This window comes from Notolabrus celidotus, chromosome 4, assembly GCF_009762535.1.
Source record: "Notolabrus celidotus isolate fNotCel1 chromosome 4, fNotCel1.pri, whole genome shotgun sequence".
NCBI lineage: Eukaryota > Metazoa > Chordata > Actinopteri > Labriformes > Labridae > Notolabrus > Notolabrus celidotus.
This window is the reverse complement of record NC_048275.1, coordinates 10,422,442-10,566,293: the sequence shown is the minus strand read 5'-3', so window position 1 is coordinate 10,566,293 and position 143,852 is coordinate 10,422,442. Positions and strand designations below refer to the sequence as shown.

Genomic DNA, 143,852 nt, shown 5'->3' with positions numbered 1-143,852 from the left:
TAAACTGAATTTTTCAAGGAGGCGCTTGTGAAAACAAATGCTCACTCTCCAAATCAACTCAAAATCTGTTCATTAAATTGCAAGCTGTGGTATCTGTGAGGCCTTCTGAAATTGAAAAGAGAAAAAGCATGACAGTCTGAAAGGACCACCCACTCTCCTTTAAAAATAAAAGACTTTGCCATTTCAAATCTCGTCTGTGTGCATTTATTATGCCCATCCCAAATCTACACACACGCACAAACCAAAACGCTCTGTCTGCCACATTCTGCAGCACTCTAACCTGCGGCTCAGAATCCTTTCATACTAGTGATGGGAAGTTCGGCTCTTTTCAGAGAGCCGGCTCTTTTGACTCGGCTTCCAAAGAAGATCCGGCTCTTTCGACTCCCGAACGGCTCTTAATTTAGGATCTTTTTCTAGCTGTATATTTTACCTTAACTTTGCAGAAACTAATGGTTTGTGTGTTGAAAACCCTTTAACAGTGTTTTTATGAGAAGCCTAATGATTGCCCAATTTTGGGCATTTATTCTGTTACACAAACATTGTTACTTTTGCTTAGTATTTTAATCAAACTTTTTTATTGTACAATTTAACAAAAAAACTGCAAACATGTCCTCAAAACAGAACCAGGGGTTATGATTAGGGTTAGGGTAAGGGTTAGGGTTAAGGTTGTGATTAGGGATAGGGTTAGGGATAGGGTTATGATTAGGGTTAGGGTTATGATTAGGGTAAGGGTTATGATTAGGGTATGGGTTAGGGTTGTGATAAGGGTTAGGGTTAGGGTCAGGTTTAAGGTTATGATAAGGGTTAGGGTTATGATTAGGGTTAGGGTTAGGGTAGTGATTAGGGTTAGGGTAGTGATTAGGGTAAGGGTTATGATTAGGACTAGGGTTAGGGTTAGGATTAGGGTTAAGATTAGGGTTGTGATTAGGGTTAGGGTTATGATTAGGGTTAGGGTTAGGGTAGTGATTAGGGTTAGGGTAGTGATTAGGGTTGTGATTAGGGTTAGGGTTATGATTAGGGTATGGGTTAGGGTTGTGATTAGGGTTAGGGTTAGGGTAGTGATTAGGGTTAGGGTAGTGATTAGGGTTAGGGTCAGGTTTAAGGTTAGGGTTAGGATTAGGGTTAAGATTAGGGTTAGGATTAGGGTTAGGGTTTGGATTAGGGTTAGGGTTGTGATTAGGGTTAGGGTTAGGGTTGTGATTAGGGTTAGGGTTATGATTAGGGTTAGGGTTAGGGTTGTGATAATGGTTAGGGTTAGGGTAGTGATTAGGGTTAGGGTTATGATTAGGGTTAAGGTAGTGATTAGGGTTAGGGTTAGGGCTTTGATTAGGGTTAGGATTAGGGTTGGGGTTAGGGTTATGATTAGGGTTAGGGTTAGGGTAGTGATTATGGTTAGGGTTATGATTAGGGTTGTGATTAGGGTTAGGGTTAGGGTTATGATAAGAGTTAGGGTTAGGGTTATGATTAGGGTTAGGGTTATGATTAGGGTTGTGATTAGGGTTAAGGTTAGGGTTATGATAAGAGTTAGGGTTAGGGTTATGATTAGGGTTAGGGTTATGATTAGGGTTAGGATTAGGGTTAGGGTTGTGATTAGGGTTAGGGTTAGGGTTAGGGTTATGATAAGAGTTAGGGTTAGGGTTATGATTAGGGTTAGGGTTATGATAAGGGTTAGGGTTATGATTAGGGTTAGGGTTATGATTAGGGTTAGGGTTATGATTAGGGTTAGGGTTAGGGTTATGATTAGGGTTAGGGTTAGGGTTAGGGTTATGATTAGGGTTAGGGTTAGGGTTATGATTAGGGTTAGGGTTAGGGTTATGATTAGGGTTAGGGTTATGATTAGGGTTAGGGTTATGATTAGGGTTAGGGTTAGGGTAAGGGTTATGATTAGGGTTAGGGTTATGATTAGGGTTAGGATTAGGGTTAGGGTTGTGATTAGGGTTAGGGTTAGGGTTAGGGTTATGATTAGGGTTAGGATTAGGGTTAGGGTTATGATTAGGCTTAGGGTTAGGGTTAGGGTTATGATTAGGGTTAGGATTAGGGTTAGGGTTGTGATTAGGGTTAGGGTTATGATTAGGGTTAGGGTTATGATTAGGGTTAGGGTTATGATTAGGGTTAGGGTTAGGGTTATGATTAGGGTTAGGGTTAGGGTTATGATTAGGGTTAGGGTTAGGGTTGTGATTAGGGTTAGGGTTATGATTAGGGTTAGGGTTATGATTAGGGTTAGGGTTATGATTAGGGTTAGGGTTATGATTAGGGTTAGGGTTAGGGTTGTGATTAGGGTTAGGGTTATGATTAGGGTTAGGGTTATGATTAGGGTTAGGGTTATGATTAGGGTTAGGGTTAGGGTTATGATTAGGGTTAGGGTTATGATTAGGGTTAGGGTTATGATTAGGGTTAGGGTTATGATTAGGGTTAGGGTTAGGGTTATGATTAGGGTTAGGGTTATGATTAGGGTTAGGGTTGTGATTAGGGTTAGGGTTATGGTTAGGATTAGGGTTAGGGTTTGGATTAGGATTAGGGTTAGGGTTATGATTAGGGTTAGGGTTCTGATTAGGGTTAGGGTTAGGGTTCTGATTAGGGTTAGGGTTAGGGTTATGATTAGGGTTAGGGTTAGGATTAGGATTAGGGTTTGGGTTAGGGTTAGGTTTAGGATTAGTATTAGGGTTGGGGTTTTGATTAAGGTTAGGGTTAGAACCAGAACTAAACTCATGCAAACAGAACCAGAACCAATCCCAAGCAAACAGAACCAGAGCCAAACTGAAGCAAATAGACGCAGAACCAAACTCAACAAAATGGAACCAGAACCAAACTCAAGCAGACAGAAGCAGAACCAAACTCAAGCAAACCGAACCAGAACCGAACAAGAACCGATCCAGAACCAAACGGAACCAGAATCAAACGGAACCAGAACCAGAACCAAACTCAGGCAAACAGAACCAGAACCAAGTCAAGCAAACAGAACCAGAGCCAAACTCAAGCAAACAGAAACAGAACCAACTCAAGCAAACAGAACCAGAACCAACTTAAGCAAACAGAACCAACTCAAGTAAACAGAACCAGAACCAAACTGGAGCAAACAGAAGCAGAACCAAACTCAAGCAAACCGAACCAGAACCGAACAAGAACCGATCCAGAACCAAACGGAACCAGAATCAAACGGAACCAGAACCAGAACCAAACTCAGGCAAACCCAACCAGAACCGAACCAGAACCGAACTAGAACCGAACCAGAACCGATCCAGAACTGATCCAGAACCGAACCAGAACAGAACCAGAAACGAACCAGAACCGAACCAGAACCGATCCAGAACTGAACCAGAGCTGAACCAGAGCCAAACCAGAACTGAGCCAGAACCGATCCAGAACCGATCCAGAACCAAACAGAACCAGAACCTTCTCAAGCAAACAGAACCAGAACCAAACTCAAGCAAACAGAACCAGAACCAAGTCAAGCGAACTGAGCCAGAGCCAAACTGAAGCAAACAGAACCAGAACCAACTCAAGCAAACAGAATGGGAACCAACTTAAGCAAACAGAACCAGAACCAAATCAAGTAAACAGAACCAGAACCAAACTGGAGCAAACAGAAGCAGAACCAAACTCAAGCAAACCGAACCAGAACCGAACCAGAACCAACCTCAAGCAAACTCAACCAGAACCGAACCAGAACCGAACCAGAACCGAACAAGAACCAGAACCGATCCAGAACCGAACCAGAACCAACCTCAAGCAAACTCAACCAGAACCGAACCAGAACCGAACAAGAACCGAACCAGAACCGATCCAGAACCGATCCAGAACCGAACCAGAACTGAACCAGAGCCGAACCAGAACCGAACCAGAACCAAACAGAAGCAGAACCTACTCAAGCAAACAGAACGAAAACCAAACTCAAGCAAACAGAACCAGAACGAAACTCATGCAAAAAGAACCAGAACCAAGTCAAGCAAACAGAACCAGAACCAAACTCAAGCAAACAGAACCAGAACCAACTCAAGCAAACAGAACCAGAACCAACTTAAGCAAACAGAACAAAACTCAAGTAAACAGAACCAGAACCAAACTGGAGCAAACATTATTAATGTCCTCAGGTTGGCATTGAGAAATATCAGATGCCTCAGCTTGGATGGGCTGATCCGATTTCTCCTCTCCGAGAGAATTTGGCCTGTCTTTGAGAAGAACCCTAACCCTAACCCTCTCAGAAGGAACAGATGAAGCCACGATACACAGCCTCCCCTCCATCACCTATTATTCTATATCCTCACATGTGATTGGCCGCATGGCCACCATGCTGACCAATCAAAACAAAGTACTGCTGTGAGCAGAGCTGGGGCTGAGCACTGTGAGAGCTAAGCAGCGAAAGGAAAAAACTGGGAACCGGCTCCCTCTCGATGCAAGCAGGCTCTTCTGATTCACTATAAAGCATCGGTTCTCAGAGCCGCAGCTTTTGATCATGACACAGCACTACTTCATACATTATTCTGTGTCCATTCTCTCCATGCCCGCTCGCTGGAACACTGAACACTAATAGCAGCCAAGAGCATGTCCAGTGCTCCACAGTGGCAGCTTAACCCCACCCAGTTCACCGCTGCCAAGTGAAGGGCAGAGACAGCCACCCGAGAGACAAACACAACATGGTTTCCAGACTTGTACTGAGGCTACAGACAGCATGCTTAACAACCTCCAGAACAGCTCTGAAGCCAACTGAAGAGCTGCTTTTATTTTGTCACCCCACTGAAGTCGAGTGAATGAATTCACAAAGAATACTCTGATTTTATGAAGATATGAAATCTCTCACTTCTTTGGATTGTTTTTGTGAAGCCTTTATTTCTTTCTTTGCTAATATTCTAACTGAAATTGTAGTCTTCTTTCTCCTTGTGCAAATTTCAGTGTGTGTGTGTGTGTGTGTGTGTGTGTGTGTGTGTGTGTGTGTGTGTGTGTGTGTGTGTGTGTCAGAGCGGGTGGATGTTATTTTTTGATGAATCTGTAGAGGGAGTGAAAATAATGGAGGAAAATTGTGAAATAGATTATTACAATTCACTTTCTTTGGCGCACTCTGAAAAATAACCCAATTATTTTTCCAAGGTTACTAGAGGCGTTCAGTGTCTTTTTAATCACAGAGTGAAGGCAGTGCAGCAATATAAACCTACAGCAGCAGAGACACGCTGTCGGAATGAAAAAGGCAGAAGTTAAATTATTCAGAGTCCTCTAATGAAAGGCAAATCTTGATTTTTAATTGTCTAGAATATTCAAACTTTGCATAAACTTCCCTGACATTTAATATGCATCTTGTTTTCTCTCGTTAGTTTGAGACATTTTTATTGCTTGCTTTGTTCTTTCCGAAACACTGCTTACTTTTATCAAATTAGGGTTTGAATGCAGAAAAAGAGGACCCAGATTTCGATGACTAAAGAAGGTTCAGATGCAGATAGTATACAAAAAAGGACCCAAATACAGACAAAATACAACAGAAGGCCAAAGAAGAGTTATTACAATAAGGACAACCTAAATGAAGAGAATATAAAAAAGCACCTACATGCAGACTGAATATAAAACAGAGGACCCAGATGCTTACACAGATCCAATACAAAAGATGTCCCAGATCTTTAAAAAATCCCAGTAACACAAAGGCGAGAAAGGCTAACACGGATGATCCTATAATATATTACATTTTGAAAGGGTGTGATATTTTATTGCTCACTTTAACCATGTTTGTGTTGAAACACTAAAAGAGAGGACCCAGATGAAGACTGTAAGAGGGCAAGAAAAGGCTTACCCTGCAGGGTTTAGGCAATCATTTATCCAAAGAAAAAAGTCCAGCAAACCAGGTGAACACGCCGATAAAGCCATGAGGACTACATCCACACAAGAGCAAGGACCAACGAAAGAACTGGTACAGGGACAGGGGAGGACAAAGACTGAATATACTGGGAATGTAGGGGGCAATCAGGCACAAGTGAGACTAACAATAGACAAGTGGAAACAGTAAAGGCACAGCACAAAATCACAAGACAGAAAAGGAAGAAAAGACGAAAGTAAAGCTTCAGGAGATGTGTCCTCTGAAGTGTTTTTTGTACTGGCAACGTGCACAACCTCAATTTCAGAGCACTTCTCATCAGTGTTTGTTGTTGATAGGCACTTCAGCTTCTCTTAGTGGTGACTGTTAGGTCTGTTTTGAAATGCTCTGTATGCTTCACATTTGCTTTCACTCTGTATAGGGCAAAGTAATGTTTCCAGTTATTAGTGACTGTTTATAGATTTATTTAGCATTAGTATAATTAAGAAATTGTTGTGGTTAAGAATGTAGAAAAACACAATAGGTTTGGTTGTTTAACATATTATTATAGTTTATTTTTTGATGAGATGACACTGTCTCTTTTATATAGGTTTGTGTGTGGCACAGACAGTGGGAGGGGTCAGTGGAAGCTAGACGTCTTTGGAGTCGCACGTTTTTTTACCGTGTCTGTCTAGAGTTTTGTTTATTATTGTGGAATCCTGCATCATCTGCCAAATACTTGGATTTGTGACACTGATGGAACATCAAAATACATTTGTTTTAGTTTTTACAACATTAAACGGCTCACGAGTGGATGATTGCTCTGGATGCAACAAGGAGACACATGTAAGTCAGGACTCCAGCTAGAGATTCAGTTTCGTCTGCTACACATTCAATGGCATTTTAACAAGAAAATGTAAAAACCAAATGATAGAAATCATGTCATAGAATTAGTAGAAGCTGACCTCAAATTTGTACCTAAAAAAAAAACAAATGTGGCAACTTTCTTCTCCATAGGGAACTCCACCATTGCTAATAACAAAGTTGGTATCAGGGTCGCTCCTCCTTGGTTCTGAATTGACTGGGATTATGAATTATCATTGATGATTCAGTGTTCCAAAATTAAATCTCAAAACGTATTAAGAAAATGTGTGTCAGCATAGTAACTCAACTGAGGCTTTTTCACCATGTGCAGTGGCGGTTCTGGGGAGGAACCAACAAGGGCCAGTGCCCCTGTAAAACTGAACCTGAACCCCCCTGTGGCCCCCCCTCCACACCAAAATAATATTATACAATAAAGAAAAGCTTCGGTATCGCCCTGATGTTACAGGCGGAACACATGCGTGTGGCACTTGGTTCCAGTCCCTTAGAGCGCTGATGTTTTGCCAGTTTGTTCTCAGCCAGTCCTTGCCCTTCTCAGTCTCTTTTGTCGGGGTTGAATGTGTCCCTCTGACAACACCCTTGGCCCCAGCCTGGCCTCCCCAGTAAAATTGGTTTAGAACCGCCACTGGACATCTGAAGAGAGAAGGGAAACGTGGGGAGTAGAGAGTTGGGTAAGACATGCAGTAAATGGTCGACCGGCCAGGAGTCGAATCGGCGACCTCTGCGACAAGGACTATAGCCTCTATACATGGGATGCTTAGACCGCTAGGCCACCAGCGCCCAGAGCTCCACAATTTAAACACCAGCTTCTTTCCTTGCTGTCAGACACCTATAAGAATTTCCCCCTCATCTCAGACAGACCCAAATATGTCTCTTATCTTATCTCTGCGTCTTCTTTTGCCATTGCTAGAGTCCCTGCCCCTGCTGGACATCTTTTGGAAGGAAGTTGTTAGGTACTCCCAAATTAGCTTCAAACAAAACCACTTTACAACCACCTCTTTGTTACACGTTGTTATAATCAGGAAGCCTGACTTCAGCACCATGGACAGAGGTCAACTGAGACCAGTTGGCACAATCCATGATGAAGGTTTTCTTCAAAGGTTCCTGTGTCTGGTTGGATTTTAAGCATTGTGATCATGTGATTATATATTTGTAGTTTACATTTCTAGAAAGAGAAGGAAGTGAAGAAAGTCTTTATAATGAAGGTGTTAGATACAAAAAAAAAAAAAACTTGGACAACAAGGAAATCCTGAAATTGGCTGTTAGTGTCCCAGTAATTAAAAAAACACAATACGAGCTAGCTTGCAAAGTGTAACAGTTTAGTGTGTTAGTGTTCATCTGTGTTTATGAGTGTTTCTGCTCTTGTTTTTGGAGACAAGCCAAAACCTGCCTGAGAACCTCCTACGTTAACTCAAACTGACACTAATTAATGTCTGCTCTAATAGCTTCTTCTGCAGAAACACTGGGACAGTAAACAAGCTTTCAAGGTGAAATGATGACACTAATATAATCTTTACACAAGCAAGGTACATGAAGACAGCACCACAATGTCCAAACATTAAGAAACCCTGTACCTGTCATTCCAAATCCTAACCCCATCTGTTTAATTATGTCCTCCATTTGCTTCAAAGATCCCTCGCCCCTCTACTGAAAGGAAACAATCCTGAACCACATGTTGGTTAATGCCGCACTGTTGGGACAGATGAGACGATGAGCCAGGCCCTGGTTCCTTATTATACTGAGAGGTCCCCTGCTGTATATTGGGTTTGACCCAAGTCACAGATGTCAAGCAAATACGAAAAATAAACTTTAATAAGGCTTAAGGGAACCTCAGAGAGTCTTTGTATGCACTAAAGAAAGAATGTGATATAATGAGAAAAGAAAAAGAGGCTCCATGATGGTGTGTTTGCAGACACATGCATACCCCTGTGCCTCATTGCCCAATGCAATTCATGAGGATATTATCTTTGTACAGCAGGACATACAGCTGCACTATCACTGAAGCAATAATGATCATTACATTATCTCTCACACTGTGGCTTAAACAGCTCCTCTGAGGGTGGTAAGAATGGGCTTAGATGCAAAGCAAAGATGTTTTCACAGAGGGACAAAAAGAACTCATGGAAAGACAACCAGAACTACTCTCACCTTGGGGATGCAAGTTGTTCCTAGAGCAAGATATACAGGACGTGCAAATCCACCAGTCCACCTATTTCCAGCTTTTAGAGAGTCATTTTCCACCCACACATAAATGCATGTTTTACATAAGCCCACGTTGAAATGTTAAAACAAAAGCACATTCACACACTCCTGCTAACAGGCACACACACATACACATATGCACCTGTCAGTTAACAGCTCCTAATGGAAATCAGAGAGTGATGTCTCAGACTCCCACAGAAATGTACTTCAAGACATAAGGTTCTTAGAGGTACAAGATACTGAGGGATTTAGAAATGATTTATTTTTTATTTTTTTAAGTTATATTTTTGGTCTTTTCGCCTTTATTTGATAGGACAGTTGAAGAGAGACAGGAAATGTGGGGAGTAAAGAGCGGGAATCGAACCGGCAACCCCTGCGACGAGGACTGTAGCAGGGGTACTTTTGTAGTATGTGGGGCTCTTAGACTTTTAGGCCACCAGTGCCCAATTAAAAATGATTAGAATTGGTGCTGGTGGCCTAGCGGTCTAAGCGCCACACGATTAGAGGCTATATTCCTCGTCGCAGAGGTCACTGGTTTGACTCCCGGCCAGTCGACCATTTACTGCATGTCTTCCCCCACTCTCTACTCCCCACGTTTCCTGTCTTTCTTCAGCTGTCCTATCCATTAAAGGCAAAAAAAGCCCAAAATATAACTTAAAAAAAAAAAGATTTTAATCTTCACTATATGAAGAGTTTTAACTTTTTTATACCATCATACAGAAAATAAAGAATTCTGGTTGACTACCACTGTGAGTACAACTACATCAGATAAAAGTGAACATGGAAGTCAACCATGAGCTGCATATGGTTTTAAGGATCGTCCAGGTATGTTAAGTTCAGATAGAGCAGCACTGTAATGGTCAGATATTTACAAAATCAACAGTCAATCAGATGTTGTACTGATTATCAGCAGGGTTATGATTCAGTAATGACACAAGACTTCAGGACAGTCTGGAGGTTAATCCCAGTGTGCTAATATTTAGTACAACAGTATGATCTTGAGTGTAATATTGCTTTTACACAACACTTCGACAACCAACATTTATTGCCTAACCACAATTAATAACAACAGACTTGACAACTTCCTTCCCTGCAGTTATGAATCTGTTAAATCTCAACCATCAATTAATACACTTTAACTTCATACACAGGACTTATATGACCCCTCGTAGACTCTTCAGCATGAAACTGAAGCCCGACCCATATTGCACATTGTGTCCATTAGGTGTGACTGGTACTTTTTAACATAACTTGCCCTCCTTAATGACAATAACTCTGTTCTAAATTACCAGGATTCCATCTCCCACTTCACATCATGGTGCACGGACAATCACCTCCAGCTGAACATTTCAAAAACAAAAGAACTGGTCATTCACTCCTCCAGCACTCACAGCCCGGCTCACAACCCCATCCACATCAACAATCAAGCAGTCGAAATAGTGGATCACTTCAAATATCTCGGACTCACCCTGGACAATAAACTCAACTTTGATCAACACACCACTGACATTCACAAACGCTGCCAACAAAGACTCTCTGCCATCCGCAAACTCAAAGCACTTTCTGTCGCCCCCCACCTTCTACTGTTACTGTACCAAAGCATCATCCAACCCATTCTCCTCTACTGTTCCCCCTGCTACTACAACATGCTAACTGTCTCCAACAAAAACAAACTCATACGCACCACAAACACTGCCACCAAAATCATCCGCCTCCCCACACCCAACCTGTCTGACCTCAACAACAGAGCCATCATACGCAGAGCACGCACTATAACACTGGACCCCCAACACCCCCTCTACTCAGTCTTCACACTACTCCCCTCCGGTCGCAGGTACAGATCCCCTTACTGTAGGCGAGCCCGGTTCGGCAGAAGCTTCGTCCCATCGGCCATAGCACTGCTAAACAGAATTCCACTGTAATGTGTCCGGTGTGTTTATATGTGTCCGGTGTGCATATTTGTGTCCAGTGTGTTCATATGTGTTCGGTGTGTTTTATATGTGCCCAGTGTGTGCATATGTGTCTGGTGTGTATATTTGTGGGATGCGGGGCACCATTGCTGTGAGGCTGGGTGGATGGTTATGGTTATTGTGTTCATACATGTATTCCTGTATACAGACGGTGGCAACAAATCTCCTTATTAAGGAAAAATAAAGATCTATCTATCTATCTATCATATGATATGGGAATGCCCTGGTGTGGTCACTTTTTGGAAAATGGTTAAGGTAAATTTGTCCCTGTTGTTACATGTGTTTATCCGGTTGTCTCCTTTCGCCTTGATTTTAAATGACTTACATCAGCTGAAGCTCCCTAGAGCTCAGAAGCATGTGTTTTTAGCTGGCTTGACGGCTGCTAAGAAGTTGGTTGCCACTAGATGGAAACACTCTTTACTGCTTACTCGTAAACAATGGTTACTAACCTTTATTGATATTGTGTATTTGGAACTGTCTACAGCTCACTTCCATGGAGCCAAAGAGGACATAACTCAGCTATGGTGTGCTACAGTGGATGATCTTAAGAACTTGCTGAACTGAGCAATCCCCCTCACACAGTTTCTCACACCTACATCGACATACGTTCACCACATTAACACAACATATGAATTTTCTCCAGTCTTCTGGACCTGTTGTTTTGTTTTCTTGAGTTTGCCTTTTTTTTTTTGTTTGTTTGTTTGATTTGTTTTGTTTTTTATTCTGTATTTTCCTTGTTAATCTATGTTTGTATGTAACTGCAGAAATTACAATAAAAATTTGATCACAAAAAAATTAATCTGTTAAATCTGCTAATTAATATTCACTCCTTAATTCAAAATCTGTCCACCTTTGGAGTGCAAAATACTGCACCTGTAAGGAACTTTGGGTTTGTGTCGACTTTAGCTCCCCCTGTGGACAGAGGGGTAAATCTTATTTCTCTGCTTATTCTATCCTCTACATGCAAATGAAGTGTTTTTTAAAAAAAACTGCTGTCTTTTGAGTTGAGTATTTGCTGAAATTTCTTTTTTTTTTTATATTTTGCACAGCAAATATTCCCAGTTTCCTCAGTGTGCTGTAAATCTTCTGTGACACCCAGCCTGCAGCAGTGGTTACATGAATTAAAAACTGCTGAATAAAATGCATCATTCTTGTCATCGATGCTCCTATTTGCTTATGTGTGTCTTAAAAAGACATCACTCTTTATTTCAGTCTCATAACAGTTAAAAACTCCTCACAGGGGCTCTAAGGTAGCACAGCACAGATGTTAAACTAATGATTTTAACAACGATCTCCGATAGAAGACAGCATGAGATGGAAACCAGCCATTAAAACATATCGACCACGTCTGTTCCCTAATTGTAATTACACAGCAGTAAGTTCAAACCAAGTTATTTGATAAAGAAGTAAGAGCAAGAGGCTGTCAATGAGGGCTGATATAGAATACAGCAGCAGTGGGGTTTTTAACTGTGTCACAATGTTGAAGGCGCTCTGAACACCGTAAATTAACATGAAAGTCCCTGTGAGGAGTTTTAACTGGTTATGAAACAGTCTGAAGTAAATAGTGATGCCTTTTAATGACCTACAGAAGTAAACAAGACCATCAACAGCAAGATTGATGATTTTTTTGTTCAGCAGTTTGTGATGCATGTAAACAATGCTGCAGGGTGGGTGTCAGACGAAGTGATTTAAAGCTCAGAGGAGACAGTGTTTCTTTCACATTCTGTAAAGTAAATATGCACAATGAGTTATACATTTGACACCCAAACACAGAAGAATGATATTTTATTTAAGAAAACACTTCCTTTGAATGAACAGGGCAAAATAAGAAAAGATAAAAGGATTGTCACTTTGTCCACAAGGAGCACCAAAGTCAACACAAACAGAAAGTTCATTACAGGAGCTTTAAAGCTAGGGTTGCTTGACATGGAAAACTAGCATGAATTTGAATGTAGCATTTCCTCAGGACTCCGTCTCCATCTTTGCTTGTCAGAGCCCCCGTGATGAGAGCTTTTACTGACCCGGACTACAGTCCTCCTGAGCAAAGCACCTCATCAGGTCAGAGGGGACAGGCCCGAGGTCGAGCGAGAGGGGCAGTAAATAGAGGAAGGAGGCGGGCAGAACGGCAGGACGGGATTTGATTGGTTTCATAAATTGGACCCTTAAGGCAGGGATTGGTTGGTGTTTTCCCAGGTTTACTCCGGCTGTTAATAGCGGCTTTTTTTCACTCTTTTTTAGGAACACATTATGTATTGATTGCCATCGGGACATAAAGATCAATTTAACCAGTATAACAAAAAGTGTATCTAAATCTGAATACCAACCAAATACCAAAGCTGCTTTGTGAAGAAGAATATAGATGTATCTTCATAAATACTTCCAAAGTAGTTCTACAAATATTGCACATTCACTAAACTTGGATTACTGTAAAATCCGAATGATGAGGCGTACTGGTGTTAAAGTGGAAAATAATTTTCGGGTCTTCCAGAGGGACAATGGGTTGCACTGTCTTCCTGTGTGAGGATTTACATTGTGCTCAGCAAATTCAATAATGTGCAGTTTCTATGCAGCTGTGTAGCTCCTTCTAGTGTTATGTGTCCAAGACCCTGCTACCAGTAGTTGAATTCAGCCTATTGTAGCTTTGATAGTTGTGAGGTGCAGATTTACCCTCTGCCTATAACAAATTTGCATAGACTCCCATTGGTCACTATACTGTAAAAAGTGGCACTGATAGACTGGTCCCACGCACTACCTCTGTTTGCATTTGATATTGGTAAATGATCGCACCAATGGACAGGATGCAGCCCATGTTTTAGTTACCAAAGGTTATTTAAAGTGCATCTTGTACATCGACTTGGAGTGTATTCTTTCAGTAAATATAGAATCAAGTATTCTTCATGTTTGTCAAGCAGGATGGATGGATGCACATTTGGCCATGAACAGCATGGTTACTCAGAGGAGTAAGTTTTATATACAGTCTGTTGCCTATAATGCACTTCACTTTACATCGAACACAACAGAAGAGCCCTCCCTCACTGCACAGATAATCAGAGGCAGTATTAATGTAGCATCTCCCCAGGCCTTTCCCTGTATTGTCTCTTATCGCAGCCCTGTGACGGGCAGATACACACGCAGCAGCACGATTACTCTTCAGCTGTGTGGGGGACGGCTGCAGATTGAGAGATACTAAAGAGCGCCTGAGGTTTTTCTTTCTTGTAAAGCTGGACAAACTGTCTCTGTAGCCTCCAGCTATTGTTGACCAGATAGCATGTTGGTTTTCATATCGAGGATAACTTCTGCAGCTGAGTTACTGTCTTCCAATAAAACCAACTAAGTCAGATGAAACTTTAGCTTACCCACGTTTTGACCTCTGGCTTTCTCTCCTTTCTGACTCTGCCTCTCTCTACAGGGATCTCGTGCAAATGAGTGCTTCTCTAATGATCTCTGAGTGAGAGGCAAAAAGTGATCCATAAGCATGCTCGTGGTCACAGCCACTCTCTCTCACACACACTCTTCAAGCATCCTCAGGGATAATTGGGAGGAGAGTTCCCTCAGCTCACTGACTCTCAGCATCCTGCCACCATCACAACATGAAGTGTGTGTGTGTGTGTGTGTGTGTGTGTGTGTGTGTGTGTGTGTGTGTGTGTGTGTGTGTGTGTGTGTGTGTGTGTGTGTGTGTGTGTGTGTGTGTGTGTGTGTTTCAGAGATACAAAAAGGGGGAAGAGATTGACTTGACTTGACAGGTATTTTTAGGGATGAAGTGCAGCAGACAGCTTGTCAGTTGGATGAAAAGTCATTATGTGTGTGTGCGTGTGTGCGTGTGTGCGTGTGTGCGTGTGTGCGTGTGTCATGTAAAGTGAAATGTGAATGCTTGGTTGAGCATGTCGGGGGCCTGTTCATGGATCCGTGCCTGAAGCTGGAGACTGACAGAGACAGGAAGATGCAGACGTAGAGAAGACGGGGTCAGTTAGCATCTCTGATGCAGAGATCTTCTTCTTTGCCATTTTGTCAACAGGTTGATGTTTATTGAATGAATTCTGTCTTCATATAAGGTGGCTGCAATCCCAAAAGGTCATAGTCTTCTTTTTTTTTTTTTTTAAACATTTGAAAGACGTCTATTACCGCCTCTGACAAGACATTGGAGACTGCGTGAAAAGTGATCATTTAATCATTTCCATCCTGTTCATTCGATCGCGACATTTGGACAACATGTTCAAATATTAATATCCTTTTATTGACTACAACCAGTTAAAGTGAGCTGTGAAGGTGTGCTCGGATAAAAAGCAAAACAGAATTTTTGCAACAGCACATTACAGATATAAAAAGGTAAGACTTGATTTTGCAGCAGTGAAGGGTCACACAAATGACCAGCACCAAATTGACTTCATTCTCATGTTTGTATGAGTTTAAAAAAGATTCTACTTAAACAAAAAACTTGCTGAAATACAGAGCATGAGCAGGGTTTGCCCTCTTCACCTATCTAAAAAATATCATAACAAGATCTATTAAACAAAAAAGCAATCTCAGTGGGGTTTTTCTGCCATTTTGCATGAAGACATGTCACTGCATGCATCGTGATATATTTATTTCAGCAAACGTGAATTTATTGAATTTAAATCATAAGAAAATCCTTGTTTAATGACCACTGCAGCAGGGCAGAGTGCTACTGTTGGATTTCAGTGAAACAGAAACTTACTGAGGATGAATGTGAGAGAGCACCTCAGCTGAAACAGAATGCCAGTGTTTGGTTTCCATCAGAAGTCCTCTGACTGAGCCAAGTTGAGCCTGACTCAGCTGGTTCAGGACACACAATGGAGCACTCATCATCCTGTAGAAAGACTTTCTTGGATGAAGCAAATATTTTCCTCCCATCTTTGTTTTTGGCCTCAACACAAAAATAATCCTGCAGAAGAAACTTTAGGTGAGACGTTCTTTCTTTAGGTTTGAACACAGCTCATGTGGAGTTAATGAGGACCTCGTCTTTGTAGGCTCAGATTCCTCACACTGAGGTTATTTAGAATTTCTGTGCAGACAACACACTCACACTCTTCATGTTGAAATCAGACATTTTGACAGTTCAACAGTCTGACACTGCGTCAGGTCTAGCTGAAAACCCCTTGTGCTGGCTTGCCACACGCATGAACACACACATGCACACACAGTTACAGACCCACTTTGATGCTGCTGCTTGGTATCTTAAGTTAGAATTGAATAAACTTTAGTTTTGACATGTTAGATCTCTGAGCACGTTTTATAAACCTATAAGAAGCGCTTAAAACATTAGTTAGACTTCATGTGAATTGTTTGGTCATCCCTCTAATATTCTGCCATCTCAAAACATCCACACATACATGTCTTATACAAATCAAGTCCCAGCAGTGTTTTTTGCATGACAGTTTTTAAACAAACTATGACTTATTGAGACGCTTGACTCTCAATTTGATGTTCTTTGTATTCTTTATATTGTGTATGATACATTAATGAAAGACATACTTAAAAGATCTGTATCAAATCAACTAGCTTAGAGTGTTAATACCTGGTGAGTAATCTCTGCAGAATACAAAGATGTATTCTTCTGCTTTCACAGAGGCGGTTTGAACTTTTTAATTCCATCATTGTTTGGATGAATCGAGTGTCATCAGCTCAGTGAAGAGGCATCCATAAACACTCCAGAGGCAAGATCATGCTTGAAAATAGAGTCAGTGCTCTCATCTGTAATTACATCAGTTGCACTGTTTTTTATAAACCAAAGTATGCCTCTTTCCAACAGCTTAGACAATAACTGGAACCCTCCCTGTTCTCCTTTGATTTGAAGATACCAAACAGGGGAAGAAAGAAAATGATTGTAAAAGTCAACATTATTCTTAGACCTGCAGGACACCACTGACAGTTCAAGATGCTGATATTTGACCTATCTTCAGCTTTATTAATACATCTGGAAAGCACTTAATCTGAAGCATACTCCCACCTGTACATTCTGATTGATTTGCTAAACTAAACACGTTTAGTTTTTCCTCCTTTTAGTGAAGAAATTCAAACCAAATCAACATTTTCTCTTTGTTTTAAACTGCATATATCAGATTCAGTTAGCTGGTGGTGACCAGGGATGGGCTGAGTGAGTTTTGGAAAACCCCTCTTCTATTAGTCATACAGCATTTGAATCAGTCCAGCCAATAACTCCTTATCTCCCCTGATATTAGCTTAGTGGGCTATCAAATCCTTCTGCTAATGCCAAGGTATTAGACTGCAGCCCATGTTTACTGCGCTGTGCCAATGGCGTCACTGGCAGCTTGCAGTCAAACACTCCCCAGCATTACACAACAGTGGAAACCCGGCCAGAGTGAGGGGGAAACAGCAACACCTACTCGTGTAAATCCCCTCAAAGCCGCTTCATTATCTCAGCAGCACAGCCAGAGATTGCTGAATCATGAAATGCTTTTAAAAGAATCATATTCAGGACAGTATGATAGAGTCTCCTTCGCAGCCATATCAGTGTACCTCTCTGAACAGAGCTGTAAAAGGACTGTCAATAACCGTGACACCTCTCATCTTAATACGCTCAAGTGTTTTACAATTCAGTGGGAATGCACGGAATATAATCACGTTATTAGCAGCGCTGTGACAGTCAGGAGGATTTAATTACTTCATTTACATTTTGGTGAAAACAGGAAAGTTGTACTTTTTGTCAAAGTTGGATTAGTGTTTCTGTTTTGTGAACTCAAGCAGTCTCGCACACTCGGGCTCTTTCAACTGGTTGCCATTTTCTACATTAATCATTTAGACAAAGAAAAATGTATTTGTGTCACTCCAAAGTAGTTTCACAGCAAAGAAAAATATGCCTGAGAAAAACAACAACGGATTAAACAATGCATTAGTGCAAGATTGGAGCTGTTTTTGCACTTAAGAGTTTGCATTAGCTGTAATAGCTTCAGAAAACCAATTTTCTAACTCTTGGTCGATTGTATGTTTATCTGCAACTGACCCGCATTGTTCCAAACTCCTGTCAGCAGGAGCAAAGAAGGAAAGACCTATTTTTTGATATTGTCACAAAGAAACAAGTACACAAAGCCTGTGATTCATATAGTCCTTAACAGCACATCATCACTCCCAACCTGTCAAAGTAAAAGCTTGATCTGTGGCCTTAAGCCAGAAGTCGTTACTTTCAAGAAGCCAATGCAAAAAATCTGCAGTTTCTCAAGTGTCCACTCGAGGCTGACTCCAAAAGCTACTGGGTGCAAGATAGACAACCAAATCTGTCATTTAAAAACCTCAGAGCAGAATCAGCTTAGCAAACATTGAAGAAAAAAACAAGCTGCAGAGGGAAATTGTAGAAAGTTAATTTACATTCAACCATTCTGAACTTGAATCCAGGAGGAAAAAAATAATCCAAAACATTACATTCAAATTATAATATCAATTTCTCAGAATACAGTCCTCAAAAAAGATTGAAACCAAAGTTATAGAATAGAAAAATCTGTATTTCAAGGATGTAGGGTTTATATGCATGTGTCTGTGTTTGAGTGACAGAGCGAGAGTGAAAGAGCAGAAGTATAGCACTTACTATTTAAGTACTACTAATGCTTGAGGTGAGTGTTGGGAATCCTGGTTAATGGGTTTTAATATCTCTTTTGATGGCGATGGGAATGATGAAGTGGTAGAGTTTATGTTCAGAAGTCCAAAGTGTCACCAGATCTCAGAAAAGTCCAAAACAACTTCAGCAACTAAAAAAAACATAGCCTGCTCCAGTTGGGGTTACTGCAACCAACACTCCTCCTGCCTGTTTCCACTTTCCCCCACCTTCTGCAAGGAGTCTTCTCTTTGTTCTCCACTCACACACAGGTCACAGGTGTCAGTCATCACCTCACTCTCACAAACAGCACTCCTCTGCCTCAGAGCAAAGCAGCATAATGTCTCCCCTTTTGGTTCTGGTACAGCTAGTTCTGGTGCCTAAAAACTTACCGAGCAGTAACTTAGAAAGAAGTCGACATCTTTTAGAGACAATATTTATTTCGCATTTCTAACACAAGACTCAAATCCTGGTCGCCTGAATGAAAATCTGTTGTTTGTTTGAGCAATCAAGGCGTCTTTGTCCTTCATCAAGTGACTCCAAGTCAGATTAAAAAAGAAACTGAGGACCATCTTTCACAAATGATACTTGAGGAGTTCCTGCAGGGTCATATTTTGATGTGTAGGGTCACTGACCAACTGCTGTATTTGACCTCTTTGGAGTGAGACAAGCTTTATGAATTAAAATTTTCACATTGCATGCCAAACAATATCAGTATAGTCCTACAGCTTATACAATTATTAAGTTAAAGACCAAGCCTCTATCAAATACTTGGAGGAAAGCAGCACAGTGTTGTTACAACGTATACATCTTTGTGTGGAGACATATCTGTGTGTGTGCCTGTTCTGTGTGACAGAGTCTGCCTAATCACAGCATCTGTTGCTGTCACTGCTCGTGGATATAAACATCATCAATCACCAGAGGAAGTGACATTATTCATTATAGCCTTATTTGTAGGAATATTGGAAAGACTTTATCATCTCAAAATCAGACCGAGTACAGCGTGTGAAGAATAGAGCCTCTCCGGTTAATGACTGCGTTTAAAAAATAATAACCCAACTAATTTAAATTAAGTACAGACCTTTATCGAAGGATGTGAGTGTGATTTACGCCAATATGATGAATGGGTGTGTTAGATGGAAGATGAAAGTCAGAGATGGATGTAATATCAGAGCTGTTTTTAGAAGCCTCGCTCTGCTGTGTTGTCTCTGCAGCCATCTTTCAGTTATCTAAGACATCCGCTGAGTCATAGTTACAGCACGGCGGAGATTTGGAAAGTGATGGATATTAAACTGAGATGAGGTAAAAACAGTAGTCTCAAATCTGTCCAACACCCACTCTCATCCTCACGCTCGCACCCTCTTTCCTCTGTAACCATCACTCCTTGCTGTTTTTGTGGAGGAGGATGCTTTCGTTTATCTCTTCAGAGGATAGAGTGATGTTCTGCATGTATGAGAGGTTCACGTTTATTGTGTGGGGATAATATTGGAAAATATATTAAGAGCAATCAATCAAACACAATTTGTTTATAGTTTGTTTTGCTCTATCAGGGTTGATCATAATTATTTATTGCTGTTTGCTGAGCACTGTCACCAACACACAGATAAACAGAACAAGCCAGGAATACTTTGTGCAGAGAGAAGTCAGACTGAGCTGGTGATTGTTTATTAAAGTTTTAAATGACTGATACTCTTCTGTAAAATTCTCACTGCAGTTGTTTAAAGGGAATCTATTATACTCATTTCTACTCTCTGTTTTTTGCTGGTATTCCACCACCGTAACTTTGCACGTAACATATCCCAAGACAACCCTTATTTACTTACACTGACTGAATAAAAGCTACACAAAGAGACTACAGACAGCAGCTGATCCACCAGAGTAGCTTCAAGTGGCAATTAAAAGTTTCCCTCTGCAAAGCATCTTTTGCTCAGACAGCTCTTCCTGTAAAAGGATCAAAATCCTGGGACTTGCTGCCAGATCACTTGAAGCTTGTTGCAGACTTCAGCATTTTTAAGAGAGCTCCCAAATCCTGGTTAATTCAGCAACAAACTTGGACTTGTGTCTAGGCCTAACAGGGATGTTTCTTCCAAACTGGATTCTTATTACAACCCAATGACACTGTGTGGAGTTGACGTCCAAGGAAATGTCTCATAAGAAAAAACAGCTATGAAAACTGGAAATGTGCATTTTCCTCACCTGCAAGGTCAAGACGCTAAAGAATAAAAAGGCGTATATGGTGCTGAAGCTGTCCTCACATTTAGATTTTGAGATACAGAAAACTTAAGATAAAACAAAGAAGAACACTAAGAATTTCTCACTCTCAAACATGAGCTTGTTAGCAACATAAGAATGTTTTTATCCTAAATAATAATGTAAAGATGTTTTTTTTCCCCAACTAGTTAATTGAATTCTCTACAGTGACAGTAATCAGGGATTTTAAAGATATTTTATAGATGTCCACCTGTGTTCAGTTTGTTCTTATGTCACGTGTCGTTTTTCATCTGTTACATGTAAAGTCAAATGTGCAGAATAATGGAGATTTAATAAACAAAAAAGGCAAAAGATGAAACAAAACTTACTTGAAAAATGTCCAAAATCCAAAAAGGTCCAAGCAAAAACAAAAAAAACACCACTGGGAGGTTGAGGAATGACACAAGACTCAGGGAAGAGGTAATGATCCTACAACACAAGGGAGGAAACACAGGCACTAGATATACATTAGGTAAAGAGCAACAGGTGTGGACACAGGACAAAGGTGAAACTAATGAGGGTAATCAAAGTGGAGGGAAACACACAAGGACAGGAAGTAAAACCAAACCAGACACACAAGGGATCAAGAACTACAAAATGAACAGGAAACACAATAGACTTGACTAAGAAACACAAGTGAAAATACGCACACACAAAAGGAATACAACACAAGACATGGATCACTAATAAATAACACAAGGAAGCCACAATGATTTCTCTATTACAGAGAGGGAGAGTACAAGAAATAAAACAGGAAATGAGATTATAGTAAAAAGAAAACACAAACTAGACAAAAGCAACTCATGAGAATATCTAACTAGCTATATCATGGAGTTCTCTAACCCTGAAGCTACCATAATGCATTTAGCTATAATGTAGATTAAGGCCATCATGATATATTTCTAGTGATATTCAACATTTTGTTTTATCCTCACTACCAGCCCTGTGGCAGAAACTTTTAATTAACCAAAAACTTCCTCATGGTGTGATTTTGCATTACAGTTTTTCCACAAACACCCCGTCTTTTTTTGTGAAATCCCCAAAACTCCCAAACTAGCTTTTCAGTAACTTTTTATGGGTGCAGGCAGAGTAACCAGCTTTCATCTATCATCTCCTCGGACATGATCTGTGCTGCAGTAGAAGCCACATACTGGGGTCAAGGCTAGCTAGCTAGCCGATTACTGAATCTTCGTCTACTGCAGCTTCTCCTTCGTCTTCTCTTCGCTTTATGGCAGCGTAAAGAACAACTCCCGCCACCGCTATGAACCAGTAATACAGTTTCACCTTTTTCTTATTTCCCGCACAATATCAATACTTTATTTTTCTTAAAGATCATCAGTAAAAGGTATATAGCATCAGCCCAAATGTAGATATTGAATAATAGATTTGTGTCACAGCAAAGAGAAGTGTTGTTGAATTACTTAAAGGTGACATATCATGCAAAATCGACTTTTTAATGGTTCTCTACCTGAAATATGTGTCCCTGGCATGTCTACAAACCCCCCGAGAATGAAAAGAATCCATTCTGCCCCTGTTTTGATTTCTACACCTTTCTGTAAATGTGTGTGAAACGAGCCGTTTCAGACTTCCGTGTTTTTTATACGTCACAACAATATCCGGTCTGTCCCGGAGTCAGAGCTCGGAGCTTGTTCAGCCCATAGACTGTATAAAAATACAACTTAACCCCTCCTCCATTTTTCATTACCTGCACACATGTGTGTTAACAAGGAGCTTAGGAGGGAGGCATGCTAGTTGTAGGCTGTCTTAATAAACACAAAGGTCGGTTTTACTCCCCACGTCTGCAGATTTGAAGATCTAGTGGATGATTTTTATTTTTCATGGAAAAGAGCTAGCGCTTTTTAGCATAGCTACATAGCTACATGTTTGTAGCTGTAGCTGTGTACCAAGACACACGTCGACATACTGACAAATAAAACAACAAGAAACACAGAATCTGTGACCAATGGTTCAGAAAGGTCCTGCTGCAGGCACCTTTACGTCAGGATCAGATTCTGGATCAGATTCCGAGGGTTGAAGTAACGCGGGTCTGTAAGCAATGTGTATATTCAGCCAACATGTAAACATTAGATCAATGTGCTGGACAGCCGAGGGCACATCCACTTCCTGAGGGGGCGTGGTCAGAGGGAAAACAGACTGTTCTGAACAGGGCTGAAGAAGAGGGTTCTTCAGGCATGCCAAAATCTGATTTCAAAGGTTTTTTTGAGCATAAACTTTAAAGACATGTTTTGGGGACCTCTTAGACCAATATATTTTGATGAAAAAAGCGTGATATGTCACCTTTAACGTTTGATCTTTGAAAAAATCCTGTTCTTACATTCAGTTTTTAGCATCTTGACCTAAAACAAGAGTAAAAGCTTTCATTTCCTCCTGCAGACTTTCTTTAATGAGAGCTATACGTTACAGCTCTAAATGCTTGTTTAGGAGGAACTGTAATTCTTCAGGTGCCCAAGCCAAAGTTTCCATCCCAACTGCATGTTTGGTATTCACTTTGAGTTCTTCCTGTCGGTAGCTTCTTGGCGCGTAACAGAATCTGTGTGTATGCGTCTGCACCTGTCTGTCTGCTGGCCCTCCATGTGTGCATGCTGCTTTATTTGCCATATGCCGAGGGCGCTTTGGAACGGAGGCACCATTATCCATTCATCAGGCCTGCTGCATCAATGTCTGCCCGGTTCCCTGATCTACAGTCTAATTTACACCTTAAACACCGGCTCTCCCCTCTCCGAAAACCCTTGTTGACATAACAGCAACTATAAATCTACAAATGCTGCATTGAGTCCCTCTGGTCAATACGCTCCTTATTTAAATGCAAAACTTTTATGATGCAGAGAGCAAATGAAAGACAGTATGGAGGAAGAGGTGCTCCACAAGAGTTTAAAAGTTGGATCCTTGGCCTCTTTATCTTACCAGGAGGCTTCACTCTGATCAATAGCAGTAGTGACAGTGATAGGCAGAGCTTCATAGCTACATTGAGAGACACCGCCACAGTGTTGTCAATCTCTAACTCTTTCATTCTCTCTCATTCATCCTCGTTTCCCTCCTCACTTTAATGGTGGCAGAGCAGTAGGCCCTGGGTATCGATTGTATGCCGAGGACTAATGGGCATGACAAAAGCAGCGGGAGAAGACTGAGAAGAGGAGGAGGAGAAAATAAAGAGGTAGAGGGGATAACAAAGGGGTGAATAAGAAAGAGTGATACTGAAGAGGGTTAACTCTGCCACACTGGGCTGGTCACACAGGCAGAATGGAAGAATACTTTGTGGTGTTTTATCCTGAATATTATTGATGTGAAATGAGAGATGGAGGGATGCTGTGATAATACAGCCAGTACCTCAAAAACAACCCCACTTATTTGATATTGATTGATTATCCTTGCTTTATTGTACATTATGAGTTTTGCTGAGGAATTTCCTGCAATGGGATTTCAAGACAGGATACACAATAAATACTCTGTGGAGCATCTGTGCCAAGAAATGAACGTGCGACAAAGAATCATTAATAATATTACTACTGACAAAACTCAATTAATATGGCTTTAAATTATTCCAAGTACAGAACTGAAACATGCACTACTACAAAGTTGCAGGCACATTTTAGTCCAACATGAAGCTTAAACAAATCGAATGTATAAAAAAAGCAAGTGATCACATCCATCCAGCAGTTTTCCTCTGCAGCACACTGAACAAGTTTACCCAGACATCCCTCTCAAACACATGTCCATTGGCCCCCCTCAACATTTGATCAGCCACCCCAAGAGGCTGCTCGTAGCCTTAAGTGCATTTCATAGTATCACAGTCCCTCTTTTCATACTCTATTTTAGGTTTACTCTGGGACTTTTATGCCCTTGTTGAGAGAGAGAGAGGACAGTGGATGGAGTAGGAAACCTGGAAGTGAGAGTGAGGAAGGGTCACTGGTTGGAATTGAAACCAGGGCCGCCCACTTCAAGGCCTCTGTACAGGGGCGCACAACTGAACCGCTAAAGCACACTAGCGCTATTCTTATCTGTACTTTAAATAGTAAAATAAATGCTTTTTATTCTTGTGCTTATGTGCAACACATACTCCATGACACTCTGCTCAGTGCCTCAGTTGGGCCACCTCATTAAAGAAAAAGTCTGGAGATGCACACCATCCCTCTGCCCAGCAAAGTTTTGCTTGTTCCTAATGGGAGCAGCAAAGGTTATTGCTGGTGTTCCTCGAACATCATTACATGAGGGAAAAATACGACACGGAGTGGGAGGGGAGGGTCAAATATGCTTTTACCCTGCTGCTCACTTGACTGAGGTAAGTGTAGTTCCTTGTATTGAGATCCAGTATCCAACAATATGATCAGGTATCCAGGAAGTAAAGTGTCTCTGTTTGGAAATATGGTCCCCCTGTTATAAATGTCTGCCTTAAAGTGAGTCTTTTAGGAAGTGTGTGAGATAAAGGGTCGATAAAAGTCCTAAATTTAACTCCAACAAACTGTATCAGTCAGTACAGAAAGAGGTTATTGAGGTTCAATAACCAGCCCAACCGTGGAATTAGGGCTCCAATAACACATCCTGAAAAGAAGGTGAAATAAAGTCACAAATTAAAACACCAACAACTCGAGTAACTCCTTAACAGAGGGTCAGATGGTCTATTTCTTGAACCACTCCTTTAGCTGACATTTCACAGGAATAACTAAACAGACATATAAACACTCCAAAGAGAGGGGGCTGGAGGGAAGAAATCAGACATTGATCCAGGTCCAAAAGTCTGTGGTGTCTGCTTTCTCTCTGAGCAGACCAGCTACACAAATGAGTCTCAAGATAGCTGCCTTCCTCCTCCTCTGATCTCTCTTTCCTCCTCCTTCGACCCCAACCTGATCAGGCCTGCCTCTGGCTCCTCTGCTGCCCACAGGAAATCATTACATCCATTGTGAAACTTTCCACCAATCTGCCCCGGTCCCCTGAGCTCCACCTTTTCCCAATTAGGAAGTGTGCAAGTGGATTTTTTTGTCACTAAATCTCTGAACTCATTCCTCATTATTCCGAAGGTCTCTAGATTTTGCAGCATTCAATAACAAAAGCCAATAGGACAATAGCCTTGACATCAAATGCATGATCTGAATACATCACTGAGCTTTGTTGACAAGTCCAAAGCCTTGTCAAAGTGCTGGCCTTAAGTATAAAGCTCCTAATGTTCCTGGTAATACTCAGGTAATATGTAGTGATATGAAAGTCTCCCCTCCACCTGGCCTGTGCTAAGCTCCTAATGAATGTGCTGTGTAATGTTGGATGCCTACCCAGGGACCTAATTTATCAAGGAAAGGCCAACAGTGTCAAAGCCATTTCCTCATGAGAGGCAGCCACACAGCGGACGAATCAATGAGGCTGTAATGTGGAAGGTGTAGCCATACGTATTCATATTCCCTCCACCGTCATGTACGTGTCGGGGTGTTAAGGTCAAGTAAATGGGACAGGCATGTAACTGGCCTGTAGGGAGGATAATGCAAGCTGGCAGGTCTGCTATCACTGGAAAATAGGGATCTATCACTGTTAAATATGGTGTGAATATTTAATGGGTGTGTGTTGGAGTAACCTCAGTACTGGCGTTGAAGGTGAGTGTCTGTTGGTGTGTCCAAATGTGGCTTGAAATTGGCTTTTCCTCCAGGCATACAGTAAGACAACAGTTTATATTTTCAAATTCTATCTTTCTTTGTCAGCGTGGTTGATTTATTTAGAAATCTAGAAACCTTGAATAGAAACTTGCAGCAAAAAAGATCCATTAAAACGCATGTTTTTAGAGATATTTCAGAGGGATCAGTTTGCATGCAGCATTCAGGGCCTGTGTCCATTAGTGCTGGCAGTGCCTACCTTCTATACGAAAACAATGCAGTTCAGCATTTTCAGCACTCAGCATTCTCAGTGCAGAAACGCCCTCTGTGTCAGCTGTTTTTTGGGCTCGTACTACTCTCATTTGAAAATGCAGCGCTCATCAGTGTTGCTCCTCAGTCAATGCCCAATTAAAATCTAGAAGGGGCAGGATTTTTTATATCAACCTGAACTTTGTCTACAACAATGGCAATAGTATAGGAGCCACACTTGATTCTTCAAAGATGCAATTTCCAGGTCTAGAGCTGCTGCCAATGCTACATTTTCTTTGTAAAATACTATTGAATAAAAGTAAATATGAAGCATGCAGAGCATTTTTTTTAATGTTTTTGGTCACTGCAAAGGGAAGTGGAAGTGCCAACTTTCGTAACAACAGTAAGAGCTGGTGAGAAGTGTTCCGATATTAAATTATTGGTGCTTCTGTAGCACCTGTAAAAAGATGTTTTTGTATATTAATTTTATATTAATATTCAGTAATCTTTATTTACTATAATGAAGAGCAATGTTCTGTATTATAAGATTAGTGACCAGTTATGTTCTACTTCACTGTCCAGTGGCAGCATATACCCTTTTATAGCACAAGAAAGGAAAACACAGAAGAAGTTCCACAAAGTAGTCTGAGCCTTGCTCAAGTGGTCTGTGTTGTTGTTGCGTGAGCTCGGTGTTGTATTCTCTGCCAATCCTGCTGTGGAATAATAAAGTGAATATTTTCTACACCATAAATGCCATTGCAGTCTGGATGGTGTAACACTTCCAGCAGAATAAATAAACATTAATATACACAGGCCCTTATTCATTGTTTGACCAAAGCAGCAAACTAGGAATTTAGGGCTGAAAAAAACAGGAGACTAAAAGTTTTTTAAAACCTGCAGCTCCTTCAGTGGCCACTTGGAGCTGGCTCTGATAGTGAGTCAATCCCCATTAGGCTACATTTTAAAATCCCCAACATTACAGCAGAATACATCAAATTTTCAGCCTGGAACAATCTCTACATTTTATGTTACATTCATGTAAATTGCACAGATGGTAACTTCTGATACTAGTAACCCATCCATTGTGTAAAAAGAAGAAGAAGAAAAAAGCCTAAAATTGTGTATAATTAGAGACATGGTTGCCTTGTATATTGGTGGGTGCTACCACCCTCACCAAATCAGTCGCTGAACTTGAATTCTCATCATTAACTGAGTTGTTAATGCCTTTTAGAGGTTTCATTTTCCATTCAATTATTTGGTAAGTAATATGGCTTACTGTGCTGTTTTGTGTACTTAGAGGTCATCCAATAAATTTGTTTTTTCTTTTCTTTATTTATTTAACCAGGTAAGAGACTCATTGAGATTTAGAACCTCTCTTTCAAGAGTGACCTGGCCAAGACGGCAGCACAAAATATGTTGGTGTTTTTCAGTGAGTGAAAGCTTTTGGATCCATTTTAATGAGCACATCTCAGTGTCTACATTCAGCTTATCAGCTCCTTCAGTGTATGAAGCTATTTCTGCATTGGTGATACCTTTTTGGGAGGTTTTCAAATAACGTGCTAGTTTTCAGTCAAATAAAATGGAATGATGTGCAGTGACTTTATTGGACCAACACGCCATCCATGACGTCTGTTGCTGTTTTTGATAAAAGATAATCTAATATTGCGTTATTCATAGTAAAGCACATACTGGAATTAAACTCTGTTTTTACTTTACCTGGCTTGTAGGCTGTTTCATGTAGACGTGAGCAAGCAAGTAAAGAGTCTGCTACACTTGAAAACCTCTCTTAGCTTCTTTAAGTAATCAAACAGATGACATGTGATTGTCAACTAGACCTTTGCCAGACAATGAGTGGATGGTGTTGACTGTCCATAAATGGTCAATTCTGGCTCCAGAAAAATCAACATATCAATGGCCAACATGTTATATTTGAGGCTCCCAAAAGGCAGTCGAAAAAAACAATTGGCGACATTGGTGTGGTTACATCTATTATTTTTAGTCAATGGTGCAACCAGCAGTCATTGTATTTCATCAGTATTCCAGTCTTAGTGTAAGACCTTGAGACTCATCCCATTGCCCTTATAGTACATTCAAATAAAGGGAAACACTCTTTTCATTAAGATCAGAGATTTTTAACCTCCAGTGAAATATAAATATTTTAGAACACTACAAAATGTATCTTTTCTGTTCTTCTAGGGCGTTAAAGGAATGATAATGAGCTGAACAAAAACACACAACACCCTCTCTTCTCACGCTATTCCCTGAGCACGTTTGGCCCAGCAAGTGAGCGCTGATGTCTGAGCCAAAGACCATAACCCAAAAGCAGGCACCAGATGTTGGAGTGGAGAGAGTGACAATAACAATCCTTCCAGGGGAGACAACAAGCTGCTGGACCAGAAGAGACCCCTGCCTCCTCACCAGACTTTCACACCCCTGCTGATCGAAGAGGATGATGGGGGTCCTGTCCCTCATAGCTGTGGTTCGGATGAGGTGTGGTTACCTTTAGGGTGATGCATTGTTAGATACTCAGAGGAGTCTTTAAACTTCGAAAGGAAGCTACTGGACAGTATTACTGGTGCTGCTAGTGCTCATGGGCACTCTAGATTAGCCATTTAGAGGATACCTTTCAAATTTATTATTATGTGAATGTTGTTGTCACAGTTTGCCAATCATATCTATAAGTACACATGGTGCAAGAAATCCAAGCAGAGACTATTAGACAGACTGTTGTCATGCCAAAGTTTGAGACAGAGTCTTTTCCTTTTATTAAAAAAGCAAGGTAGTGCAAGGTTAATGATATACAACAAGAGCATCTCAGCAACAAGGCTATTCAGAGTGCTTTACATCAAAAGCAACGTGACAAAGAGCAATAGAAATCCATTATAAGAGGGCATTCAAGAGCAATTTACAATATGAGAGAGAAAAAATAAAAACATTAGAAATGGAAGCTAAAATACAAAAAGCAAGCTTTAAAAATGAAAAGTAAACATTTCAGTGCAGTTTTATAATCCCTCCATTAAAATAAATGTACTGCATCTTCACAAGGCAGCGGTATCAGAAAGGAACATGTCAGACTGTCAAAGCTCAGGGAGACATGCTCCTGTCTAAGGTTCCGGATTCGAATCCCTGTCCAGGAAGGTGCCTTTCTGTGTGTGAGTTTGCAAGCACTTCCTGTGCACAAAGAGAGCTGTGAATATTACTTGATGAGGTTCCCTGGAAGGTGATATTTCTATCACCTATGTTTACTGAGAAGTAAACAATTTTGTTGAAGTTTTCTTTAAAAGCTTTCTATTTGTTGTACCTAAAGCAACCATCTGGTATACTTATTGTGTCTGATTTATTTGTGTCTTAAACATACCAATTTAAAAGTTGTTTATTGTATGTTTTATTATGACCCTGATGAAGGCCACAAGGCCAAAACTTGCTGGTTTAAGAGTAAAGTTCTTCTTTATACTGTGAGTGTTGTTGGAGTTTTGACCATGGACTGTATAAAATATGGACGTAGTATCCGTGACGTCACCCATCTGTTTCTGAAGCGCTGTTTTGAAGCCAATCGTCGGCAGGAGCCATATTGCTACTGACGAGCAATTGTGATGTAAAGAGGCGGGCTTTGAGCCTCCTAGCCAACAGCTACAGTGTTCCCACCTGCCAATCAAGTCAGCTGTGCCTCTCATTGGAAGACTTGTAATCTAAATATCTTTGAAATTGCCGCATTAGAAAAAAATTCACCCCCCCTACAGTGTGTGCCAATCAAGAAATGAGCTATCCAGACTACACTCGTCTTTTGTCCCAGGCTGTTAGCATGTTTATTTCTGCTGTAAAGATCGTCTTTTTGAATTGGTGTGTATGTGGTTTCCGGTACTTCCGGAGCCAGCCTCAAGCGGATCCTCGATGAACTGCAGTTTTTAACACTTTCGCATTGGACTCATATTTTTAGACTGGAGGTTGCTGCTTGGTTTTGACCCTTTTTGCATTCTCACATTAGAAATGTCAAGCAGAAGTGTAGGTAAAGTCAGAGGACAATTTTGGCTGTTTGCACTATCATTCCACTTTGAACAACTGGTGTTACAGCTTTCACTGTTGTCTTATCTTCTAAAGACAGTGTGATACGAATAGCTCTAAAACCTAAGAGTTTGCAGTCTAGTAGTCATTATTTCTTAGCAATGTTGCTGCACTCCCAGAGAAAACACTGAACACAGAGTTATTACAGCTGATTGGAAAGACAGTGATAACTATGAAAAATGACACGGACTGAGTGAAACAGGAATCTCTGTACTTTCCCTGTAAAACTTGTAACTGATAACCGAAAGCTTGGAAGTTACCAAAATAACCACTTCCATCAGTGTCTGCTTCATTTACAGGCTCAGGCCGACGTGAGAGCAGCTGACTGTTGATATTTAGAATAAGCTGTCGCCAGAATAATGTTTGCCTGCTGGATTGGGAAAAAACGCACCATATGCAAGCGTCAGCGAGCCGATTCAGTGAGAGACATGAAGGGAGAGGGAGAGAGAAAAGACACATTTCACGTCTGTTTGTGCAAAAGCAAAGGGAAACAGATGTTGTTGTTCGTGCGTCTCTGTCTGAGCCATCATTGCTACCCATAAAAGACTCGGGGTACACAGAAGCGCACAGATTATTTTAAATGCCACTGAGCTCTAATGACATGGCAAGACATTTTAATTTCACAGCTCATCATCTCATCATGCACAGGTTCATCTAAGTGTTAAATGCATCTCTTGTCATGCAAGAAGGGCATGGAGACCACCAGTCGCATGCTTAAAACATGCAAAGCTCTCACGTACAGATGAGCATAGTATATGTGAGTGCAAATGCAACACACCAGTTGTGTTATCAGTCAAATTTGCCACAAAATGCATCCAACACGGAGGGCTTGTAAGTTACAGCATCAGTGTTTTTGTAGACAGAACCGGTTACATTAGACCAAGAATAGGGACAGGGTGCTCTGTGTGATCAAAGGCAACACTGATACCACTCCGACTGTTCTGCGGTATTGATGCAAGGCAGATCCTTCCAGAGACAAGATAGGAGGAATTGCAATGGAGGCTTTATCTCAGCAGCAATTAAACCCAATCCTGGGACAGAGAGAAGGAAGCAGAAACAGACAGAAAGAAGCTCCGCCTGAAAGAGAAGACAAGAGCACAAATACCAGAGGTGAAGGGAAACCTTGATACAATTCCAGGTTGATTAATGAGGAGGCAGTGAGGTGAAATGAGCAGGAAATCAAGAAGGAAGCTCAGGCTGAATCCTGTTCTTTGATCTTTTGCTCCGGCGAGACTTTGTAGACTCAAAGCGGCAGCAAGCTCAGTGACTCACACCTGTTTCCATAGCTATAAAACACAGAGGAGATGGATTTATTGGCTGGTAAGCTCTCTTGTCACAATCACAGAAGGAAGGAGGATTTGACGGCAGAGTCTATATATACTCTACGCTAAACCCTGCGGATATGGTTAAACAGTTCAGTCAGTAGGCACCCTGTAAGAACCGAGATGGCACGACCTCCTTTTATCCTTGCATGACCAACCTCAACTGTACGGGCAGAGCGAATGCACATGCTACCAACCTGTGGTCACAAGCGGTATTACACTTTGGAAACCAAGTGTGTGAGTGTGTTTGTGAGAGATACTGATACAGAGAACAAGCTTGGAGTGGCAAGGGGCTTCCAAAACAGCTTAGAATGAGCCAAGGGCCATGAATCCGATTGATAGTGTGATGTGAGGGCTAATGCTATTGATGCTCAGAGTTAGGCAATGGATCATTGAGATAAGCGTCCAGTGCTAAATGCAGAGGGACAGCCAACTGCGTAAGGCCTGTTATCTCATCAGTCTATGAAGGGAGGGATCTTTTATGAGTGACAGTACTGCAGAGACTCTAGCATTGCTGTGACCCCTCATTCACCATAAAAAAAACACAGCAGCCATTTTTCTGTAATGAAGCTCTCAGGGTGGGAAGTTAAAATGCTGACTTACTGTTGTGATGTGATCCAGTCATATTAATGCATTGAAACTGCCAATTCATGATCATTTAATCACTCTTTACAACTGAAAACATAATGGATGATGAAATCCTGAGGGACATGAGGCTCTATGTCAAAGTTACACAACATATTTTATAACCCATAAGTGTTCAGTGACAAAAGGAGAGGACCATTATTCAGATCTGGATATATTTTTCAAACTCACAGAAGGGGAAAACAAAGGCTTACAATGTAATAGAGTCTATGAGGAGCAATCCAAAAATTCAAATACAACAAAGTCCAGCAAATGGTGAAAACACAGGAAGAGCCACAAGGCAAAATCCCTCAGGAACAATAGTTTAGAAGGAGACGAAACAAACTGGTACAGAAGGAAAGGAAAACAGAGACTAAGATGAAGTATTCAGACACAGGTGAGACCATAGACGGTATAAAACATGACTGCAGTCTCAGTGATGTCACCCTTTGGAGTTATGAAGCCCAATAATGAATTAATCCAAATCACACACTGCTGGCACAGCAACCGGAGGCAGTTTGCTGTTCTGCATCTTGCCCAGGGATGCTTCTGCATGAGGACAGTAGGACCTGTGACCAAACCCCTAAAATTCTAATTGGGAGATGACTAACCCTATGACAGAGCCACAGTCACTTGATGGTCAGTTGAGTAAGCCTTGCCCCTAATGATGTCTTATTAAACTTGTAACCTGAATATTTTTCTATCAGGTGAGTTGTAAAAAAAAGAAATGAATCATCCTTTGTACCGTGCACAGGATTACAAAAATGGCCCATTCAGACAAAAGCGTTAATTGTACCAGGCTGTAAACATGATTATTCCAGTAAAATGGGTGTTAATGGGGATTTCTTGGCTTTTGGAACCAGCCTCAAGTGGACACCCAAGGCACTGTAGTTTTTAGCACTTACACAGTGGCTTCAAAGCAAAGTTAAAAACTATCAGTCTTTCAAAAACCACCAGTAGATAGACATTAATGCCTTTCTTGTAGCATTGTAACACTATCAAAGAGAAATGTTAGCTTTTAGATACACTTTGTAAATGATATTAGCAAGAATGTGCCTGAATGCTAACTCGCTGTTGCCTGGTAGCAATTGAGTGGTCAAATATGTAGTTTACTTGACTCATGGTCTTATGTCGGTCTGATTTTTCTACTGTGTTTTCAGTCTACTTTATCAAGCAGTAATTTTACCTTCCAAGCAAATGTATTAGGTTGGGAAGGTAAATTCCAATATCACCTGTTGTCATACAGGAACATGGGTTATCAAATGTGTGGTTTTACCGTCAAATGTGGCTCCTTGGTAGTCCTTTCCATAGTTTATCACTTGATGCTCAATCCGGAATTGGAAAGATGTAGTGACTCAGGTGTAGAGAAAAGTCCAGGACACAAAATGCAGTTCAGAAGACAGGTTTCTTTGCTTAACAGTCCAGGGGTCAAACTCAGCAAGTCAGTCAGCAAAGGCAAACAAATCCAGCAAGGCTAATCCACAAAATGAAAATTCAAAGATCCAAAGGTCAGAAAACGGGCATGCAAACACATTTTAAATAAACAAGGCTTAAGAGCATGAACACAATAAGGTCACAATGACAATCTAGAAGAGGGTGGGTGGAAGCACAGGGGTATATATACAGACTAATTGCTGAAGAGGCACAGGTGTATATGGGAAAAGGAACAATGGAAGGAAGTAACACTGGACATGATACCAAAACACCAGGGTTACAAAAATAAAACAGGAAGTGAAATCATCATAATAATAATTTTACAAACAACTGGAGAAAGTCACCAGAACCTAAATGTGAGTTTTTCAAACTTTGCGTAACATTAGAGGAGAAATGGGACCTGTGCTCGTAGAGGGAATTTCAGTCTATCTGAGCAACATCAGCGGTTTCATTAAACTTATTCTGAGGTATTGACTTCTCTATTTTCTGTCAACTTTCTACATTATGCAAAAACCATGGCAAAACAACATTTCCAGAATGGCCCATCTCATCCAGCCTGTTATTGTTCAGCCGTCTCAGCTGAAGATATAGTGTGTCATTTATCTACCCGTCTGTTTGTCTTCCTAATGTACCGCTAAGCTTCCCTCTCTCTGCATCATCTCCCGTCCTCGCTCAACAGTCTATCACAAATTGCCACTCCATGTGCTCGTACAAATTCATTATGCAGTCAATGTTGTAGAGACGCTGCTGATATATGCATTTGGATGTTGGAATATAATCTGTCTGGAAATTATTTACCGCCTAAGGACTCCATCAGTGTCAGGAATGGAGCTCTGGAGTGAAATAAATGTAACCCTGCAAGTCATTTGAGTACTCTCAACCAGTGGAGTATAAACATTTCTCATGTATGTCTGAAGGGTGGAGAGGGTTTAATATTTTCATATTCTTCTGTCTGCACACTCAGTGTTTTCTGTCTGGTACAAACATGTTGAATATCCGTCAGTTGCATCTCTTTTTTAAAAAGTTTTTCCCCCACTTAAGATCTGACTCTTCACTTTTTGTTCTCTTTGTTATGAAAGATATGTGTGGAAATAAATAAAACAGAGGATGACTTTGCTTCTCTCAATGCTCTTCTGTATTTCATCACAGAATCCCTCTTTGAAGCTCAACACAAAATGCTCCAATGAAGAGACACCTAAAGAAGATATGGGAGATATGAAGACACAGAGGTTGCACACATGACAGCTTTACAACAGCAGGAGCAAACTGACGGTAATATCTGCCTGTTCTCGCAGGAGACGTGAAGCTGACATGCAGCTGCAACTTTCATTTGACACACACAGAAGTAGCATCTCACTCAAAGCCCAAACAGACTGAGACTTATCTTTCCTTTCTCACTTATACACACAGAGACCTTTTTCCTCTAAATTGTGCTCAAATTAGAATAATTCTCTCCAGAGGGGATGCAAAGCTGACAGCCTACTCATCTCCAGAACCATGAGAAGGAAATCTTGCTTCTATTGGTTTTCTTTTATATACCGTATAACTCAAGAAGGAAATCTCCCCTGCATCCAAACCCCTCTAGTCTCCAGACAAGCACTTTATCTTGCTGTCTGCAGGCACAGCAGACTAAACACACTCTCTAATAGAGGGTGTTTTTCAGTCCAACGCAAGCCTGTCTGGAGGCGGCCGGGTTTGATTCCCCTGTTTGAATAATATACTGCATCCATATCAGCAATGACACAGAGACATAATAGGACATAATACGCCCATACCCACCAATATGAATGAGTAACCTCCCTCCCTGTAAGTGTGTCCTTGCATAATAATTCAGACAGCACATATAAAAATATATTAGAGCTCAAAGACAGGAACACAGGCTTTGAAAGAGCTACCTCTTGGAAACTGATTCAACGAATTGTTCTGCTAGTTAGGTCACAGACAGTTTAAAAGAACAACAAGGAAGAAAATTCAAATTTCACACTTTCCTCAGCTGTACCTCGGGCAAAATGATATCCTACTTTCAGCCAGAAGGAGAAAAGAAGATAAAGAATATGTGAAACTGAAAGAAGAGAGAAAGAGAGATTAAGAGAGCCATTATAAGGAGGAATCATCACTTTTAGAGCTTGGATTGGCAGAAGAGGGAAGTTAATCAATGAAGATGTGTTCAAAGCACTCTGAGAACTCCAGATCTTAAAACAACCAGCTCAGAGTGACTGTGGATTTTACCAGACAGCTTCTAATGTCTAAGAGAGGTGACATAAACAGAAACAATTGAAGTCATGAGGTTTAATGGACAACTGAGAGTGGAAGGAGAAGACAGCAGTCTTGTGATGTTGCTTCTGTAAGGCCATGTGATATCCATTCAAAGACAGTGAGCGTTTCCTGTAGTGCTGTACTGGGTGATTTAATACGTCTGTGCCGTCACGGTGACATGGAGGAAAATAAGTTATCAGGGAAAGCATCATCTATATTTAACTCTAATTATGGAGCATTCAATCATTTTTATTTGTACACAGAGCTTTCAAACCACAAACATGTGATGAGTGAAGATCAAGGCTGCCCTCTGCTGGACAAAAAGTGAACCAACATACACAGCACACACCATTCTCTCTTGTTTTTACTGATCCAGTCATTTAAATACCAAAGAAAGTATACAATGTGTCTGAAAGTGAAAGAAAACATGCAGCTTAAGTGTTCTAATTGAAAGCTTGAGTCATAGATAAACATGGCGTAGTCAGACAGCAGAGAACTGCACCGTTATTTGATTATGTTATTGGTATCACAAGTCTCTTAATCTGTTTAATAATCACTGAATACAAGCAAGTTCATTCTTCACTGAATAATTTGAACCCTCATTCAACCACAAAAAAAAGCAGCCTGAAAGATTTTCACCTGGGGTTTTATCGCTCTGCTGAGAACAGGATTTCTAAATTCTTGGAAGGTAGTTTTTCTTGGAGCACTTGTGCATTTAAGAGCATGTAAATAAGCCAAGGGAGATACAAAAAAAGAGAAAAAGTCAGCTTTAAGTGCAAGATGTAGTCTCTAAAGATGGAAAAAATGAGTAGTCCCCTTCTCAGATATGTTTTGGCTAGCTTACATTCTACAAAGTGTATCAAATATCCTGCATCAAATAAACGTCGACCACGCATTGCAGTCTCGTATCAACAATGCCAGACGAATGACTGAATCTGTCTGAATGTGAATCTAAATGTCAGTTCAGTTTATCCACAGTGTCACAGTGTGGGCTGACTTGAAAGTTGCTGACTTGAAAGTTGCCACGAAAGTTTGTTGAAGTAATAAACAAGCCCTTCACTTCACAGTGGGCAAGCTTTCACCATGAGTCACTGTTGAGACTCTCTCTCTCTCCCAGTTTAATGAAGTTATTTTCCCTTGAAAACAAAACACTCTTTTACTTCTGCATGCTGTTAGTTGACCCCTGATACGCCTACCAGCCTGTCCTCTAAAACAACTCATCCAAGTCCGACCCAAATCACTAGATAAATCCTCCTGCATCTGTGCTGTGAAACAGGGTGGCTCTTAGTTTCATAGCTAATTCAGTGAGTCACTTTCTCAGGTTGGTAGTGACCCAACTGACTTTGTTACAGTCTGACCACGTTTTTCACAGACCCCTGCCAAATTGGACGAGGGTGTACTGGAACTGTTTCTGGATGGTTGCCTCTAGAAATGTGGGGGTCAAACTGGTATCCATAGTTACAGTTATGAGTAAGCTTTAAAACATCCCTGCTGTCAAAGCAGAGATGGAAATGATTACGGTTCCTCATCGGTGCTTTTATGGTTTTCACCTCACCTACTGCTGGTTTAGAGCTTGTGCCAGTATACTGCACACATTCCTCGCTCTGTGTCCTTTGAATAATCCTCCAACACAAGAGATTCAGAAATAAAATGTAAGTAGGCAAATGTATTGATTCTCTAGCAGACCTGCTTCTTCTGCTTGTTCTGCCTTTTAAGAGGTCAGAGGTCAGATCCAGCTACTGAAGCTGGATCCATAAACATGCTGTAACATGCTCAAGACAGATACACTACTTGCCAAACACCACAGAATGTATCACTGACAACTGAATAGCATTTCCTCCATATGTCCCCAGCTTTTCCACTGTTGTCTAAGGGGAGGAATTATCTAACTTATATCGATTAGTCAGTGAATCTTTGAATCATCAAAACAAGGTACCCCATTTTTTTTGCACTGAAATAAAAGCACACTATATGACTGAAAATCAAATGGGTTGCCACATGAGACATCCTTCACATCCCATTTGTTGACATTATTTTAGGCAATTGGCGAAGTTTCTAAGACTGCCAGTTATACAAATTTTCGTGTAAATCAGGCCAATGCATAAAAAAGACCAAAACATTTTTAATTCTTGCGACTGAAAATTTAAGTGCTATTTTCACATATTTGCTTGACTTAAAAAAAAAAATCTTCTTCTACCACTATAAAAAAAATAATATAATGTAGTCTGCAAAAATTCAGTTTCTGCAGTTTTAAGATAAGATAAGATAAGATATACTTTAATGATCCCCATTGGGGAAATTATTTTGTTTCAGCAACTTACAACACGCGACAGGGGAATACAACAAGTGTACTTACATAGTGGAAAAATGTGATAATAATAATAATAATAATAATAATAATAATAATAATAATAATAATAATAAAGATAAAAATAAAATAAAATATAATAAATATTACAGATATACACAATCTATGCACACTTCTACCTTATGAATATATAGTAAGGTAAGTTATTGCACAGATAAAATTGCACCAGGTTTAAAAACATACTCAACTCAACCCAACTTAATTTATATAGCACCTTTCATACATATAAGTATGCAGCCCAAAGTGCTTCTCAAAATAACAGAGACAGAAAACAACAGCAATGGTCAAATTAAAAAAGGCTTTATTATAAATAAAATACTTAAAAATAAAATAAAATCAACACAGTAAAATTGATAAAATGAGTAGGAGTGGAAAGAAAAGTTACAAATAATGTAGAGTTCACAAGATCAGATGAATACAGGGAATAAAAAAGATAAATAAATAATTAAATAAGATAAATAAATGTTAAAGCAATGATTCAAGTAATAATGATTAAAATAATAATTAAAATAATAAAAATAATAATGCATTCCAGTGCTAAAAATAAATTATTTCAAATTAAAAGCTAGATTAAAAAGGTAAATCTTAAATTTATCTAGAGAGCATAAAAGTTACTGTACTATTTCTCTGAACACAAAGATGTCAGGATGTTTAACTTGATTTCATTATGATCTTGTGTTACTATCTGGGGCAATGAGGACTGACGACTCCCCAGCAGCCGCAGTTGCTCCTCTCATTGCTCCTCTAAAATCTTTGCCAGCCTTCGTGTAGCTCCTCCCCCTTGTGTAAAAACATCATCGGTATCCGGAAGTACCCGATCCCGTGATGTCAGGGGAGTGCTAGCATAGCATCGGAGCGACCAAAGTGGCTTCAACGGTTCAGGCTCTAAAACTCTCCGATCCGTGATTGTCAGTAAACTGTGTTTGTCCGTTTCTGTCCACCGACATGGAGTCAGCGGAGTCGAAGACTGTCTTTGGATGTATCCTTCCGCGTCAACGTTACCAATGGGGATGAAGCCTCTGGTAGGAAGTCTAACGGGATGCCTCTCAGTTAGCCTGAAGTCGGATTTATGTCCCACACAAGCTAGCAGGCTGGTTCATAGGTTGTGGCAGGTTAACACGGAGCTCAACTCCGCCGCTTAGACTGGAACCAGGTCGAGTTATGGCTCGGTTGGGGCTGGAGCAGGTGACAGATTTCGGGGACTATACTCGCAGTAAAGAGCTGACTGAGATCTTCAAACTGAGCCTGTCACACGTCCGTCTGAGCCCAGATGCTCGTCACATCCATGTCATCCTCCGCAAGCCTAAGGTGGGTCTTGTGACTTTTGACAAGTATGACAAACCTCAGCTGGCCCAGAACCAGAAGAAGCTGGATTTACGTCTCACACGAACCGTACCTATTGTGGATATTTTATACCTGGACTACAACAACAGGAGCAGCAGCAGCAGGGACGCAGTGGTCGTGGCAGTGATTTACGAGGATGGGAAAGCTGAGTTTTGGAGATTCCAGGAGTGCAAAGCAGGCTGGCATCTCCTGCAAACATCGGACTTGTGCAACAGCCCCCGAGCCGTGGTGGTCTCAGTGTGTGCCTGTCCTAATCTTATCGTGTGGTGTGAGGAGAGACCGCCCTCAGAGAGCTCCCCTGCCCTCAGCTCCCCGAGGAACAAACTCAGATACTGTGTTTGCAGACGTGACTTCGAGGTGGAGGAGGGGGCTGTCAGCTTGGGTGGAGTGAAAATCGCCCTCCACAATAACCCAAAATTCAACGTGATCAGTTCAGGGGAATGTGTGCATCTCCTCCCTGACTTAAAAATGAAGCCTCTGTTGAGCATCTCCAAGTTCTTCCTCACCTGGTCCCCTCACCATGACTCCTTCACAGTCAGCACCTCATGTAAAAACACGCCCCTCAAGAAGCTGTCAGCGAAAGAGTCTGACTTTAAGAGACTGGTGCCGGACTGTTTGGGGTATTTATCGACTCTTGACCCGCCTGAGATCTACGACGTCTCACCTACAGGTTGTGGAGGCTTGCTGCTGCTGCTCAGTACAGGCTGGGTGTGTTTTCTGCAGAAAGACGGGGTTCTTCGACAGGTTTTCAAGCTGGCAGACAACTGTTTGGTCAAATTTGGTACACACACTAGTCTTTGCATGTACCAGGACACTCTGGCTGTGCTGGTAGGGCAAAACCTGCATCTGATAGACGTGAACTGTGGCAGGGAGCTGGACAAGCTCACACTAAAGAGAGAGGGGGTGTTATACACGGATCATGCAGAGAAACGGACGCCTCACTTCCTCTCAGAAACTGGACTTTTTATGGTTGTAAACAAGGACACTGACTCCAACAAGATGAAGCCTTGTGGTTTCAGCACAGTGGAGAGTATTGACTCCGGAGCTCTCCTGGTGGAGGCCGTCTTCGAGGAGGCATGTAAATACTACCAGCAGAGGAGCCTGAGCAGCACACAGCTCACTGTGGACAATCTGAAGAAAGGAGGGAGGTTCCAGGCTCCCATCTCTTTAGCCACCATCGTCAGGAACTTCCTCCTGAGGCAGAGAGGAGCAGAACTGTCCCAGAATGGTGACGGGGGATATACAGCAGGGCATGATAAGCTAATGGTGTCTCTGGAGGCTGAGCTCAAGAGTCTAGTCAGTCTGGAGGAGGTGAAGGGGAGCTTAGCAAGGCAGAGTGTGAAAGAGGTGGAGGCTGTGTGTGAGACACTGGTGGAGAAAGAAGTAGCGAGACTGTTGTCCTCCTCAGAGCTGGATCACGAGGCTCTGCTGTACCTCAACTCCATCTTCAGCACCTTCCCCTGCCAGGCGTGGAGGGCGGCACAGGTTGCCTTACAGCTACACTACAACGGGGAGCGTTCTCTGTCCAGCAAGGCGTCACCAGACATGTGGAAAACTGTCCTCACCCCAGCGGTGACACCCAGCACTGCAGCCTCCATGTCGTTCACGAATGGCAGGCCGAAACACAACCACAGCCTCAAAGGTGATCACATCGCCAACTGTAAAGTCAAACCCACCAGCTCCTCTCCTCCAGCGGCCCTGCCCGTGTTCGAACTCCTCTGCGTCTCTGTGTTTCACTTCCAGCCCAGCTGGTTGCCCACGTTCCTGGAGCTCGCCCAGCAGCAGCAGCAGCTGGGCTCCACCGGCCTGGGTCTGAGCTTGGCCACTTCCTCCTGGGGCTTCTCCGGCGCGAGAGGAGGTGAGGGCGGGGAGAACAATGTGCCGCTCTACAAACGGGCCCTGTGCACCCTGTCCAGCCTGAGCGTGGACCGAGCCCAGCAGCAGGATGTGGAGGTGGAGCTGCTGCTGGTCAGCGGGCGGCCCAACGCCATCCTTCAGGCTCTGAGGATCCTCATGGCCATGCAGCAGTGGGAGAGGGTCACCCAGGTGGCTCAGAAGTTCTGCAAGCAGAGTCCACTGCTCAACAAGGAGATCTTCACCACGCTGCTGTGCGAGGTGGCCCAGCATCGAGACCTGGACCCATACCTGGATTTACTGTGGGTGCTCTGCCCTGAAGACCTCACCGTCACAACTATTCTCAACTTGGTGCTGAAAAACCTCCCCTCCCCTAACAGCCCCCCTTCATCCTCTTCGTCCTCCTTCTCCATGTCCATCACATCCCCCTCTCCGCCTGCTCCCTTTGCAGTCCCACAGAACAGCCAGTTAACCATCGGGCTGCTCAAACCCCTGCTGAGAAAAGTCCTTCAGAGGGAGACCAAAGCAAGCCAGCGATACGCCGACATCCTGCAGTCTCCATCGTACCCCCCTCCCGCTCCTCCTCGCCAGCCCGCAGAGCAGCCGAGCGCCGCCACAGATCCCTGCATAAACTCAGCTCTTGAGAGCGACACTGACCCGGTGTATCTTGCAGAAACACCTGAAGAGCAGTTGCCCATACACGCAGCAGCTGTCCCGAGAACCAGGATGGTACTGCCTGCTCACCCGGTCTGAATCAGGAAGATGAACAGAGACCTGACATTCCCCACACATGTCGACAATCAAATCAGTGTGATGCAATCAGTTGTGATATGTGACAGTGTTTTAAAAGGTATTATCAGATGAAGTATGACTACTAGAAACTATGAAATGACTACTGACGATCTTACCGGTGTAAATACTGCAGGTAAAATGAAGCCTTAATGTGTATATACTGTGTCTGTGATGTTATTTATCTCTTTAGCCTTAACTGCACATGGTCTGAGAATGTTATTGCATTGAAAAAGCTTCGTCTTTACCAGGAAAGCATTGATATAAATAATATATTGTTTTAACCCCAGTATGGAGTCTTTTCTGCTCTGACAAAAAAAGGAGCCACTAATCCTCGCTCTTATGGTGTATCATATCTGTGTGTAGAATATGTTTGTTGTTGTTTTGTAGCCACGTTTAATTTCTCCCTGCGCTCATGCAGTGGGTGAATTTCACATGTTTGTGTTTGAATGTTTGTTTTAAGTGTGATACGGTTTAAAGAGGAGGTCCAAGGTTGCCTTACTGACTAGTTAAGTAATCAACATATCACAGGTGTTTAAACATTAACCTGCTTTTTTTGATGGGCTCAACCAGACCACGTATCCTCTCTAAACCAAACCCAAACAACTTTTTTTGCTTCCATTTTTAAATTCCTGTCACCCATTTCTCTCTTCAGACTCCATCTTGTCCAACTCGCCTCTGGACCAGCAGGACATTCCTCACAGTTTGACTTTAACTCAATTTTGGAGGTAATTCTGTTAGGGCTGGAGTGTGGGTTGGGCACGGTGTGACTAACATAGACGCTCTGCTCCTCGCAGAAGGTCGTGTCCGTGCTCCTTCATGGACTCAGTGAGTGGTAATGCCATTAGAGATGTGAGGCCCTCTGTGTTCTCCCTCCTGATAGCTTTCTCTGAAACAGATTGCACTTTTATTTCACCCCTGTCAGTATTGTGTTTGTGCTTTGAATGCATCTGTTGAATGAATGTTTTCTGATTAAGTGCTGTAAACTAACATATTTAAGTGCCTATTATCTTCAGTGCCTGTGTTAATCCTCTCAGTTTGAGTAGCTCGTTTAAATCGAGGAAAGTGTTTTATCATGTAAATGTGGAGCCGTCAAAAACAAAAGTCAAATTTGTAACAAACTTTGAAGACTTCTTTACTCTTCATGAAACTCTCTTGAGCGTTTGGTGACAATCAGACTCCAAAATGCTGCCGAACAATCAGAACGCCTTTCACAGGGGCTGCTCTTCATTTACAGAGCGGTGTCACATTCCTGCTACCTCTCCTCAGCTTCACTCCTGCTCAGGAGTAGGAAGAGGAGGAGGTAGATCAGAAGAGAGCAGTGTTTTTAATCATGTTTTTAGTTTGTTTTTACTCTTCTTGGGTTTTTAAAGTGGTTGAAATCTGTTTTTTATGACATTTTAACTTAAAAAGGAAACACAGATCTCAAACTCAAGGTGAACAAACGTTAAAAAACCTGTTTCACTGTGGACCTGTTATGTTTTCAAGTCAGTGGGAACTCCCTGACTTCCTCAGACAAACCACCGGTCTGATGTGACGACTGCATACAGTTTAAACATTAATTTGCCCTCTCTTGGTTTCTGTTGAATACCTGCTGGATCTGCTCTGCGATGTTTGCGTTGCTGCCTGCTCTCTTTTGAAGTATTTGAAAAGCAGAAAATGTAAACATGTATTTATGAACGGATGCTGTATGCTATTAAACTGAAGATAAAACTTCTTTATGCTGCCTTCTCCCTTTTTGTTTGCATTGTTGCAGTTTAATGCAAATGATTTTTATTCCCTGCAACAACAACAATGCTTGTTATGTTCCCAGTCAGTGTTTGCTTGAACTCTGCTAACATTTGAAGATTAGATGAAGTCACATCCCTCTCTCCATGTCGATAACTGCATAAACCTGTCAGTTACCTGTACACACGTGTGTCAGAGTCATGTACGTGTTATGTCAGTGTTCCCACACATTGCTGTATTTCTGGTTTGTTCAGCTCAATCAGCATGTTCCTTTCACACTGCTGCACACGAGCGGGCACACCACACACTGCTGAGTCTCAACAAACTGAAGTATGAGGACCAATATTTCTTATTTCCTCCTTTTTTCAGAGTGAATTCAGTCAAACTTTAGTAAAAATGTGCTGAAATCAAATCTTAGTTAGGCCCAAATTTAAAGTCTCATACACACACTTCATTCATGTGATCCACTGCCCCCATTTCTAAGTTTCACCATATCCGTGCCATGGACAAATCCACTTACAGCTGCAGTGTGCGTGTGTGTGTGTGTGTGTGATTTGTAGAGGGATTTGAGTGTGTGTGTGTTTGTGTGGTGTGTGTTAATGTTTCAATGGTCGGGGCCCATAAGAGGAATGTTCAGTCGTTCAGCCATTAAGCTTCTGAGGTGACCTCTTTACTAACGCCGATAACAAACAAAATCAGAGGTCAGAGGGCTGTTTTTGTATGCGTGTGTGTGTGTGTGTGTGTGTGAGGGGGGCGTGGGGGCTGGTTCTCACAGCAAACAGACAGCTTCTACATAGGGATGTGAGGGTCTGATCACAGGGGCTGGAATAAATACAGAGAAGGAGAGTGGAGGGTGGTGCAGGAGTCAGAGGGTAATGAGAGGTTTAGTCTTCCCACACGGTCACAAAACAGCAGAGAGCTGCAGAAACAGCCATAACCTGATACCCAACATCCCTCAGCCAGCCCCTCTCTTCTCCTCCCTCTTTCTTTCACTTTCACATTGACTATTTCTGCATCAAACCTCTCCTGTTCCAAGGTCTTTAGTCATGCAGATGCTGTAAAACCATCGATTCACCTGCTTTAATTATAGATGACGTCCTGTAAACAAAAATAAATCCAAACAGCCAGCTCGTCTGTCCTCTGCGGGGACAGAGAGAGAGAGAGAGAGAGAGAGAGAGAGAGAGAGAGAGAGAGAGAGCTGCAAACTGAACGCACCGCTGAGGCTATAAATGCATCGGAGAACATTTTCATCATATTTATTAACAGGCTCTGAGGCCAGAGTTGTTTTGTGCTTCACACAAACTGAAATTGCTTTCAGAAGAGGAACATTTCAGCTTGAAGGGCTTCGAAATCATTCTCAAAACTGATTTTTGTAATACCTCACAGAGCACGCAGTTTATAGCTTAGATAACTAAATTGCTTTTCCTGTTGTGCCTCCCATGACTGGACTATAAATGAGTCTGTGGGTCATCAGCCTCATATCAAATTTGTACAAACCCCCAAAGGCTTTGATTTAATTTATGTGCTGATTGGCTGAAGGGTTGAATACATCTTTTATGCAAATGCCAAAGAGGAGAGATGGAATGAGCAATTAAATATTACCCTACCAACCACTACATGCAGACACGGTCAAGGGTCTCTGTGATGAAATGCAGAAACAGTTTACCTTTTTTTTTTTTCCTCTTACACAAATACATTCTGGTGAGATCTCTGCAGATTTGTAACCAGGTTTTTTTTTTAAAGGTTTTAAGTTGTGATCAGTAGTGAAAGGTTTTATCAGACACCCAAAGAAGGAAACATCCTCAGCTTTGCTCCTACTGATTTCACTGAGCTGAACAAGATGTAGCAAACACTGCATTTTATTTTAACCTTTATTTAACCAGGTTGGTCCCATTGAGCTCAAAGATCTCTTTTTCAGGGGAGACCTGGCCAAGACAGTCAGTCAATGATTTCACATATGTTATCTATTGATACACTGGAAAAAATGCCAATAGAACAAGTGAAAATTTGCTTGCCAGTATTTTAAAGCTTAGTGTCTCAGAATAAGCCAAGAATGCTAACAATTAGTATTTTTTCACTCAAAAACGTTTTTTGCACTAATACATTTCATGTCAACTTCTTCATTTGAGATATATTCACCTTGAGTTGTATTATAGCAGAACTTCTCTAGGTTTAAGACCATCTTGGACTTGAAATAAGATTACAAAGTTTAATTTGAGCATTTTGAGATATAATGTCTTCTCATAGTGAGCTGGATATACTAATATTCAGTCATTTTGTTCTTTAGGATAAGCCAGCTATGCTCTAAAGTAGGTGTTTCATTGTGTGCATGTAGTTTTTAAGGATGTATGTTTTTATCTGATTTAGAAGAAACAGTGCCTGAAAACTGTAACCCACGATTAAAAAAACAACTTTCTCCAGTTGTTTTTTTTCTCCAATACAATGCATGTACTTAAATCAAGTAAAGTGTTTTTCTTAAATCAAGATTATCCGTCTTCTACAAAGAAGATCTCAGCTTGAAAAATGTATGAAATGTAAAATAAACCTTGTTTCTTCTAAATTACAACTCAAAACAAGATCATTTCAAAATTGTTTGATTTAACAAGATATTTAAGATACATTGTCTTAAAACAAGTCCCTCTATCGTGCTCAAATGTTACTTGTTAAGTAAATGTATCTTAAATCAAGTGGGATAAGACATTTTGACTAAAAATGAGAGGGTTTCACTTGGTAAGATTTTGAGTTGTTGCAGTGTACTGCTTATGTTCTAATTTATGGAGCCCCGTTTACTGTTTTAATTATCACGTTTCGGTGTGTTTTCATAGTTTTTATTCAAATTCTCATTGTGTTGTTTCATCATATTGCTGCAAAACAAATCAACCTACAGGTACAAATAAAGGACCCTGAACCTGTAAACCCTTCACTCAAAGGTTTGCCAAGTATTGTTTTTAGCAGTATCAATAATCAGAAATAGGAGAGGCACATTTTACTGTGACTAGCTGACACAGTATTCCTCCTTTCATATGTTCATTAATCCACCAAGTCACATGAATGAGGAATTTAAAAGATGTGCTTTTAATCTAATGAGAGGAGTAAAATGCATGACAGTAATTATGATGTCAAAGAAACACTGTAGCTGTCTAACTGTCATCTGAAGTTGATCCATCAAGTAAAGGGCTTTTAACTTTTTGCATTCATCAATGTTGAATTCTGCTTTGAGTTTTAATATTTGAAGTCTCTTTATACTGTTACTTTTTAGATTTGTCTTCCTAAGATGAATTGATGTTTTCTTTTAACCCTCATGATTTCAGCCAACTACATGTCTGTTTTGCTGCCTTTGTGAAGCTCTTTATAACAAGGTTATAAAACAGCTCTATAAATAAAGGTGAAAATTACAGCTACAGTACTAAAGACTAAGAAAGCTCTTCCACCATGAAGACAGAATGCTGAGATCATCACTACATCAAATGATCATATTACATCTATAATAAGTTGTCACACATTATTTGTGGGACTTTATGTCACCATCACAGCTGCAGTGTGTGACAGAAGTTCTGGCAGATTCAGACGGACATACTTGGTAAAAAAAAAGATGTGCTCTGTGAAAAGTGGTTTCATGGTTTGTGTGGAGAACAGACTCAGACTGATCTCTGAGATTCCACTCATGTTATGGCTAAAGGTAGAAATATGCACAGCGGCTGCTGATCAGTGATAGCTTTTTACTTACAGTAGTTTTCACAACAGCGAAAAGAAATGTTCACAACCTCCTGATCGCATGAAACAAACAGACCAAATAAAGTGCTGTGTAACAGAGAGATAAAACACAATCTACCACAGAGTTTGTAGAAGATCACAGTATAAAAATAATCATTTAAGAATCATTTGTAGTCAGTCAAAATCCTTATTTACAGAAACATATTTTAAAGCAATAATTCATTAAACTCTTCAGAGTCACATTGTCTGGTTTGTAGACGGTGGTGACCTGATGATGTCAGTTGTACCATTCACAAAAGGTGTATCATTACATGATTCGTGCAAAGATCTGTGCTTTGATTTTCAATATAGTGCAAGTAAAGAAGTAATCAAAAAGTGTTCCCACCCAGAACATGTTATTAAATCACAGCAATGAACAGACAAAGGCAAATGCCTGTTGGCACAGATACACACTGCTGCTGTTTCTGAGAGCACTGCAACCCAACGTGACTTTACATAACTGCATTATTATGATCGATTCCCCTCCGAATCAGCTTTACAGTTTAGAAATGGGGAGCAGAGTTCTTAGATTCCAGCAGCAGCTCAGGTCAACATTAAATACATACAAATAACTGAAAACTAAAATAAATGTATCTTATTGAAATACTTTTCAAAGTGATGAAAAAATCCCTGCAGAGTCCCTTAAACCCTGTGTCCACCTGAGGTCAGTTCAAATGTTCTGTGTGTGGTTTTCTGTACTGTTGAAATGTATTGCAGGACTTTTTCAGTGTGATATTTTTCCACCAGAGTGACAATGTGCCACATCTTTGCAGGAGTGCACTGTGTTTTTTGTTGTTGAGTTATGTCACATTTGTGCCTGCAGTCTTTAAAGCTGTTTGGCACAAACACCATCCTCTCAGGGGGATTTCAAGTGGGCCCGTGGGATGTGGCTCATGGTTAAGTCCTCTCTGGAAATAGAAAAATGAACAGCAGTTAGAGGCTGGACATCACGGCATAATGAATCAGTAAGGTACTGCATGCATGGATACGTGTGCGTAACTAGATAGAAGTTTTAGACTGGGGAGGCCCAAGACTGACATGTGCAGGGGTTGCATGAAGTAGTATGCACACATGAACACACATCTGAACAGCATTTATTTAGCATTTCTGTCTCCACTAATTATACAGTATCTATGCTACCTACTTACATTAAAGCTAGGGTTGGTAGTCACAGAAAACTAGCATGAATTTAAATGTAGCATTTTCCTCTGGACGTCTAACCCCTCCCCCCCTCCCCTCAGAGCTCCTCCAAAACGACGCCCCCGCTCACATGCACGAGTACCGCTGATTCGCGACCATATGATCCTGACTGATTCACATTGTTTGTGTTTTGCACTACGTCAACTCATGTCTCACTCAGCGGTAAGAAAGCGCCAAAACAAACATCCTAGTGAAAGTTAAAAACACAAACAAACATGAAATGTACGCTTTGCAGGAGGCGGGCAGAACAGCAGGATGGGATTTGATTGGTTTCATATTTTGGCTCCTGATGGCAGGGATTGGTTGGTGTTTTCCCAGGTTTAATCCTGTAGATAGCAGCTTTTTTTCACTCTTTTTTAAGAACACATTATATATTGATTGCCATCAGGACATAAAGATAATTTTAACCAGTATAACAAAAAGTGTATCTAAATCTGACTACCAACCCCAGCTTTAAGGTATCGAACAGATGTTACATTCCGGGCTGTATGTTTTGAAAGTGCACACAACAAAAGAAGTGTTGAAAATACAAACAAAAGACACTATGATAATCTAATCTTAATACCAAGAAAACTACAAGAAACCTGTAATGGCTAGGGATGTTCAGAAGCGGTGAATTTCCTTGTCGTTTCAACAGAAATGAAATACAGATGAACCAACTGGTCTTAAGGTAAGAAAACACCCAGACCACAGTCAAAACTTGGTATTGTCTTATCATTTATCACGACTAAGCACTGGATCACAGTGTCTGCAGGTAAACCATGTCCAGTTGGTTTAAATTGGTGTTGCTAACCTTAGCAGAGCTAGCACTACCAGCCAGTATATCCACTATATACGAGTTTAACCAGACTCAGCCTACAAACAACTTTATCTCAATTATCTAGATTAAAATACTAACAAACCACTCTGCACTTCAAGATGCCATTTTTCATCTGTGCTGGTTTAGAGGATTATAGCATTATGGCAGCGCTACAGCTGCAACACAACATATGAGAGACATTTTGGGCCTATAATAATTAAAAATACAATTAACTCATTAAGTGTTTCTGGTGCCAACAAGAGAGGGAAATGAAGCTAAATAATTCAGTCGACTAAACACGAACATACCTAATTACAACAACATCTAGTAATTGGCTTGAAAATAAGCCCCACCTCTGTCTAGGCAATCAGCCAATAGTTTAGGATTGTGGTGTTGGTATCAGGGGTGACCAATCAGATTTTAGTGGGGCCCATGCCACCCCAGGTTACACGCAGGTTTCCTGTGTACAGTTTCTTCATTTGAAATCACTAAAATAATAATAGAGCCACGTTTAACTCCTATGGTCTGTAAAAGAAGATGTTTCCCCAAAAGTCTAATTGCAGAGTACAAAAGTAAGAATATTTGCAACAATAAAACCCAACTAAAGCTACTAGCAGCTGTTGCAACAGCTGAATAAGTAGTTTGAACATGAGCCTGCCTCTGATCAGGGTAGTGGACTTTATAGTTTAGGATTATTGGGTTGCCAATCAGATTTAAGGGTGGGTTCATGCCAACCATTCAGCACACCTCTGGTATTTGATGCATGTTTGTTTGTGCTGCTCACTCAAAGATATCCGAGTACTTCATTTTCCTGTAGTACTTTGCTAGTTTGATAGAGAGGATGATGCTGGGGACGAAGAAGATCATGCACCAACCCAGACTGAACCAGAACGCATTCTGAAAGAGAGAAAGTTAAGAGTGAAAATTACGCCAAATTGATGAAAGATAAGAGTTTAACAAAGATGAAAACTGCCAGGAAAAGCAGCGTGTAACATCTGATCCTCACCAGAGACTCCACCACGTCCAGGCAGATGAGAGTCTCAGCAAAGTCCACAGCATCAGCCACCGGCCCACAGCGACCCACATGCAGTGTGATCTGAGGGAGAACACACAGATCAGTAACCATACTAAAAGGTGACCTAGTATAAATATTGTACTTGATCTGCTTGAAGTGCACACATTGTTTGTTAAATGTGTAAAAACATGACTTTACCGTGAGGTTGGCCCAGTCAGCATAAACTATGAAGTAACCCAGCTGACAGTCCACAAACTTTTGGCTCTCCTGGGAACAATAGAGAGAGAGAGAGAGAGAGAGAGAGAGAGAGAGAAAAGGAGAGTAAATTCCACACATTTTCTCCCTGCTTTACAGTGGGAAGTCATGAGGAATCAGAGGAATGCCTAGCCATCTCAGCAAGTTGGATTCTGGGTAAATCCTCTGAAGTGACCCATTAATAAGTGCTATGATCAGATGAGGCATGGCGAACAGGGAAGTTTATTTATGAAGGTTATATCACACACACTTGTTCTTCAAAGTGCTTTGGATGATTCATTTAAACCATAAAGGATATATTTTCTGATTTCTCTGAATTTAAATACAAACTCCAAAACACCAGAAGAACAATAACTCAATGAGTGCTCAGTGCAGCGAAAACAGATAAAGCTTATTTTTCAGTCTGACAGACCTCTTCTATCAAATACACATAAATAGGCAACACTGTTGATAACCTGGAACACTGATACTCCTGATCCACCATAACATGATAGACTGTGTGTGCTAAAATGATTCTGTGTGGAAGGTGAGTGCCTAAAATTGAACATATGCAACCATGCAAAATGTCTCTTTAGATGAGTGATGAAAGACATAAATGATTCATTCTCTCTCTCTTTTTATTATAAAAGTAAGGACGTTTGTTTTAACACAACCTTGGTATTAGATAAGTATCAATCCACAAGTTAAAATAGTCCCTGAACAAGCTTGATTTTTATAACGTGTCAAGGCATTTTTGCTTCATTGGATAAGAAAGCTGGAGAGATACAGGACATTTGGGGAGTAGAGAGTGGGGGATGACATGCAGCAAATGGTAGAGGTCAGGAGTCAAACCTGCGACCGCTATGACAAGGACAATATCCTCTGTATTTGGGTCCCTGATAAAAAAAAATGTAAGTTATCGTTTTGGCCATTTTCCCTTTATTGATAGGCTGGCCGTAGAGAGACAGGAAATTTGGGGAGTAGAGAGTAGGGGATGACATGCAACAAGGGGTCAAATCATCTTCCACTGCAACAAGGACCATAATGTCTGTTTATGAGGCACACTTTAACCACTGTAGGCCAAACCAGCACCCTGTGTTTGATCAGTTTTTGCTGTTCACCAAAGTCTCTGAACCATTTTTGATACTTCTATGCTCCTCCTTGGAACAACTAGCCTTGGAGTTCAGTGATCTGACATTGAGTCGACAGATTCTTCTTTTGGTATTTCAATGGACGTTAAACTGATTGAAAAGATAAAGCACAACATCATCTTATCCTACTGCCTACTGCAGTAGGATACAACTAAAGTTGTATTCATAGTGCTTGGTAGTGAAGTGCAAGTTTGTTAATGAAACTGGATGCTTTCATTTCAGTTCAAGACTTCAACAACATTAAATCCTCCCTGTATCAGTCCATGTGTTGCCTCTGTGAGTTTCAAACAGAGCCTATAAGTGAATGCTGTTTCCATGTTTCGTTTGGACTCTTTGAACGGTTAGCAGAGTGCTATCAGATGAACCTCGACACAGACTTAGTTCACATGGTGGAGCATAGTCAAAGTGAAGATCAGCACAAGCTCAAGCAGGAAGACTATTTTGTACTCCTTCATGTATTCCTTTCTGTTTGCCTCATCTGACTCCTCCTTTGTTTTTATTTGTTTAGCTGAACGGTTACAAACTTTGTGTTGCTTCCCTTACACTGAAACCTCCACCTACAGTATACAGTGTTTGAATATGTTAATTTTTATTTTTTTTTGCTTCTGTTAGGATCCTACCAGCTATGTTTACATGATACACAGACTGTAAAAGGAAAACATTAGAGTCTCCGCTCACTACACCTTCTTCAATAAAACACAGGCATTTCTCAGTTTAAAACAACTAAAGTAAAAGTGTGATCTGTGCCCTCTGGATGTGAAAGCAACAACTACATCATTTCAAATACAAGCAGCATACCACACTCCCTGGGCAGTCCCGCCTCCCCCCTTCTCCCCCTCTGGCTAAATGACTGACCGACCACAGGCATTAGCAGACCACATGGAGCACTTTTCTTTCCAACTCATGTGACTCCTGGCTCTACTCACGGTCTTGACGATCTGTGTCGTATTTGTGTTGAGGAAGTCTTGTGCTTCTCCCACTTTGCTCAGCACCTCCCCCACCGTTCCCTGGAAGAGTCAGAGAGGAGAGAATAAACCTCGGGCAGAGAAAGAGAGAAATGATGATCTTTATTCTTGGCCTTTCCAGGTGTAACTCAGTGTACTCACATTGATTTTTTCTGCGAGGGATTGAAGGCCAGCGATGGATGTGTTGACGTTTTCCTGAGGGCAGAAGCATTAGGTGTCTAAATCCAGATGGATAGCTAACAAGGGAAAAAGGTGGAACAGAATGAGGAGATGAGGAGAAATGGCAGCAGAGGTACTCACCATTTGAGGGATGATGATTGTGTCTATGTCGGCCTGGATCTGCCTCAGGTCTCTGGATTGATCTTGAAGCTCTTTTTTAATATTATTATTTGACTAGAAACAAGCAAATCACTGGTTAGTCAATGAAAGATGCACAGCAGAAAGAAAAAAAGTATGTGTTTAAAGTACAAAAAATGATAAATGATGTCATATTGATGTCTCGTGACTCACTTGAAGGTTGGCAAGCTGGTCAAGTTTGTCCGCCGTAGTGTTCAGATTGATGCTGGAAACATTGTTAATCTGAGAGGAAGAATGTAATGTCAGTGGACACATGTCATGAGAGAAAATCTGCACCAAGATAAAAACAAGAGCAGGAATAAAGACTACCTGAGGCGTGATGTCAATGGAGTCAACATCTTTAGATTTGGTGGAGAAGCTGCCGAGCTGGTCTTTAACTTCAGGGCTCAGGAGAGTGATGGTGGACAGGCCGATGTCTGCACTGTCAAAAAAACTCTGGATCTGATCCGTGTACTGTGAGAGGCAGACAGAGAGGGAGTGAGAGACAAAATATATTAAATGTTGATATAGGTTGATAAACTTGTGTTGCATGAATCCTTAATCTAAAACATTCGAAAAGGGCTGATATGAAACTCACTTTAGACACGTTGAGCAGGTCTTCAAGGTCTATGATCTCATTCAGGTGGAGTGTTGTCCACAGAGGCTTGTTTTCCTCACAGGCTCTGTCAACATTCACATCAAGTCAAACTCAACATTCTACAGCCACGATCAATAAAACTGAATTTCACTAAGTCTTTCTTTGAGTAGGAAGGGGATCACATACTTGTAGACATCTGAGATATTGATTTCAGATTTCAGTCCCAAACTAGGACCAAGCTCAAACCCTGGAATTAAACCTGGAGTATCCATGAGCTGTGAAGATAGGAGGCATTCATATCAACACAAAGATATTACAGAGTGTCTCTTGATTTTGAAGGTGATGTTTGAATATCTCAATATCTGATGGAGATCTTAACTAAATAAAGTAACTGAATAAGGCATCTATGGTGTGCTATTACAGACACATGCAGATGTGTGTTTTTATATGCCTACCTTTAGCAGCTGTCCGTTGTCCCAGGGCCGACAGACTAGAGTGTAAACGTTCCCACCAAGCAGGAACAGCACCAGCACCAGGATCATGAACAGCCAGGAGAAGAGGAAGCTGAAACCTGCACCCCTGCAAACACACATGAGGTCAGAGGTCAAACAAACGCTCAGGGGATTGATTAGTATGGATCACTCTGCTTTGACAAGGTGTTCAAATACCTGGAGAAATGAACTTCCTTAATGGGAAAACTGACGTGAAGGTGGAACGAATACTCAAAAAAATTTAATCTATTGGTTCTTGACATGCTGACTTAAAGCTCCTGTAGAAAACTTTTCAGGTGTTGTCATTTTAAAGCCCAGGCAGACACATCTTTGCTTATCTCATCCTCTATGTGCTTTAGCAATGTCCTCTGACTACATATCTCAATCTTCTGACTTCATTGTGGTTACTTTAGCTGCAGACCTGACACCTACCCCCCAACCACCAGTTCTAGGCATTAAAAATGACAGTAAAGAAACAATCAATCTTCTCACAGATGGTCCTGTTTGCTTTTGTATGTTACAGAGATGCACCAGTATAAATTTCAGTCTGTTTCAAAACCTGCATAAAACTTCTCACAGGAGCTTTAAAGTCATAAAACTCTAAAATACTGCATTTCAAATTTAATGCTGGCTTCATGATCTAAAACTTAGCAAAGATTCATGTTCTCCATATCAACTTTGGGGTTAGTTGTTAGTTGTAAAATAGATTATATTAGTATAACTGTTTGTTGCCATCAACATAGAGTGAGCCACATTCTAGATCTGGGAGATAAAATACAGAACATTTAAAAAACTGTATTCATGTCATTTCATTTTAAGCTCATGAACACATTGTTGAAAGAATGACTTTGAACCTGGAAAACACGACCATCTGAGGAGCACATGAATGCACCATAACAAACATTCAAATGGCTGCAAGTGCAAAAATATATTCTAATCAAGCACTCACATCATGAGGAAGGTTCCACCGCAATCCGCCATACAGGAACGTTTCGTAGGATCTGCTTTGGGTTTCAGACCCAGAGGGCCGAGGATCAGACCCAGGAAGTTGCACACCACCACCAAGAGGACCACACAGCACAGGGCCACACACACACTCCATCTGGACAAAAAATACACAACACACATATGATGACAGAAATGTGGCGTAGTCTTGTTTTGATCATGTGTGTTTGTGCGTCCAATCCTTTTACCTGATCTGCTCTCCTCGCTCTAATTCTGGTGTGAACTTTACGATGTCTCTCTTCAGCTTGACCAGAGTGTCCGTGATGTTGTTCAGAGTGGACAGAGGGATGTCATCGCTGAGCTTTGAGATCTGAGCTTCTATGTCATTCAACAGCCGCTTGCTGCCTAAAAAGAACAGATACATACCAGACTTTTTCATTTATGTATTTTAATTAATTCCATTCTGCTTCAAAAGTAAGATAAAAAAAACAACTTGTGTTGTTAAGAGAAGTTGATCCCTGAAGATTTGAATGGTGTAAATGTGCTCACTCACTTTTAACAACATCACTGGTGTCATCTGTCACTCTCTGAGGGATGCTGTTAAAATAATCCTCCACCTAGAATAAAGTCAAGCAGTAGCTTTAATCACACATGATAAACAGATAGACAGCACAGAATACACATAACTTATTAACACACAAATGTTTTTTAAATTCTTCTTTTTCTTCCTTTGGCTTTGCTTGTGTTGCAGTGAGCCCCTGATTTATCTCTCACTACACACATTGACTTCACTGACAAACAATTATCAGATAAAGAAAGCTGCTTTGTGTTTCATTTTATTATCTCTAGTTAAAAAGTCTTCACACTCTTTACTCTTTCTTTCCACTTTTAAAGATTTGGTGACAAAGAAAGGATTATGTTGCGATGATGTATGAAATTATTGGTGTCAAACGTCACAGACCTCCTTCACTCTGGACGAGAGATTAATTTTGATGACTTCATCCACTGCAGACTGGAGCTCCTTCAAGTTAGGAATCTGTGAGGAAAAAACAGAGAGACACACGTGCAAACAGTGTGACCAGCAATCACATGTAATCCTGTGTTATACTCTGAATGAACAGAGGGGGGCGCCAGACTGCAGTTTAAAAAAAAAAGAACAAAGTTTTCACAGTAAGAGATGACACCCAAGAAATAAGGTCTGGTTTCTCAACATTTTGTGAAGCAGATTAAATATTTATAGAATTTTCATTTAAAATCTGGTGACAGAAAAAGGAGAAGAGAGTGTGCATGTGTCAGAGTCAGAGGAGTGTAGGAGGAATAGAGAAGAACAGATGGGAGGAGAATAAATCAGCTGTCCAGACAAAGCCAAGAATGATGAGCTATTATCATGTGTCACACTGTCTCTGCCTGCGTCAAAGGAGGTTTGATGGCATAAATCATTATTTCTGTAGCTACTTTTCAAACCCAGTATAATATTTTAATCTTACTCTGGGTCAGCAAGCTTGTAACCTGAGCAGTCAAACCTCACTTCTCTTTTGCATAAAACACCTGAGCTTAGGAAAGAGGATGTCCAGACAGACCTCATTTGATTTGCCTTTGTGGTTCAAGTCATGCAATGCATGAACTGAAGAATAAAACATGTGAAAAACCTTGGGGAGGTTGTGGAGAGTCAGTACTCACAGTGATGGCGCTGTCCAGTGTATCAAGTTTCTGCAGCTCCGACAGCAGTGTGTCACAGCCGCTGCAGTCTGGGTTGGATAAAGTCTGATTGATGCGATTTCTAACAGCAGTGACATTGGCCTGGAGGCGCTCCACGCTGGACTGCAGCTCAGACAAAGATGTGTTCAGCTTGTTCAGTTGGTCACTGGTGTTGTTAGTATCTGTTCATACATACAAAGGGAGACAAGCACAAGGGTTTGTCAGTATTTGACAAAGTTAAAAATTATTATTTAAAGACTATCATCTCTAAGCACTTTTATGTGAGCTGGATCTGATTAATGAGGGAAGTGTAAATGCTGAAATAAACATATAGTTCACAAAATAAAAGCCCTACACTGTTAGAAAAATCATATATTTATATATACAGTGTATACATACACACATATATATTGTATACATATTACATAAACTGTATATATATATATATATATATATATATATTACATTTAAAGAATAACTAACTTTCCTCAGTGCTGCACAGTGAATTACAATAGTGGAAATAGAGGCACAGTAACATGTAAACTCGTTGATATGCATTAAAACACACAAATCCACAATTGACAGAATGGTGCTAAACCACTCAAAGTTTTAAAACAAACAATGTAATCTTAAAATGAATCTTCTAACAGACAGGGAGCCATGTGGAGGGAGGACAGGATGATGTGCCCATGTTGGTTAATGATGTATCATGGCTGCATTTGTCACTCCAGACAGCCAATGAATGATTACTTCATGTCTGACACTTCTTCTCTTACATTTGTAACTCAAACACGAAAAGGTGTCTGACCTGACAGCTAGTTCTACTGAAACTTAATTAAAATGAACTGAAATATTTTTTCATGGCCGCATGTTTGCCAAATTTCAATGTAATCCTAGAAGATGTTTTGATTTCCTTAAACTGATCCTGAAATGATGTCTTTGTTTTTGTCTTTATGGGTTTTCACCCTGGGTTTATCTCTACCCCTGAACCCTGTGAAGGGTGCTATTTGAATAATTCCTCACCTGATAAGAGGCTGAGTGTTGCTTTTGATCTCATTATTTCAGATACTTTTTTAGAATAGTGTTTGTGTCTACCTTTGAGTTGTGCTTATTCTATAAAAAGCAGTTTTTTGGCAGTGAAACTGAATTCTCACACACACATTAACATCACCTTAAAATGCTTAGCCTTATCAAGACACTGATGCTTTGTGTGTCATTACATTATCTTTGATGAAAGCCTTTTCACCCTCTCAACTCACTCTGTCCACTCTTTGAAACTTGTAGCAGGGTGAATATTAATCATTGTGTTTTGTAATCAGGTCCAGACGTCCCTTCCATAAAGCAGCTGTTACTGTTTGTCCGAATGATACAGTCAGTGCTGACTGACTTCTACAGTATCAGAGAGCAGTTTGAGTAATGTAGGAAATATTTGCAACGCTTCATGGAAAGCCTTTGGACAACTCCTCTTCTAATTAAACATTTTTGTCATTCTGTCTCTCACAGTGTAGAGCTTTAGTTTGTGAGCTTAGTTTTACAGCCACACCTGAACTGCAGTTAGTCATGCTGTAGATTGTGATAGGCTGTCTGTTGAAGTGCAAAAACTGCAGTTCCTTGAGTGACCACTTGAGGCTGGCTCCAAAAGCCAATGAATCCCATTGACATGAATTTAAAAATGCCCGTATTTACAGCAAAACTTCACATGTTTACAGTCTGGTATAAAAACCGGTTTGGTCTGAATGTCTCAATTCAGTGGGGAATTTTTATTAGTCATCCATTTCAAAGACTAAGGCCTTGTCTACATGAGAACAGCCTCATTCAAAACAGAAAAGTCTTTCCCTTTTTTTACATGACGACTTCATCAAAACAATGGCTATTTGACTGAGAATGCAGCAGTCATGTGCGAATGAAGCCATGACGTCATGTTTTTGGAGGGGGTATGTGAAGCTAGAGTTTTCAAAAACTCCAAAAGTTGGCGTTTTCAGTCTCCATTGTTGTGTAAATGAACGGCCAAAATGCAATGATAGTTTACTGTTTTCTAACAAAAACATGTCTGTGTGAAAAGGGCCTCAGGGTTACACATGCATTTGTGTATTTGTGTTGATTGACAGACAGGGGCGTTGTAGCCAGGAGGCTCAAAGCCAACCTCAGCTCTCAGACTGAGAGTTAGAGAGAGTCAGCATTTCTAATATGGTGACTACCATCATTGGGCTACATCAATGTCTCTTCTAAAACCAATTAATGATGTCACCAAGACTACTTCTATGTTTTATACAGTTTATGGTTAAACTTCCTGTAACAAGAGATGTATAATTTAGACTTCAATTACAGAACAAATAGACCTTATTATAGAAAATCACTAAAGAGATTATGTCACGGGTTGGAAAGATTCCTGAGTGTTTATAAAGACTCTCCATAATCAAAGTATGGACATATTCAAAAATAAATGACCCAAATAATAGTGTGTAAAAACAGACTGGTTTGGAGCCACCTGACCACTTGGCCCATTCAGTAATCCGATCATGGGAGGAGGGATCACTGGTGTGTGTGTTTATTCTTTCAGTCACTCAGGTTGTTCTGCTCTAATAACAATGGTCACACGGAAGAACATGGCTCATGATCTAATCAAACTTTCCCATGTTAAAGAGTAAAAGAAACTAACACTGCACTGTGTCCGCCCCCGCCTCTGTAATTACAGAACTCCTCAACTCACATATTCACAGAAGTGTTCACATGCTCAGACTGAAACAGGACGGAGCATGCAGGTGTATCATACCTTCATCCAGGAGTCGAACTGCGTCAAGCGCAGGCCACAGAGTGTCTCTGAACTGCTCCTGGATCTCTGCTCCCAGCTGGGGTCCAATAGCTGAGTCAGACAGAGGAACAGGGGTGGAAGGGTTAAAGCCATGAACAGAAACTGTGTCACATCAGTTACAGTTAAATAAATTGGTTCCTCTATTTTTACATCAGGACTTTCTGTTCTTACTTTCAAGGTTCCGGGTCACCTCCTGTATGGTTTTGTAGCTTTCATTCACCACATGGTTCACTTCCTGGAACAAGACAAAGAACAAGAACATCTCACAGTGTGCACATCAGATACAGCTTTAAATACAACACGCAGTTTGTCAAACGCTGATTCCAGGAGCTAATCCGACATAACAGCTTTTACAAATAAAGAGAAACAAACAGAACACCACCCTGCCGATCCCTGCAACCTTTCCCTGCCCTGTTGTATCTTGAGATAAGTGTATTCACAGTGTAGGATACAGAGCTGGTCGTTACTCAGCAGACTGACAGAAGGATTATTTGCATCTCACACAAAAGCTGTCGGCTCACAGAACACTGATGACGGAGGTTAAGCAGTAAATGTGACAATCCTGAGGAGATGTGTGTATTCATGCTATTCAAGGTTGATGATAAAGTGCAAGTAGTCATCTTGTGAGGTTGGAGGGTGGAAACAGTGGAGTACTGTTCCTTTGAAAGACGTTATTGTATCAATACATCAACGCCAAGAATCAGTCTTTGATTACAGCAAGTGTTACATCACCGTCTCAAACTTTTTTTTTTTAATGAAACAGAAAACTTGATTTCTGTGATATACCAATCAACACTACGATCTCACAGCTGCTCGAGCAGATATGAAATAAAAGACAGCCATGCACAGTAAAAGTTATAATAATAATTGATAGGACTCAGTATGTAGTGCTTTTCTCAGTACTCAAAGTTGCTCTACATGAAGTGTGAAAATAAAGATTAAATAAATAAAATTAAAAAAAGAGGCAGGGAGGGAGTAGAGGTCACGTGTTGAAGGCTTTTTTGAAGAGGTAGGTTTGGAGTTGATTTCTAAATAAGTGAAAGAGAGTCAGAGTTGTGGATGTTTGAAGGGAGAGAGTTACAGAGAGTTGGGGCAGTACTGGCAAAGGCTCTGTCCCCCAGGGTGTGGTGCTTGGTCTTGGTGATGTGGGGCAGGAGATTAGAATCTGATGATCTGAAGCGGCAAGATGGGGGAGGTCAGGTATGAGGGGGTGAGGTTATTGAGGGCTTTGCAGGTGATGAGCAGGACCTTGAAGTGGGGAGCCAGGGAAGGTGCTGAAGGATGGGTGTGATGTGAGCTATGGAGTGGGAGTGGGTGAGGAAGTGGGCAGCGGAGTTGAGTTTTTGGAGGAGGAAGTTATCTCTAGATCCTCTTAGAACTTGTGGCATATCTCTGGCTAAAGTTGTGCCATAGCAGTCACTTAAAGGTAATCATACTGTTTAAGCTTTTGATTTCTGCTCTTGCTTTCCTTTCAGAACCCCTCTGTTTATATAATTCTTCTTCTTCTATCGTCTATTGTCTTATTCTAAGGGGGCCTTGATATTCAATTATCCTTTGTTTATTTTGATCCATCTATTACCAATGGATGACTAAAGGAATATTACCTGTACTTTTATAAATAAAATGTTTCTTTGTTAATGTGAAAAGGTATATAATTGAAGTTTAAAAGAAGGCGAACACGGCAATACTTTGCAACAATTTGCACATGTTGTCTAAAGCTCTACAGCAGGCATGTCCAAAGTATGGCCCAGGGGCCAATTGCGGCCCGAGGTCCATTTATTTATGGCCCCAAGCTTCCATCTTAAATTGTGTTATTAATAGCACAGAACTTAATCACATTCTGAATCATCTGTACATTTGCAGTTTCTTTCAAGCGCACAAACAAAACTAAAGTCAATCCAGAAAAGTCTCAAAAAGTTTCATATGGACTACCTGTCTAAAGCCAAAGCTCTGGGGATTCTTCAAGATGGCAAAAAAGAAGAAACAAAAGAACTCTTAAAGCTGAGAGGTTTTCAAATTAATGCTTTTATCATGATGTGAAAATGTTCTTGATGAACACTAAAAGTTCAGAAGACACAAAAGAGGACACAAGACAAGATCAAAATTATGAAATTGTACAGAAAAGGCAAAAATAGGTGAATAAAAAATTTTCAGAACTCAGGAAAGTAATGACTTTGTTCTTAATATGTTGTCTGCTGGTCAGAACAGTCTTAAAAACAACACGAAAAAGAAGTGTGATGAAATCCAGATCGTGATCTTGCCATAGGAAAATAATGATACAGTATTTTTCCCACATTGCCCGACCCCAATGAAAAACATTTTCCTACAGAAGAAGATAAAGTTTGCTAATCTTTACATGGTACTTCCTAGTTACTGTTTTATTGAGAAAACATTTAAAATAATTGTTATTAAATAGATATTTCATATAGAACTTTAGGATTCCAGGAGCCACTGGCCCTGAGGTATTCTGACAACATCACATGTGGCCCTCTTTGAAAAAAGTTTGGACACCCCTGCTCTACAGCATTGTTACAAGAGCTGTAAATGGGCTGATACACTCCTGTGACACAGCTCCACCACCTCCAGCTTTAACCCATTGGTGAACCTGGATTTCTTACCTGTCAGCACCCTTTCCTGTCCTCTCTGTGGCATTTAAGATACTTTAACCCACACAAACAAATACATTTGACTTGACTCCACTAAGATAATTATGAAATGAGTTGCAGTCCATTAAAGGTTCTCTTACCTGAGGCACAGCAGTGAGGAAGGCGTTGATGTGGTCGAAAGTTTCGCTGAGCCCCTCTGAGGTCTGGTCCACAGTGACTTTCAGGGCTTCATTACTTTTAAACATGCAGATATTCCCGGCACTGAAAAATCCACACATAAACACAAAATTACACACACACACACCCAGAGAGAGAGAGACACACACACACACTATCAAACTGAAGTGTTGAACATAACGTTGATCTGAGGGAGGAGCAGACGGGCAGTGAGGCGTGCACTTTCAAGCTGTCTTGTTGGGATGCTAATTTCAGATAACACATCATTATGCTGTGTAGAAATGCACAAACACACACACACACTCACAGGATAATGGCTGTGGTGATGAACGTGCTCCAGTAGAGAGTCCTCCTGCGACAGTGGATGGAGGACGACTGCTTCTGGTACATCTTCCCTCCACAGTTTCCACAGCAGCGACAGCACGCCAGGAAGAAACCCACTAGGGGCATGAGGACGATATACAGCACGCCGATGGCTGCACACACCAGGAATCCAACTTCATACACCAGGACCTGAACACAAAACACACACACACACTTACTGTCAGGGAAATGACATGTATCACATAGAATATATCCATTTCTAGGCCAAGCTTGTAGCAGAGAAGCAGGTCTTTGTGGTCTGTTGTCACATCAAATACAGGGAGAGAACACTAAACTGTAGGTTTACATTACTGTGGTGACAGTCTACAATCAGAGCGGCTGAGAGAGTCTGAGTAACTTCAGTCAACTGGATCTATACGCACAGGGCTGCTCTTATGTTAAACACTCTCAGATTACCAGCTCGAGGGGCTCTGAGGAGGGTGTGTCTGACTTTTTCCCACATCTACAACTTCATCATACAAAAATGTCAAAACACAGAAGGAAAAAAACACACTTACTTCTTTGACAAGGTCTTGATTTGAGAGCACTTTGTTCACATCCTGAACCAACTCTAGGATAAGATCTAGAAAGAGAACGTAGAAAATGATTTCAAGAAGGCTCTCTTATTTTTAAATAACTTCAGAAGACACAGAAACACATTTTTTAGGGTTCATGGATTATTTTTAATTCGTTTTTTACATCGTGGCCTCTTTCCTGGTTGGTCATGCAAAAAAAAAGCACGGCTATGAGGACATTGTGTCCCGTGCACAAACATCTTAATCTCTATTATTGTAAAAGTTGTAAAGTGACACCATGATCTTATGGTTACCAGGAAACCAGGACAGCTTTCAGGGTGTGATTAGATTTTTTACACACACACATACACACACACACACACACACAAAATACAAAGCCTATCTGGCCCCATCAGAGTGGGCTTTTGTGTGCATTATTCAGGACACGCAGGTGCAGGTAACTGAGCAGACACGTTCAGGTTCTCTGAGCTTTTTGTGTATTTTCTCATCATGCACATGTTTACATCTCCATGACATCAGATTATAATCTGATATGAATTTCCTGGAAAAGTTTAGTTTAGCTTACTCAATAAGTTTCACCCTTATTATAACCTGTTGAGTGGGAAGTTAAAATGCCTTATTACGTAACTAACTTTTGATGTTGGTCCTTGTACTTGACAGAGAGGCTGGTCAACATTTACTTCCTGTTTTAAAATGTTTTCAACGTGCTGGACATTTTAAAGTTTTTTTATTTCTTGTTTGCCTACGGAAGCCATCAGAGGACATGCATATATAGATTTTTCTTCCATTCTTTCCATGATAATGAGCTACCGTATTGGTCCGGATATAAGACCACTGTTATTCAAAAACTATTTCAAGACTCCATTTTTTAAAAGAAAAACTGAAAATAAATGTAAAACAAATACAGTGGATATTATAGGGTAGGGTTGTTGTCTTTGGCACCTATTAAATACATTTATATTTACAATTTATTTTAAATATAATTATCACAAATGGAATCAAATGTGATCACGTGTGTAAATGAAGCGCTTAAAGTGTCACTACTTCAATACCATACAAATTTAAACAACCTGCTGTCTATTGGATGGATGACAGTTCTGGTTGTGAGTATACTTTCAATTCCATACTCATAAGTGCACCTTAAAAAGGTTGTTTTTATGCTCACCATCTCCAGACATAATACTCTGAAACAATATTTCTATGCTGTTTGACAGTTGTTTCGTCTCTCTGCTGTGCTAATAACCCATTTTCTTAAAATCGGCATCATAACTTTGGCGCAGTTGTTTCTTAACTTATTCTACTTCTGTGCTACTCTTCACCGTGTCTCTCCATCTGTCATCCCTCTAACACTGTAGTTGCGAGTGACAGCTTGCCTCAATCATGAGGACCACACTCGCTTCACAGATAAGTGGCACCATGCGCTGTTGTGAACAAATATTTGTATTTCATTACATAACCTTGAATTTAAAGGTGCAGTGTGTATTATTTATGACATTTAATAGAACAGATGTTGTAGAAATGAAACATAATACTCCTAAGTATGTTTCAATTATTGTTTGGTCGCCTGAATATAAATATAATTTTGTTTTTGTTTACTTAGAATGAGCCTTTATATCGACATAGGTGCGGCCCCTTTCCAGAGGCTGCCATCTTGCACCGCCGTGTTTCTATAGTAGCACAGAACAGAAAAACTAGTGGTGAGTTGTAGTCTATGTGCACAAAGGAAAACTTCTTCGCCCCCAAGAAGGGTAACTCTAATCTCACAAAGCAGCCTACCAAACAACATGCCACTAAGCTAGCCTGGCACTGCAAACACTGCTGACCCAGGTGTAGCTTACGTTAGCTCGGCAGACCAAGGAGGAGTCGCTCCATCCAAACAGCCAATGCTTGATTTTAATCATCACCAGCTCCAAAATCTGTGAGCCAGGGAGGACTAAACCGACTGAATGTAAGGTATGTTGTTGAAGACATGCTTCCCGTATTAACTATTGAGACTTCTGCTTTCAGAAGACTCATTAGAAAACATCATTTTAGCAGAATCCCAGTGAGACGAGAGGCAGAATACGTTAATAAGAGCATTGGAGCAAAAAGAAGTAACGCTTCAGTTACTTTCCCAAGTAACTCGAGACTTTCATGATACAGTAACTCAGTAACTCAGTTACTTTTTGATAGTATGGATGATCATACCTATCATGCACCACCAGGTGCCTTGAGTTCTCATCATGAGAAAACAAGCTTTGTAATCCAGAGATAACAGGATCAATCAATCCGTTACAATGTGAAACCTCTCTAGAGTGCTTGCCTGAAGATGACCAGATAATGATGGAAAACCAGCCTTGTTATCTCCAGATAATGAGAGAAACAAGTCCAGATCTCAAGGAAGCAACTGAATTTAACTCAGCACTGTGAAAACAACATTGTTATTTCAAGATAACGAAATAAATAAGTCAAGATCTCATGGAAACAACTAGATAGAATCATCTCAGGAGACGGGAGTAAATAAAATGTATGGATGCATGTCCATCTAAGGGGTCCGTACTGATCTTCTGAAATAAAGAATTGAAAAAGTGAGACATTGTTTCAGTTCTTTACCAACCAGTAATGAGTCATCAACCTGCGTGAATACATCAAATATACATCTAAGTTGCCAGATGATGAATCTACGTTGGATGAAGGGCGGTTGTTTGGCATGTATGCATACCCTCTACCAACGCAGCCTGTTTTGTCTTTGCAGCCATCAATTTATTAAGAATGAACCCTCATGTTTGACCACAGAGAAAAACCCATTTATTATTTACCTACCAACGTTTATAACCTCAGGGCTCAGGGCTCATGGCTTATAGCGGAGCAGAGAGCCAGTTTACAATAAGCTATCAAGCCATTTGCCTTGTCATAAAGAGAATGAGGACAGCTTGTTCAAACAACTGTTGAATTTAAACATGAGCGTCTCATGCAGCATTAAGTGCCTTTTACCTGAATATCACTATTGTACTCAGCATATACAGGGTGATCACTGAGTGCAATGAATTTGAACAGGACAAAGGTTGTTTGACATGTTTCTATGTCCATCTGTTGTGTTTTGAAATCAATACCATGGAGGAAGTAACATGAAAATTACAAGGTTTTATGGAGCTATTACAGCTCGGTGTCAGGAAGGACAAAACACAGCAGGTGTAACAAAAGTTTGAGTTACAGGAAACACCAGCTTTAAAACAAGAGAGTTGGACTTTAAGGTTAAAGATTGAGTAGAAAAGAATTTCCTTTAACTTACTGATTAACTAATCCTGTCATCTATTTGTTTGAGCATCATTAGTTCAAGAGCCAGTGTTGTATTTAAAAATGATGAATCACCTCTGTCACTGTAAGATAATATTACCCAATGGCCAAAAGGTTTCACTGTGGTTTTTTGCACCTGGTAGAAACTATGAGGAACTAGCTGTGAACATTTGCATCAGATTTGAGCAATAAAGAGGACACTGACCTTTAGGGAGGGGGTTGGGCTGCACTGTGTGGAGGAAAGACTGGACAAAAGCTGACAGGAAGCCGCTGTTAGGTGTCTCCTCTGTGTCCTCTGGTCCCTGGTACTCGTACTCAGTTAGGTTCTGCTGGGTCGCGACTGCTCGACAAACAGCCTGAGAAGGGATGGACTGAGCCAGACTGAGGCCCAGCAGCAACACACCAACTCCAGCCCTGAATGCTCCAGCGCTGCCATGCTGCCACCTCCAAAACCTCACACTGTCACATAACCCCATGTCTGCAGGGGGGGGGGGGGAGAAGTGGACGGACAAAACGGGCTGATAGAGTGATCACCTCATGGTGAAAACACTGTCCTGATGCGTCTGGAAAACAAGACAAAAAGAGAGACCACAATGACAGACTCTTACAAGGCGGGAGAATAAGAACTTGAAAAGGAAACCCACAGACTGAGTCACAGAGGAAAGAGTCACAGAGCAGTTTGTTATAAAATGTCACTGGGAAAAAAAATGATGACATTTGGTAAATGGGAAAGTAAATGTTAAACTAACACCTGTTTGGTTAGAAAGCAAAACAGCAACCTTTAAGATTCTTATTCAAACTGCCACGTTTACAAGACACTGTTTGTTACAGCATATAGGAAACTCTAATGTTCTGAAGTTGAAGGAAAAGGTTGAAGAAATACATGAGTCATGGAGAAATATTGCAACCTGGTTCGTTGTTTTGTCGCCACTGTGTTCAAAGTGTAAACACGCAAAAGAGCTGCATCCACCCCGGATACCTGCATCACCCCTGTTTATCCAAAGCGCCACTCTCAGAGTAGAAGACAGTAAAAAATTAATCAGAACATCCTCTTTTTTTAAAGACTATTTTTAGAGCACTATCATGAAGTGTATGTGTTTATTGTGGGTGTAGCTCTCCTGAGCAAATAAAGGGCAAGGCCATGAACTAACAGAGCATGTCTTCTTATGAGTAAAGTTAGCGGTTGGAAGAAGAGAGAACAGCCTTGTTTTTAAAGAGACTTACAGTAGATAACATGATGGCTCACTTTAACCTAAACACTCAAGCCTGAGGATATTTACTAAACATACTAAGACTCTGGGAACTGTCTGAGCAGTTCACCCAGGCTTACACAAGAGTGTAAGTGAGAGGACAGATAAAGGAAAATAAATGTATTCCCTCTTTTATAATGTTACTCACCTTCCTGGGCTGAACACTGAAGGACAGTTGCGCTGCTCTAATCTCCAGCTATTCAGTAAGGGGCGTGTGTGACTCTCACCGTCCTGTAGAAACCTGATACGCTCTGCTGCGGATGACAAGTTGTAGTTGACTGTGCGCTCGCCCGGAGAACACTGGCAGTAAGAAGAAAGGGAGGGAGGAAGAGAGAGAGAAAGAGGAGGCCAGAGGAGGGAGGGAGGGAGGGTCTAAGAGAGAGAAACAAGGAGAAAGAAAAAGGGAGGGAAGGACGTGGGAAAGAGTGTGAGTGGTGAAAAGGAGGAAAATAACAGGCAGGGTTACCTTCACTTAAATGGGATTCTTCTCACCTTGTTTCCTGGATTCTCAGTTTTGTTAAAGAGAGGGTTGTAATGTCTAATTTGCCTGTGCAAGTGAAGTTTAGTAATTACGTTGAGTAGGGGAACAAGGAGGAACAAAGTTAACTTTAAGAAGATTAATTCAAATCTTTAATCACAAGCGGAAGAATGCTGCATAAAAAGCTATTTCTGTTCATCCAATGAGTCCAAGTGAAGGAGCCCGCAGCTGCAGCGTTGTTGTGTCCAAACAAGCAACAATACAGTCCAAATATGCAGGATCAAGATTGATGGGAAAGATACATTTGGGGACTGGACTCTGGACTTTTGTCAACACACAACATCCAAATGCTGCCAAGAATTCCTCAGAAAAATATCTCAGCAGCCATTATCAGCAAACAAGAAACAACCCCAAGTTTTCCTTACATACACTAAAGGAGTTTTTAACTGGTTACGAAACAGACTGAAATTAATACTGAAGCCTCAGATGCCCCACAAAAGCAAATGAGATCATCAGGAAGAGGTTGGAGTATTCCTCAGTATTAATTTCTAATAAAAAAAACGCTGCCCGGGGTCAGGTGTCAGATGAGGCGGTAACAGCTTTACATTTTACATAACAACAGTTCACTGTGAGTGATACAGTCTGATGTTAAAAGAAAGCAGGATGAATTTTTATGTCAGAAAACATTACTTACATGTTAACAGGACAAGATCAGCCGCCTGAGCTCAAGGTATCTGTAGGAGCCAATTCCTTAGTTTATTTGTTAAACTATATTGTGGTCATTTCTATATGAGTGGTGTTAACTTATGACTGTGGTTCTTGCAGGTCAGAGGGCTTAAGAGCAAGGTGCTGCAGCCTAATAATGCATAATAATAATAATGCATTTTATGTATCATGCACTTTACATTCTGGAGAAATCTCAAAGCGCCTAGTGGTGTGGCTGACTGAAGCATACAGTCTTTAGACCTTGCGGCCCCTACTGATAGTCTTGGTTTTATAATGTTCATCTTTTGGGTTTCACTAAAGTCATACATTAATACAGTTTTGATTATGGTTTATTTTCTTTGACCAGTTGTAAATCAAGCGACAAATAAACTTCTAGTCTTTATTTTTTGAACCGCATCCTTTGGATATTCCATTTTTTTCTCAAGCAACACAAGCGTCTTTAGTGTCAGTCAGCACAGAAGGATTAAAAACAAAAGGAAACTGTGGACACTACAGTATCTATTTGTCCACAGGGGGCGCCAAATTCAACACAAACTGAAAGTTCCTCACAGGAGCTTTAACGTGGATGTTATTGGGTTTGAATCATAGACTGTATAAATAATGGACGTCGTATCTGTGACGTCACGTGTCTTTTTATGAAGCGCTGGTTTGAAGCCAATCGTCAGCGGGAACTATATTGGAAATGCTGAAGTCAACCGAACTGCTATTGAACTAGTGTGAGGTAAAGAGACGGGCTATGAGCCTCCTAGCCAACAGCTACAGTGCTCCCGCCTGTCAATCAAGTCAGCTGTGCCTCGTAATGGAAAACTCGTAATCTTAATATCTTTGAAATTGCCGCATTATGAAAAAATTCAACCCTCGTTCAGTGTGTGCGGATCGAGAACTGAGCTATCAAGACTACACTCGTGTTTTGAACCAGGCTGTAAACATATTTAATTCTGCTGTAAAGATCAGCTTTTTTGAATAGGTGTGTATGTGGTTTCTGGTACTTCTTGAGCCAGCCTCAAGTGGACACTCGAGGAACTGCAGTTTTTAACACTTCCACATTGGCTTCAATTCTTGCGGCCGGAGGTTGCCGTTTGGTTTGTATTTAATGGACAAACAGAAAGTAGTCCACAACTTTGAAGTCGGATACAATAGCAATTTATAAATACAAATATGAAAAGCTGTAAGATTGAGCAGTAAAGCAACAATTGTCTGTTCTTTAGACTGCTCTTATTTGTTTATGAAATAGCAGATAGCATAAATAAGTATACATGCATCCCAGGCAGTGACACTGTAAACTGTAGCACACTCAAAGGAAGGTGACTACTTAGACCTGTATATAGTTAAGTGTAACTCTGCAGTCTAGACAACAATTAGCCCACTGTTCACATACACTGAGCTTTCACTTTCAGAGAGAGGGAAACCACCAAGAGGGAAACAGGGAGATCGTTATTACTCACCTATAAGGTTGCTTCTGCAGATGCACCACTTTGATGAGTGAGAAAACAAACTGTGACATCAAATCTTTTCATTGCTCTGACTAGATCCAGTTAGTGATCTTGATCCATAATTTGCACAGCATTAAAGCTACAGTGTACTCTAGATGACTCCTCTGTAACAAGAGGAAATAAAACATTTACATGAAATAGAAAGAGATGGAACATATGCATACATTTGCCTTTCTAAACTCTACCAATGCAAATAAAGTGTAAGAAGTTATATGCACGACCTGTCCCGCTGCTTCTCTTGTTTCCTTCATCAGGTGCACAATCACTTGCCATGCACTCGTCCCTGGTTCAACTTCACACATAAGTCAACAATTAGAGGATGATCCTTTAATCTGCTATCAAGATAGCTCTTAGCAAGTGGCTTTAGCATGTGATGACAGTGCAAGGCCTCACAGTGCACAAACTTAGCGATTATCCCTAATGAGCACCTCACGATCCTGTTAGATCAAAGTGTTCTTGAGTGGAAAGCCAGTGAGTGGTCATATGCTTACACAAACACGAGCTACTCCCTTTGGATAGGTCTGTTTTTCTGTCTGCAATTTCATTTTTGTTTTTGTGACACTTTGGCCAAAATAAAAGCTCTGTAAAGTTTGGAGTTTACATGATTTGTTATTTGACTATTTACGACGGTGGCCCTGAAGGACAAAACAAATTCACAAAAGATCAAACACTTTTACTAAGTTGGAGACAAATTTACATTTTGAAAAACATTTTTACATTTTATAAAACAAAATTACATTAGCAAAACACTTTTACCAAACCTTCATCATGTGTCAGAATTCAGATGAAACAGGCTCAGACTACATAGCCTCAGGCTAACCTCAGTCAGACTGAGTCAGACTCAACAGTAAAAGTGTTCCATCGTTTGTAAATTTGTTTCCTTCAATGTAAATTTGTTTTGGCCTTGGTAAAAGTGATTTGCTGATTTAATTTTGTTTTATAAAATGTAAAAATGTTTCCCAAAATGTAATTTGGTCTCCAACTTTGTAAAAGTGTTTCATCTTTTGTAAATGTATCTTGTCCTTCAGGGCCACCGTAATTTACAGTCAGGAATTCAGCATATTCACAAGGCAGCCATTTATCACTGAAGTCAAGTTTGTCCGACTGACAACCCATGGAACAAAAGTGGAATTTCAGTTTGGAACATGGCTTGGAAAGAATGTTGACAATTGCTTTGCTGTCTGAAATTGTGTTTTGATGCAATTAACTGAGAGCAGCCTATTCAGACAGTAACATGACTTAAATCCTCGACATTTATACTGGGATTGCAAACGATTCTGCCTTTTTGCGGTCTTCACAGATTTCATGCTTACAACCAAAGCCTTCCTGAGTCTTGACGGTCAATACTACTTGGAATAGAGACAAGGTGTTTCTGAAACCCCAAACGCCTGTCCCCCCTCCATAGATCCTGCTTTCATTTGCGTATACATGTGTACAGACATGATACTCACTTCCTCTGTTAGCTGTTCGCTCACTTGTTTCAGGTTGAATTGACACTTAAGTGTTCTTTCTGCTAACAGAAGCTGAGTGTTCTTGATAACCATTGGATGTGGTCAAAAGTTATCTTAATGTCAACACCATGCTCTCATTTATCCACTTTGCTTTTTGTAGCAGAGTATGTTTGAGATACTTGTTCTATCTTTACTGATAAAACAGACACTTAGCTCTGCTCTATCACCTATCAGAAACTTTTTTTTTCAGCCAAGGATGAATAACTTTGTGAAACACTGGCAGCTAGAGGAAGGTCACAATGTGGACTGCATCCTTGAAATTTCTCTTTTATTATATCAGAGGCAAGAGCTGCTCGATTCTCAAACTTTTGTTACTTTTAATTAAAACGTGTAAAAGTGTTCTGGGCAAAGCTGTCTTCTACTTAGCCTGCCAAAAAAAACTTGAGTTTTGATTCATGGTTTCTTTGTAGGAGCTGTTGATTTTCAGATTTCAGTGAGGTCAAAGAAACAAAAGAATAGTTGAGTAATTGTTCTCCCATGATCAGAAGAAACCACAGTGATTTGTCATCTTGGAGTCTTTTTAAGTCCCTCTGTATGGATACAAATAAACCATCACATTACCACAGCTTCATTCAATAAAGAAAACTGTTCTTCAGTGAAAATTCATCTTTATTGATACCATACATGAATTATCAGACAGAAACCTGGCAAAAAATATAGATATAAAATCACCCCTATGGTGAGGTGCTACAGGAGCCAGCGATGGGTGCATTGCCATTTCATCTGTCTCGCATATCACAAACCCTCATTCCCTAAATGAAGTCAACTTAGGAAACACAGGGTGTCGAAAAGTTGCCCCTAGATTCAATTCTGCGTCTGCCTGCTGAGTTGATACACCACAAAAAAAAGGAGACTAGAGGTTTGGGGGACAATGAAAAGGGATTTGAACACAACAGCCTGCAGCTCAGTGTGGATTTACAGATGCCATTTCTGCCAGAATTAACCCGGTCTGTATGGTTGCTCTGAGAGACCCCTGCTGGGGGAGTCTGCTTATTACCGTCTAATAGCTGTGAGGTCGCTGAATCTCACAGGTTAAGCTGCATTTTGCATCATGTAGAAAAACTGTAAATTCATGGGATACTTTCCCCAAGGTAAGATGTGATGTCTGTGGTCAGCATGTTTCAGCATTAAAGAAACATCTACTTTGCATTTTTCAGTTTCAAGGTTTGAAATGTATCAATCAAATTCATAAAAACAAACATGTTGGTGGTCTAATGGTTCTGTAGTTTCATCAAATTCCAACAGATTTTGTGCCATTGTGACGCATCGAAGGATGACTCATCCCAAAATAGAGCAACTTTACAGAAAAGGATGACTAACTCTTCCTCTAGTTGTGGATATTGTTTTCAGCAGACCTCATAATTTGTCAGTTAGCCCAGCTGCATACAAAGGCAGGGAATGGCATTAATGTCATACACTGAGTCACTGTAATAAACAGGGCGGATATACCTCGAAGCTGTATGTGAAAAAACACAACTAACCTCTAGAAGCATTATGTGGGTCTGCAGTCCCACAAACTCCTCCTTATATAATCATGAGTTTTGTACAGGTGAGTTGGACCTAAACAGAATGTCAGTACATAGAAAAATAAATACAGTTTGCTAACATGAGGGCAAAATTCTTTTATCAGTGATTGTACCATTAAAAATCACGTTTAAAAAAACTTTAAGAGGCTTTTCATCTCTTTACATTAGATTGAGTTTCTCATAGTTCTAGGGAGGAATACATAGAATAACTTTTACAGAAATTACTACCTAAAAATATACAAGCACAGACACAAACATGAGGAGTAAAGCCAACAAAATGATTCTTCATAAAACATAAAACAGCACAGTGTAATCAATATCTAAAGAGTCTTTACATGTAGCTCCTTGGTCTGCAGCTTTCTTAATTGAGATTAAAAACATTTCTGGGAAACTTAAGTTAATACAAAAGTCTTTTTTTCTTATTTTACAATCCTGTCAAAACTTGTTTTTAAAATATTTTAGAGTAGCAAATTTGAGAAGTTTTCTGCATCTATGTTCACTAAAGAGAGGACCCCCCAGATAGAGATTTTCAAGACAAAAGCAAACAGTTCTGCAATGACAAGATGACAGATCCAAACAGGTGCTTGATGGGAATTAAGTGAAGGAAGAGGTTTTCAGTGTGCTGCTTTGGAGATGTCGTACAGAACACACACACCCTTGCTCTCCAGACTTGTATTCTAGCTCTGAAGTCAAAGCACCTGGTGACAGTGTGGCGTCTGACACAGATGGATGACATTATATCAAGCACAGACTGACATGAAAGTTATACCATCACAAGAAGAATGATCTAACAGCAATACTTATACATTAATATACTGCAGGTTTCAGATGTTGTACAGTTCTTACATTAGCAATAATAGAAAAGAAAGAAATACACCGTCAATTCATAAGAAAAATAGATTGGAGTTAACAGTGGAAAACAGTGCAAAGAATATTCTGGGGTGTTTTTGTTTGCTTGCTTGCTTGTCTGTTTATTTTTTAGAAATTGTTTACAAAAATAAAAAAAATTCAAAACAAGTCTAAAACATAGAAAATGAAAACACACTTCTGTAGGGTCTGGTGCTCTGGTCCAGACATGCTGCGTACCACCTGTCTCCAGTACCTCAATGTTTTATGTCATGGGTGTAGGTGAGTGTGTGTTGGAGTGTGCACTCTTCTGGGTGTGTATGTCAATGTAAATGTGTGTGTATGTGCATGTATGTGTGTGTGTGGGTGTAACATTTAGCGTAGTGGTTCTCAACTCCGGTCCTCAAGCTCCGGCACTGTACAGGTTTTTGTTCCAACCAGGTCCTACAAAAACAAATGATTGAGTTTTTAAAAACCGAACGTTGGATTTTTAACACTAAGAGTGCACACAGATTTCTGCAGCCTGCAAGAAATAATAAGTTAAATGAAAGCTAAGCATTTCTCCCCCGTGACATGAGCACAACAGAAACAACAAAGTGCGTTGTCAAGAGAAACGCACGCCTGCGAGACCCGAGGTTGGAACAAGAACCCACTGACATGGTTGCCATGACAGCACTCAGACTTAAAGGACATGCCAACTTTTGGCTCAAGCGCTATGGTGAGCGATGAAGAGGGAAGGGGGGGGGGGGGCGGGGGGGCAAATACACATGCACAAACCCCGCCAGTCTCACCACGCCTCTAAGAGGGCTGACTAGAGCCAAGCAGCTTAGGGCCAAGGCTGAGCACCACTGAGCATGTGCAACAATGTGAGGGAGCGAGTGGGATTCTGCTGACACTGTCCTTCCTGTGACAGCTCCATCAGTCCATTGGCTTTTTTTCTATCTTTGACCATTCTCTTTTTTTGTCTCAAAAAATACAGAACGGAACAAAAGAAATAGAAATTAACTGAACACAAGAGCTCGAGGCCATCCTCCCTGACTCCTCTTGCTAGTGTGTTGGCTCAGGTAGGTCCCAGTTTTGTTTTTTAAGCTTTAAAAAAGGGGCTTTCTGGTCCCTTAGAACTCTACTGGGATGACTGGGAGTTGTCAAGCTTGCTCTCCTGACTGGAGGGAGCCTTGTTGTTCCAGGGCGAGTGAGCCCCCAGTGCAGGCGAGCTGTTGAAACTGTCCTCATCCTCCAGGCCATTCGCCCCATCGAACTGCGTGTTCTCCAGCCGCGTGATCAGACGCTCATCCTCGTCACCAAACTCCCCTCCCATCAGAGTGGGCTCTCCCACCATCATCACGTCCTAAAGGGGACAGCAAGGGCCGGTACATATTATCCCCATAATACAGGGGTGCGCGCGGAATGACTGGCTGTATGGACTGTAGCGTGTCTTCATCTATGTATGAGCTAACTTGGTTCAATTCCAGCTTTGCAATACATTTTCACAGATGAAATGCAATGTCATTAATTTAAACTTCATGCTACGTTTTGGGGACAAGTGTCCCAGCTGTTGAATCTGAGGTTTCTTGAGTCATTTCACTCTTAACCTAATCACAACAGGACAATGTGTCAGGGCTTCTACCACGACAGTTCAGTAGTCCATTTGATTCCCTGCCCTGTTCAAAGAACCAGGGTCGAGGGGCCCTCCTTACTGGCCAGCAGTGGGCATCCCTGATCCTTGAGTGCTGCATCAGGGGGTTTTCATTCCACCTCGGGTCTCATACGCTCAATCAAGCAACCACATAAGCAAAGACAGCCGTGCTGTGTGAACCATGTGCTCTGATAAACTCTGAAACCAAGTTCTTTCAGAGATAAAAACCTGACTGACCCACTTAAAATCAGAGCAAGGTGACCCTGACCCATCGCCCCAAATTTAGAAACTATTACTCAGAGATGAAGCTCGCTTGAACCTCCTCAATATAAACCCTTATCCTGTGGCCCCAGAGGACCAGGGACTGCCCATCACTGGTTCACATCAGGGGGTCAACTTACTAAATCTACATAGTCTCAGTACCATTACATGAACATACCCATAATCCCCCACCGCATCTGAATACAAACCCACCTCCAGAAGCCTCTCTCTGCTATACTCCTAGACAAACTAACAATCCCTTAAACCCGCTATCAACTGCTCTGTCTTTCGTTCCCACCCTGCCACCCTCCGTCTGGCCCCTGAAGGCCATGCTCAGCTGAACTAGGAGGTTCAGAGAGAGGGTCAAGTAGATGTAATGCTTACAGGTACCTGGCTGGAGAGTGAAAAGCTGTTTGCTGGGCTCTTCTTTTTGCTGTTGCTGTTGTTATTGGTGCCTCCGCCAGAGCTCACGGTGCTTCCACCGGACACCTTCCTTTTCCGCCGCTTGTTTGGGGCTTGTCTGGCTGGCTCTGCTGCAGAAAGACACAAGATACACAACAATGTGTTTTCACAATCTTGTAATAGCATCAGTTATCAGTACAACAGTTTAACAACTATGCAACTGTACCTGGATCTGGGACTATAAGAGCGCCTTTAGTGACTGTGGTATTTCTGAAAGTAATTGTTACCTGGAGGTGCTACCATTCTTTGCCACTTTTGGAAGAGGCAGGTCTTCAGGCAGTCTCTGGGGCTCAAGCTGTAGGTCTTGTGTCTTGACATCAACTCTTGCATGGGCTCCAATATCACACAAAGCTTTGGGGAGGACAACGAGAGAGGAGAAGAGAAATAAGAGACAGGTTGTTGCACAATAACTTTAATAAGAGATCAAAAAGGAATGAAGCTGTGATAAATAAAGCTGCTTACACGGAGGTAGTTGAGCGTGGAGTTTGACAGCCCACATCTGGTGATATTTTTAGCCAGCTGATCCAGCATCTGGGGATCCTGTGTGAATTAGTGAAAACGATGAGATGAGTAAGTGCAAGGACAGTTTGTGATTTTGATTGTGTGTGTGTGGTTGAAGTCTAGCACTCACATGCATAGCCAAGATGCTCCTCGGTAAGACCTCTCTGTGTTGTCTGATGCTGAAGTGCCACGTCTTGATCCTCATCATGTCATCAAACATGAACTCTAGGTACAGGCGACCCTCCACGCACACCTGATGCACGTGAGAGGAATAAGAGTTCAAATAAACAACAGAGAACAGGTAGAGGCTGAGGATTCAATCCAGTGTCACATTAACTTTACCTGTGTGAACATGGGTTTGCCGTTCTGGGTCACCATGGTGCACTGGTCACAGTCCAGAGACACAAAGTTACTGTGGAAGGACTCCTTTGGATGCTTCAAAACATAGAACAGCTCTGTGGCGCCCCCCTCGAAAATACTTCGGAAGTATCTGGGAATCAACGTCCTGCCGATTGCTGCAGACGGATGGGACAAAGCTTAATGAAAATAAATAATGTGAACAGGAATATATTCAAAGCCCTGACAGATGATACCTGTAGGCAATGTGGATGGGAAAAGTCTGACACAATGAGAAGGATGAAATGAAAAACTGAGCTGAATGGATGAATTTACACTTGCTAACATTTGATACCAACAGTCAAAACCAGGGAAATTTGAGGTGGAGTACATCCTCACATACTTAACGAAATAAACCAGAATTTTGTAAATGAAATATAAAATTAAGACTCAAATATCGTCATCAACATCTGTGCCTTCTTTCTGCAAAAAAAGAAAGGACTTACTGTATCTTTTGGGTCCATCCTCCAGACAGAAAGTGATGGTTAGCATGGCATCATCCTCAAAAAACTCTGTGGTGAACGCATCCCACCAGAGATTGTCGCAGTCCTAAAGGCAAGGGAAGAACATTTCAGAGACTTTTAATCCCCTGTACAAGGATATGATGAATTGACACTATTATCAATAGAATAAGATGAATTTTTCAGTTCTATCAAAGTAAGATTTATTCATTCTGCACGGGATCAATGCTTTTTGTTCTTTAACACAACTGGTGCTTGTTTGCTTCAGAGAGAAGTTACACAAGATTAGATAAAACAGATTAGATGTATTAAAACCACTCAAAGGAGGAAGTTGAAGATAATGTTTCCCTAAATTTACGACTTTCGTAACTCTTCTACAAATATTTGTACAATCCAATCAAGAGAATCTTTGTTTGAGTGAATCACTACAGATTTTCAAATGATGAAAGATGGCTTCTTGAAGTCACCCTCATCAATACAAGGCGTTACAGATCAGTGAAGGAGCAGAGATAGTTGTTTTATGGCTCATTGAACAAGTGCAAACAAAGATGAAGTTTAGGGGACAAACTTCTCAATAAGGAACTCTGCAGTTCAGACATCATCAGGTGTTTTGTTTGAAATACTTCCTGATATGTAATTCCCCCCAGTGTGCAGACTCCTGTGCATGTATTAGTGGTAGCACATGAGCAGTCACAAAAAGATATGGCTCATAGCATGTACTCAGTTGCACACTTTGGGTATATAAACAGTTGGCACTCCAATTATGTTTCAGCCAGGTTGATCAGATAATCCTATTAGAGCCTGAATGTAAATTAAGTCAGTGAGTTCTTTGAATTAATTTCCAGCAAATCCCGAGCATGGTAAGCTACAGATAAACAGCAGCTGGAAGGGAGAATCTGAAAACATGGACACCACAGGAAAAAGACTTCAGGTTGTATCAGTTCAGCATTTTAGAGCCAACTTGAACATGAAACACTAATCCTGTGTTTCTGCAAAGCAACAGTTATACTTTTCATCCACTCACCTCTGTCCAGTTCTGTAGCCTCTTGTTCAGCTCATATATCCGGTAATCTGTCTGGTTCCCGTACGGTGTGGGTCTCCTGAAACGAAGAACAGAGATTCATTAACAACAAACATCTTAGCCCTCTTGTTCCCAAACCATCGCCGCCGACAGGATTTGACATACGTACTTCTCAAAACAGGAACTCCTGAGCCATTTAAGATATCTAGAAAACCTTTGCGCCCATATTAGGGAGGCACCAATCCAATCCTGGTATCAGATCAGTGCCTCCCTAATATCGGCTAGATCAGATTCAAAAAGCTAGATCAGATATCGATGACAAAGGGCCGATATATAGTGCCGATCCATGTGGCAGATCTATTCATCTCAGTTCTATGCTTTTCTGTGTTTACAATAGCCATGTGCTAAAAAATAATAGCCCTTCTCCCTGCCACGGGTACACTGTAAGTCTGTGGGAAACACTATGTTGACATATTTTTTATTTTCTCATTTGAAGCAGTTTTTCTATACAGAATATTTAATTCCTCTTATCCACTGCTGAGGTTTACTGTTAAATTGTAATATCTGTCGGTAATGAAGATTAACTCACCAAACTGCTGGTACATATTTATAATCTCTTCAGTAATGATACTGTCAGTTTAAAAATGTTCATTTTATTTTGGTTTACAAAGTCAGAAAAGCCTGAAGTTGCCAAAACATGATTTTATCCTCACATTAAGGAATAGAGATTTTTAAATCAATACTTGGATCGGAACGGCTAGTATCTGATCCCAGGTATCGATATCGGTATCAGGACCTAGAAAGTGGGATCGGTGCATCCCTAGCCCATTTAGGTGTCATTACGGTAGCCCTTAGGACTTCTGCAGTACGACCCTTATTAACTGTTATTTTAGTGTCATAAACACACAATAATGTTGAATAACTGCCAGATACTGAAAGTTGAGGTTATCTTGGAAAAAGGGCAGAAGCACGCACTCTTTGCACATTTTTTGACAATTCTACAGCCATAAAATCAAAATAAATCCAGGCGGCCTGAATATGATTATGGTCATAAGAGGGTTAATGTGTAAACAAACTGTGTAAGCCAAGAGCAGACTCACACTGGACATCACAGGGGGGTTTAATGCCTAACTCTTAGACCACCAGGAATGAATGCTTTAAATGACATCTGAGCACTCTGGAGGGAGGAGGTGTCCGAGTGGGGTAGGGCTGTACGATAAATCACTTTAATCGATTAATTCGCATTTTTGGTTTCAGGCGATTTAAAATAAGAAAATCTAGATTAACCTTCTCCGCTGCAAGCACATTTATATGCTTGTATTTGTTTTCAGAGGCCTTAAAATCATATTGTGTTTGAATTCAATGTTAGCAAAACTGCATAATACACTTTTAAAGAAAAGTTTACAGTTTGCATTTTTTTTTTTTTTAGGTACAGTGTGTGGACATAGGACTATTTAGTTCCTGTGATGCTTTGTATTTTGTATGTTGTCCGTGTTATTCTTTTTTCCTGGAAAAAAAAAAGGAAAATGTACCAACTTCTAATTTTGGAAATGATTGTTTTTCTATGTGAATATCAATAAACAAAGTTTGACATCTGAGCCGGGACAAACCAGGGTCATTTCTCAAGTCAGTGCACTCACCCCATTCCAGGCTCCATGTATGACGGTGGGTACATGGGTGTAGGCCTGTGAGGAAAAAGACATATAGAATAAGCTACAGTTTCATAATTAGAACAGTATGCATGCTAAACACACCATATGGTGTGTGTTTATCACGCCATTACATCAGAAACCTGATCTAAGCACTGCTCAAACACAATGTTACAGCAGAATCTGGATTTTAGGGCCTGTCATTACATCAAAACTCAGCAGGGGAGGGGATTTAAAAATAGACAGCACTTACAAAAATAAGTACAGATAACACTAATGACAGCAACACTGCATAATTAGTCTGACATCTGACTTTTACAGTTGTTTTTAATTAAGCTGAAGGTTGTTTCTGGGCTATTTTTGCATTTTTAGACCACCTTTAAAATAATTCAGCTGCTGTGCAATCAGCTCTACCTTCCTTTCTTTCTTATATCATAATGAAAGATAGGATGGTCAAAAAAATACACCATAAAAGACACAAGAATTTAAGCTTTTAAACATCAATATAGGTCTTAACTTGTGAAAAATACATTAACACCTAACAATAGACACATCTCTGCCAAAACAACAAATTAAAATAATAAAAAGGTGCAACTTGATGACTAAATAAATATCAAGTACTGCTTTTTTAGTCCGATCTGATCTAGTTCTCAGAGTATGACTTCACACCTACCCCACATCTCTGTCCAGCATAGCGCCCGGGTGGAAGGGGGGAAAGCTGCCGCCGTTTGGGGGCTCCTTAGGAGAGTACAGCTTGAATGACTTTGACGAACAGCCTGCGCACAATCCCGCAGCAGAGGAGGAGGAAAGAAAGAGAGCAGAGATTTAGAGGAGATTTAGATTACTTTAGATTTAGCTCATTCAAATCACAGCATCATCTAAGTAATCTAACGTTGGATGATTTCATCCAGATTTACTCAAATGAAAGCATGAAGCCAAAAACAATTTCCCGCTGCTTTCATTACCTAATGCATCTTCAATCTGGTAAATGGACAAGAAAACATATCACCACAAGGGGGGAAAAAAACACAGGAATATTTATTAGCCTGATGCCATCTGAGAAAGCAATCAGTGAAATGGAGGGGTGTAGACAAAGAAGATCTTGTGGCATGTTCTTTCAACCTCCACACTAATATAAGGAACAAACCTCTCTGCATACAACCCAATGTAATCCTAGCCATGCTCAGCACTCTGCATCTCCCCCTCTAGTTTGCCTCCTCTACCCATCCCCCAACTCGCTACCCTGGCTGTTGTTAACCCTTGTCTTCCCGGATAAAGCTTTCATGCTCAAACAATTCAGGCCCCTGAAAAACATTTATTCTACATCATCACTCGAGGAGACCTCACACAGACAGCTGCTGCTGCTTGTAATTACGTCTCACCAGAGACAATTGTACCAAAGCAAGAAGGCAACAACAGACTGGGATGTTAGAGAAAAACAACCCCCTGGAATCTGACCCCGACTGGACCACCACAACCCATGTCGTTAGTAACCCTACTTTCCTGCACAGAAACAAGTGAAGTCAACCGGAGGAATTTAATAACTGTGATGTGTTTCAGTGGAAGTTAAACATCTACTCCCAATGTTGAGATATAAACATGTACCCTGAATATTCATGCTTTTGCCCCTGTGATAATGATGTGTATGTGTGACCTGCTTGTAAATCTTGTATTCCCAACAGGCCCCTGAAGGCAGCATAATCTAAATTGGTGGCTTTGCATCGGTCACATTTGCACAACAGTGGGTCACTGTCAGCTAATGATGAAAAAAGACAATCCATATCATGATACATGTGTTAGCATACAAAAAAATACAACTTATTCTGATGCTTTCAGCAGGAAAACACATCATTCTGAGAATCCAAAGGAAGATTATCACACTTACAATGCTGATTGAAGTAAAACATGATACATATTAAGACAGAGAAAGGGATAAGTAAGGGTTAAGTATGCTTGTATGAACTTTGATCCGTCCGTCCCCCTTCACAGCCCAGTCTCGTTCCTTGAACAAGCACAACTCCTCCTTCATTTACTCTCACCCTTTTCTTCCTATCCTCAGTATAAGCACAGGAGTCATGGCAGGTCATTCTTCTCCCCCCCAATACTAAGGGGGTGACGACATGCTCCAGGGCCTTCAACAATACTTCTCTAAGCATTTACCTCTGACCTATAGGACCACCAGCATCCACTAGCCACACACAGCATACAGTGCTATGTGTTGTTTTTAATAAGATGCACAAGAAAACTGTATTTAACCATCCTGTTATGCTTTTTTAAAGTCTATTTTAGCAATATGTGACTTCCAAACCAGCTAAATGCAGCATACAAACCTGGGCAGCATGTGACAGAAGAGGAGTTGTGTTAATTTATCAACATCACTTCATAAAAATCCAAAAAAATAAAATGTAAAATAAAGTAAATAAAAATGTAGTTCCATGTATTTGTATTTAGGGCTTTCCAATGTGCATTTAAAAGGTTTTAACATGAATTTTAATGAAAACGAGTGAGTGATCCTCATTGAAGCATGATCTGTGAGAATTAAAGAACACCAATTGACTAAATCTTGATTTAAATGGTTCGTAATGGAGTTAAAAATTAGATTTAAAAATGGTATGTATTGGGATTTTTGGGGGTTCTGACACTTTTGGATAATTGAATATGCCCCGGGTCAAATTGACAGAGGAACATTACTGCTGTTCCAGAGAAAAGAACATAACAGGAGGGTTAAATCAAGATTTAGTCCATTGGTGTTCTTTAATTCTCACAGATCATTGCTCAATGAGGATAACTCACTCGTTTTTCATTAAAATGTATGTTAAAACTTGTTTAATGTACATTGGAAAGCCCTAAATATAAATACAAAAGTTTTACATGACTTAGATTTCTTTTTTTTTTTTTTTTTACATTTTGAATTTATGAAGTGATGTTGATAAATTAACACGACACCTCTTCTGTCACATGCTGCCCAGATTTTTATGCTGCATTTAGCTGGTTTGGAAGGCATATACTGCCTAAAATAGACTTTAAAAAGGGTCAATTTGACCCGCAACATAACAGGAGGGTTAACCCACCTCATTGAACCATGATCTTTGAGACTTAAAGAACACCAATGGACTGAATCTTAATTTAAATGGTTAGTAGTGGGGCTAAAAAATAGATTTAAAAAAATGTGTATTGGGATTTGTTAGGGTTCTGACACTTTTGGATGATTGAATATGCCCTGGGTCAAATTGGCCCAGGAACATTATTGCTGCTCCAGAGAAACGAACATAACAGGAGGGTTACATACATTGAATGCATCTGATTTTCCCTGCATGCATCCTGCAAAATGCTGACATAGGTACTTCACGGCTTGAATGATCACCAACACAGCTCAAACAAAAGGAGCTCCCGAACAGCAGGCTCATACAACTCTGCAGATTATAAACCCTCTTTAAAAAAACGCATATAATGAACATTTCACAGGCCTGACATGCACTTAACCTGCTCCAACACACACAATAGACTCCACTCTACAAGTATCTGACACCAAACATGATTAAAGTCAGGGGTGGACTTCATTCTGACTATGGTTGACAGTAAATGGTGAGACTTTAATGCTGTTTAGTCCGCCCAAACTGTTCACAGCAAACAATGGCCGTGCATCCAGAAGCTGGCCCTGATCCAAGAAAGCATCCAAAGGGATGTGCAGGGACACATTTGCACTCCATATTACTGTCCTATCATAGCTTAGACTCAAGCATGAGTGGTGCACATTTAAAAACAGAGACAGCACACCCTTTAAAAACACAAGCATCCTTCAAGTGAGCTGCAGGGCCGCATTCAGTCCCAATCTGCAGAGGACGGTAAAATATGCACCAAGCTAGCTGCTAACCCCCATTAGAACCAGCGAGCACATTTACATTACAGTGATTATTAAAGATCAGCTTTAAGGGTTTGTTGTGAAGCATTTAAGTTGAGTTGAAGTTGGAGTTACCTGCAGAGAAAGGTCCACCGAAACGCGGTGTTTGCTCGGTGTTTTAGCCACCTAGCCTCTCAGTTAGCCTCACAGGCTGGATGGAGGAAGCTCCAGATCCGACCGAAGGTAACACAGTCCAGGGATGAGAGCCGGAGAGAGACGGGGAGTAAAGAACCAGCAGCTGAGTCTTCACCGTCCTGTCAATTCGCAATCCCCAATATGTTATTAATGTCATCCGTTTGAGGGGGGACGGCGCTACCGATCCACTACTACTACTACAGGACCCTTTGTTCCTGCTGCCAGCCGAGACTCGAACAAACAAAGGCCCCGCCTCCTCCAGGCTCCTCCGCCCATCCCAGCTCACAGACCGGGACCAACACAGGCCGGACTCCCTGACAGGGGCCCCCAATCTGTGGTGTCCTAAACCTAAACCTGTTCCTACACCAGCGACCACAAGGGTGTTACAAGGTGGGTCCCCATTGAGAGGAACACTTGTTAGCCTTTCTGCATGAAACACACATACATTAACAAACACACACTCATTTACTTTGATTTCACTGTTTTAGTTTATGCTGTTTTACTTATTCTTTCTTTTTATTTACCTTTGCTTTATTTCTTTACTTCTTCCTTATTTCTCTATGTATTTATTTTGGTGCCTTGGTCCACAGTATCCTGTAAAAACAAGGTTTCCCAAAGTGTGGGTCGGGACCCCCTGGAGGGTCGCCAGACACTACTGGGGGGTCGCAAGATGTCTTCCAGAATTATTATTTTTTGTAAAGTAATCTAAAAATTACATATCTGATCTATTACTGAAAAAATAGGAACAAAAATAGTAGTTACATTTGAAGTAAGACCTTGCAAACAAAACAATTCATTGCTTTCTGCCTTTCTTTGTTGCCAGATGACTCCTAAGGTTCGGGTTAGGGTTAGGGTCAGTAAACAGTTGATTAACAAAAGCATCTTTAGAAGCCATGTGCATGTAGTTAGGCTAATTTTCTGCAGACCAGCTAAATGAAGTATGAAGCGACTTTTAATCACTTCGAGGGACAGTGGGGGTCGCAAGTCTTTGGCACTTATATTTTGGCGTTGCGGGCTGAAAAGTTTGGGAACCCCTGCTGTAAAACAATAACCTATACTCTATGCAATAACCATGCAATACACTGTACAATATCCTTACCACTTTAACATCCTTGTACATATCCACCTTCATTCCCACCGTTTTTGTACATAGATAATTCAAACTATTCTGCGCTTCTGTATATACTTTATTATTATTTTAATTCATTTTATTTCATTTTCATTGTATTCACATTAATATCTTATTGTATTCCTTCTTTCTATTAATATTTATTTTTTACATACTGTTTATAAAAGTATACTGTAATAACTGATAAAAATGTGTTTTTAAAAGAGGATAAAGAGCCCATTTCAGAGTATAATACTTTTTTTTTTTAAGTATTGATATTCTCAATTTTAATGTTTCATTTCTGAAAAGCAAGCCTTGAATTTTGCTGATGAGTGTGATGCTGGGATGCCAGGGGAAATCTTCTCTTTATCAATAACACAGCTTTAGCAATAGCATTTATTTTTTCTATCATGCATTATTCCTCTGAATCTGCAGAGTACCTACTAACCAAAGGTATTCAATAAATGTAGTGTGACAAGAAGTATAATATTTGCCACTGAACTTTTGTGACATTCGTGCACCAACTGAAAATACTGAGTGCATTTTTAAAAACATACTACCACCAAATGCATTTTCTCACTCTCTATTTCTGCAGACATGATGCCTTAAGGTACCCATGACTCTGCAGACTATGATGGCTTGTTATAACCAGTCTTCAAATGTCACAGTGTATAATAACGTTGGAAGTGAGGCATGTTTGGTAGGATAGATTACGACTGCTATATATAAAAACACAAAGTGCACAGAAAGATTTTATCAGATTAAATTAATCCAAAATGTAACAAAAAGAAAAATGCATTTAAGATTAGTAAAGTCTATTGAAGAATGCAGAATGTAACATTTAGATATTTCTCTGCATGAATTTCTGGTTCTTTGGTTTGGAATTGAACATGTGTATGATTGCAGATGTTTGCAGGTTATTGGCAAATTAATGTATCTATGACTTTAGGTTTTATTAGAGTCAACTTTTGCCTACAGACAAAAAACTTGCATGGTTTTATCCTGAAAAAGTCCTCAAAGAAATAATTGTCCTTCCCTGTTAAATCAATAAAACCTTCTTTTGTGGGGCCATTAAACCTAATTCAACCCTAAAAATCATAAGAAAAGAAGAGACTGTGAACTTATTCTGCTAGGGCTGCTTTAATTAAGTGTACAAAGCACTAGTCACCCTGTGCTGCTCAGTCCTTCCTGACCTTAAGGACGCCAAACTAAAAAAAGATAAAATATCCTAAATTTAAATTCCTTTCATTAAATCCATTCAGTGTGATTCAGATATGCTATTCAGACATATAACTAGTTATGAAATTAGGCCGTGCAATTGAAGGTAAATTTGTAAAGGCTTACAAAAAATGATTGACCCGTGGCTGATGACTCAAATCCTTCAGACCAGAGCCCTGAGCCTGCCACAGAGACAGATTATGTAAGGCTTTAATCTGCTGCCTCACTTTTAATCAATAACCACTCTAATGTTTACATGCAATGTATTTGAAGACCAGAAAACCTTTTGTGGTCTCAAAGTGCATTCAAAACTCAATTTGCTGAGGCTTTTACTTGGGCTGCCCGTCAGTTTGTAGATTTATACGAGCCAGGAGAGCAGACGAGAGACACGAGGCAAAGCATTTATTTAGAGAGTAAACACATCTGACCCATAGCGGTCATTCTTACTGCATAAAGAGCAGAGATAAACAGAGTCTGCAGCAGCATGTGCTCAGATTGGATCACAACATGACACACTTATCTGGCAGGGATTGTGGTATAGCATTCCATAGAACGGCCTCAAACTGGATTCCTTGTCATAATAATATCCAGAGTAAGTTTCTTAGATTAGCTTTGACTGCCACAGCTGCAGCATGCTCCTCTAACAGGGTGTTTCTAAGCTAATTGTATACCCTACAAAACCCACCTCAGTTATATTCATACAAAGGATGCAACTCAAACTATTTTATAGCTACTCTGTTTCAGTCTTCAGTTTCCTTTATATATTGTAGTTAGAAAAGAAGTATGAAGTTATAACTAAAGGATTACAAGACAATATTTTGCTATAACAGGCACATAACACGTCTAGCATGTCTGGTTCAAGTCAATGCTTCTCCAGTCTGTTGTCAGGATTGACAACAGATGGACTGACAGAAGCAGAGATGTGACAGAACAGCATCTCCCTCTGCTGGCAAATGCTGCAAACATCACCCTGATGCTAAAGACAGAACAGAGAACTGACTGTTTAGACAGGAGTTTGCTCCAGTGTTCACAACTGTGTTTCAGTATGAAAAACATTAAATCTAGAACAAAATCATGAACAAATAACATGGTGTTTGGCTGTATTAGCTTAATTTAAGTCAGGGAGCTTCTAAGAATCAGAATCCATTCAGAATACTCCAACTAACTTCTTGTCTGTGAAGTTCTCAGTCTTTCTAACTTCAAAGATAGGGACGGGCATTTTAAGCAAAAATATGATTTGATAGTCACTGGCAATGATTCGATGATTATTCCCAATCTCTACCGCCTTCCTTCTGATGGGTGCCTTCCTCTTCGTTCACAGCTGTTGTAGAAACACTAGTTTAGCTCAGTTGGTCAAGCAGGAGCCCCAAATAGAAGTTACAGTCTACAAAACAGCTGGTTGTGGGATCGATTCCTGGTCTCAACATGTTTTGCAACATGTCCTTCCCCCTCTCTCTCCCCTCATTCCCTGTCTCTCTCAAGTTGTTCTATCAAATAAAGGCAAGAAGCCCAAATATTAATCTTAAAAGAAAATGTTGTAGGCTTATAATATGCTGGTTTCACCTGCAAGGGCTGCACATGACGTCAGTTGTTTTTTATTATTTCAAAGAAATTCAGCACAGAATTATTTGACAGCTTGAGAAGTCTGCGCAGTTTTTTCTGCTTCCCAATCTCACAGCGTCACTCCTGCTTCACTTTCTTCTTCTTTTGTTATTTAACAACAGTTATCAAAAAGCTTCAAGATGGGCCACAGACACCTTCTGGCCATTGCTGCAGTAAAAATGACTGAAAAATATTCTTTTATGGCAAGATAATAGTCACATGAGCTGCTAGCTCTTTGTAAATTAACAACTATTTCAAAGATTAAAAAAAAAAAAAAAGTGAGCCATCCCTTTCAGAGAATCTAGATTTCATGTCAGACCAGATGTGCTGAGTTAAAATGTTGATCATTTATTTTTTACAAAGGAACAGAACATAAACATATGTAATATTATAATATCAAAAGACTGAAGTGTGCATAATCTACAGAACCTCTGAATAGAACAAACCCAGAGGGAACAAATGGAAGAGAGGATTACATGGCATAAAATAAGGGATGTATCACACTCTACTGTCGAGTGTTTCCCTGCTGAGCATTAGATCCTTTATCTGTATTTAGTAACACCTGCAGTTCGTACAGACATACACAGAGTACCTGGCACATAGACCTGACAGGCAGTGATGGCTTTAAAAGCAGTGTCAGAATCTGGCAGTGTTACTAAGTTCTATTTTAGTCACCGGAAAACTGGTCTTGTACTTCACCAGATTTAATGCACCCTCCTGTATTTATAGATCTCTAACTCCTACAGTAATACCTCTTCACATGTTCTATTTTATGCAGTGATGGACTGCAGGGCACTTACAGCGAAATGCCCTTCCTGCAGGGTTAGGAGAATAGATTAGATAGATCTGAAATGGTGGTAGAACTAGTTACTCTTATAATTAAAGACCTTGATAAGGAAACCAGGGTTGCATATGGACAAGTTTAGCATTAATTGAGAGGCACCGTTTTTGAAGCTAAAGCTCTGACAGAGACAGTAAAGCTTTAGAGAGGAAATCTGAAGAGAGTTCTGGTAAACGGTCCGTTTCTGGTTCCTGTTGCAGCTTTTCTAAACACCACGGTGGAAGCCGAAAACTGTGAGGGAAACTGTTGTGACACCTGCCTGCTGGTGATAACAACAAGACAGCACCCAGAGGATGCTACTGTGGTCTGACATGAGGAAGTTAAACTGCATGTGTTCAAGATAAATAGAGCGAAAACAAGAGGAAGCCGGTTTGTGAGGGCTGCTGTTGTGGACAATGAAAGAGGTCAAAGGTCTGAATCAGAGGAGAATTAGCCAATCTTTAAAGTATGTCAAAGAGGATTTAAGGCTGGAGTCGAAACCTGTGCACGAGGCGGCGAGGACTGGATCAGGACTGTAGACATTTTCACTGCAACATCCAGGGAAATAAACAACATCGCCCTTATCTGACTCACTTTGTTTCATAACCCTGAACAACTGAGTTTTTACCGTCACTTGTCAGACTGAACAATACAGAGACAGACTGCAGAGTTGATGGTATACAGAGACTGACTCAAGCTGCTCCGCAGATGGTGAACAACGAAACAACGAAAACAAAGCACTTGATTTTACTGGAATATAGATACTTTACATAAATCACAACACAAAGCTCCAGATTCACAGAACACAGAATCAAAAGTTCCTCACATCTAAATACAAACTGCATGAGCCTGATGAGTCAGTGGTGAAGTAATGGACTGAATACATGAACTTCACCTCCACTTCCGCTCATATCATCAGTCATGTATCAATGCTCTCATTCTCCTCTGATTAGAGAGCTGACTTTTCAATCCAAAGCACCACATGAAGTCTTTTTTATGGAATGAATCACTTTTGCAGTTGTTAAATGTCAACATTATTTTAATTTGCATACTGAAATCTGCAGTGAGCCGTTTAATGTCTGTGTGCACGATTCCCCTTTGACACCAAATAGAAGTTTTTTATTCAAGCTAGTCTCTTTATTCAGTCTACTTGGAAATGATAGCTCTGGTTGATGGTGAGTATGTTGTACATACCCTGTAACTATACAGTATTGCTGGTGGTGACTTAGTCAGTGATCTCATTATGTCCAATCTTTTGACTGTAATACAGGCAGTGCACTCACTACATCTTCCCGAGCCAACACACCCCCTCAATGGGAGCTGACATATTGCACTGGTGGAGCCAGAGCTTGCGCAGACGTGATCTGGCTGGTGGAGCTGCAGGGCTGACACTACATCCCTACAGAGATTTATCTTACTGAAAAAAACCTCAAAAACCCTCAGGTGAGTGCGGTCTACACCTGAACAGATTCTTGTGTTGATCTGGATCAGACACTTGTGGCAAGGGAAAGTTCAATGACTCTAATGATCGTTAAGTTTTCTCTCTGTGTTCCTCCTCTTCTCAGCTAATCTGGTACAGACTCCACAGCAGGAGTTGTATTTGTCAACAGAGCTGTCAATCAATCATCTTTTTGAGCGTCAAATTAAAAATAAAATGATAAAAACTCTCAGTTAAATCAACATGATAAGGAGTAAATATACTGCAGAAACCATGTTTTAGAAAAATGTATTTGATGTGTATTTCAATTTCATAGTTTGACCCATGTCCCATCTGTTATGATGGAGGGGGCGGGCTTTAAGGCCTATAGTGCAGCTAATCAACTGGGGGAGCTTTCAAAGTTTAGCTTCATTTTGGACAGCTGTTGTTCTGTCTGTAGTTTCAAACAGTCTATGGTCCTATGTCAAATAAAACTTTTATCAGAAAACCTCCTTCCGTCATTTTTATTTAACTCTTCCTTCCTTAAAAACATTTACATTTCCCTTTTTAGGCCTGCCTTATAGTGAGATTGTTTAACCTACAAATGACTCTCACAAGTCCTCCTTGGCTTGGCCCAGTGGTTAGACCACGCTTCCATATTGCGTGCGGCCCAGGTTCAATTCCAGCCTGCGGCCCCTTTCCCTGCATGTCATTCCCCTGCTCACTCTCCCAGTTTCCTGCTCTATCCACTGTCCTATATCCTCGCCAAATAAAGGTGTAAAAGTCCCAAAATATAACTTTAATTATTAAATAAATATATAATAATAGCTCTCACAAGTCATACATTTACTTGGATTTTGATAACTGCTCTATTAATCAAGGTGATTATTATCTTTATCATTTATACAGTGCATAGACAGATATATCTTTAAATTCACACTCTTACACGTACACAGGTGGCAGAGAGACACAGCGCCATGCTTTCAAACAACTGCGTCTCTCCCCACACCTTTTGTTTCCTGCACGGCTTTCTGTTAACATCACCTCCTATCAGACTACCACCTCACTCTCATGTTTCAAAGCCTCCACCGCTGCTACATCTCTCAAATAAAGGTGCGCTTTGATACAAAATGTTTTTTTCCATCCCACACATTTAGTTTCCTCCCTCCTCCTCTGGGCTGCGTGGCACATGGCAGCTTTTCTCTGCCATCCTGTCGGCCTGCAGCAGATGTGACATCACTACAGCCCCCCCCCACCCCCCTTCATCTCTCTGACTCCCCAGCATCTCTGTCTCCCACGCATTCCTTCTCTCTCTCTGCCTCTGCACACACAGCCATTTTGATCTTGCAAACAAGATCTGAGACACACACTCGGATGGAGAGAGAGAGAGGAGGGCGGGGGTGCGAGGAAGGAGAAGGGCAGAAGTGGAGGAAAAAAAGAAAAAGAGGCACAGGCTTTCAGCGCAGCGAGATAAAGCTGAGGCAGTCGTGTTGTTGTGTAATGGTAATCAAAAAAACGCTGGCTGTTTGGCTGCCATCTTGGCTCTGCTTTAAGTCACTTTTCCCCAATCAGGAGCCATGTGACTTTCTGCATGAGGTAACACCACTGTGACTGCAAAAAAGGCAGCAAGTGAGGGATGAGGGAGTGACAGAGAGGGAGAGGAGGAGAGGGTGAAGAGGAAGAAGAGGGGGAAGAGAGTGAGATGGGAGGGAGGGGTGAGGAAAAGGGAAGGCATGCTTGAGTGGGTGCATGGGAGAGTGAGGCGGGGGGGGCATCTTCAGCTCACAGGCAATCTATTTTTACCATTTAGTCAGAACAAAGGACGTGATTGGCTCCGATGTGTTAGGACGGATCTCCTTCATGCGGCGAACAAAGCCCTAAAAAGGCTGATTCACAGCTAAGTCACAACAACAGCGGGATGTCACAGTGTTGTCAACCAACCAGACAGACAGGAGAAGTCTGTTCTTCATTATGGCCCACATTCTGCCACATGCAAATACGCTCGCTTTAGATTCTTCGGTTTCTAAAACGCTCTGACCCAAAAACAACACAAAGACTGAGTGCAAATGAAAAGAGAAAGTGATGTTAGAATGAGAGAGGATTTGTTTTTCTGATGCAGCTTCACACACAAAGGGATGAGGAGGGGATGGGGGGGGGGATCTTCCATCCACCATCATACAGGAATGTAAACAAACCAGCCTTCAAATGTAATGATTTACAACACACACACACACACACACACACACACACACACACACACACACACACGAGGGAGAGAGAGACTGGTGTTGATCAATGTCGTTAACTGAGAGATCCACCAGCCGTGACTTGCCCTAGCAGGCTCCTCGTGGAGGTGTTACTACATGTGTAAACCTGCGAGTGTTCGAATGTTTGAGCTCTTGTCAAATCTTTTGTTCAAGGCTTCTCTTTCTAAAACATGTGGCTGCCATTAAAAGTTTCTGGTCTATCAACAGAGGGAGCGAAAAGGAGGCAGAGATCCTGGAAAGCTGCAGGAGACTCAGAGGAAGTAAGATAAAGAGAAAGGATCTGAGAAGAGAACATCGAGCACAAGCCTCTCTCTAATTTTATTCCATCTGATAGCCGACTACCGATGAATCAGAACAGCGCCATTAAAATGAAACTGACACTTTAATTCAATCAGGCCTCTCTGAGATCCCCCTGAGCCGACGCTACGATTCAATTTCTATCTGTTACTTGCTCCCCTGTGCTGCATGGAGCCCGTCCCCTGGCACTGTGAGGGTTTCTCTGTGGTCCGCCTGCTCTCACTGGGGTACTGTGAGAAAGGCATTGGAGAGTCCGACTGGAGCGAGAAGATGAGATCTACTTGATTAAAGTTGCCAAAACATGTTGCTAACCAGCATGTGCAGACAGACTCACAGAGCACTACATGTTACTGCTCTTCCTCTGAGACATTGGCATCACAAAGCATGGATACTTATCCTTAAAACACAACAACAATAGCAGTACACCGTGTTTCAAAATAACCTCTATTACAAGCTCACTAGAAGAGTGTGTAGGTAGTCCACTTGGTAGAATGTGTTACATTTAAACTTCTCTCTAAAGGTGTTTTCCACCACAGGAACTTTACCCACGGAACTAGTGACTTTACCCCTGAACTACATGCGTTTCGACCGGAGGAACCAGGGTCTAACTTTAGTTAGATTATCTATCTTTAGGTAGATAATCTCCCCCCTGAAAAGCCCCTGCTTGAGGGGTAGTACTTTTCAAAGGTCCTGGGACCTTCGGTTGAACGTAACGGTATTTGTGGAGTTAACACAGTTGTTGAAACACAGAGGGATTTTCTGGGAATGCATACTAGTTTATTTTTTTATTAAGCTTTCAAAATATTATTTAATATAATTTTTTTTTCTCCATACGTCACTTGCCTGATTTGCACAATCTACCCGGGACTTCAGCCCGTGGTCGAAACGCAGACAACAATGGGGGCACAGGAACCTTTTAGTTCTGGGGACAGTAGTTCTGGGGGCTGAAAGACTGGAACTCTTGGTTGAAATGCACCTTAACCCTTTAAGACCCAGATATAGAAATTCTTGAGAAATAGAGTTACTCTCTAACGTAAATCTCGTTTTATAGCTGTCCTAGCTTCAATAAATGAAAAATTAAGAAAAGTCATCCCTATCTTCACCTGTTCTATATTTATAAAAATAAACATTTCACAAAAAAATCTTAGAAATAAAACTGAAAGACCACAGTTTTAATTTAGCCAACTATAAGCTCAAAAACTGAGAAGGGAAGTGAAATACGGAAGAATAAAAAATGTGAAGTGACAATGACAAAGAGCTCTGTGATGTCCAAACAGCACCAAGAATATTCAGCTCACGCCGCATCTTATTAAAGCTACTATAAGGATGGTTTTTTTACCGGTGTGAAACGGACTAAAATTAATACTGATGCATTAATATGACCTAAACAAGCAAAGAAGACAACCAGGAAGAGATTTGAGTATTTCTAAGTTTTAATTTTTAATGACTTAAAGCCACTGTCATGGGGTAGGTGTCACACAAGGCAATACATCGTCACACCACTGAGACAAGCTGTTTTTATATTAAAGTAAAATATAAAGAATAATTGATAATTTGCAGTCAAAAGAAAGAAGAATGAGATTGAACCCAAAGATAAAAGGTTTCCATTTGTCCACAGGGTGGCGCCAAATTCATCACAAACTAGAAGTTCCTCACAGGAGCTTTAAGAGCCGTTATTAACTTTACAAACCCTGAGAAAGACAAGCTTAAAAACATTATGTGGTTTGATAATGAAAGCACTTTCACCACATCCTGTTCTTTTCTAGAGTAAATGTGAAAAAATGAATCTGACAGTGACAGGAAACAGGTTTAAAGCGGTTCTTCTAGACATAAAAGAGCAAAGATAATCAAGAGGCAGACCTACAGCCAGCCGGGTAAAGCTGAGAAAAACAGTGAAAGAGTCAGCAAGTGAAGTGCTTATTGATACTTCAGTGTCTCTGTGTGTGGTGAAACTGAAAGAGCCATTGATCTGCTGCACAGCAAGCTAGCGTGACTGAGAGGCTCTGCTGAACAACTCAATCCCAGAGTGTGGTAGCCTCAGTCCATAACCTTGTTTTAGGACATGTGTTGCGAGTGCTTCACCAACACACACATGCATGAACACACACACACACACACACACACACAGACAAAACTCACACTCACACAGCTTGACACTGGCCCTGGGCGGCTTTGCAGCACTTTTTACGTAAGTCATCTTTCTGACAGCACCACTGAGCACAGAGACAGAGGGGGAAAGAGGAAGAAGAAGAACGAGAAGGAGAAGAGAGACACACAGAGAGAAAAATAGTAGACACTCACCGGGACAAGCACAACCTCCAACAGACATCTTCTCACATGTTGGGCTCTGCTCGGAACGAAACAGCTGCACTCAGTCCACACGCCGCTGCTCGCATGGGCTAACTCTGAGGGAAAACAAGACAGGCAGAGGGGTGGAGAGATTAGAGGGAGTGGTACAAAGCAGGGCATGTACAGCACAACTACACTCCTCTCTCTCTGTCAGAGGCAGGAACTTGGCAGTGGTTGCTCTAGCTGCATCATTAATAGGCATATTGCAACACAAGTGGGAGGGAAAATAAGACAGGAAGAAAGAGTCTGTACAGTATGTGGGACTGGAGTAAGTAATAAGGAACGGAGCGAGGATCTGTGTGCGTGTGAAAGGGGGAGAATGCAGGAGGGAGACAATTAGAGCAAAGCAAAGGGAAAGGAAAAATGTACAAGGTGCGTGTGTGTGTGTATGTGGCAGTGATGCATCGTCCATTTTTGCCTGCTGCTGCTGTGGGAGATAAACATACTCAGTAGGAGCCCAGAGGCAGAGGGTCATTACTGCCAAACAAACACTCATGCACACACACACACTGTCACAGAAAAACCCTGCCTCGTTGTGTGACAGATTTCCATCTCTCTTTCTGTCTCCCTCTCCTTTCTTTCCCTCCTGCCTTTCTGCTGCTGAGAGAAGACCGGTGTTAATCACTACAGACAGTATCGATTAAAAATGCAAAGCCCACCTGGAGCGCAGGGACACTGGAGACCCATGGGAGGCAGGAAGAGTGTGCATGTGCAATCGTGCATGCGCCCGAACCCAACAGGAGCAGCATGTAAACAATATGACTCTGCTGCAGACGGTTTAGCCCGCAGCCTTTGCCTCTTTTTCCTCCCTTTTTAATCTCACTTCACTCTATCAATTTAATCTCCTGGCCCTGTTGATATTACCTTGACCTTTCTGCAGCTCATTGTTGCCTGATGTGATTCTGTTTCATTTCCTCTCCCTCCTCCACAGCTCTTGTTTCCCTTTTCCAGTTCATCCCATAACTTCTCTCGGCTCAAGCGAGCCTGTTCTGCCAGCCAATAATCTCATAATCTCACACTTCACTACACAAACACACGAGCACAAAACTGACACCCATGAGCTGGATGTCTTTGTTGCTCATGTGCCTGATCCTGTCAGATGGATCACTGCCAGAGCCTGAGAAGTCAGTTTACTGTGATTGAATGCAAGACAAAGTGACAAAAACGTTTAAAGGAAGAACATCAGTCACAACCTACAGAGGGAAGTGTAGTACAGGAATCTACAAAAGACTGATACCTGTAGCTCGGGGGAAACCTCGGCACTTGTGCTTGGAAATTCTGACAAAATAGGGATAACATTTTATTAAAGCTCCTGTGAGGAGTTTTGAGCTGGTTATGAAACAGACTAAAATGGATATTGATTTCTCTATGTGACCTAAAAAAGCAAACAAGACCATTAACAAGAACTATTTCCGTCTGAATGTCTGAAACCACTGGGAGGGTTAGGTGTCAGATGAAGTGATAAACTGTATGCTGATAATACAACCTGTTTCACATGTGACACAGCACATGTTCTGAATGAGTAACGCATCTAATTGAAAGAGAGGATAAGATTTTTTGGTTACTACACATGCACAAGCCAAAATCAGTGAAGGTTACTTTTTATTTTATTTTATTTTATTTAACCTTTATTTAGGTCACTAAGAACAAATTCTTATTTCCAGTGACGACCAGGCAAAAGGCACAGCCTTTAACGACAGGGGGCGCCAAACTCAACACAAACCAAAAGCTCCTCACAACAGCTTTAACGAATGTGTCCCCACTGACTGAGCTGCTACAATAGAGATCTGTGAAATTAAGAGTGTGAAGAACTAGATTGAAAGAAGGCAGAGAAAAGTAACAGTGACTGATAGGTAATGAGTTTAAATATTGAGGAAAAAAGTCATATTTTAATGACTGAAAAAGGCAGCTAAAACCAATAAGTGTGTGGAAGTGAACTGCCAAAAGTGAGGGATAAACTGGGAAGTGACAAAAAGTGAAAGTGAAGAGTAAACACAACAATTAAACATTAAAAAACATCTAAAAAGTGTCTTTTTGAACAATCAAACTGGCTGAGTTAAGTTGACACGGCATGATCATTTTGACCCTCGATCGCACTCCAGCTGTTTAAATCATCAAGTTCTTTGTCAAGTCAAGTCAGGAGTCAAGTTTCCCCTTCAATTGTTCCAAAAGAAACTGCTTTAGAGTTTCAAGTGTACCTCTCTTCAAAGAGTAACTCAGCCTGACTCTTTGAGTTAAAGAAGCATTCATATCTTTACATTTTTCACTGAATAAGCATGTTTGTTGTCTCAAATGAACTTGCAAAACAATTTGAAGTGGATGAAAGTAATGTAAAAAGTAAAGTATTAATGGGTTTAATTAACCCCCTCTGCTGTCATTTAAAAAGGTATCTGTGGGGAGCAGGATTGGCAAAGCGATTAAACCCTTTCACAGAGGCTATAGTCCACACAGGAGGCAGCCCGGGTTTGATTCAAACCTGCAGCTCTATGCCGCATGTCATTTCCCACTTTCTCTTCACAGTTCCCCACTCTATCCCTTGTTCTATCTCTAAATAAAGGCACAAAATAAGCACAATAAAAGGTATTTGTGCAAATGCATGTTTAAGACTTTTAAATCAACATGAGAAAAGGCAGTGATGATACCCACTTTACATGGTATGTGTTGAATTCCATGTGGTTACAAATCATTTCTAGTTCAAGTATTTGTAAAATGGTGTTCCAAGTTTCCATCAATAACAGGCCACCTCTGTCCATGTTATCAATAAGTGGAAAACCACAGGTCTTGTAAATCCATGTATCTCCTGCACTATAATAAAAAGCTCCCCCGTGTGTGTCAAAGCGCAGTCTAACAAACCTCAGATCTCTGCTGTCTGTCACTCAAAACCAATCTACTAACAGCAGACAAACAACTGTCTCCACTGAAACGCAAGCTGACAGGCACATTCCCCACACGCAGGCAGCAGCATCACAGCTAAATGTCATACACGGTGTCAGACACTGTTCTCAGGACCGAGACACAATGAAGAACCCTGCGGGCCTCCTTTACTTGTCTTCTCCCCCTGCTTTTCATTTCACACACTTTGAGTCTATTTTCTGTTTCAGCAAGGTTCTCGCTCTCATCTCTCGCTGCTTCTCTGTCACCGTGTCAGTCCTTTGTGCGTGTGAAGGTTGTGATCTGCTGGTTTGACATTTACAGAAAATACTGCTTCTGTAAATGTGGAACTCTGAACAAAGGAGAGTATGAGAGACAGAGAGAAGGCAAAGCAGGAGAGAAAGCAAAGCAGGAGAGGAAACAGAGGAGGGGTGCGTGAATGTGATTTGGGAAATGGCTTCTGTTTCCAGGAGCGATTAGGCTTTGAAGCTGAGCACTTCACCACTGTCAGGCATGCTGTGTCTCTCTCTCTCTCCTCTCCTCTCTTCCTCACACTCCTGCAGATACAGAGATTCCCGCTCTGTCAACACATCCACACATCGCCCAAAAAAGCTCTCTGAGAATAATGAAGTTCCCCCTCTGTACGCCTCCTTCTCTCCACTGTGGGAACATGCAGCAGCAGCTCCACAACACTGTGTGACAGACAGCAAAGTGCCAGCACACAGACACACTTACTGCTTGTACACACTCACTCCTGCACAAACACACTCTCGTGCATGTTGTCCTCTTGCAGCAGACACTTCAGCACACGCACTGACAACCCCTTTCATCAACCAAATGTTTTTAGAAAAGCATCTGGTGGCACACTTGTTATCTCAGGTGAGTTCATGCCATCACTGCTTACCTCTCCGTCTTTTGTCTTGCAGCTGTTCTGCCCCCCTCCTTTTTTCCCTCTCCTTTGCTTTTTCTCCACACTCTCTTTTCCTCTTACAGTAAAACACTCTTAAACATCCTCCATCCAAACGCTTACCTTTTGTCTTCCCTCTGCACCCACGCTCGCTCGAAAAAAGTCTGCCCAGGTCAGCCAGCCACGCAGAGGAAACCGAGCTGCGCCAACAGAGAGAGAGAGAGGGAGAGAGTGGGGAGAGATAGTGAGAGAGAGGAAGAGAGAGATGAGCAGATGCAGATAGGAGACACAAATGGAGGAGGGGGGGGGGGGCTAGCTGTGTGCAAATTGGGTGATGAGAAGGAAGGAAGGAGGGAAGGAAAGGGGAAAAAAGGGGGGGCAGTTCTCAGCTGCACTGGTATGAATATGACGCAGAGGCAGCAGCCAGAGCCACATCTCCTCTCCTCTCCTCTCCATCCCTCCATACCCACCATGAGAGAGAGCGAGAGGGGGGGTGAGAGAGGGCACTGTATCCATGGCAACGACAGAGCAGCAGTAGGTAGGTGGGTAGGTAGCAGTCGGGAAGTGTGTCGGGGCACGGTGGTGTGTTCCTCTCTTTCACTGTCTCTCTCACATACGGACAAGCTCATAAGTCTTTCAGAGTAACAGCTCACCTCTGCTAGGACTCGAGGACGAGCGGCAGAGGATTCATGAGGACGGGACAGGTGATTGGACGCGAGACAATGAGTTTCAGACACTTGGAAACAGGTATCATGAAAGCAAAGGGTCAATTCAAAATGTAGAAACAAACAGCGCATAATAACAGCACATTGTATGAATCACTGCAGACTCAATTCAAGACGGTGATTTACTCAAACTGTCTCTAAACTTCAGGTGAGCTGGAGCCAATTATAAAAGCCAAATTAGAAACGTCTCTTGCAAACTCTCAGGGGAGTTTTTCCATGTACTCTGGTTAGCGCCATCGTCTCACAGCATGAGAGTTCCTGGTTCAAACCCTGACTGGAGCCTGTCCCTTCGGAGTTTGCATATCGTAGCTTCCCTCCAACTATGCAAGCTATCTTCCTCCCACTATCCATGTCTATGCTTGTGGTGACTCTAAACTTCCAGTAGGTGTGAGTATGAGTGTGAATGCTTGTTTGTCTCTACATGTCATGTGATAGACTGGCCACCTGTCCAGGCTGTACCCTGCCTCTCACCCACAGACAGCTGGGATTGGCTTCAGCTCCTGTGACCTCCATGTGGATTAGCAGTCTAGATAATGTATGGATTGTATAAACTGTGGGTGTTTCTGTGCTGCTACAGCTGATGGACAAATGATAAGATGATCACTGTGTGAGTCTGCAGGTCAGGTTTGTGATCCAGAAAGAGAAGAAGATTTTTCACATACAGGGAGGTTTTGTGTCTTTGTGAGTTTGTAAGTTGGGAGTTTTGTTCATTTGTCAGTGCTGTGGTTTTGTTTACTTGAACTTTAATGCACGAGGGGATTCATAAAGGAACTGTTAACACGGCACAGCATTTTGCTGTCAGGAAGGCAATAACATAATAAATGGCTTTACCCTGCCCCCCTCCTCCTCCTCCGCCTCCATAGAGGACTGGTATGATATAACTTGAGAAATCTTTGTAATGGAACAGATCACTTTCTCTTTGAGGCCTCAGAAAAGAAAGTTTGAGGAACTATGGGAGCTGGGAAATCATGCATCTCCCCAAAACAACCTTTTTTGTTTAAATATGGACGTCATCATGCAGCTAGTTTAATGATTGATAGTCACTACCTGATGCAAATGTGTACAACACTGCTAAATGTTGTCCTGTTGTGTCTGCATCTGTCTTCTTTAACATTTCATTATTGCTGCTTCCTGATTGTCTTGCTCCATGTATTTTATGTCCAGGGACACTTTCTCAAAGACAGTCATATCATGTCCTTATGTAGCTTTTAGTCGTTTTAATCGTATGGGGCTATTTGTACTTTTCTTTTCTTTTCTTCTCTTTTTTGTTTGTTTGTTTGTTTGTTTGTGTTTTGGTTTCTCCTCTGCCTTCTTATTTTGATCTTATTTACCCTATTTTATCTTTGTTTAATCTTGTTTTTTTTAGGGAGCCTTTTTAACATCTGGCAAGGGACTAGGGATGTAAACTAGCCTTTTTGCTAACTCTGGCATATTTATAGAAGTGTTAATTAATATGCATGGTCATTTTAAACAATAAATAATACATTTTTTATGGATTGTAAAAGTTGTTTTTATGTATTGTACTGTAAAAGCGTCTTGAGATAACGTTTGTTGTGATTTGGCGCCATACAAATAAAGATTGATTGATTGACTGATTGATTGAGTGATTGATTGATTGACTGATTGATTGATTGATTGATTGATTGATTGATTGATTGATTGATTGATTGATTGATTGTTTGATTGATTGATTGATTGATTTAAAACATCTGTGTGTATATATGCGTGTGTGTGTGTGTGTACCTCCTTTGTTTTTAAGGAACTAGAAAGACAAACCATGTTCTAACATTTTTCTTTGTTTCCTTTTAGTTTAGATTTATGATTTAGAATGTCAAAAACTGAGAAGTTGGTTCACATTGATAGTTATCTAAAATAATCATTATATAATCAACTGTGAGTTTATGTAATTCCAAATAATAAGAAGAATATACATAAAACACCACACAGCATCTTTCACCCTTGATCAACACAACAAGGATGCGCATCAGGAAGGTTCACAAAAATAGCTTCTGTGTAAAAACTGAGCTCTTTTAATGGTCAACAAAGACTATATTAAAATATTCTAGTTTTCATTGGATGCCCACTCTGTGTTTCTTTCTCAAAGTGAAACTCTAATGTATGTAACGTTTTGAGTAGGTGGAGAGAAACTGAAAAGTTATGAAAAGGTTCAAAGTCCTTGGTAAACAGCTGAAGTTGCCAAATGTCACATTAACATATAAAACTAAGCCAAGATCCTTTCAATGAACTGCGTTAGACCTACAAATACACACTCAAAATCTATTAAAGTAAACTTATTTGTGATATGACAGAGAGCAAATGTGTGTACATGAAGGGGCCGTTTGATAAGCATTAAGGGTCAGCATCTCTAAAAGCATTTCCATGTATCTAAAAGTGATTAAACTGCACATTAGTGAACGTTTTCCATGTATCAACTCAGCATCACTTTCAACACCAAACTCTTTAACTGCTGGAGAGTGAGTCAAACACAGTTACCATCTGCTTTAATCTAAACTGATGCAGAATTTTTTGTATCATCAGAATCAGTTTGGGGTACTTCTATAAATGTTATATACTGTGACACATAACTTAAGAGCTTTTATTCCTCATTGAGATTCACAGTCCTCCACTGAAATGCGGCATGTGGCAAAACTGATCAGTGAGACTCATAATTGTTGCCTGAGGGATCCCTGGATTGAAGCCAGAACATCTACAGCAGTGAGTCTACAAGCTGGTGTGTTGGATTCTTTCAGGCTGCTCTGTCTCTGTAACAAGGATGGCTTTTAAAAGTTGCAATAACACATTTAAGAGTTGTCTGAAAAAGTTTTGGCACATGAGGAAGCTGTTGGAGAATAACGAAAGATTTTTAAATCTTGTAATTGTATTGGGAAATAAGAGTTTTATTTTGACACAGCAAAGAATAAATAATATTATTTTAAAAGACTAAAAAAAGAATAAACCATAAGCTGGAGACCACAGATTGTGTGTGTGTGTATGTGTGTTTGAGTGTATTTCTGAGCTCACCTCTAATCCATGTCTGCTCATGGGACTCGGGGAATTGCCCATGGCAGTTCAGCACCATGCAATACTGATCCTGCAGAAGAGCACGTCTTCCCCACTTTTGTTCTTGACCCAATTTAATCTCAGCTCCTGCTTGTTCATTTCTCATACCCTCATTATATGTACTGCACCTGGTAAAAGAAAAGAATAGACTTCTATTAAGCTCCTTAATTCAATTGCCTCTATCAGTATTAAGAGTTTATTCAGATTTCTGTTGTATGTTTCTGACTCTAAAGACTCCTGATAAAGAAAGATTTTCACTTTAAAAATTACATTTAGTCAAGGACCACACCGCTTTTTCCAGAGCTTTGTACCTCATAGTCTTCATCAGTAACCTCAGTTTGCATCTGTCTCTAAAAATGTGTCTTTTGAGATGAAGATGAATCCCCTCCTTAATTAATATGTCTTCTTTCTAGTTACTCCTGAAAAACAGAATGGTAATAATTTGCAGACAAGGGGATGTAAGTCGTCATTTTTCCAAATTAAATCGATTTTAGATGAAGAATATAATGGGAGCCAGAGAGTATTTGCCAAACAGCGCCATCTGGTGGTCACTATTTACAATCACAGGATACAGGCCTGAAAAACAAGTCTAATGCAAAACTTTGTAAGAAGTTGAAAGTGCTTCATTAACAGTTTATACAGTAGGCCTTTTCACTTTAATTATCATTACTTTATGATTTTATTTAAAGCTTAAATGGGTAACTTTTCTTTTGCCAACTTAGATAAAATGGGCTACTTTACTTATCCCTTGCAGGACTTGCAGTTGTTACAGAAGAATCACAGTCAAGACACAATACATTAGACATAAAACATTAGGCATTAAAATCTGATTAAAACTTACAAAACTTACTTTATTTGATGAATGGTCATCACAAGTTCCAAGGGTGTAAGGTTAAGTCATGGAACTTAATGATTTGTTCTCAAACCAAGAGTCCAAACTCTGCTATTACCTGGTAAAAATGACAGAAAATAGAGGAAGATTGCAAATCTGAATCAAATCCCACTTAAGAAGCTGGGAATTGTACATATTTGAAGTTTTGCTTCATAGAAGTTCTAATAAAATCTACTATGATGTGTATAAATGGGTTATATGTTATATTATATTTTTTATATTACATTATTATTTTTTACTACAACTAACGGTCATATTATAAACCCATATTTATTTATTATATTGCTTAATCTGTCATTACCAACCATAATCACACCAAGTCAAACTGCCACTACAGAAACAATTTTAATACTGCCTGTAATTACTGCTATTTAATCTATTTCTAACATTTATATTTATCTAAATCCCATTTGTAACATTGTTGATATACATAAATTGTATTCTATCTTTATTTATCTATTTTTATTTTTACTTATTCTATTTACTAATTGTTTTTATATATATATTTTTTTTTATTAAGTGTGTTGCACCAATGTGACATACAGCAAGGTAATCTCCTTGTACACAACAGTTACAAAGTAGACCACCTAAACAGAACAAAACAAAAGGAACAACAAAAGGAACAAGACAGATTAATCAAGCATACAGATAGACAGATTTTAAGTTTGGTACTGACAATAACACACAAAAAATCCATAAACTTGTTATCATAATCCACCCTTTCTATTGTTCAGCCCCACATGCAGTACCTCTATTTACTAATTGGAACTTTTGTCTTGATTGTACTACTGTCTGGGTTGCTGCAACAACTGAATTTCCCCCCCGGGGATCAATAAAGTAATATCTTATCTTATCTCTTATAATAATGCTAATTAACTTTAATTGGCTTTATTTCCTTGTTGCATATAGCTGCTGTATTTTTTGCTTTTGGGTTTTTTTTTAATGACATTTTTACAATGCACCCTCCAGTAGCTAATTAGCCTGCCTTTATGTACTCACAATTGGAGTTCAGTGTGATTTACTCTGTCTGAACTATCAAAAACTGTTAATTGCTGTATCAAAAACAACTTCAAATGTTATGTTGTATGCATTTCTTCTGCTGTTACATTTCTGCTCTGAGTTATCCATCAAACATGTCCTTAAAATCACTCATGGAGCCATTAAAGTGCACTACAACAAAACGTGGCTTCATGACCCCTGAACCCCTTGCGTCATTTTGCGTCATTTTGCCGGGAATGCTGGACCACGTGTCCCCTGCCGGCGTACTTGTTCCTCCACGATTCATCACTCCTCATTCCGAAACGAGACAGGGCAGGGAGTATACGAGCAAGATGGCGGCGCGGTGGGGAGCAGGCGAGGAGACTTTAACTGCGTGCAATATGGATTTTTTCACCATGGATTCCCTCGACGAGGTAAAGAATGTCATCTATATTAAATTTCCTCTCACATATATCCACTGTTAGGAGCTCTGTGTGCGTAAAAGCGGTGTGTGGAGTCCACGAGTTGTACACTGCGCATGGAAAAGTGACACGTGGATGCAACCATAGTATTACTAGTTAAACTTAATGAAAAAGTGTGCACTGTGTTGTGGCTTTTACACCCTGGTTGAGTGTGTGGTCGTGTATATACCTGTGAATACACACTTCTTCATGTTGAAACGTGCTGTTTAGCTTTCAAGCAATGCTAGCTTGAGTGTGTAGCTTGGCTGGTTGCACGTTTCCTTCCTCAGTATAAACAGCAGTTTGAGAAAATGAAGTGACAGTTGTGTGTATTTATTCATAAGTAGCACGACATTTGCACAGCATGTTTAAATAATGTCAGTGTATCCTAATTAAGCTCCATCATTTGGTTTATGTGAGAAAGTGCTCTGGACAGTGATTCATTCACACGTGGTGACAAACACTGCAATGTGCTTGTAAACTACATTACCCAACATACTTTGTAGTCTTCTTGGTCTTTATTCTGACAGTGTTTAAGATGCTGTGTGTTAATTTTCCATCATGCTGTAGTTAGTTTGTAGGCTCTTTGCCAGCTCAATGCAGTAATGTGTCATCAGTGATGATAATGATGATGCACACAGTGATGAAGCTCCTTTACATATTTAGACCATGCTGCCAATCAGCACAGGTGAGGTGTGAGTTAGTAATCTGAATTTGCAGCAGCATGGCAGCAAGATTTCATTCTTATCCCTCCAATGTGTTTATCCACATGTGGTCAAAGTAGTGTTGAATCACGTGGGGCTCTGTCGCACATGCGCAACAGGTCCAGTCATTAATATGTGATCCCACACCCTTCCATATTGCTCAACCTGCATTTTTTTGAACTCTCATAGTGTAAATGCATTAAGTTCATGTTACTGGGTGAGTTGCTGGTTATATTAAAAGACAGGAGCAGACATGATGTTCCCTGCTCGGGTTTGTTGTAGTGCAACACGTGGGTATCCTAGAGAGACTACCTGCCTAACACTGCCTCCCTTTGGACGGGCTGAGGCGAGGATCAAACATGTCTGCGCTCTGTGTGTGCATGTGTAGACAGAAACACGTGGGTCTCACATAGATAGTACACCAGTTTCAGATAATGTGCACTATTTTATCAGTCATGTTGGACCTTGTAGGGGGCAATGCGTTTATTGTTCTGTAGAGTAGCTGGACACTGTATGATTTGTGACATTTTAAAGCAAAGTACAAATACAAGTTTTATTAAATATAACAATTTATGAATCACTGTCTAATGAGGTTTGCAGTATTTTAGCAATATATTTAAAGTAAAAAACTAAATATAACTTTAGTGACTGCAAGTACTACTTTTCCCAAAATACTCTCTCCCCTGCTCCTGTGTGTTTCCCTTTTGTAGGAAAATGCCTTCAGTATTTTGTTTTCTTCTTCTTCTTCTCAGAGTTGGAACTTGCCCTTTGGCGTTTCCTTTTCTGACTCTCATATTTAAACGCCTGACTGGAGTTCAGGCTTGCACCTGACCAGAACAGACTAATAAATCAACTAGCATGACCTATTTTCCTTCCAAACTTTTCTATTTTACACAAGAAGAAACATAATACCTCAGGCAGCTGGGTGTATCTTTTTGAAAGAGTGGAAATACGAGAAAAGCATCAGGATGAAAACGCATCCAAGCGGTTCATACATGACTGGATATACTTGTAAATGGAGCTGAGATGTTGCAGCCTCCAACAAAGTAGAGTTGATGGCATGTTGTTACAAATGACATGCCTCTGAATGGGGAGTTATTGAACAAATCATAAGTTCTTAATTGTGAAGAATGCTGAAACAAGTATTGTAATGCAATGAGGTATTGGACACTTGCTCTCATTAAGAACTAGATATATATAGATAGATAGATGGACCTTTTATTGTTCTTGGCAAGAGAAAATGTTTCCACAGTCAGTAAAAGTATACATGGAGAAACATAAATAATAAAAGCCCACTTAACCTCACAACCATTGGTGCACATCATCCCACACATCTACATAAACCCACATATGTACACACAGACATTGAGTTGTGTTTTGTCAGATAAACATGAAGTGTGTTCCTCTCTCTTCAGACTGCTGTGCTGAGCGATGGAGAAACTCTCGAGGCTCTTCAAAGCTGCTTGGACCCCTCACTACTTTCGATGTTTGAGGACACGCCTACGATAGAGGTAAGGCTCATTCAAATGTTTCAACATTACAGTAACTCAAGAGACTTTACACCGTGTTGACACAACATATAAGTTTGTTTACACTCCCTGCTGTGATGTGCTGTGCTTCGACCTAATTCCTATGTGTTTTTATTTAGACTAAAGGACTAGACGAGGAAAGTGAAGCCACGCTGCTAACCGCCCTGACCGAGATCCTCGACAATGTGGACGACGAGAACCTGTCCCCGTTTGACACCCTGCCCGACTCAGACCTCCTGTCGGGTCAAAAGGGCAGGGAACACTCTCCGGTTAGTGGCCAGCTGTTACACAGTACTGTAAAAGTCCTGCTCACAGATTAGTGTTCCTGACATCCTCCATCTGTCTTTGAGCTCAGGATAGAGAGAGTGAAAGGAGGTAGACGAAAAAACCTGCTGACCTGTTCAGAACATAGTTAGAGGGTTATATTAGATTTTAGATTAAAAGGACAAAAACTGAGGGTATTGTGTACTTTAAAGTACACTTTTTAAAGTGTTAGAAACTAGTTTAATGCATCAACATTTAAGTTTCTATAAACTTTTCCAAAATCCGTCAGCAGGTCATACATTGAAGGCCACTTTGTCGAGTATTGCCACAGGGAGTTAATCTCTGTATTAAAGCTGTAACAGTACAGAGCCCCCGTTGAACACAGCAATCATGGCTTTAAGAGCAAGTAAGGTCACTAAAGCCAACATAAGTACGCTTACTGCTAGCTTAATATGGATGGAAATGAAGTTTTAAACTCAGCTCTCAAAGATTAATGAAGTACATGTTTGTTTGTTTCCAATATATATTCTTATATTTAATCCAGTACATACGTACGCAGTGTGCAGCAGAAGTAAATACTAAGGTGATTTGCAGCAAATTAAGAAGACTTGATTTTGCCTCAGAGTGAAAGGATTTTTTTAACTTTAGTTTTCTTCAACTTTTGAAGTTTTTTCTCAGTTCGATTTTTGTGTATCTTTAATAAGACTCTAAACTTCTATATCATGCATATATAAGCATTCGTGTAAACCATTTTTTTCCCAAAAAACTTAACATTCCTGCAGATAAAAACAAAGTTTTAATGTGGTCATGTTTTGTTTTCTTCACCCCTCAGCTCAGGAGATTGCTGTGCCTGTCCCGCTCCCCTCCAGAGAAAGACACACTATGTAACATGAGACCTTCATCAACTGGAAAGGTAGTGTTTCACTTTGTTTACAATGTATTTGAGGATTTAAATTAAATAGATTGAGAATTTATCAGGGTATCTGTGTCCCTGTCGGTCACCAGAGTTTGCCCAGGATACTCGCTGACTCTCTCCAGAGGAGCGATGGGGAGGAAGAGGAAGACGGCTCCTTCACTCTGAGCCCAGTGAGCCACGATTCCTGTCCTGACAGTGACCTGCTGGACTGGAAAGGTCTCACTCTGCCTCTGCCTATCACCTTTGAGCAGGAGGATGAAGAAGGCGTTTCGGTGTGCCTGGGGGACTTGGTCAGGCACATGCACCCGTACTGTATGACCATTTCTTTGGAAAATGACGAAGGGGAACAGATGTTGCCTGAAGGAGGAATCTTACTTGAAGTTGTGGACCAGGGGGAAAATGGAGAGCCTATCCTGGCCATCCCCGACATGGACCTCCCGGTCTCTCTTGCACTAAAAGAAGATGAGCTGAAGGAAGAAGACGACGGCGCAGCCTCTGACAGTTCAGAGCATATAGTCGTCGATGATGAAGATGAATCAGTCACTGTGTCGCCAATGAAAGTCGCAACCCCCGTGACATCAAGCTTGAAAGATGAGATGATTGTTGTTAGACAGAAAAAAGAGATCAGAGAGAAAAGCCCCTCCCGGAGGAAAAAGAAGAAGAAAAGCAAGGAGCGGCATCACCCTGAGCCTGTGGAAGGAAGAGTCCTCAGGAGCGGCCGAGTCAGAAACACAGCGCAGGAATCACCCAAAAAATCTGAGAAGAGGTCCATCAAAGAGAAGAAACATAAAGTACCAAAAGTTCCTCCTGCCTCAACGCAGACCTCCTCCTCCTCTCAGGAACCTAAGAAACTAAAACACGGCCGAACTGAAACACAACAAGAGGTCGCCACTACAACACTATCGCCTGTCACTAAAATACAAGATGCCACATCTGTGCCATCAAAACAGGAAGCAGCTCTGTCAATCGTCAGCTGTGAGAAGAGTCCACCTGTCTGTTCAAACCCTGAGCTGAGCTCCAAACGGCCTGAAGAAGAAAAACCTGAACAGCTGGAAGAGACCCTCAAAAAGCAGGAAGACTCATCAGCAGCTCCCTCTCCTGTCTCACCCCCAGTGCCTTCAGAGAGCGCCACAGCTGCTGCTGGTCCTCTCACAGCCCCCGTGACACCACTTATCAGTGAGGCCCCTCCTCCTGTGGCCCTCGCTGTCCCAGAACCGAAGCCCAAGTCTCTCAGTCTAGCTGAGTACCGTCGGCTCCGGCAGCAGAAGAAGCCAGCCCCGGTGGAGAAACAGGACGACAACAGCACCAAGTGGCCGAGCCTCCCAGAGCTCCCCAAAGAGCTTCCCCCCATCCCCTGCCTACCGGACCCGACCCCCAAAGATCTGCGACGCCCCAACCCAGTTGCTGCCAAGAAGGAAGTGGAGGAGGTCAGGCCTGCCTGGCAGCCAAGGGGACCTTGTGCACCCCCCACCCCTGAGGCTCTGTTAGTGCCACCAGCCTACATGGTAGCCTCAAACAGCAAGGCTTCAGCTGCTACTGCTACCCCTAAACCCCAGCAGACACCCGAACAACCAAAACCTTCTCCCCCTCAAAATCCCCCTGCTGCTAATTCAATGAAGCCTTTACCCTCACATCAAGAAACCACTGCTCCACCTGCAGCACCAAGTGTCCCTCAGAGCTCTGAATCTCCAGCCTCTGTTAAACCCACCGCTCAGTTAATGTCAGCAGAGAGGAAATGTTCCCCTGAACATCCCAAATCTCTGCCTGTGTCTGCAGAACTCACTCAAACCACTACAGAGATGATCAAACCTGCTGCTGCTGCTACAGTATCTGCACCCAGGAAGATCACTGTTGTGTTCCCAAAGGTGCCTGAGGTCAAAGCTCCTACCTCATTAAATACCAGCTCTACATCTGATAGCAAGCCCTCTAAACCCACCGCTGATGGTATGAAACTCAGCACTCCTCGTGTGGAGCTGCAGAGTCTGAAGGAAGATCCTGTTGTGCTTGAAAATAAAGACAAACCCACTACAGCATTGAAACCCCACAGAGCAAAGTGCCCCACTCAGGAGCTGATCGAGGCGTTCACCAGTGAGATCGGTGAGTTTAGAGATGTTTGTGTTCAATTTATTTTCGAATAAAGGGATGGTATGCAACTGGACATATACTTAACGATGGTTGAAGTGACAAATTGGCAGCCGACAAAGCCCTTACCAGAAGATGACCCCGTCAGTGTCACATCTTCAGACTTGGGCTTTCACTTGATCTGCCCTGGTTTCTGCTTTGTGTGCAGGAAGTCCATATCACAAACCACTGAACAAAAGATGTTTCAGTCAAATAATGTGCACTTTGACTTTAAAAGTTGAAACACTTGTGTGCCTCTGTAAACCATTGTCTCCAATCATCCCACACTGAATTGGACTGAGCTGTTTTATATTGAAGTATACTTTGGGCCATCATTTCCTGTTAAAAAAAAAAAAAAAGGTGTAATTAGAATTTTGTGTACTGATGAAATGTAATGTTTCTTTGTAGGAATTGAAGCAGCTGACCTGACAAGCTTATTGGAGCAGTTTGAGGAAACTCAAGGTATGGCTGATTTTTACTATATTCATTTAACCTATTAAAAAAAAAAGAAGAAGAAAATCCGTATCTGATTTTTTTCCACACCCAATTTTTCTCTTCTGTACGTCAGCTCTGGCCTGTAGCGGCTTGTGGGTCACTTAGTTTAGTAAAAGCTAAATGTAGTCCGTGAGTTTTCCTGTTTTCATAATGGCATCTTAGCTAGCAGTGGTGGGTTAGTAGGTGGAAAGACCTTTAATAGACAGAGGATGTTAGGACTTTAAAATCATCATGAATCAGAAACTGCTTTTGAGCACAAGCAAACCAGGACTGACAAGAATACAAGTGACTGATAGAATAAATACAGTATCAGGGGTTTCTTATAAAAGTAAATCTTTCTTTGAATGTTTCTAAATTCTCAAAGATTTAGAGGGCCTGTTAAAAAAAAAACAAAAAGGCGTCTTTATGGCCTGAAGTGTTCCCCTTTAAGAGACGTGTGCAGTGGGGGGCAGAGAAGCTGCTTTGTGCTCTTGTCTGCTCAGCTGCTGGAATTCTGCCCTGTCCGCAAATCCATTTAACTCTCACCCTGCTGTCTTTGTTTGGGCGGATGTACAAGCTCCATCTGTAACAAGTGGCTGGACTCTATCTGACAGACATATCTAATGGCTCATACAGTTATAGAAGCCCCATGCTGCGCGAGGCCAACTGTGAACAATGCAGCAGCCGGCCATATAGAGGAAAAACCCTGAAAATCCACTGTCCCGATATACTGAGCTGACACCCGTATAGAGTTCTATAAGACCTTTACGTACACAATCCTAGATGTCTTTGTTCTCTGTCTTTCATGTGGTTTTGTTCCTCCCTGTGCTCATGCACTCACATCCTTGTTCCTTCTCTCTCTTCAGCCAAAGAGGAGCAATGTGTGCCGGAGGTCTCTGGTAGAGCAGCAGCTGTAGGAAACTCTAGGTGAGTTACCCTACAGCCATCAAGCTGCTCAGTGCGAGTGATGGAAAACCCCCTGAGAGAGCTGAACATGTTTGCTGTGTGTGAATGTGTGAGAGATTTTTGCCAAGACCTACCGCAAACCCTGCTTTGGACTGGCCGCGGTCGTGGCCTTCTCCTGGTTTGAATTTGTGCAACTTTGCCGAGTGCCTTGTTTTATTTATTTGTGGACTTCGCTGCAGTCTCTTCCAAAGACAGCAGACTCAAAAGCTTACTATGTACCCTCGATGTACTAACAGACTCTTCTCCTCTTCAGTGTTGAACTGGCTCCAGAGAAAACGGTTGTGGAGCGTGTGAGAGCGAATGACCTCTCCAGTACAGCAGGTAATTCTTAAATACATAAAGGAAACTTAGATGTTTGCTTAGTATGAAATTCAGCTGTTTCCTCGTATGGCTGTCTGCTCCATCCTTTCATTAGAGCTGCACAGTCATTAAGCTTTGTTTTAACATGATACTAAACTTTTCCTGTTCTCTGCTTCAGCTTTGACTCCTCCAGCCACTCCTCCTCATCAGATGTGGAAACCTCTGACCCCTGTGGCTCTACTGGGGAAGAGCAAGGCCTCTGAAGCCTCAAAGTCCAGCCCCTCCAAGATTATCCAGATAGAAGCCCGGCCTCTCCCCTCAGTCAGGTCTCGCACCAAGCCCATTCCCTCGCCTGCTGCTGCATCTGTGACCCCGGAAGTAGCATGCATGGACCACGACTACTGCCTTCCAGCCAAAGGCACCTCAAACAACGACTCAGGGAAACGCTGGAATGTCAAACAGCAAACTTTCATCACCATCAAACCAATCACTACACAAACCCCCCCAGCTGCCCCGTCATCATCTACCCAGTCTAACGCAAACGCTGCCGCCACGAGCAAAAGCCAGGTTACTCTCAGGGATCCGCTTGATAACAGGACTGATAACGTGGAGAGAAGCTCTGTTCTGGAGACTCCTGATGCGTCGCCTTCTCGTTCTGAGACTGATGTCACCGTTAAAGAGGCAAGCTCCAGGGGAGGGCCTTATGGGAGGTCTTATCGCAGACACGCTGCCTCTCGCACACCCAGCCCCAGATCTAGTTGCCAAGAGAGGACTGGAGGCCGGTCAAGAAAAAGAAGATCCCGCCGCTCTCCCAGCCCCATGTCAAGTGGCTCCGTGTCAGACTCCCATTCCTCTAGATCCCGGTCTAGATCACACTCTCCTCCTAAGAAAAGGTTAGAACCTCAGATAAGATATCAAATGCAACATCATTTCTCCAGGCTATGACTCTCCTTTCTAACTGACCTTCCTTCTCATATTGTCTTTAGGTACCGGTCCTGTCATCGAGACAGAAGTTCCAGCTCCTCTTCCTGCTCCTCCTCTCGCTCCTCTTCCCCTGTGTCCCGATCTCCACCCAGAAGGAGGAGGTACTCTTATTCCTCCTCTTGTTCTGGCTCTTGGAGTCGCTCCAGGTCTCGTTCTCGCTCTCCTCAGAGACAAACAGAGTGGAGTAGAGGCAGAAGATTGCACAGGTACAGAACCATGACTCATGCTCATCTGACTGTGAATAATGATTAGCTGTTAGACTCGTGCAAAACATTTTGTGACATTTATTAACTTGAGGTTTCTTCTTGTCTCCCTCAGCCCTCTACAAAGGCCCCAGTATGTTGCAAAGATGAATACAGAGGAGGTGAAGAGATGCAAGGAGAAAGCCATAGTAAGCAGTTTCCCTCAGAGCACACAGGTGCTCAATATACTGTTCAATATTTGAGCTGAGACTCAACACAGTTACCACTTTCTCTTCTAGGAGGAGCGTCGTGTTGTTTACGTTGGTCGAATCAGGGGAACTATGACCCAAAAGGAACTTAAAGACCGCTTCTCACTATTTGGCGAGATCGAAGACTGCACCCTGCACTTTAGGGATCATGGGTAAGTGTACAATGCCTGTTATGACAACTTTTAACTAATATTTGTCATGCGAAAGCTGCACTGTCTTTGAACCTTTTTGGTCTCACCATGACCTCCTAGGCCAAGCTACAGTGCTAAATTACATCTGAACTTGTTTATAACTGGGGCCTCCTGGCAGCACCTCCGGGTCGCTCTTTTAAGAACAAGTGACAGCTCATTAGAGCAAACCAAAGTCTGTATAACTTTCAACAAAAGGCCGCAAAGAAATGGAAAATGAACTCGGGCTAATGTTTTTGTAATCTTTTGCAGGGACAACTACGGCTTTGTGACTTATTACAGCACAAAGGAAGCTTTCACGGCCATCGAGAACGGAAGCAAGCTGCGTAAACCTGATGAGCTGCCGTTTGATCTCTGCTTTGGTGGGAGGAGACAGTTCTGCAAGACCAGCTATGCTGACCTGGGTACGCATGAATCCACACAACAAAAACAACTTTTTATTGATCCCAATACAGCTTTCAGAAGATTCAAGATATTAGCTTCATTCATGTCAACTCAGTGTACTTGTGCTGAGCTAAAATGTGCAGCGTAAAGCCTGCTGTACATTTTGAACCACAGCCAGTAACTCACATTGGTAGGATAGTTTGCTGTGATTTGCTGCTTGTATACTCAAAAGAGTTTTAACATTTTAAACATTGGATAGCATGCAGTACATAAAGATAAAGTAGCAGGGGCACTGTATACAGAGGCTATAGTCCAGGGGTGTCAAACTAATTTCAGTTCAGGGGCCACATACAGCCCAATTTGATCTTAAGTGGGCCGGACAAGAAAGATCACAACATATTAACCTATAAAGAAGGAGAAATCCAAAATTTTCTCTTAGTTTTAGTGCAAAAAATGTACAAGTACATCCTGAAAATGTTCACATTCAATGAACTACAGTTTTACTAAAACAGCTATCGTACTTTTCGCCATGGTGAGTCTCACAGAGGGGCCAAATATTATATTTGTAAAGCCCTGAAACCTGCTGCGAACACACCAAGCACACAGGTTACCTTTTCACCTGCGCTCCATCGGCACAATGATTGTATGCAACCCCCAGAGAGAAAATCTGATATAGCAGTTACTTTCATTGAAAAATTACAGTTAATGTCTTCTTTGTAATTTTTGCATTTTGAGAAGTCATCCTCGGGAACCTCTGGGGGGCCTGTTTTGGCCCGCGGGCCGTATGTTTGACAACCCTGCTATAGTCCTTGTCTCAGAGGTCGCTGGTTCAACTCCTGACCACAACCATTTCCTGCATGTCTCCCCCCCCACTCTCTCCTCTCCACATTTCCTGTTTTTCTTCAGCTGTCCTATCAATGAAGGCAGAATTACCCCAAAAGTACAACTTAAAAAAAAGAAAGTAGCATGGAACCAAACATCAATCAATCAATTAGACTTAATTGAAAAATTTTCATTTTTTTCATTTTAATTTGATGCTCAGACCATGATTGCATGGTATGGAGCCACAGAACATAAATTACAAATAACAAAACAATCATGTGATTTGAAGTGCAGCAGATCTTACTTAAACAAAGGAAGGACATTCTTCAGAAAAGCTCCTAATTTACAGATAACTCTCGGCTTATCTGATTGCAAAAGAAGAATGAATTTAAACACAGAAGGATGTTGGGAATAGAGCGCTTTTCATACAATGACATTGTAACACGATGTGCTGTACATAAAAACAACCTAAAATAGAATCAATTAAGAAAAAGATCCCACCCCCAGCCTTGACACCAAACCCACCCCACAATCCTAAGGTTAAGAACACAATATATGCAACAATAGTAATAAAAACAATACAAATAAAATAAATAAAGAAGTTGCTGAACAAACTGAGGAAACGCTCTCATGATATCTTGATGTGGAAACACTGGAGGTAGAATAAGAGGCTAAAACTCACCACAGGAAATTAAAATCACCAAAATAAAATACATTTCTAAGATAATAAAATACTAAAATATTAAACCATTAAAAGAAAATAAGTTGCTATACTTAAAATAAGTAAATAAATGAAGTAGAATAAAAGTGACTAAATTTGAAGTAGATAATAAATAAATAAATAAAACTGTTAAGAATGAAACTCGGTTAAAAGCGAGACTAAAAAGGTCGGTCTTGAGTTTGCTTTTAAAAATGTTTGTGCTCTGTGCAGCTCTCAGATCTTCAGGAAGGCTGTTCCACAGGAGTGGGCCGTGATAATAAAAAGCTGCCTCACCAAGGGTCTTAGTTCTTACTTTTGGTACAATTAACAGTCCACTACCTGAAACATGATGGTTGGGTTTCTACCCAAAATTGCCTTTAACTCTTGCATGGTTTTGAGGGCTGTAGCTGCCAGTAAAGAAATGCAGGTCACGTCTGCAAAATACATTTTGTTGTTTTTTTCCTGACCTATTCAAATGAAGTCTTGCAGACAAATATCAAATCGGTAGTCTGTTCAAAATGCTGATTTTTGATGGCACAGATTGAATATTTTAATTCAAAAATATGACATTTGTGTGTATAATGTTGATTAAAAAGCTGTTCTTTAGCAGTTATTTCTTAAAAGTTGAGTCATCTAAAATCTTTTTGGGGTGTCATGGCTGTAACTGATTTCAGCCAGCAGGTCCATTTATCAGTGTTTCATCAAAATGCACCATATTCTGCTTTTATTGTCTCCTTTTTTTTAAACGCCATATTGACTTTTTCTGACCTTTTTATCTTTACAGATTCAAATAGAGAGTATGAACCAATGTCAGCGAGAGGCAAACTCAACACGCTAGACTTCGACACTTTACTGAAGCAAGCAAAACAGAATCAGAAGAGGTAACATGAGGCCTGCCGCAGGAAGCAGCTGACACATACCTCAGAGCCAACGGTTGGCTCCTCACCTGCAACACTGTCTTTACATTTTAGTTGTTGCATACAGTTTGCATTTGTTTTTGTTTGTTTTATTTTGTTTCTGAAAGCTAACACCTTCTATTGAAGTGAAGATTTGTAATGAAAGAAGTAAAAGAAAAAAAATGGAATAAAGGAAATAATTTTTTAAAATTTTATTTAAATGTACAATTAAATTTTGAATTGTATGGAGATAATCATTTTTAAAAAGGGGAAAGCATGTGGAATGGAACTCCCTCGTTATTGGGAGAGATTAGGTTGTAATACATTGTGCAAATGTACTGTCCAACCTAAATAAAATCCAAAATACTAAGTTATGTCTGATGTGTTTTGCCTGATTCTTCTGTCTGTGATGAATTTTGCATGTTTTGTGATCTGTCATATTATTAGTTGGTCAGATAGGTAATGGGCTGGTTCTATATAGGAGATTTGAATTACCTTAAGAAAGGCATTTAATTAAATAAAATGAGAAGTGCCATTCAGTCTTGCATCCTTGTTAGGTTTCTGATAGACATTTGGTTAGCAGATATTTGCATCACAGCAGGAAAATGATTGGTAGCTGTCGTTTCTGAAAAGAGGGCTTAGTTCATTACATCATTTAGTAAGATGACATGCAAAATATTAGAAATGTCACAGTAGGAAAAGGAGAAGTTAAATTGATATGTATAATGCACCCCTCCAGGTGAGCTAATTGAAATGCTTTGTTAAAGGACTTACAATGAAAAGGCTAATTCTAGTACAATATCACTTGGATGATGAGCACTGCATGCTTTATAAAGTAAGGAGTTGATGAGCAGGGTAGGGGGGTATGAAACAATTCAAATGTAGATACATCCTGGTGAGAAGGAACAAAGCACGGGTGTTTTGCTGAAACTGGAAACACTGGTTTAGGCCAAAACAAATGAGCAGCAGCTCCTCCCCTCTGAATGTGATGTTGGAGCACAGACGCATTCCAAATATGGACCGGAATCTCAAGATATTCAGGAGCTGTTGAGATATTCAACAGGACAGTTCTGAAAGCGCGCCAGTGAGGGCTACAGGCGCTGAGCTGCACAGAATGTAACTGTGCCGACAATCAATAACATTGTTTATGAAAATTTTACATGACTATCACGGAAGAGGACTAGGGCCACTGAAATAATAAATAAATGAAGGTCCAATTTTTTTTTTTTTTAAATGATTATTGTTCTATGAAAAAAGTCAGAATTCTGAGATTAAAGTGAGAATAATAATATATATACATTTTTTTTCAGTGGCCTTAATCCTCTTCTGTACTTTATTTTCACTTATTCACTTCAGATAAAAGTGCCTTACTTATTGGGTTTTTTTACCTTACATATTCAGAGCTTTGCGTTCATGTTTAACGATTCGAGATGTGATGTTTGCGAACGAGTCGGTCTTTTGAACGGCTCTTTTAAGTGGCCGATGAGAGCTGATTCACAGTTGCCGGACGTTCATTTGGGAGCTGTTTTTATATGCAGATTGCCCACGCTGCCATAACATGTCACCTGCCCCATGAGTCTTTTGTTCACACTTATTGTCTACACTTTGTTATTGTTTACATTGTTTTGATGTAGACCCGAGTCAATCAGTCAATCAATCAGATAGTGATGTGTCCTCCTGTGTCGAGGCTTCGAAGCGTGTGGCGAGTAATCCAGGAAGATTTCTGTGAAGCGCGTATCGAGGCTTGTGTTGATGACGTATGTGTAGACGTTCGAAGCCTCGCGAGCCGCTTGTACCACGTGACTGATTCAGGAACCGGTTCGCAGGATTGGTGCGCGATTCGAAATATAAGGGGCAGTGCACAGTCACAACCTTATCCCCAATTTGTTTCCACTTTCCCTTTTGACCCGGCCATTGTATCATAAAGACAGACACCATATCAAGAAGTTCATTATTTATGTGTTAGCATCACAAACATCATTCACTTATTCAATTCAAACCTTCACACACCAAAGGGATGGTGTCATTATAATCACTGCGCTTATTTTACATTTATTGTCCACTTGATGGCGCAGTAGAGCAAATGGAGCACCATGAAGCTTCGGCCCATGAGTGAACCAATTGGATGGAAAGCCTCAATGCTTCAAGAAGCTTCATCTCGCCATCACTACAATCAGACTTTATTTATAAAGCGCTTTTCATATAATGATATTGTAAAACAATCCTAAAGAGTCAAGAGCTGAGCTCCTGTTTGTAAAGTAGTTCAGGTGTAGAAACACCAGGTGGGGTAGTACAATTTTGCTTTCCCATTTATACAATGTCCTTATTTTTACTCTAGTTGTATTCATATTTTTTATATACATATAAATGTATTCCTACTTATTATTTGTATACTTTTCTCTGTATTGTTAAAATGTTCTTGTGTGGAAAATTTTTACAGCAAAGTTATTTTGCATGGAAGTTATCTGTAGCCTGCAAAGTTTTTTATAGTGCCACAAAGTTTTTTAGGTGAGGAAAAATTCAAAATAGTGATCTCACTGTCGAAGCATGGGGATATGGCACCATCTTATGGAATGTTTACAATGCCAAATGAAATTATAATCAATATTTCAGAATAATTCCCACCAATAGAGTATATATACTCAACTCAACTCAACTCAACTTTATTTATATAGCACCTTTCATACATAAAAACATGTAGCCCAAAGTGCTTCAGAGTAACAGTCAGAAAACAACAGCAATGGTAAAATTATAAAAGGCATGATTAAAAAAAGAATTACTTAAAAAAGAAAAGAAAATCAACACAGTCAAATTAATAAAATATTAAGAGTGGAAAGAAAAGTTAAAAATAAGGTAGAGTTAACGAGATCAGGTGAACACAAAATAAATAAGATAAATAAATACATGTTAAAACAATGGTTTAGATAATAATGATTAAAATAAAATAAAAATGATATATATGTATATATTGGTGGGATGTGTAAGTTTGAATTATTCCGATCCAAATATTATCTTAAAACTGCTACCAGTGATTGTTTCCTTGATAAAAACGAGTATCCCCTGGTTGACTTCTAAAAAATAAATAAATATAACAATGAGCCAAAGAGTCAGTCTTTTGAACGGCTCTTTGAAAGGAACGACTCCTCAAGATCCGATTCCCTTCAAAGAGCCATGAATCCCATCTCTACTGCGTATTAGAAACGTCATCTATCTCTTTGCTCATTTGACATCTTTGCTGTGTTTTGTCACGCAGATCTAGTTTTGACTGGTTTAATCTGGTCCCCTGAGCATGCGCACTTGGTGTAAACAGGAAGAACCGACTAAAACTAGGGCGAAAATGATCGGACAAAACGGAACGAACATTTGCTTTATTCTCAAATTTTACTCCACATAAATGTTGTCCGACACCACCTGAGAGTTATTCCGGTTACATCTGGTTAAAGAAGGTGTTTTATTTACGTGGACTTCGATAGACTCTGTAATAACGTTAGCAAGCTGCTGGTTATTTCCTGAGTGAACAGTTGAAAACACTCGGTACGCGTTCATCCTCTCATATATCTGACTGTAATCAAACAGAAACTCTTAATAATGGTTCAAAAGGAGAAGACTCTGGAAACAGCTCCAGTGGAAGGTGCACCGAGCCCCAGCCCAGTCTCCGGAGAGGCTTGTGCAGAGGCCCCTGGCCCGGCCGAGGAGTCCGGCATTGCAGTCAAAGCTACAGGCCACAGGAAATTCATCAGCGGGGTCGTGGAAGGTAAATATGAACACAGGGAGAGAAACAGCCTTTTATTGTTGTTACAACTAATGAAGGTATCATATGTAGGGCATGACAAGTGCTGCAGCAATCCTTCCTAATGACTGTTATCAGTAGGAAATAAATCATTGGCTGCTTTCCACAGTGATAACAGCTGAAAATTAATAACAAATCAATTGTGGGTCAGCTACAAACACAAGCAAATTACATTAATTGTGCATGAAATTGTAAATATATTGTTGCATAGTTTAATAATTACATTTCAGACCGATTTATAACTAAAACGTATTTATTCAGTCTGGCTTTTATGTAGGGTTTAACAACTTTATTACTTACCTTTTACTGTAATATTGATTTAAATGTTTCTTTATTATTTTAGTAATTTAAACTTTTATCTTATTCTATTTTTATTTATTTATTTTAACTACTCAGTTTTATTGATATTTTTAGCCTTAGTTTTATTTTCAACTCTTATCCTTACACTTTAAAATCTATTTATTTTAAATATTTGTATTCTTCATTTTGATGCTTTAACTCATTTTAAATACACATATTTTATTATTGGTGTGCATTAGTCTCTATTTTATTTCATTATATTTTATATTTATTATTACTATTATTATTATTATTATTATTATTATTATTATTATTATTATTAAGGTAAGATAAGATATTACTTTATTGATCCCCCTGGGAGGAAATTCAGTTGTTACAGCAACCCAGACATAAGTACGATCAAGAAAGAAGTTTCAATAAGTAAAATAAAATAAGATAAGTAAAAATAAAAATAGATAAATAAAGTTAGAATACAATTTAGATATATACAACGTTACATTGGAATTTAGATTAAACAGAAGTAATTACAGGCAGTATTAAAAATGTTTCAGCTGTGACAGGCTGACATGGAGTGATTATGGTTGGTAATGACAGATTAAGCAATAAATAAAAATAAATATGGGTATGTAGTATGACCATGAGTTCTTCTTCTTCTTCTTCTTCTTCTTCTTATTATTATTATTATTCTTCTTATTATTATTATTATTATCCCCTAATATGTCTTGTCATTACTTTATTTCTGCTTCTTTCTTGTTTTCGGTCGCTGCAAAGTACTTTAAGTTGCATTTGATTTGTATGAAAGGTTCTATATAAATAAAGCTTGATTGTTTGATTGATTTATATTTAAGTAAGTATTGCAAACATCAACACCATGGTGAAGAATTGGTTTTCTAACTTGGAAAGGAGCTAAATGGCATTTCCAGTCAGGCCCATATCCTGATGCAAACTGTGGTCAAGAATCTCAATGTACCAAGAGAATGCTGTTGTAGTCCTGCAGACTTGAGGCTGACTGCATTGTTTGCTAATGCAGGTTTTTATGGGCGACCATGGACGATGGAGCAGAGGAAAGAGCTGTTCAGAAGGTAGGACAAACTATATGATTTCATTGATCATGTGTTAACACTATAGCAAGGTGATTTCATGTCATGCAGAGTGTAACATTGTTGGATTTCACAGGCAGCAGAAGTGGGGACTCAACACGTACCTGTATGCACCCAAAGATGACTACAAACACAGGATGTTCTGGAGAGAGCTGTACTCTGTGGAAGAAGCAGGTGACTACACAGTTCATGTCTCATATGACAGGGGTTTCCAAACTTTTCAGCTCGTGACCCCCAAAATATAGGTGCCAAAGACTCGCGACCCCCACTGTCCCTCAAAGTGATTTATTGTGGCTTCATTTAGCTGGTCTGCAGAAAATGAGCCTACCTATATGAGCATGTGGCTTTGTTTCCTGTGCCGTTATGAATTAACTTACTGCTCCTGTTGCTTTTGATAATTCACTGTTCACTAACCCCAAACTTAGGAGTCATCTGGCAAAAAGAAAGGCAGAACACTCATTACATTTTCTATTTTCAAGGTTTTATTTTAAGTTTATCATCTATTTTTGTGGATATTTTTTACTATGATGGGTAAAATTTAATTTTTTAGCTCACATTTATCATTCAACTTTTTTTATTGCCTTTTTTCAGTATTTCTTTGTTCACCACAAGTTAACAAATTATATATAAGTTATACAAAACCAACAAAGAGAAGAAAAAAAAAATAATACAAAAATTATAATAAAAATAAAGAAATTATGATAATTGAAGATAAACATAAGAAAACAAGGTAAATAAGCAAAAATAAATAATAGTAATAATAATACATATTATTAGATAACTTTTTTAAGATGAGATTTTTTCTTAATTCTCTTTTTATTGAGATATCTTGTCATTATAAAACATTTCAATCCATCTTAAAAAAATGACATTTTCTTTCTTTTTTCATAAAACAAAATACATATGAAGTAAAAACAAACAAAAATAAAAAAACAACCTGATTATAGGATGTCGTTAACAAATCTAGTGAGAATTTACTTTTATGAAATCCAAATATCTCAATTCTAAAATCACTTTTTTTTTCAGTCATACAAGTCAACTGGCCCTTCTTTAAAATGACACTTTAGGGAACAGCCATATAAGCCAAGAGACAGGACCAGAAGAAAAGTAAATAAATAATATAAGTAAAGTAAAATAAAATACAACAAAATAATATAATAAAATAAGAATTGTGATAATAATGACAGTGATAATAACATTTTACAATACTGATGATATAACATACATTAAATATGAAAACCAATAACACTTAGAAATAGAGAACCTTTAAAAAATAATTCTGGAAGACATCTCACGACCCCCCATTTGTGTCTCGTGACCCCCTGGGGGTCCCGACCCACACTTTGGGAACCCCTGTCATATGACGCTGTGCATATTCCAGTTTTAAACATGACTGGAAAAGGCTTTATCAATCATTTGTTAAAATATGTCCCTTTCAATTTTCTAGAGCAACTTATGACCTTAATTGGTGCTGCTAAGGAGCATGCTATAGAGTTCATTTATGCCATCTCCCCCGGACTGGACATCACCTTCTCCAATCAGAAAGAGGTTTCAGCACTTAAGAGGAAACTTGATCAGGTATTTTGACATTTTGTATTCCATTAGTATATCTCTTAAATCTCTCATGCATTTAACTTTCTGTTAAATTCTGCAGCTGATTGTACTTGTTGTTATTATTAACCCCTCCCTCTCCTCCTCAGGTTGCTCACTTCGGCTGCAAGTCATTTGCCTTACTTTTTGATGATATTGACCACAACATGTGCCCAGCAGACAAAGAGGTGTTCAGCTCATTTGCACACGCTCAGGTTTCCATCACCAACGAAATCTACCAGTACCTTGGAGAGCCTGAAACCTTCCTCTTTTGTCCCACAGGTACTTCCGTGTTTTTGCAATCCTCTGCACGTTTTGTACAATTGTTTGATTATTATATTAATCATTGTTTGTGATTTCCCCTCCTTCTTGTAAACACAGAGTATTGTGGAACCTTCTGTTACCCAAATGTTCCTCAGTCCCCTTACCTCCACACGGTTGGAGAGAAACTACTGCCTGGGATTGATGTGCTATGGACAGGTGAGTCCAAGAGAAACCCCTCTCCGTGACCATTATCACTCTTTCAGTCATGCATGTCAAAGAAGAAGATTAACATGTGGATATGTTTTCTGCAGGACCCAAGGTTGTATCTAAAGATATCTCAGTGGAGTCTATTGAGGAGGTTTCCAAAATCCTCAGGCGCTCCCCCGTGATCTGGGACAACATTCACGCCAATGATTATGACCAGAAGAGGCTTTTCTTGGGTCCGTACAAAGGCCGCTCCACAGAGCTCATTCCCCGGCTGAAGGGAGTCCTCACCAACCCCAACTGCGAGTTTGAGTCCAACTTTGTTGCAATCCACACTCTCGCCACCTGGTACAAGTCTAACATGAATGGGGTGCGCAAAGACATCGTAATGAGTAAGTATGAACTCAAAGTTTGTGTATGACTTCATATCTGTGCTGAATTGTAACATATGACAGCATCAATGTTTGTTGTCCATCTTGCTCTCTAACAGCTGACGGGGAGGACAGCACAGTGTCCATCCAGATCAAGCTGGAGAATGAGGGCAGTGATGAAGAGCTGGAGACCGACATGCTCTACAGCCCACAGCTAGCTCTGAAACTGGCTCTGTCAGAGTGGCTCGGGGAGTTCTGTGTTCCTCATCAATACAACAGTGAGAGCATTCCCTTTGTATTTTATTCATCCTTATGAATATTCTCACAATTATGCATGGAATACACTTAAAGGGTTACCAATGACAGCCTGGGGATAATTTATGACTGATGCATTGAGGCTCGTCTCTGTCTTTCAGGCCGACAGGTGCCTCAGAGTGGTGCCAAAAGCACAGCCATCGATGTGTCGTCCATGGCCGCACCCTCCCTCTGCTCTTCCACAACAGTCACAACTGTGTTCCAGCAACCCATCATGTCTCCTGCAATGCCGCCTCTTTGTCTGGATCCTCTCTCACCACTCTCACACCCCATGGCAAAACGACCACAGGAGGTGGAGGAGGTGAGGCAAAAAATATTACAGCAATGAGTAATCAAGCAGCTCTCAATGCTCCCTCTCTCTTTCTATCTTTGGACTTGGTTTGTTAAGAAACAGAGTTATTCTTATTTGCTTATCAGAAAAGAAAGCATCTTTGTGTAGTGTTTAAAAATTAATTTCTTGACTGCTTCTGTGCAGGTGGAGGTGGAGAAGAAGGATTCAGATGAGGAGCCCATGGAGATGGTGGTTGAAAAGATGGTGGACGAGCCAGAGCCAGAAGCCGAAGCCGATCAGGAAGAGAAGCATGTTGGTCCTATTGTAACCGACAAGATGGCTGAGGACCTGAAACCCATGGACACAGACAAGGAGATTCTGGCAGAGTCAAAGTCCCCAGAAGAGTCCATCCAGGAGGACTCTGGGAGTGATATCGCCCCCATGCAGACAGACGATCAGCTCAAACAAGTGGCCCAAGCATTTGTGAGTTTCTTTAATCTCTTTAGATCAGAAAGAGAGTGAATGAAGATTCCTTACAGAGTTAGAAAACCCCTGCTTTGTGTCCTCAGGATGTGTTTGTGCCTGGACCAAATGAGAAGCCTCTGTTCTCAGCAGAGCCCATCACGCTGGAGGACCTGAGCATGCTGGCAGAGCTGTTCTACCTGCCGTATGAACACGGAAACATGTCCATGCAGATGTTGAAGGAGTTCAACTGGCTGAGAGCCAACAGCAGCGTCGTCAGCGTGAACTGCAAGAGAAAAGAGACTGAAAAGGTGGGCTGACTAACTACAACACACACCAGAGTTTGGTGTAAGTGATTTATCTGAGGAAAAAAGTTATCGACTGAATTTGTTGGTTGCTGAAAACAAAATGGTGGATTTGTTTTACCTGTACTGCCCACTAGGTGGTGCGGTTTTGGTGGATATGGGGTGCACTTGTACCACAGTGAAAGCTCTCATGGCTTACTGGTTATGATAAATAAAATGCCCCATGTTCCAAAATGACTTGGTTCCACCTTTTTCTAACACAATATCTTCTTCTTTCCCACCTTTGCTCTGCCTGCAGGTGGAAGAATGGCAGTCGAGGGCGGAGAAGTTTGAGGAGATGTGCTGCTCCGTCATCCACATGTTCACACGACTTTCCAACTCGGCCAACCGCACCATCCTTTACGACCTCTACCCTTACATTTGGGACATCAAGAGCATCATTTCTATGGTCAAGTCTTTTGTCCAGTGGCTCGGTATGTATGAGTTAAAGAACAAGGTGCTCAGTCTTAGGGAGCAGTAGGATAGAAATAGTCTAATCTAAATCCCAGTCACCCTTTTAGTTTATTTGCACACATTTATTCCAAAAATACTCAGTAAAGTAATCACAGACAGTAAGAGCTTTATTAGTTGATTCCTTAGCTGCATGGATTATGTAGTCCTGTATTTTAAGCAGGCAGATTAACAATCATCCATTTACTCAGAGACATACTGTAGCTTTAAAACACCTCGGCCATCACCTGTAAGCAGGGTGCAATCTGAGCAGTGGCCTTTTATTCTAGATTATCTGAGTCCAGAATAGATCAGATGCATCACAGCTACATAGTTAGTTAAACTGCTCTTGTTTTAAACTTGTTACTTGTCCTCTCTTTTTTTTTTTTTTGTTGACGTCTGACTCAATGCCGCTTGCACTGCCAAACATCCTCCCAAATTTAAATTCGTAACGAGCCGCTCCATCTTGTTGATTTCCAAAATGTTTCCCCCTGTGGTAATCGTCCCAGCAGGGTTACTGCTGCTTGCTGTGTATCCAGTAACATCACTGCTGCATTCCCACACAGACACACTTGCTTCCATCTCTCTGTCTGTGGGGATGGGAATCAGGGGGAAGTCCCCATCCCCTGCGCCACCCCTCCTCCATGCCCTAGCGCGCACGCGAGCTTGGAGAGCAAGTTGACTGGCTGCCTCTCGAAGGCCATTCTGGTGCATAAACTGAGTGAAATGATTTTGACACAAACCCTTATAAATATATGAGAAAGGTTTGTGTTGCTGCCTCGCTGAGTAATCTCTAAACAAGAGGCTGTGGGCAAAATGACGCCCTTTTGATAATTTGCACAATCTGTATCAGGGTGTGATCTATCATCTTGTATTAGAGAAGATATTCATTCTCTCTCTCTCTCTCTCTCTCTCTCTCTCTCTCTCTCTCTCTCTCTCTCTCTCTCTCTCTCTCTCTCTCTCTCTCTCTCTCTCTCTCTGACTCTTCCTCCTCTTCCTTGCTTTCTCACTCTCATTCATTCTCTCTGATGGTGCACTATGATACAGTTTGAGTAACATCCAGCTCTTTGATAACACCTCTGTCTTCTACCAATAGTCTGAAGCACCAGCATGGTCTGTAGGTTACCCCCCCTGTAACCCAGTTTCATTCGCAGGTTTCTGTCCCGCCCAGCTTCCTGGTTAAGCTGAGAACTCTGACCCACAGTACACAGCAGGCAGCATACCCACACTGGCAAAAAAACCACATCAAAAATCCACACTTCTGGTTCAGAACACCAGTGAGTAAGAGTAACATCCACAGCAACATTGGGGAAATTGAACCCCCTGTTATTATTATGATTATAGTGATCTTTGAATACTTCTTAAGAGCTGCTGTGGCATTAAGTGCCTCATGGTTGGCTTCTGCTGTCACTATCAGGAAGCTTTTAAATCAGTCCCATACATCCCCTGAATCTAGAAGCTGTGCAGCCGGCACTTAGTCCCCCCCTTCCTGGTTATTGAACTGAGAACACTTACTAATAACTATGTTCTACTGTTTTCTCCCTTCACTATGTACAGATGGAAGAATCCACAGTACAAGTTTCTACTGCTATTGGATCGACAGTGGCCGATGTATACGCAGTGCAGGCGTTGTCTCTTTCTGTTGCTTGTATTAAAATGGACTTTTCTTAAACTAGATTTATGTATGTTAGAGATTTATTTGGAGGAAAAGAAGCAGCCCTTTGGATGAAGTCACATTTTGCGCAGCGATTTAGCTCTGAGTCCTAAAATGCTAACTCCCAAATTTCTCTCTTTGGCAGCATCTCTCTAACTTGTTTTTTGTTTCTGTCAGTAGGCCTGTAAAAAAATGTCTCACACCAGCCTGATGCACTCACTCCAGGGGATTTACACTTGGCTGTAAAAAGTGATCGATAAAGTGTTCACATGTGTATACACGTGCAGAAACAAGAAGTTTTCAATGCAGTTGTAATGAAGACTGTGCAGCCTTGATAAATTAATGAAGTGGAAGTCAACCACTACCTTTTTGTGGGCTTTGGGGTTTTTTGATATGGGCCAGCAACAAGTCCAAAGTCTCCTCCTGTGGGTGCATCAGCATGCTGTGTCGTGTCGGCTCATCAGAAGGGACTGTTTAGGTGTCAGGGTGAGGCTCAAATGAAAAACGACATTTAAGTGTCCTACCCGCGCGCTGCATTTGTCTGGTCACATGACAGGGCTCATCATCAACCACGGTCAGACATGGCTAGCATCAACACTTTCTGACACAGACGCTAACGGCCCTGTGTGCCTTTAGATGTAAACACTTGTTGTAGTGTATCTTATCGTCGGTGTGTCTCATTGCCTTTAAGAGATTAACCTAAGAGGACCTTTAACTCGGGGATGATCATGTTGATTTCGTTTTGTCTTCCTGGTTTGATGACACGTGCTCCTCAGTCATGTGACGAGGCAGATAAGAAGAAAATGTGACTTCACACGGGGGGCTAAGATCAGTGGGGTGACAGCAGCTGAAGCTTACCTCTGTAGTCTAGAGACAGTCTGGGCTTCAGTCAGGATGGGTCTGCAGAATATTTATGATGCTTTTAAAATGAGTAAAACCCTTACTGAAACACTGAGGGGGCAAAACCAAAGTCAGTCTGTTCTATCTTCAGCTTCATGTTAGTGCGAGTCTCACTGAAGGCAGTTCCTATTTTATTAAGACCTGCAAACCTCATAACGTGGAGCAGTTTGTCGTTCAAACAGTTAAATATCTTTAATATTTTGGACCTATGTTCATCTTGCGAACACGTAAGCTTTAGTTGCTTGAGCCCCATTTCTCAGAAAATGTTTCCTCTGAATGTAGTTAATATATTCCAAATTAGGTTCTCTTATGGTTTAATACTTAAAATAGATTAAAATTAAATATAATGGACGATGCTAATAAATACTTATGACCCCTTCCTCCTCATCCCCTTACTCCCTTCATCTGTGTCAGAGAGCCCCATCCTGTAGTAACGCTGTCCGCTTGGCTCTGCTCCTAACAGGGTGTCGTAGTCAGTCCTCAGCACAATTCCTTAGAGGAGACCAAGAGCCCTGGGCCTTTAGGGGAGGTCTAGCAGGAGAGTTCCAGGTATCTAATGCACCAAATTTACTGAAATCAAATGGGAAAAAAGTGTTGGTAATACATGCGTAGGTATGAAGGGCTTTGGTCTGTCGAAGGTGAGCTGATACTAATGAATCGGGCTTCATAACATCCCGGTTCCATCCCCTCCACTTGTTTTCCAAAGACACTCTTGTCCCCGTATTGTTTTGGGATATTATGAGTCATTGGGAAGGGAATGGGGACCCTTAAACCTAAAAGACCAAAGAGGTTGCAGCCAGTGTTTGGCATGGCATTTTGTGAGTGATTTAATTTGAATTTCTTTCAGCAACTGCCCAAGGAGATGCTGCTTTTCCCTAGCGCACGCGGCGCAAGCGAGCATGGCTAGGTTTTTATTTTCATGACATCTCATTTCTTTGCAGGAAAGCACAGCGCACAAATTACCCAGCCAGCCCTTTGCAAGCGCACGCGCAAGCATAACAGCGCCAGCGGGAACGCAAGCATGTATGCAATGAGAAAACTCCATGATCAAACACACCTCCCCTGTTTAAATTAGTGAGTCCATCCATGAGGGATGGCACCATTTGGAAAGAAAGCCAACTGACATACTATTGAAGGCCTCAGTTTGATTTTTGTCACTTTAGTTTTTTCCTGGAGTTCTCTCTCTTTCTCTGCGCCAGCATCATTATTTTTCTCAACAGGAGGGTCCTGCGCAGCGAAATATTGCAGAGTCTTTGAAAAGGGAAAGGAGCATCTCCTTCAGCCAGTAAAACCTTAGTCAGACCAAAATACAACCCTGTTCTGTTATATCTGAAAAGCAAATGTGTGTGTGTGCTTGTTGCGCTATGTTCCTTCAGCCAAAAAGAGAACGCTGTGATGTTGGTTCATGTTGCCCACTGTCAGATCAACAAGAACTGCTAGATTCCTACTTTCTTACATTATTTGATATAATATACCAAAGCTTTTTGCTCTCTTCTGTCATTTCTTTTGGTTTGATAGTGGTCCAACTGAAGCTAATGCACAGTGCAGCAGTCAGCCAGAGCAGCAGAGCGCATGGTCTGAAACTGAACTTTTTTCTCTTGATACCCACAGAGATTGTTGCCAATAGATGGGGCAAACGATCTTTTCTACCAACCCCCACCTTCACTGCCAACCTCCAAAATATATTCAATAAGGCCTTACTTTCCCAAAGATGAGGTAAGATTTATGTGTGTTAGTGTGTGTGTGTCTGTGTGTGTTAAAGTCCAGCACTTAAGTTACAGCCACGAAGCATAAATACATTTTCAGCCAAAATGTTGTTAATGTTTGGTTGCAGAAATGATGTTGGCCAGTTGCTTGTAATCCCTGCAGAGCTGGCCTAGTTTAAGCTGTTATTGCTTTGCGCTCACTGTGCCATAATGTTACGCTCAGCTGCTCACTACAGTAGCAGGTGTATGTGGTAATTGTAAAAGAGGCTTTAGATTGTCCAACATTTCTTGATACACATTCACTCATTTTATGGCATTTTTTTAGGCCTTTATGTGTAATTATTATTGTTATTGATAAGTCATTTTATTCTGTGTTGTGTCTTTCTTTCTTTTTTGCAGGCTGCGGTTTATAAAATCTGTAAAGAGACGTACTTTGAGGAACTAGAGGAGGTCCCTGTCTCTGATGAGGATCCTGATCTCATAGCAGACAGGTACGACACACAGAAGTCTTAGTCCCAAACATTCTAGTTTTTTTCTTCTCTCCAAAGCAAATCAATATTCTGACAAAACCCCTTCTGTTTCTATCTCACAGGTTAGTAGGAGGACTCCTGACGCTGAGTTCAGACTATGGCTTTGTGTTGGAGGACGATGAGGGCGTCTGTGGTTACGCACTTGGTACAGTCGATGTCAAGCCCTTCCTCAAGAAATGCCAGTTAAGCTGGACTCCTTTCATGCAAGAGAAGTACCACAAACCTGACGAACAGAACGATCTCACAGACGCCCAGGTGAGACATTAATCCAGACTTCAGAAGATCTAGATCAGATGAACAATGATTGTGGCTCCGACTGCTTGATTTTACTCTCTGTGTTTTTGGTCCTTGTAGAAAATGATGCTGAGTTTCCATGAAGAGGAGGAGGGTCTACCAGAGTCCTTCCTCTCCAACTTCCCCTCTCTCATCAAAGTCGACATTCACGCCAAGGTCACTGACCCCAGTGTGGCCAAAAGCATGATGGGATGTCTCCTTTCTTCTCTTAAGACCAATGGTAGGTGGTGGCCAACTGTGTTATGACTTAAACTTTATTAGAATTGACTGTTATAGATCAGATGTCTGAGTCTGAGTTAAATTCTGATGAGTATTGCTTACATATATTACAGTAGCATACTTACCTTTGACATGAGGGCCTGTACATGTTCCTCTTTGCCCTATATTTAAATCAATACAATACAAAACGATCAAATGCTTCAATGATCCTTTCTTTCTAAAGTCAATCTTGAACAAGGGGCAAAGTAAAAGATTCAAACTATATTTCAGTGTTTAATTCATGACATTATTTCCATTGACTCTGTCTGTTTCTGTCTGTCACTCCAGGCTCCCTGGGTGCATTCTGTAAGGTTCGTCAGACCGATAAGAGAATGATGGACTTCTATAGTAAGCTGGGATGCTTTGAGGTGGCCAAAATGGAAGGCTTTCCCAAAGACATCATCATTATGGGACGCAGCCTATGAAGAGAACCTCCCTGTCACAATAACAAAGAGACGGAGAGAGAGGAAGAGCTAGTCAACATGGCTTAAACGTGTTTGCTACCTTCGTGAGAAAAAACCTCCATGATAATTTTATACTTCATTACCATCTGGGCCAGCCCCTGGAGACTTCTTTTTAGGATTTGTGTACAGAAGCACAGAAATCGCACACAGATGTTCATGCTGCCCTTAGATGTTATGGCTCTGTTGGATTCAGCAGATCTGAAGCTGAGGCACGATCTGTCGTCAGATTTGAGCTAGAGAATGGAAGAGTGGCACTCCAGCGTTGTTTTCTGGGGTCTCACTGATCATATACCTCCAGGAGGCAGAGGGTAATAACTCCATAAGCCTTTTGCTGATTGAATCCAGAAGCCCTTATATGGTTAATGCCTGCATGCCCTAATGCAAAGTGTCTGTATCTGAAATGGAGGCAGAGCTGTGAAATGAGGGCGACCTGTATCTCAGGTAGTATCTTACTACACCTACAGCCTGCATCCCCCGGATGTAACATAGAGAAACACCACAGCTGTAGACACAAGTAGGACACCTTTCTACAGGATGTGAGGTGCTATGTGAGAGTTTGCCTTCCATTATCACATTAGGGTATTGCTCCACTGTAGACTTGAAGAAAGAGGCCTTTTCAGTGGCGTGTTTCTAACATAAAGTGGTTCGAAGTGCTGATTCTGTGCACATGAAGGGTGAAAAACTGTAGCTCTTGGACTTGTTAGAATATTAATCTAAGGTTCTTTCAAGCCAGAAAAGGAAAAAGTATTTGTTGAGACTCTAAAGACTCAACCAGGAGGTCTTCTTTATTTCCGTTTCAGTAGAGGTAGACATTTGGAAAGCAATAGAAAAGCTTCCACGAGTTTACAAACATTGTCCTCTGCCTATTTTTACTCAGCACTTTGCTTGTGGCCATTTTTTCTTTTTTATAAATCTGCTTTTTTTTCTGCTCATGTCCCCTTTAAGCTATTGCCTTTTGGTTCATTGCCTTTGGATTTTAGGTTTATATATTTTACCCCTGTGTCTTCTGTGTAAAGGCTTTAGAACTCGGCTGTTAGATACAGCAGGAGAGCATTTTTTTTTCCTTTTTGGACATTGGCCTTTTTGTTGCTGAAATTCCAGAGATGTAGCAGAGATAGAAATTGACAGTCACATGTCTACTTTTTAGATCCAAGCCTACAGAGTAGAAAATCTTATGTTAACCTAAGCAGAGCTACGGTCATACATAACTGTCAGCCAAAGCTCAGACTGTCTTGTTAAGCAGAAACACATTGGAGCACTGAAGGTTAGTAAAACTGAAGACTTTGAAGCATAAAGCATCTCAAAGCTGCTCAGTTTATTCTAAACCACTTATTCTAAACTTGACTAGTACAGCCGCTAATCTAGACTCGGCTCAAAGGATGATAAAACAACAAAAAAATTCATCTTTTGCTTTTTTTTTCCACCATAAATAATCCGTTTACAGTCAGCTTGCGTCCCTTCTTGCATTCTCTTTGATGAATGTCTTCTCAGTCGAGCCTTGGTGAGCAGTGTTTCAGAAGCTGAATTCTGTCACCAAAGTTGACTCCCACATTTTTTGTTGTGTGGGGCTTGGAGCAAAAAATTCCTCAGCCTTTCCTACGTGTCCATTGAATGTTTTATAATCTTAATGCATTTCCCATTTTGTTTTTGTAAATGTATGTAGTTACTTAAAAAAAACAAAACCTAATAAAGCGGCGTGTTCTGTCGGTTACATGAGGATCATCAGTTGCTCTTTGGTAGCTGCCTGCCAATGTGATGTTTTGATACTGTGTACATTTCATGATGTGCATGAGGTGTATTGGATTTGCTGTGGTGGTCATTAGAATAACCTCATCTTTTGCTGCATAGAGGAAGAAGCATGCCACTCACCTCTATGAGCGTAATACTGTAGTATGCTGACAGTCTGTAAACACTGTCAAACATAAAGTGTTATTATTATTTTGTATATCTTAAAGCTGTGGCTCACGTTCTGTTGTCCTTGAAGGAAAAGAAAATGCTGCTCCTTGTTACAGGGAATCCTGCCTGGCTGTGTTTCAGCGAGGTGTGAAGCCCCGCAACAGACTGCAGCATTTTCACGCTCATTTTTAATGGTTCGTCTTTCAGTTTGTCGATGCCCGAGCTTTCTCCTCTGCCAACCAAGGTTTGATAGAAACAGGCTGAGTGTGAGAAAGGGCTCCAATTGTACATTTTGATTATCTGAGTTACGGGAAGGGGACAGGACGGGGTGGTTGTTATTAAAGTGACTGTTTGACCAATGTAAAATTTGTATGTAAGATACATAATATCAAAAATAAACAAACAATAATAAGTTGCTTTGGTGCTTTGAGTCATTTGTGCCTCTGAGTGAGTCTCTAAGGACTGAAGGAGTAAAAATACATGACGGAGTAAGCATCATCCCTTTCTTAATTACAACTTTGGGTTTTTTGGGACTTTTATTTTCACTTTTGCAATGTATACAAACATCAATATACTAATAGCATATGGACATAACATAGGGTAAGGCAAAACAAAGATGGTCAGTGTACAAAGTCAATACAAACAACTATATTAAGTACGTGGTGTAAGAGATGTACAGATATGGCTGCCAAATTTTCAAAAAAAGTGTCATGTCATTTTCTGAGACTGTGATTTTTTTTCCAGGGGGATGCAACTATTCATCTCAGAAGACCACCTTTCAATAACAAGAGGGGGAATCAGATTTCTATGAAAACTGCAACGCACTTCTTGGCCACACAGAGAGCAACTTTCATGAATTTGAGTTGTGCATTGTTTAGAGAACCGTGGATACAACCAGTGGAATACTAACTCCTGTGATCCTGGTTAAAGTGGAGCAGATATGCCAGAAAGGGCTCACTTTGGTACAGTGCCAGGTACAGTGCAGGAAGGAACCAACTTCAGCACTTCAACCAACTTAACTTGTTGGCTGAAAAACGGACCCTATCTTTATTATCAGATTCAACACAAGTACAAAACAAGGTTGGGAAAATCAGTGCAGAAACAGTTAAATAATATGTAGCACAATAAAATACAATAAGATAAGATAAGATATTACTGTATTGAATTTATTGCATTCAGCTGTTACAGCCACCCAGACATAAGTAAAATCAAGAAGTTTCAATAAGTAAAATAAAATGAAATGAAATAAAATAAAATAAGTAAAAATAAAAATAGATAAATAAAGCTAGAATACAATTTAGATATATACAATGTTACAATGGAATTTAGATTAAATAGCAGTAATTACAGGCAGTATTAAAAATGTTTCAGTAGTGACAGGTTGACATGGTGTGATTATGGTTGGTAATGACAAATTAAGCAATAAATAATAATAAATATGGGTATGGAATAAGACCATGAGTTGTAGTTACCATAATAATGTAATATAACATACATATGGCAGAGATAATTATAATACAGTATATTATGCATTATAATAAGGCAACAGAGTTAACATGATAATCTGCAAAGATATTAACTAAGAAAATAAAATGCAGATTGCAGGTGAACAGAAGAGAGAGAAAAGAGAGCAGGCACATTTAAAAACAAGGAGAAGTTGGCTGAAGAAACAACATGATTGGTCAGGAGGAGGAGACAGAAAATAAAACCAGCCGTCGCACAGTGATGACGCGTCACGCATGCTCACAGTTGCGCCGTGCTTGTTATTTTACGCGGTTGGTCCATCAGGCTGCAAAGTGTGACCACTGACTCTGAATTTAAAGATTCAACAAGATGTCTCTCAACGACGATGAATCATCTGATATCGAACTAGCCGGTCAATCAAAGTTGGAGAGCTTCCTGTTCAGTAAGATCTGTTTCCAGGGTTTAACTCAGTTTATCAGAGCAGCTCTGGAGGCTCACACGTGGGTCTGCTCTGTACAGTGCCAGCGGATAATGTGCTTACATTCTTGAAATCGCTTTATATTGTATGTGCAGTTATTAGCGAATGCAGTAACTTGTTTTTTAAAACATTGTGTTTTGTTTTCCAGGCCAAGAGCTGTCCTCCAAAGTACCTTTCTTCACTTTCCAGGGTGATGAAGAGGAGGACCTGGAGCATTTTCTTGAACTCAGAACAGTATGTACAAGTGCAACAGAGCATGTGTTAATGAAAACCATAGGGTGTGAAAGACTCAACCCAAAGCAGTGTGTGTTCAGACCTCTTTAAATCATAGTTTAGATGTGATGTTTTCACTCTCATGTGTATATATATATATAATAATAATAATAATTTTATTTGTAGAGCACCTTTCAAAACCAGGTTACAAAGTGCTTTATGTGGGCAGCAAAATAAAACAGGCAGATCATAAAAACACACAAGTCAAAATAAAGAAATAAAACATTTTAAAAGAACTCTAAAGGAATACAATTATTTTAAAATATATTTCTTAAGATGGTTAAAATAAAGTCAGATAAAATCCGGGAAGGCTCTGTGATATACATATATATATATTTTTTTATTATTTGGAATCACATGAGTTCACAATTGTACAAATTACATTAGTTACTTGTCATCTATAGTGATCCACCTTGTTTTTAATGTTACAAGACTGAACTCAATAAAAACAAAAAGACCAATGACAGAACGTGGGGTGTCCGTTAAACAAGAAAATAATAAGTACAAATACTTTAATACACAGAAGAAAGTTTGAATACCTTAAACAAAAGGTCTTTTTTTAATATCTTTATTTAGGTTTTTTCTTTTTCCAGATACAAATTGCAAACGTCTGAGACATTATTATCCATGCCTCAAACTAACACACAAAAAAAACTGAATAATGTATAAATGACAAACCAAATAATGTACAAAACACAAGTGAAATACCAAAACAATAACATAGAAAGTAGATTTAAATTGTAATAATACTGCAACAATACAACTTGGAGGATGTCAAGTGCCCTAGATTTTGCTAAGTTCTTATTTTTTCATGGGGTTGCTTTTGTAATAGTGGTCTATAAACGGCTGCCATATTGAGTAAAACATATCTATCTTTCCTTTCAGGGTGAATTTTATTTTCTCTAACTGCAAATGCTTCATTACATCATTCATTAAAGCTAGATAAATTGGAGGGTTTTTTTGTTTCCAGTTCAGCAGAATTATTCAAAAGAAGGTCTTTTTGTAGAAATATAAGACATCCACTTACTCCACACTAACTCAAATTTGTGTTTCTGAAGCTTCAAGGAAAAGGTAAACCATTCCATTTTAATAATGTCATAAATTCTGTCATACCATTCATTGATGGATGGTGGGGCAGGTTTAAGCCATTTTCTGGTTATTGCTTTCCTGGCAGCTATGCTCAATATTCCAAATAAATAAATACATTTTCTATTATTGGATGTGTGGAGGTATCCAACAAAGAGCTGCTCCCAACTAAAAGTCCCATTTGTATCAAACACCTCCCTTAGTTGTTTATGTACGGTATGTCAAACCAAAAAGGGTGTATTTTGGGACAGGACCAAAAAAGGTGATTTATGATTTGCTTGCTGACTGCCACAGTTCCTCCAACAGCTAGAAGAACCTGTGTGGTGTAATTTCTGAAGTGGTGTTATAAAATATCTGATAAGACACTTCCATCCAAAAAACCTCCATGAGACTGAGCTCGTTATCTTCCATTGTAGTTCACAATATTTTCCCCACATCTCCTCAGAAACACATTCGGTTGTTTTTCCCATTTTTGTTTTATGTACGAGGAGCATTCTGTTCTCATCACTTGTATACCTTTGTATAACCTTGAGATTATCTCATGTATATTTTAAACTAGTTTTCATATCACTATTTGTTACTCCCTCAGATCTGCCTGGGAGAGGGAGCCAAGGAGGAGAGCAATGTGGTGGAGGTTACAGCCATGAACCACCAAGGAAAGAACATTTCAGTGCCCATCGCCAACCTTCACATCAGCTGTCTGCCCATGGTACAGTAGAGTGATGTCTCTTACATGGAAGCTACACACATGTGGAATGATTTAAATGTGATAGCCCTCAAATGTTAACATGAGGTAGAGTTAGTTTACACAGACCTATCTTTTAAATATGTGTTCTTTTAACTTCTATACTGTGAGTCCATTTCAGAGCCTGTACTTTTTATATTTACTGTAGTATAGAAGTTTAATCACTACTTATTTTCACACAAGTATGACCAATATATTTCAACTGGATCTAAAAGTTTGTCGTTTTCCACTCTCTGGATGTATTTTTTTTATAATGCGACGGTTCAGAAGATATTAAGATTATGAGTTTTGCCCATTTAAGTAAGGACTTGACTGACAGGCGGGAACACTGTAGCTGTTGGTGAGGAGGCTCAAAGCCCGCCTCTTTACCTCACACTAGCTCGACAGAAGTTATGTTGTGTTCAACATTTCCAATATGGCTCCCGCCGCCGGCTGGCTTCAAGATAGCGTTCAGGAACAGATGGATGACGTCACGGATACTACGTCCATTATTTATACCGTCTATGGCTCTATCTCATATTTTTAACCTTCTCTCCTCAGGTGAGTGTGGGAGAGTTTGAGCTGAAGGCCCCAGTGACCATCAGGCTCAAGTCTGGAACAGGACCAGTCACTGTCAATGGGTTACACCTCATAGGTAAGACTCAACAAAAGAAGAAAGTGCTTTGTTACACAATTAAGAGCCTGTCTGCGTTTTCTGAAGGGAATCAATTAGATGATACTGTAGTAAAATAAAATCTTACTTAATAATCATGAGCTGTTGCTCTATGCTGCTTCACATAAGGCAACATTAAGACAATTACAAAGCAAAACAGATCCAGATTTATCACCTGACGAGTTGAACCACAAGACTTTAATGATCCATGAGGATGTTAGTTGGTATTCAGGTCAAACTCAACCTGCTGATTTTTCCATCTTGTCTGTTTGTGTTCAATGCTTTGCATATAACTTCACCAAAATGCAGGAAATATGTTATTTTTGCTCTAAATTTCCTGGTGAAGAACCCCATGTCGCTAAATTTTCCTTTTACCAGTACTAAGTAGGCCATAGCTCATCTGACTTGATGAAACTGTTTACCAGCATTTAACAAACAAGTAGACCTGATGATGTGTTCTTATGCTTAAACAGAAACTGTAGGTATTATATTTATGCAGCCAAAAGTTTGATGTGCTTTGTATATTTTCCAGATTTTTTGTCCTTTGTTCATCAAATGCATGTGTGCTTTCGATGTCATATGCTTTTGTTCAACTTAATCAACTTAATACTCCCCCACATGGTGTAAGACCAGTCTACTTTTTGAAAAAAGGTCAAATTCACCAAGTTTTGAAATGTATCTCAGTCTCTTTTAAAATTGACCCAACTGCACAGAAAGTTCCATATATCATCAGGCAATGACCTTTCATTTGTCTGCCTTTAAAAGCCACAGACCTGTGCTCCTTTTATATATTTTTCTGTTCTTAGTTCTAAGTCAATTTAGAGTTATTTAAGATACATCTGTGATATCTCCCCGCTGGTTGTAATGAGTGCGTGACTCTGCATCTGACTCTGAGCATGAGGTCCAATGAGAGGGCAGATTAAATAAACAGGCCTTTAAAACCTCCTCCATCAGGAGTCTGTATAAGATGTGATTTAACACTGTCCTCTGGTCTTGTGCAGCTTCACGGGCAGAAGAGTCTGACCTGTCCGACGATGACGAGGATGATTTTGATGAGGAAGACAGTGAAGAGATCAGCCCCATTAAACCAGCAAAGAAGAAGCTGAAGCAGTAGGAGGAGAGGTCGCTGATAGCTTTTTGGAGCAGCCTCGTTGGTTACCTTGAACGTGTTCTACTGAGGTGTTTTGTACCAGACGGACACATTTTACTCTGAAATTGTGGCCTCCTCACTCTTCAGTTCTCAACAGTTAAACCATCTGTGGTTAAGACCGTCACTTAAAGAACTGTTTTTGCTACCCAGCATTTTCTACTGTATGAGATACAGTCAACACTTCCATGGATTTATCACAGCAGTGATGAAGACATGTCTTTTACCACCCGGGGATTCATGAACTGTTCACAGATGATGTAAACAAAAAGAGAACCTTCATGTGAGTTTGGGTGTATGGCACGTGTGTGTGTGTGTGTGCGCGAGTGTGTGTTCCAGATTAATTATGATTTCAACTCTCTGGTGCGAACAGATGAATAACATGCATACAGTTTATGAAATGTTCTTGGTGCACAGCTTTCACTTGTTTGTAGTTCCAGAACACTGTTTTTCTATATGTTCATGATAAATGTGAAGATTTTGTACTTCAAGTGAAATGCATCCAAATAAATTCTGAATAAATCATTTTTAGCCAATCACTGAAATGTATACAGTTCTGTATCTGCAAGGCCAGATGAGAGTAGGGCCTTATTTAAAACACAGCACAGACAGCAGTTAACCAGGGAAACCTGACAAAACAAAAATCCAGAAATGTGGACGATGAAAAACAAAGTTCATTAACTTCAAAAAAATACATTTTCATGACCAAATAGGTAAAAAGCTGACGGGTGGGCTTTTATGCCTTAATTTAGAAAGGACAGTAGATAGTACAGTGGCCCTGAACGTCAACAACTCAAATATTTCATGACTACAAAAAGCAATCCACTGAATGTGAAAGAGATTTAATCAAACATGAATATTTCATGAAACAGGCATGACAAAAAAAATGCAGAAATATTTGATTACACAAAGCTGTTTCAGAAAATTACCATTTTGGATGAAGCAAACACATTTAACAAGATGCAGAATATTTCATGATACTCTCACTGATGCATGATTTTGTTTCATGAAATATTTTCAGGTACAGTGAAATGTTTTGGGGAGTGGAGAAATATTAGTGCTGTTGACCTGCAGGGCCACCGTACAAAGAGTGGGAAACAGGGAGAGAGAGTGGAGAGTGAGAATACAGTCATGGCCAAAAGTTTTGAGAATGACACAAATATTACATTTTCACAAAGTCCGCTGTTTCAGTTTTTATAATGGCAATTTGCATATACTCCAGAATGTTATGAGGAGTGATCAGCTCAACTGCAATTAATTGCAAAGTCCCTCTTTGCCTTGAAAATGAACTTAATCACCAAAAACACATTTCCACTGCATTTCAGCCCTGCCACAAAAGGACCAGCTAACATCATTTCAGTGACACACAGGTGTCACACACATTAACACAGGTCTGGGTGTTGATGAGGACAAGGCTGGCGATCAATCTGTCATGATTGAGTGACTGGACACTTTAAAGGGAAGATGGTGCATGACACCATTGTTCCTCATCTGTTAGCCATGGTTACCTGCAAGGAAACACGTGCAGCCATCATTGCATTGCACTAAAGGGGCCTAACAGGGAAGTTTATAGCAGCGAGTAAGATTGCACCTCAGTCAACCGTCTATCGAATTATCAAGAACTTCAAGGAGAGAGGTTCAATTGTTGCCAAACAGGCTCCAGGGAGCCCAAGAAAGTCCAGCAAGCGCCAGGACCAGGATACTTATGAAATGCTTCTAATTGTATTTCATTATACCATAGAAACATCTGACAAAAACACCTAAAAACCCTGAAGCAGCAGCCTTTGGGAAAATGTAATATTTGTGTCATTCTCAAAACTTTTGGCCATGACTGTACATGGATTTTAGCAGGTGATGTGGACAAAGGGGTATCGGATTTTTTGCTGGTCCTGCTTTGATCTTCTGTCTGTTCTTCTCTTTTAAAGACACGTCTTTGTTTTATGAACAGCTCTAAACTTGACAGAGTAAGTTCAAGAGTAATGAGCCATAGAAGAGCTTAAAAGAGAGAGAGAGACAGGGAGCTAGACAAGGTCATAGATATAAAAACCTCGAATAGCTGCTAACCATGATACTACTGTGCTTGACTGAACAGCCAACTCACCTGTTGGGAACCATGTAGAGAATCTGTGTATTATTTGTTGAAGGAAGGAGAGGAACACCCAAACCAAAAATACAGACCAGCTGAAGCTTCAGGTCCCCATCCCCATTCAAAGAAGTCGAACATTTCTGTACTCTAAATCTTTGAAGTATTTCACTTTACATGTAATGCATGGAGAATATATGAAAGGTTACTTTTTTTTAAATTAAATTACAAAAAGAAGATTTTTTTCATGATATTCTAATAAAGAAATGCGGCTGTATATCACGTGATACAAAAGCTGCATTATTTGATACATTCAGAAGTTGGATTAAATTGTGTTCTTTGAATCCAGCCTGCTGCAAGGTTCACATTATGCAGATTTTCACAGATCAAATACTCAGAAGTTTGGAAGAAACCAGATGTTTTATCCAAAGAGAAAGAAAAACACTATCACCTGATCTAATCCGATTTAAGAATCCTTTACGCCGCTTACAGATCCAGTAATTCATGATGTTCAGTCGGTGTAATCTAATCAGATTACTTTGGAACAACTGGACTCACGTGTGCAACCTTGATCATCTCAGGTGCTTCATTTTATTGTGATAGCTTCA

The 143,852-nt window shown here is 40.7% G+C and overlaps 6 protein-coding genes, 1 long non-coding RNA gene and 1 other non-coding gene across 18 annotated transcripts; 6 read left to right on the top strand and 2 right to left on the bottom strand.

Moving 5' to 3' along the window:
* Positions 1-39,357: 39,357 nt before the first annotated feature.
* Positions 39,358-44,263, top strand: LOC117811973 (Hermansky-Pudlak syndrome 6 protein). Its single transcript, XM_034682483.1, has one exon. The coding sequence runs from the start codon at positions 39,721-39,723 to the stop codon at positions 42,508-42,510; it is 2,790 nt and encodes a 929-aa protein (XP_034538374.1). The 5' UTR covers positions 39,358-39,720; the 3' UTR covers positions 42,511-44,263.
* A 3,710-nt stretch (positions 44,264-47,973) lies between these two features.
* Positions 47,974-68,851, bottom strand: prom2 (prominin 2). Of its 5 annotated transcripts, none has more exons than XM_034682461.1 (25): positions 68,628-68,789; positions 68,138-68,240; positions 67,435-67,792; positions 63,936-64,000; positions 63,362-63,567; positions 63,018-63,138; positions 60,443-60,506; positions 60,233-60,322; positions 57,442-57,641; positions 56,723-56,797; positions 56,315-56,378; positions 56,010-56,166; positions 55,766-55,918; positions 54,781-54,904; positions 54,512-54,600; positions 54,326-54,410; positions 54,058-54,201; positions 53,902-53,970; positions 53,692-53,784; positions 53,533-53,586; positions 53,353-53,433; positions 51,240-51,308; positions 51,033-51,122; positions 50,811-50,923; positions 47,974-48,935 (listed from the first exon to the last, which is right to left on the bottom strand). In XM_034682461.1, exons 3-25 carry the CDS (start codon positions 67,703-67,705, stop codon positions 48,884-48,886), a joined length of 2,529 nt encoding a protein of 842 aa, XP_034538352.1. In that variant the 5' UTR covers positions 67,706-67,792; positions 68,138-68,240; positions 68,628-68,789; the 3' UTR covers positions 47,974-48,883. The 5 variants fall into 5 exon arrangements, with proteins under 5 accessions (XP_034538352.1, XP_034538355.1, XP_034538351.1 ...); XM_034682464.1 differs by having other exon boundaries at positions 50,774-50,923; positions 68,138-68,238; positions 68,628-68,781; XM_034682460.1 differs by lacking the exon at positions 68,138-68,240 and having other exon boundaries at positions 68,628-68,851.
* A 4,427-nt stretch (positions 68,852-73,278) lies between these two features.
* On the bottom strand, positions 73,279-100,533 carry ldb1a (LIM domain binding 1a). 6 transcript variants are annotated; one of them, XM_034681995.1, is made up of 12 exons: positions 100,462-100,533; positions 96,513-96,616; positions 82,120-82,222; positions 81,438-81,482; positions 79,801-79,876; positions 78,762-78,864; positions 78,262-78,434; positions 78,050-78,172; positions 77,881-77,958; positions 77,646-77,769; positions 77,341-77,489; positions 73,279-76,407 (listed from the first exon to the last, which is right to left on the bottom strand). In XM_034681995.1, exons 2-12 carry the CDS (start codon positions 96,538-96,540, stop codon positions 76,183-76,185), a joined length of 1,227 nt encoding a protein of 408 aa, XP_034537886.1. In that variant the 5' UTR covers positions 96,541-96,616; positions 100,462-100,533; the 3' UTR covers positions 73,279-76,182. The 6 variants fall into 6 exon arrangements, with proteins under 6 accessions (XP_034537886.1, XP_034537888.1, XP_034537889.1 ...); XM_034681997.1 differs by having other exon boundaries at positions 73,279-75,503; XM_034681998.1 differs by having other exon boundaries at positions 73,279-75,503; positions 77,347-77,489.
* LOC117811613 lies at positions 85,109-92,121 on the top strand. Its single transcript, XR_004631030.1, has 3 exons — positions 85,109-85,872; positions 91,501-91,673; positions 91,796-92,121. It is a non-coding gene; the product is annotated as an uncharacterized LOC117811613 (long non-coding RNA).
* A 5,692-nt stretch (positions 100,534-106,225) lies between the features above and the next one.
* pprc1 (PPARG related coactivator 1) lies at positions 106,226-118,527 on the top strand. Its single transcript, XM_034681994.1, has 14 exons — positions 106,226-106,427; positions 108,574-108,669; positions 108,807-108,956; positions 109,784-109,864; positions 109,957-111,964; positions 112,397-112,450; positions 113,329-113,389; positions 113,682-113,749; positions 113,907-114,621; positions 114,715-114,918; positions 115,031-115,103; positions 115,194-115,315; positions 115,604-115,755; positions 118,042-118,527. Exons 1-14 carry the CDS (start codon positions 106,251-106,253, stop codon positions 118,140-118,142), a joined length of 4,062 nt encoding a protein of 1,353 aa, XP_034537885.1. The 5' UTR covers positions 106,226-106,250; the 3' UTR covers positions 118,143-118,527.
* Positions 115,371-115,509, top strand: LOC117812168. Its single transcript, XR_004631154.1, has one exon. It is a non-coding gene; the product is annotated as a small nucleolar RNA SNORA50 (small nucleolar RNA).
* A 2,908-nt stretch (positions 118,528-121,435) lies between the features above and the next one.
* On the top strand, positions 121,436-135,732 carry oga (O-GlcNAcase). Of its 2 annotated transcripts, XM_034681801.1 has the most exons (19): positions 121,436-121,599; positions 121,730-121,907; positions 123,274-123,325; positions 123,420-123,517; positions 124,791-124,921; positions 125,044-125,215; positions 125,315-125,413; positions 125,509-125,793; positions 125,892-126,050; positions 126,189-126,388; positions 126,563-126,841; positions 126,928-127,131; positions 127,424-127,598; positions 130,632-130,717; positions 131,780-131,884; positions 132,274-132,365; positions 132,467-132,659; positions 132,759-132,918; positions 133,245-135,732. In XM_034681801.1, the coding sequence occupies exons 2-19, from the start codon at positions 121,742-121,744 to the stop codon at positions 133,379-133,381; spliced, it is 2,793 nt and encodes a 930-aa protein (XP_034537692.1). In that variant the 5' UTR covers positions 121,436-121,599; positions 121,730-121,741; the 3' UTR covers positions 133,382-135,732. The 2 variants fall into 2 exon arrangements, with proteins under 2 accessions (XP_034537692.1, XP_034537691.1); XM_034681800.1 differs by having other exon boundaries at positions 121,436-121,907.
* A 1,307-nt stretch (positions 135,733-137,039) lies between these two features.
* Positions 137,040-141,700, top strand: npm3 (nucleophosmin/nucleoplasmin, 3). The gene is made up of 5 exons (XM_034682489.1): positions 137,040-137,222; positions 137,407-137,492; positions 139,207-139,326; positions 139,903-139,996; positions 141,016-141,700. The coding sequence occupies exons 1-5, from the start codon at positions 137,150-137,152 to the stop codon at positions 141,126-141,128; spliced, it is 486 nt and encodes a 161-aa protein (XP_034538380.1). The 5' UTR covers positions 137,040-137,149; the 3' UTR covers positions 141,129-141,700.
* The last annotated feature ends 2,152 nt before the right edge of the window (positions 141,701-143,852 follow it).

Excerpts from the sequence above, each read along its gene's own strand:
- LOC117811973 (XM_034682483.1), top strand. The coding sequence starts at position 39,721 with ATGGCTCGGTTGGGGCTGGAGCAGGTGACAGATTTCGGGGACTATACT.
- prom2 (XM_034682460.1), bottom strand. The coding sequence starts at position 67,705 with ATGGGGTTATGTGACAGTGTGAGGTTTTGGAGGTGGCAGCATGGCAGC. Across the intron at positions 64,001-67,434 it reads GCCCAACCCCCTCCCTAAAG|ATCTTATCCTAGAGTTGGTT; the intron begins GTCAGTGTCCTC and ends TTCTCTTTCTAG. Across the intron at positions 51,309-53,352 it reads CGACACAGATCGTCAAGACC|GAGAGCCAAAAGTTTGTGGA; the intron begins GTGAGTAGAGCC and ends TATTGTTCCCAG.
- ldb1a (XM_034681995.1), bottom strand. The coding sequence starts at position 96,540 with ATGTCTGTTGGAGGTTGTGCTTGTCCCG. Across the intron at positions 79,877-81,437 it reads TACATGGAGCCTGGAATGGG|GAGACCCACACCGTACGGGA; the intron begins GTGAGTGCACTG and ends TCTTCGTTTCAG. Across the intron at positions 77,490-77,645 it reads AAGAATGGTAGCACCTCCAG|CAGAGCCAGCCAGACAAGCC; the intron begins GTAACAATTACT and ends GTCTTTCTGCAG.
- pprc1 (XM_034681994.1), top strand. The coding sequence starts at position 106,251 with ATGCTGGACCACGTGTCCCCTGCCGGCGTACTTGTTCCTCCACGATTC. Across the intron at positions 108,957-109,783 it reads AGGGCAGGGAACACTCTCCG|CTCAGGAGATTGCTGTGCCT; the intron begins GTTAGTGGCCAG and ends TTCACCCCTCAG. Across the intron at positions 113,390-113,681 it reads GCAGCTGTAGGAAACTCTAG|TGTTGAACTGGCTCCAGAGA; the intron begins GTGAGTTACCCT and ends TCTCCTCTTCAG.
- oga (XM_034681801.1), top strand. The coding sequence starts at position 121,742 with ATGGTTCAAAAGGAGAAGACTCTGGAAACAGCTCCAGTGGAAGGTGCA. Across the intron at positions 123,326-123,419 it reads AGGAAAGAGCTGTTCAGAAG|GCAGCAGAAGTGGGGACTCA; the intron begins GTAGGACAAACT and ends TGGATTTCACAG. Across the intron at positions 126,389-126,562 it reads GACCACAGGAGGTGGAGGAG|GTGGAGGTGGAGAAGAAGGA; the intron begins GTGAGGCAAAAA and ends GCTTCTGTGCAG.
- npm3 (XM_034682489.1), top strand. The coding sequence starts at position 137,150 with ATGTCTCTCAACGACGATGAATCATCTGATATCGAACTAGCCGGTCAA. Across the intron at positions 137,223-137,406 it reads GTTGGAGAGCTTCCTGTTCA|GCCAAGAGCTGTCCTCCAAA; the intron begins GTAAGATCTGTT and ends TTTGTTTTCCAG. Across the intron at positions 139,327-139,902 it reads ACATCAGCTGTCTGCCCATG|GTGAGTGTGGGAGAGTTTGA; the intron begins GTACAGTAGAGT and ends TTCTCTCCTCAG.